This window comes from Triturus cristatus, chromosome 7 (assembly GCF_964204655.1).
Source record: "Triturus cristatus chromosome 7, aTriCri1.1, whole genome shotgun sequence".
Classification (NCBI taxonomy): domain Eukaryota; kingdom Metazoa; phylum Chordata; class Amphibia; order Caudata; family Salamandridae; genus Triturus; species Triturus cristatus.
In genome coordinates, this window is record NC_140590.1 from 1,739,121,364 (window position 1) to 1,739,243,259 (window position 121,896).

Consider the following 121,896-nt stretch of genomic DNA (forward strand, 5'->3'; position numbering starts at 1 on the left):
ACATATAGTATTTCTACAGTGAGTCATTCACACGCGGTGACCATTAAAACAGATAAAGCCACAGTGGGTTTGGCGAGAGTTCTACTCACACTGAGCTGCACGATAATACTTCAGGAAAACGACCTCACTGCCAAAAGCGCCGTCAGTCGGGTGACTGCAGCGCAAACAGCATTCAATGCAGCAGGGCTTCTCCCACGACCGGGACCAGCCGTTGCAAATACCAAACACAGAGTTTTCCCATTCAGGAGAGCCACACCAGCAGGTAGGTACAAATCCGTTTATTTCATGAAGCTGCAGCAAAGTGGGTATGCAAACGCCATAATTTTCAGCTGCCTGACGCGTTTCATGCTAACAAAGCATTTCTTCAGAGGCACAGAGTCCATTACCAACGTGTGACATCAACATCCCTTTATATTGCTTCCACCTGCCACAGTGGGCGTCGGCTCGCGCTGAGCCTGATGGTCCATGTAGTACATATAGTATTTCTCCAGTGAGTCATTCACACGCGGTGACCATTAAAACAGATAAAGCCACAGTGGGTTTGGCGAGAGTTCTACTCACACTGAGCTGCACGATAATACTTCAGGAAAACGACCTCACTGCCAAAAGCGCCGTCAGTCGGGTGACTGCAGCGCAAACAGCATTCAATGCAGCAGGGCTTCTCCCACGACCGGGACCAGCCGTTGCAAATACCAAACACAGAGTTTTCCCATTCAGGAGAGCCACACCAGCAGGTAGGTACAAATCCGTTTATTTCATGAAGCTGCAGCAAAGTGGGTATGCAAACGCCATAATTTTCAGCTGCCTGACGCGTTTCATGCTAACAAAGCATTTCTTCAGAGGCACAGAGTCCATTACCAACGTGTGACATCAACATCCCTTTATATTGCTTCCACCTGCCACAGTGGGCGTCGGCTCGCGCTGAGCCTGATGGTCCATGTAGTACATATAGTATTTCTCCAGTGAGTCATTCACACGCGGTGACCATTAAAACAGATAAAGCCACAGTGGGTTTGGCGAGAGTTCTACTCACACTGAGCTGCACGATAATACTTCAGGAAAACGACCTCACTGCCAAAAGCGCCGTCAGTCGGGTGACTGCAGCGCAAACAGCATTCAATGCAGCAGGGCTTCTCCCACGACCGGGACCAGCCGTTGCAAATACCAAACACAGAGTTTTCCCATTCAGGAGAGCCACACCAGCAGGTAGGTACAAATCCGTTTATTTCATGAAGCTGCAGCAAAGTGGGTATGCAAACGCCATAATTTTCAGCTGCCTGACGCGTTTCATGCTAACAAAGCATTTCTTCAGAGGCACAGAGTCCATTACCAACGTGTGACATCAACATCCCTTTATATTGCTTCCACCTGCCACAGTGGGCGTCGGCTCGCGCTGAGCCTGATGGTCCATGTAGTACATATAGTATTTCTCCAGTGAGTCATTCACACGCGGTGACCATTAAAACAGATAAAGCCACAGTGGGTTTGGCGAGAGTTCTACTCACACTGAGCTGCACGATAATACTTCAGGAAAACGACCTCACTGCCAAAAGCGCCGTCAGTCGGGTGACTGCAGCGCAAACAGCATTCAATGCAGCAGGGCTTCTCCCACGACCGGGACCAGCCGTTGCAAATACCAAACACAGAGTTTTCCCATTCAGGAGAGCCACACCAGCAGGTAGGTACAAATCCGTTTATTTCATGAAGCTGCAGCAAAGTGGGTATGCAAACGCCATAATTTTCAGCTGCCTGACGCGTTTCATGCTAACAAAGCATTTCTTCAGAGGCACAGAGTCCATTACCAACGTGTGACATCAACATCCCTTTATATTGCTTCCACCTGCCACAGTGGGCGTCGGCTCGCGCTGAGCCTGATGGTCCATGTAGTACATATAGTATTTCTCCAGTGAGTCATTCACACGCGGTGACCATTAAAACAGATAAAGCCACAGTGGGTTTGGCGAGAGTTCTACTCACACTGAGCTGCACGATAATACTTCAGGAAAACGACCTCACTGCCAAAAGCGCCGTCAGTCGGGTGACTGCAGCGCAAACAGCATTCAATGCAGCAGGGCTTCTCCCACGACCGGGACCAGCCGTTGCAAATACCAAACACAGAGTTTTCCCATTCAGGAGAGCCACACCAGCAGGTAGGTACAAATCCGTTTATTTCATGAAGCTGCAGCAAAGTGGGTATGCAAACGCCATAATTTTCAGCTGCCTGACGCGTTTCATGCTAACAAAGCATTTCTTCAGAGGCACAGAGTCCATTACCAACGTGTGACATCAACATCCCTTTATATTGCTTCCACCTGCCACAGTGGGCGTCGGCTCGCGCTGAGCCTGATGGTCCATGTAGTACATATAGTATTTCTCCAGTGAGTCATTCACACGCGGTGACCATTAAAACAGATAAAGCCACAGTGGGTTTGGCGAGAGTTCTACTCACACTGAGCTGCACGATAATACTTCAGGAAAACGACCTCACTGCCAAAAGCGCCGTCAGTCGGGTGACTGCAGCGCAAACAGCATTCAATGCAGCAGGGCTTCTCCCACGACCGGGACCAGCCGTTGCAAATACCAAACACAGAGTTTTCCCATTCAGGAGAGCCACACCAGCAGGTAGGTACAAATCCGTTTATTTCATGAAGCTGCAGCAAAGTGGGTATGCAAACGCCATAATTTTCAGCTGCCTGACGCGTTTCATGCTAACAAAGCATTTCTTCAGAGGCACAGAGTCCATTACCAACGTGTGACATCAACATCCCTTTATATTGCTTCCACCTGCCACAGTGGGCGTCGGCTCGCGCTGAGCCTGATGGTCCATGTAGTACATATAGTATTTCTCCAGTGAGTCATTCACATGCGGTGACCATTAAAACAGATAAAGCCACAGTGGGTTTGGCGAGAGTTCTACTCACACTGAGCTGCACGATAATACTTCAGGAAAACGACCTCACTGCCAAAAGCGCCGTCAGTCGGGTGACTGCAGCGCAAACAGCATTCAATGCAGCAGGGCTTCTCCCACGACCGGGACCAGCCGTTGCAAATACCAAACACAGAGTTTTCCCATTCAGGAGAGCCACACCAGCAGGTAGGTACAAATCCGTTTATTTCATGAAGCTGCAGCAAAGTGGGTATGCAAACGCCATAATTTTCAGCTGCCTGACGCGTTTCATGCTAACAAAGCATTTCTTCAGAGGCACAGAGTCCATTACCAACGTGTGACATCAACATCCCTTTATATTGCTTCCACCTGCCACAGTGGGCGTCGGCTCGCGCTGAGCCTGATGGTCCATGTAGTACATATAGTATTTCTCCAGTGAGTCATTCACACGCGGTGACCATTAAAACAGATAAAGCCACAGTGGGTTTGGCGAGAGTTCTACTCACACTGAGCTGCACGATAATACTTCAGGAAAACGACCTCACTGCCAAAAGCGCCGTCAGTCGGGTGACTGCAGCGCAAACAGCATTCAATGCAGCAGGGCTTCTCCCACGACCGGGACCAGCCGTTGCAAATACCAAACACAGAGTTTTCCCATTCAGGAGAGCCACACCAGCAGGTAGGTACAAATCCGTTTATTTCATGAAGCTGCAGCAAAGTGGGTATGCAAACGCCATAATTTTCAGCTGCCTGACGCGTTTCATGCTAACAAAGCATTTCTTCAGAGGCACAGAGTCCATTACCAACGTGTGACATCAACATCCCTTTATATTGCTTCCACCTGCCACAGTGGGCGTCGGCTCGCGCTGAGCCTGATGGTCCATGTAGTAACGGATTTGTACCTACCTGCTGGTGTGGCTCTCCTGAATGGGAAAACTCTGTGTTTGGTATTTGCAACGGCTGGTCCCGGTCGTGGGAGAAGCCCTGCTGCATTGAATGCTGTTTGCGCTGCAGTCACCCGACTGACGGCGCTTTTGGCAGTGAGGTCGTTTTCCTGAAGTATTATCGTGCAGCTCAGTGTGAGTAGAACTCTCGCCAAACCCACTGTGGCTTTATCTGTTTTAATGGTCACCGCGTGTGAATGACTCACTGGAGAAATACTATATGTACTACATGGACCATCAGGCTCAGCGCGAGCCGACGCCCACTGTGGCAGGTGGAAGCAATATAAAGGGATGTTGATGTCACACGTTGGTAATGGACTCTGTGCCTCTGAAGAAATGCTTTGTTAGCATGAAACGCGTCAGGCAGCTGAAAATTATGGCGTTTGCATACCCACTTTGCTGCAGCTTCATGAAATAAACGGATTTGTACCTACCTGCTGGTGTGGCTCTCCTGAATGGGAAAACTCTGTGTTTGGTATATATATATATATATATATATATATATATATATATATATATATATATATATATATATATATATAAAGCACAATCCAGCGTCAATCCATCAAGAGACATAAGCAGGAACGGACCACCACACAAGCAAGTCTTATTCCAATCTTGAGTGCTTTATTCCATATTTTCAGCCAGCATGACGCGTTTCGACCGGGGAGCCCGGTCTTGATCACATGACAAACCCTGACCACCCACGTGTGGCACATGCAGAGTAAATGAGGGAAGCATTGTGCTTGGTTTTGCCAATGCACCATATTACATATGCATTGCGCTAGCAAGATGGCTCATGGAGATGCCCTAACTGTACGACTGGATGAAATGATGCACTGACAGTGCACCCCCATACTCCCAGGGCGTTCTTTGGTTGGACAAAAAGGGTCCATGGGAATCTGCAGGGACTCCCTGACAGGGCTGATGCTGTTACTGACTGCACCCCACTATACTGTGTTCCTAACCTCCCGCCAAAGGAAGCCTGGGGTGCTGATGCTGAGACAATGTGGGAGGAGCCGCAAGACTGTACCTCTTCAGCACACACACACTCCACCCTTGCATCTTTGGAAGCCCCTGACTCTTACAGAGGGTGGCTGCAGTCTCTGATGGCACCCACCCTTGTGAGGCTCAAGAACAGTGGCGGCCCGTGGTGGGAGTGCTGCCGGGCGGTGACTTGGGGCAGGGGAGAGGCAGGGTGGGGGGTAGTAAAGTACAGAATACGACTGAATATGGAGACATGCACCACTCATTGTGGTGCATCGCCAAATGCGATGCAGCACGAGCAACGAAATTCATTTTATTTATTTGTATGTTTACTTACCTTAATTCGGCCGTATTCCGTACTTTACTACCCCCCCACCCTGCCCTGCCCCACGTCACCGCCTGGCAGCATTCCCACCACGGGACGCTACTGGTCGAGAGGAGCACCCTTCAAGGTCATAGAGGTCACCTGCACAGAAGCAGTAAAAGGCTGCGTCACGGTGCGCTGCCTACAGCATGTGCACAAATCATCTCAACCACTTCTGCATATCATAATCGGGCATAGATGTTAAGTGGGAATTTATAGAATAAGTAGAATTTTGTTCAGAAGTTTATCCCAGGTCACTAAACAGATGCCTAGACACATCAATGCCAAGGAGTGAATTTTACGTGATTTGATTGTCTTGAAGTTCAATTTAAAACACTGCATAAGGGGAACAAGTCTGCACATGGTACACAAATGTATAAATATTACTCCGCAAAAGTTCACTCCTGAATGCCTTGTCTGTGCAGTCCGTGTTGGTATCATTTTCTCCACAGTTTAATGCGCGCTTGCACAGTTTATTCATTGACACAGAGATTGGTTTCTACCAGCATGATTACATCTTTTAAAAATGATCAGAACTCTAATGTCCTATCCTTAGTTTTTTTAGTACATGTATATTTAAATTCCTAAATCAGGAAGCAATGGAAATCTTCAGGAACAAAGTAAAATATTGTATTTCAAAAACAGAACTCTAACTGGTCTGTGTGTTTCAGCTACAATAGCCTTCTACTTGTGTTGTTTTACTCTCTAGTAATCTAAAATAGTTCCCCATAGAGCTCCGAGTGTTCCTAAGGGAGCAAAATATGACTTATGTTATGTTCTCAAGACTCATGATCATTCTCCATAAAGGCTTCACCGCTACAGTTTTTAATGCTACACATGAACTTTGTTGGGCCAAGTCACAAAATCAACAAATGAAAGACACTTGGGGTTTCTTTCTTTGTTTACTTGTTTGTCTTTCTTTGTTTACTTGTTTGTCTTTCTTTCTTTCTTTCTTTCTTTCTTTCTTTCTTTCTTTCTTTCTTTCTTTCTTTCTTTCTTTCTTTCTTAAAGAACCAATCCCTGATACAAGACACACCTCTGACTGGACACTGGCCATTAATGTACTTTAATGCTTTCATATCTCCTATAGGATTAAGCCTTGGTTGCTTGACTATGGCCACTTGGCAGTCTAGGAAACTGAATGTGTTTTGGGTCTGCTGTGGCAGCGTTGAGTAGCCAAGGGTCTGTGAGTGGGAGGAAGTTCTGGAGGCCCTCCGTAGCGCCTGCCAGGCCTTGAGAAAGATCCAGGCAATGTTCTTGACTAAATGATCAGTGTTTGGCAGGTCACTCTACTTGAAGCATTGATTGGTAAAACACTGTATACAACTTCAAAAAAATGACTGTGTGATAGTTAGCTAAGTATAAATATAGACTTACTAAAATGTGTTATTTGTATAAAAATTTAGAAAGGAGAAAATCCACATATGTCCTTAGCATAGGGTTCACCGGAAAATTGAAAATGGCAAAAGCTGTTTAGATTACATTTTAGACCAGTATGTCCTTTTATATTTTTGCTCATTTGAGTTTCATCTGGCACCTTTAATTGATGTGGACACTGGTCCTAGAACAGCAGCAGTAGTCATGCAATGATAACACAAACTGTGACCAAATTTGAATTGTAAATTTGCCTAAAGCTGGGAGGTGATATTTTCACTGATATCAGCCAAATTCATTGTAACCCTTCTTTCCATGTCATCTTTCAGCAGAATCTGAACATGCTTTATGCCCATCAGGATGGCATCAACACGGTGGAAACTGCTATTTGTTCTCAAATATTACCGACATAAGAACGTGGAAAGGGAGCCATGAACATTGCTCCTCCCTGGACTCCCGCCTGCTAATAATACGTGACCAGGAAGAGCTGGTAAGGCACTAGTGATCCTGGACAATGCAGAACTGGGAAGGTGCAGTGATACCGAGCAAAGCATTGCTGGCGAGGCATGATGCAAGGCCAGGCAAAGTTTAAGGGTTCAGCATAACAGGAACTGGTGACGCTGGTAAGGCATCTGCATGTTTGTATGAGTGTTTCGGTAGAGCATCGCTATCATGCAACTGAGTACAATGAAACAGAATACAAAGTGGGAGCAAGACAGACCTGCTTACAAATGGAAAGTTCTCTTTGTTGGTGCCCCCATGGAGTCAGCAATAGACGTTATTACTTCTGGAAGAGGTGTTCTTTCACGGGGTGGGTTTCACTCTCTTCCTGAAGTGGAGGAGTGAGGGTGTTTGTCGAAGCTGTGTTAGGGTGGATTTCACACTCCTTGGTACATTGTAGTAGAAGACATGTTTAGTGGTGTTTCTGTTCTTGCATTTCTTTGTTTCAAGCCTTGTGATGTTGTAGCTGGGTGTTGGGTTCGGCAACGGTGGTCCTGATCATGTCTGCTGGGTGGGGTGGTGTGCCGAAGGTGGCAGACTTGAAAATGATGAAGCAGATCCTGAAAGTTATCGTGCGTGCAAGGAAATGTAATGGAGCTTCTAGAGGTGGGGTGATCGGGTTATGCTTTTTCAGCCCTTTCTGTGTTTGTTCTGTGTGGAAGTTGCTGTCGAGAGCTGATAGACCATATCAGTTGGGATCAAGTGTGAATTGGTATTACAATCACCAGATGGTTCAGATGTGTCTTCCACGTCAAGAGTGGTCTGTTGATTTTTCCTACTCTCATAAAGCAAACACATCTTCAGGATGTCTAAAGAAAACAAACTTCTTTTTCTGTACAGATTACTTAGCTGAATGTTACAACAACTTTCATTTGCATCAAAGATGAAAAACGTGCTAGCTCATATTGACATATCATGAAATAAAAGTTAGGGATACAAAGTAAAAAAAACACCTACCAACGTAGTAAAGCTTGATTTGTAATATATTAACTAATGATGAACTGTTGCAATTTGTTTCTCATCCTCCATCCTGACAGATGCTATATGATTTTTCAATTCTTTAAGGGATCATATGGGTTTTAAAAATCATGTATTGTTTTTTAGATACCTGGTTGCGATTGAATGTGTTGATGTGCACAGATGTATTATAATATTATTATACAATTATGTATTTTGTTGTTGATCCCAGTAGAGGTCCATATCAAGCGAGAGTAGCTTTGATTTTTTAAGTTTCTTTTTAATACAAAGAAAATGGTCGCTCTGGATCAGGAACTCGTGTCTGACATCCTGGGACATGGGTCAATGAGAGGTCTATAATGTATCTCAGGTTTCTAAATGTTTAAACCAGATTTTTGTTCTGTCCCTAATCTGGGATATCTTCAGACAAGAACATGTTGCTACATAGGCTTGTTGGCCTTACCTGTAATGTATTTTAGAATAGAAAAAGGCTATTGGTTAAAAATCCATTTCTGGCTGGGGCGAGTTTCATGACATAGGAACAGTTGCCAAATATTCTCAAATCCCATTTTGCAAAATACTTCACAGGAGAGGACTCATCAAGATATGGTCCTAGACCTCTTCCATTCCATGGAAACATTAAGTGTGTTTTTTTAAACAAATTTTTTCTTGGATCAAAAGTCACATACATTGCAGAATTCCTTGACCCAGGAAACGTCTGCCATAGTAGACATTGCGAATCATTTCCAATGACGTTTGATATACACATTTTCTTTATCATTACTATTGTAAAACAAGAGAACATAAACACATTAAACCCCCCGTTGCATTAGCTCGCCGCTGTGTCTTGTTTACCACTGCATACCCCGGTCCCCCACATACGCTCCCCCGCTAACCCCCAAATCTCCTATCCCAAGGGCGTATGCAGCCCCATGGATGCCGATGAGTGTACCGGGGGCACTGGGTCCAAGTCTAGGCCTCGATAATCTGCCCATCTCTTCCAAATTTTGGGATGCTTTTGTGGACAACCCCTAGCCTTAAATATTGGAATCTCTAACCCCATGCAGAAATCGAATCCATTCTTCCAAGCCGAGAGAGAGGGCGGAATTGTCGCCTTCCATCCCCTTGCTATATCCCTTTTCGCTAAGGTCAGTCCCAGCAGCACAAGTGTTGCCTGTAGATGTTACCTCCTATACCCTCCATAATGTTTAGGATTACCAGTCTGGGGGAGAAAGGGAGCTCCTACCCCAACACCTCCGCCAGACAGGCCATTACCCTCCTCCAAAAGTTTGTCAGTGCTATACAGTGCCAGATAGTGTGTATCAGGGACCCCTCTTCTTGACTACAGCGCAGACATATCGTGGATGTAACAAGAGTCGCCCTCTACAGCCTGAGCCTGGTATAGTAAACCCAGTGGAGGCATTTGAATTGAATGAGGCGCAATCGCATTACTATTGCTGCCTGTCTAGGAGACGCCGGTGCTTCCGTCCAGTCATCTCCATCAAGCTGAGCAATGTCCCCAGCCAGTGCTTCTCTAAGTTTATCTAATGTATTGGCGCTATGTGTTACCAGGGACTGGTAGATCTTTGATGTTTTGCGGTCCTGCAGATCACCCATGAAAACCTTGGCTTCTACCGGGCTAAATTGAAGGAGCTATTCTAGTCCCGAGACACTGGGGTAAATGGCATGCCAAAACTGGAGGTATTTATAAAACTGGGTTTTCGGCATCTGGTAGTCATGTTGCAAATCTTGAAATGACTTCAGCGTCAAGCCTCGCATTACGTCTCCTAAAGTTGAATTGCCGATATTATCCCAGCCCTGGAACCCGGATAACACAGCCAGCTGCGGAAGATGACCATTGTACCCCAGTGGGGTTTCCCTGGTCAGCCTATTCCACCACCCCATTCTGCGGAGAGATAGTTTCCATACCTGAAAGACCACTCTTGTCTCTGGCGGAAGAGAGTTGCGCAATGTCGCCGAGTACAATATGGTATGTAGAGTGTATTGCCCCATGCACTGTTGTTCCAACGCGTATGTGGGGTCCTTTCGATCCCCATACCACCATTCATTCAGCACCAAGAGATGCAAAGCCAGATAGTACGAGTGGACATCCGACATAGCTAGTCCCCCACAAAACGTGGATCTGAAGCAGGTCCCAACGCCACCCTGGATGCCCCCCCTGCACACAGGAATTGCCCTGATACCGCGGTAACTTGGCAGAACCACATAGGAGATACTGGGAATGGATGGTTCTGTAACTGATAGAGCAGACGCGGCAGCAATACCATCTTGAAGATAGTTGATCTGCCAAAGATGGAGAGGGGCATATGTGACACTTTTTTCATCTCCTCGCTTACCTGTGCCCACACTGGTGCTACTTTGCTGTCCCATGGCACTTTTGGTGATTCTGATCAAAAGTCTCCCAGGTATTTCACGCCCTCTGACGTGACCTGGACTGCCGAGGGCCAAGGCTATAGTTCTGCAGCTCCTTCTAGTGTCCAGAGCGTGGATTTATGCGGGTTCATGAATAGACCGGACGTTTCCCCAAAGATTTGCATGATGCGCAACAGCCTCGGTCCTGTCCTATTAATGTCTGTATGGAAAAACAAGACATCATCTGCATATAAAGCGATGTGATCGGAGAGCCCCTGGTCCCTTTCAAACCCCACCACTCTTACCCATGCCACCAGGGGCTCCATGGCTAAAGCAAAGAGGTACGGGAACAACAGACACCCCTGGCAGGTGCCCCTACCAATTGGAAACATAAAGGAGGTGGACCCAGCAGCCCGTGCTGACACTGTAAGGTCTATGTATAGCAGTTTTAGGTATGACAGGAAGCGAGGACCTATGTTTAGTCAGTTCATTAATGCAAACAAATCGACCCAACTAAGGGAATCAAATGCCCTATCCATATCTGCCAACATGAGAGCAGCCCGCACCCCCTTCCCCTGAACTGCGGCTATAGCTGTGTGGGCCCATCTGATATTCTGATATTCTGACGTGTAGCCCTCTGAGGCATGAATCCTGCCTGGTCGGGATGCATCAGAGTAGTTATATAAGATTTGAGGCGATTGGCCAGCGCCTTGGCCAGAATTTTTGCCTCAAAGTTTAGCAGGGATATGGGGCGATACGATGCATGTTGGTCGGGGGGTCGGCCTGGCTTACGGAACACCACCACCTCCGCATGCCTTCAGTCTTGTGGTAGGAACCCCTGGTCCCTGGCTTCCTCGACGACCTGAAGATAGTGGGGCCCTAATTTGGAGGAATATTTCTTAAAGAATTCACAAGGGAACCCATTCAGACCCAGTGCCTTGCCGGAGTTAAGGTCACCCAGCTCAGCGTCCATCTACTCGTCTGTAAAATGAAGGTCAAGGGCTGCACGTGCCTCATCTGAGAGAGCACACGGCGGTAAGTCAGATAGAAAGCGCTGCACCACAGTGTCCTGCAGGAGCTCCCTAGGGGTATATAGCTCTGCATAGTAGTGCACAAAACTCTCTGCAATGAGAGATGGGTTACTCATGATCCGACCATCAGGCTCCAGTATATTTGGGAGAACCTGTGGTTTCAAGGCCCCTTGACACAATCTATGCAATAATTTACCAGACTTATCACCCCATTGATAGATTCTGCTACGGGATGCTAGCCACGCGAGTCGGGCCTCATCCATCAGGGTGTCCGCATGGGATTGTTGCTCCAATGCCAGCTGTCGGCGCACCAAACTTCCCCCTCCCCTCTACTACTCTGTTCCAATTCTAATAAGCGGGCCTCCGACTGCAGGAGCGATTCCCACCGAACTCAACGGGCCACTGTGCAGTATGAGATGTCCACCCTCCGCAGGGCAGGCTTCATAGCCTCCCATCGGGTTGCTGCCTCGGCCACTGTACATAGGTTTGTATCCAGGTATTGCTCTTTTGCCTGCTACATGTGCTCCCGATACTGTTCATCCCACAGATGCCAGATGGATAAACGCCAATGGAAGGGCTGCCTCTCAGGGCCCAGCTGCATCATCAAGAGCACTGGTGATCTGACAGACCCCTTAGAATCTCTACCTCCCTCACCCGTCCTATAGCATCCATCAGTACAAATATATAGTCCAGGCGGGAGTATGAATCATGGGTTGTCGAGAGGTACGTATAGTCTAATTCTTCATGATGTAGTCACCTCCACGTATACACCCATCCCAGCCCCGTCACCAAAGCTTTCAATATGGTGCTGTGTGAGACAGCGGGATGTCCTCTAACCCTGGGCGTAGTTTGCGAAGTAACACTACGCATAGCTACGCGAATTGCACTTTGCACTAAGCGAGCTACGCGTAGCTACGCGAACTGTGTAGTGCACTGTGCAAAATGCTTGTCCGCACTGTGCAATCAGTGCAAACTGCATCTTGCACAGTGCAAGCGGTCGTTTTCTGCCGCTCGAGTAGATTTCTACTCGAGCGGCAGCTTTCTCAACGTGGACTGGTAGTTTCTCATCGTAAGCGGTCGCAAGCATACGCGACCACTCTCAATGAGAAACCTGACCTCCCTGCATTGAGAAGCTCGCCGGTAGGTTTATTTTCCATGCTCGCGTTCGGCAACTTGATGTTGCTGATCGCGAACGAGGAAAAAGTCTCACCGGGATGTCATTTTGCTTGCTCGCGGTCGCCAACTTGACGTTGAGGACCGCGAGTAAGCAAAAAATTACCGCTGCACTATGCTACGCGTGTTTGCACTGTGCTATGTGCAATTCGCATAGTGCGAAGTAGCGCAAACTACGCGAGCATAGCGTAGTGCTTTGCCCAGGCTTAATGTCCTCCCGCTCTCCATCTGTCTGTGGTCAGATTCATTACATCATTCCAGTCACCCCCTACAATCGCTAGCCCCTCTGGGATATCAGCCCACAATGATGTAAGGTGCTCCACCAAGGCACATTGCAGGGGCGGGGGAGCATACACACACCCTAAAACCACCTGTTCCTCATATGTGGTACCCTGGATAAATACATATGTCAGTCCATGTCTTGATATGTTTGTAGGGTACTCGGCGGTGGAGCAAAATCACAACCCCTCGGGATCCCCTGGTAAAACCTGAGTGGAACACTTGAATATAACCATAGCGAAGGAGACTCCGGGCCTTAGTACCCATTAGGTGTGTCTCCTGAAGGAGCAGGATGTCTACTTGGTACCGTTTGGCCTGCTGGAGTAGGGCCCCCCGCTTAATTTGATCTAATGCTCACCTGACATTCCAGATCACTAACCGAAGATCCCTGGACTGGGGTTGCGCCCTATCTGTGGGGACTGCCATCTAAAGATCTCTGGGTAGCAACGTGTGGGACAGCTATGGACCAATGTATGAGGCGTGTCTGCGTGTGTAAGTGACGCAGTGCAAACAAATAACATGTGTATCCCAACTTCCCCCTTCCCCCCACCCTATACCACAAAACAACTGAAGTATCTGTTGCGGTGAGAGTGGCTAGGAGGCCCCAATGGGAGCCCCCCGCTCAGTCCCCCCTATGATTCCCCAACAACCTGCCCATCTTCACTAGGCTTGCCCCTGAACTACTAAGAGTCAAACAGAGGTACTAGCCCCTGCTCACGTTTCGCTGGTTCAGCTTCATGTCTCCAGCAGTCTCTCATTGCGGAGAAATTTGAAGTGGCTATGACACCGAGGACTCCTGCCGAGGAGCTGAGGTAGATCTGCTAGGATCACTGCAGGATCTGGAGTGGCATCTGGATCTCAACCTTCTAGTTCCTTTAGTTTTGACCTTAGGCGGCCTGCGAGAGGCCTCACTGGATGAAGAGTCCGATTCCAGCCTAGGCTGCGTGCACTGTCGAATCTTTATGGTTTCATCTGTCCACTGAAAGACATCTTCTGGTGACTCAAATAATAGGGTCTGGGATTGGTACACCACTCTCAACCTGGCAGGATATAGCAATGCGAGAGGAAGTTTAAATTTGGACAATTTGGCCTTGGCCACCAGAAATGAGTGTCTCTTCTGTAGGACCAGCCTAGTGTAGTCTGGGAATATGAGGATGTGAGAATTCTCAAACAGCAAGGGCTCCTTAACTCTGGCTTGCTTTAGGATCGTGCCCCTGTCGTGGTAGTTTAATATCTTCGCAATAACGGGCCACGGTCTGTCTCCAGGACCCTGTGCGCCCTTTCCACTATGAAGCATCTGGATAATGATTCCGAAGGGAGCCAGCTCCCAAGCCACCCAGTGAGAAAGCGTTCCATGTCCCCAACTTCACATCCTTCAGGGAATCCAACAAAGCAGAGATTGTTCGTCCTGGCCCTGCCTTCCACGTCCTCCAATCTCGAGGCCATACCCCTGGTGATCGTTTCTAAGGATGCAGCCTTTTTTTGCAAGGTGGTGATACATATTTTATTGAATCTGGAAAGACTGGATCTTCTCCAGTGGCGACCATGTCCTCAACACCTGAGACCCTGGTCTCAGCCTCGGTGATGCGCTCAACTGCATTGCGAAGATCCTGCCATAGGAGCATAACATCAGACCTCACCTCTCCAATCTTTGCTTCTTGAGTGGCTCTGGATTGTGTGATGGTGGCCATGAGTGTGGCATTGTCCAGAAGGCCACTCTGCACACCTCCCTGATACGCTGTTGGGGCTCCTGGTCCAGTATAGCGATCTAAGGTACTCTGCTTGGTAGATCCTCTGACCACCTTGCCCCTCGTCATTGTGCGGTTCAGATCGCTAAGCTCTCAAAATGGCGGATTAGTGGCCCCTCAGACCGGCCTCCAGCACGGGCAGCGCTCACTCGGCCCATGGTATGTTGTCTTTCACCTCCACAGATTCTGGTGGCGATCCTGTCTTTCGTCCGGGGTCACTTGGGATGGGAGACCCAGGTGGGACCCTCTTGCTTACAAGCTGCACCAAGCACTAGCCTGCCCGCTGCCGTGGACCGTTACGCCACCACCGGCCCTAATGGGTGTCTCCCCGTCCTCATGATCACTCATTCTCGATCCCCTGTGTAGTTCAATTCACCCGCAGTAACAGATCCTGTGTCACCTGTGGCACCAAGGTCTGACCCCACACCAGAGAAAGAGCAATGCTTGAGTCTGGGTCCAATCCTTCCTCTTCCAGACTCCCTCACACAGTAGTGCCAGCAGTAGTGCCACCTGGGGCCCCACTGGGTCGCCCACAACCAAGCGGTGCTCTTTATGCCTCGCCCGCCACCTCTACAGGCCTACAATCGGCTCAGCCCTCCAGCAGCCCCATTAGGCGATGTTTCTCTCGATCAGACGCAAACCAGCCCCAGATCCGGAGCACTGTGTCCTCCCGCGTCAGCTCGGCAACAGGCTCCCTATGGGCAGGAGTCTTCACGGGCACCCGATACCCCACGGCCCCCGCAGCAACCCCTGAGCGGCAGATTCCGGCCCACCACCACCAAAAGACAGGGCTGCATGGTCCAGCTCCCAGGCTCAGCTGCCGAGTAGCCTTAGGGGTCCTGCTGGTATGCGTTCAGAGCACTGCAGGTTCCGCACCCAGTGCCAGCCCCCCGGCAAGCGGGCTGGACTCACCCCTCCTGCAACCCGATCCAGCTGCCGAGCACGAGACAAAAGGTGAGGGGAGGAGGGGGAGGCACTCTGACAATCACCGGAGCTTCACCCTCTACCACACGGATGTTTCTGCTGCCACGGCTCGAACTTCTCGCAGGTCCCAGAGGGCCAAAACTCTGCCCAGCAGCTCTGGGGTACCCCGGTGCCGTCTGCACTCGCTGTCCTCAATTCCTGCTGGCACCACAGGAGCCCCGGCTCCCAGCCACGCACCAGGGCTCCAAGGCCGTATGTATCCTTCGCCGCAACAATCCCCTCAGTCTCGGTCTGTCTCCGGGTCCGATTGCTCACTCCTTAATGCCGGACCGCTACAGGAGATTTCGGGGAGAACCGTGTCTGGCGAAACAGGATATTCGAAGGATTTTAAAGCTAGGCTGAGCGGAGCTCTCCTAACACGCGTCCACCTTGTTCGATCGCTAGGCTATGCCCCTCTGTTTTTAATATCTATATGTATTTGTTTTTCTATTTTACAAATAATTGATAACTCATTTTTAAGTATTTTGTGTCCACTGAGAAAATGCATTTATCTCTCATTTCCACCCACAGTATCAAAGCTGCCAATATTGCATTGCTATGTCCATTTTTTTTACAGAGACCTGCGGCCCCCTGATGAAGGCCCAAATCTCACACACACATCCAATGCCCACTACATGTGGTTACAGCAATAGTGGCTATATTGGGAGGTTTTTTTATTATTATAATTTTTTTTGTATTTCATATAGTGTGTACTTGGCCCAAAGGCATTGGAGTAATTTACATGAGCACCAATTATATTACACAAGATCAAATTCAGTTTTATTTGAGGTAGGTAGATTAAGTGATTTGCCCAGAATCACGGGTTATTTGAGCTGATGCTGGGACTCAAACCTGCCAGCTCTGACCATAACGCTACATCCAAATATTTTTTCCTCTCAGCCAGGACTATGCAAACAACCCCAACCCTCCTACCCCTAATAAGGCTTAAAAGACACAGGTGCAAGGTGACAACGCTTGGGCCCTAGGGAGGCCGCTTCTTTTACTCACGCCCTTTCCGTTCGCTATAGCCTCCCAGCAGTGAACTGGCAGGCGAGGGGTCAAGAAAGGCACACAGCAGTTACTACTCTAGGGGAGCTTATGTGAGAACAGCTGAACAGACACAAAATCATCTGGCCCCCACACCCCCATTGAGGACCCAACATACTCCTACCCTCCCCACATCCACCATGGCTTGAAAGTGAAGAGCCGGTGCAGGATGACACTGCCCATGGCCTGGCAGCCCACACGAAGCAGGAGCTAAGGTGAGACATGCCCAAATCCCAGAACATCACCCGGCCCTCAGCCTCAATTGGCTATATGGCAGGAGAGTGCCAGGGATGCTGGTGCCACATTACAGTGGCCTGGCGGGAAGTGAGGAAGAAAGTAAGTCTCTTGAACCAGTTTACAGAGGCCCTAAAAGGCACAGCCTGAAGCACTGGCCCATCGCTCAATGCCTGACTACCTGCCTTCCCAATACGACCCTAACTCCACCTGATTTCTTCTCGGTGGAGGACAGACGCCCCACTTTTGCAAGTGTATACATTGCGTGCATGCTGCAGCCGTGAGGTCTCAGCTGTGAAGACCTGATATAACAGGAGATCTATCAGTGACTCCACCACAGAGGGACTGCTCCTAGGGCCGGACTGGCTGTAGCGGGCATCGGGCGTTTCCCCGGGAGGCTGGAAGGGTGGGTGCCGGTTTTGTTATTGGGGGCCGGTTTTGCACCAGTGCTGCAATATCGGCCCTTAGTAACAACTGCAGCAATGCTTCACTCTTGCCCCCCCTCCCAGGGGGACGGGGGAATGGTCTGACAAAATTGCTAGGGCTGTTTTGGGTTCCCAGTCCGGCCCTGCCTGCTCCTGTCCATCTGTAGTGCTGTCCGGTGCAGGGTTGAAGGGCCTGCTGCTGCATTTTACGCCTCACCACAGGACCCTCTGTGCTTCTGAGCATTCCCACTGCTGAGAAGGGGAGCAGGTGAGGTGACAGTCGACACGACTGAGCCAGAATACAGAGCTGACTCCTGCCTTCTTGCAGAAACCCCTGCAGGAGAGCCAATGCCTCAAGAGGAGGTTGGATAAGAGGTACACAGCAAAACCACAAAAAGGAACGAGAAAGAAAAGGGGAGATGTAAGCCAAATAATGTTGGCACAACAAACCTGTCAAACAGCAGTAAATTCCCTGCTAAGGCTTTTCTCCCAACCCTTCTGCTGTTGTCCAGGTAAGATAAAACCACAACACCTCAGAATGGCAATCAATGGACTTGATGCTGCTTTACTACCATTAGCAGAGACCCGCTCCCCTTCAGCTCTCCAGTACCAGGGGCGATGTGTTGGGCGTATCCCTGCCATGAGACTAGAAAATGGTGGCAAGGTAGAGAGATGGATTTTCCTAGAAAAATATTTTAAAAGACATAACTGAAAGAGGCTCTTATTTAAAATGGGGAATACCAAAACATGATGGATGAAATGCTTGATTTAAACTCAGTCACTGGTAATAATCCTAGGATGCATTCCAGTCCATCATTCTTTTTCCTTCCATGCCACCTCAGACAGCAACCAGTCATATGGAAATCAGCCTTGATCCTACTCCAATTGGAACAGTCCAGTCTGAACTGCCAGGCCCGCTCTGAACCAAAATACAATCAACTCAAGACCGGTTTCGCCCTCGTTGGGGCTCTTCAGTGAGGTGCAGCTTGGCTCCAGAGGCACAGTGCACATAGTGCTCAAATCTCAAGACTCACAGTGAGGAATAGAAAACATTATGTGTGATGCACCTAGAAATGACTCAGCCGAAAGTATCCCTGTGTGTCCTTTTTGTTTGCATGTGATGCCGCCTTAGATTGACCCAGCCAAATGCAGTCTTGATCCTTCTCCTCTAGGAACAGTTCAGCACATACTGCCTGATCAAGCCCTCCATGAACTACAGCACTAGCAGCCTAGGACCGGTTTCATCCTAGCAGGGGCTCTTCAGTTGGATGCAGCTTGGTTGGCTTCAGTGACAAAGGGAGCACGGAACCCGTGTCTGGGCATACCCGTCGCACTTAGGGTGTCGCACTGAGGAGTACAAACAGAGATGGCTGGAGCATTTCATCCTCTGGTGAGGTGCCATGAACTGTAAGATTTTGGCCCCACTATTGGTTCACTTGGAAGGATTTTGTAAATCAGAGGGCTTAAGAATATGAGCGTGAGCCTTTACAAAATGTTTTGTTTATACCAAGAATTGATTTGTGGAAAAGGATATAACTCAGGCACTGTTTCCTCAGATGAAACATTGGACTTACAGCTATGCCATAAATATATAAAATGATGACCCCTATTAGGAAGCTTTCATCTTTTTCTTTTTGTGCAGGACTGGATTTCCAATGTGTCCACAATCAAGGACTATGCCTGGATTGGGCTTTTCAGCGCACCTCCAGGATGGCACTGGACCTGGGTGAATGGATCCGCTCTGAACCAAAAGGTGTAAGTTCCCAATCCAAACCTTCTAATACCTGGTACAGACTTGGTGCTCCTGGGCCTACATTGGCACCCCTGGTTTAGATCAGCAATGGAAATGAAGTGAAATAACCAGATTGCATGTACTAGGAATGTTCATTTAAGGCTAGGAACATTAAGAGTGAGAAATATACTAAACATTGGAAGGGCTGGGGCTAGTGAATATATCCACACACCTCTGTATGAGGTAAAGTGTTCCATTCCACCACCAGTGCTCTATCTGACCTTTGCCCCATGTCTCCTTACACAGGTTCAGGGTAAAAGATTCTAACAAAGATACCTGCGGAGTGATGAAAAAGAAGATGATTGACTCCGAGAGTTGCATCGCTCCCCTAAACTGGGTCTGTCAAAAGGAAACACAGTCATGTTCCAAGACCCTGTGGACATCAGGCATTCAGCGGTGACTGAGCCGGAAGTCGTTAAGATGGACGCTCCCACAGTACCACTTTCAGAAAAGCCTTGCAACATGTGCAGTAAATAGGGCCTTGTCCTGGGATGTGGCCCTGGTCCAACACTCCTCTGAGTGATGACAAGTGAAAGACCGCCCGCCCGCCTCATCCTTCAGCGACAGGAAAAATATTTGGATTCAAGGAAAACAGAATATTACCACACATTAAAAGCAGCAGATTCATCCTCTCTGTCCCAGCTTTGCTATTTTTTGTCCTGCTCTGTTGTTTTTCTTAAAGGAAAAGCAGACCAAAGAAATAAAGTTGTTTAGTCACATAAGTCTTGTGAATCATGCTGTGGATTTTCTGACTAATGAGAAACAAGCATTTTATCTCTTGTGCATGCTATAACAGCAATTTATTGCATGGTTATACTTATGCACAGTTTCTTGTGTAAGTACAAAGCTATGAAAACATTCAGGAACAGAATAAATAAGTACATTTGTTATATACAACACTTTCTTCAGCAGGATGTGGACACTGAAAAGTAAACACTTAAAGCAGGAGATTTTAAGTACGATTTTCACAATCATACTAACAAAAAACGACGTGTGACAGACAGCAAGAGGAAGATGATAGGGGGCAGGAAACATGACACACAGCAGATGGGGAGAAAGGGAGGGAGCAAGTAACACAATTGACAGTGGGAGGAAGAGGGGGCAAGCAACATGACAGACTGTGGGAGGAGGCTGGGATGAGACAAGCAACACAACGGACATCAGACGTAGGCAAGTTACACAATGCACAGAGGGAAGGGGGTGGGAGGAGGAAAGCAACATGATAAACATCAGAAGGCAGAAGGGAGGGAGCAAGTAACACAATAGAAAGTGGGAGGAAAGGTGGGGGCAAGCAACATGACGGACAGTGGGAGGAGGCCGGGAGACCTCAAGCAACACAACGGACAACAGAAGGAGGCAAGCAACACCATAGACAGGTAGAAGGGTAGGAGGGGGAAACCAGCATGGTGGACAGTGGAAGGAGGAAGGGATGGGACAAGCAACATGATGGACAGTGTGAGGAAGGCAGGAGAGGACAGCAACGCAACATACATTGGGAAGAGGATGGAGGTAAGCAACATGACAGACAGCGGGAGGGGGAAAACAACATGGCAGACAGTGCAAAAACTAGTACCCTTATGAAGTGCTTTCAGAACAAAAAAAGTAGTTTTGAATGGGCGAGCAGTGCTATGATACTGGGTAAGGAAGCAGTGCATGGGCCATGCTTCCAGGAAGGGCCAAACACAAGAATAAGAAGTGAAGCCGGCACATGCAGACCAAAGAGAAGTGAACAAATGAGAGTAACACTGAAGACAGCCAATGGTAAGCAATGGGTGGCCTCAAAGCCCCCTGTAAGTAAACATAATGTGTCGCCAGTGACAGTGCATGTGGTGTCTCAGGTGAGACCTAAAAAAGAAACGACATGGAGGGCCTTTGGATTAGTCTCCTTCAGTCATTGGTTTTTGGAAGTGGCATTCACATTTTGAATCAACCCACTGGACATCTGTACGGTGTCCGGGGTGTCAGTCATCATGAGTTCCTACATTGGCTAAAAACATTCAGCAAAACTCTTGAAACTGTTATTGATAAAGACAAAATTGTATACGCACTGGGAATCCATTTATCTGTACATGTAAATGCAGATTTAGCTTAGATTTATTTTAGTCAGCAGAGTTCAAATTCTTTGTGGTGAGAGTTCAGGTTTCATAGTTTTTTTTTTAATGTAAGCAAGTTGTTTATGACCCAAACCCCACATACTAGCTCCACTAGGACAGCATCTATAATCATTATTTGGGAATTCAAGGGATGAAATGAACAGAACTGCAGAAAACTGTAAGCTGAGGAAAAGGGCTGCACAATTGTAGCCCTTGGCATGAAAATCAGCGTGGGAATTCTGGGTTGATGTTTCCCTTGTGCTGGGACTTTCATGCCGCATCCTCTAGACATATGACATTAAGTTGCAAGAGGAGGATAATTGTCATATCAATATTTTAATAATGCAATCAGTTTATAAGCAAATATTGCTAAGTGTTTCACCAGGAAATCAGTTCACTGTGGCTGCACGGTTGAGTCAGTGTGGCAGCCAATATAAAGGTTTGATGATAGGAACAGTGGCACAAAGATTACTATGGGGCCCCAGGGTGTGACGTGTGCAGGGCATGGATATCCCATCTTTTCACAACAATGCTGTGATACAGCAACGCTGTCAGATTGAAGGGATTCAAACATGAGGGTCTAGGAGACACCAGCACATCCCAGGTATGCTCAGTGCATTTAGAATTTGAATGGGCTTGAATGGAGGATATAACAAACTTTGACCCTTTCCTCCCTCTTTTCCTTTGCATTATTCAAACTTGTAACCCATGAAAGAGGGTGAGAATCCATCACAAAAAAGAATTACCCAGAAGTAATACAAAAGGTCCATAGAAAGTCTAAGATAAGTGCAATTCAGGGATGATAAAACCATGCAAAGAACAATCAAAAATATGTGGGTTCGAAATAATAGATAGCTCTTTTATGCATAGCTTGATTATGTAACCTTAGTTGTGAAAGGAATATTTACTCCAGGCGGGGAGCCCCTTGGTAACACTATAGATAAGTGTGCTAGGTGACAATACATTGGAAAAGCGATGGTAAACAGAATTCACTCAATTTATATTTTAATAAATTAATTAATGAGTAATAAATATATTGGTAAGTATGGTAGACTACAGTGAGTAAAGCTGTCTAAAATTAAATAGATCCTGTGGAAAAATAAGAATAGTTAATATAGAATAGATCCAACGACAAGATTGTACACTCTCGGTAATATATGAATATTCTCTCTGATGGATGTAAATACCTAGACACATGTTCTTACAAGATATTTCTGCCTTTCAAGGAAGTTAATTTTAATGTTTGTGTTGTGATGAAGACAACGTAAAAGCAAAGAAAGTACGTAAAGAAAGTTGAATCTTGAAATATAAATTATATCATGAACAATTGGTTTTAATTTAATGGTGGCTTTATAAAACCTAGATTGATTAACTGAACGTTATATGTATGTAGGGTCACCAAGGGGTGTAAACAGACACTTATATGCGATTAACGTTTTTATTAGTTTAACGGTTGTCCAATTGGGGTTGGAAGGGCTTAGATCAAAATGTGTCTGAAGAACTTTACTTAAAAATATTGTTGTCTTGGTTTATGTTAAATTGTATGAATGCTATCAGATTATACATAACAGCGAGTGCTAAACCAGATACTGTTCTAGATTAATTCTGCTCTAAGGAAATTAATAAATCGTAGCCTAATATTTGTGTTCATTTGAACAGTGTAAGAAGGGCCGCTTTTGGCCTGGCCTGAAAGTGGTGCTGGAAAGAGCCTGGCTACATAGATATCTACACCCGAAATGGAAAGAGAAGCACAGCTGATGTCAACAAGGTTCTTAGCTGTTTTCAGTTGCTCCGCCTTTCTCAAATGAAAAATTGATAAATCAAGGGACTGATCCATATATAAATATTTAAACATCTACCGCACATTGATGCCTGTTGCTAGCACAAATCACCTTCTTGTCTATCATAAATGGCCACCCTACTGACTGTTCCAGTGCAGCTATTAGTCGATGTGCTGTTTAGTAACTCTCGTCTCTTCATTTTAAGAGTTTATTTGTACTAGGGCATGGTTAAATCAATGTGATTAGCCGAAGTAGTTATCAACCGTTTTTAACAGATGCATTATCATGATAGTTTTTCTGTTTAAATATAAAAATAGAATACATCATTCAGAAACAGCAATGCTGGATTTCTCAGACATTGAGGGATATGCCACTTTGTTATCTGAATCCTGTACTTGGCTGGAAAACTGTACATTCATCTATTTCAGAATTTTCAGTGGTTGGTGCACTGTGGCTTGAGGTGCACGGCAGAGGGATTGATTTCTTGGTAAGTGCTGGGGAAGCACTATGTTGCAAGATATGTGCATTTAATGGTGAGTTTCATAAGTGCTTTGGGGTTCATAGGCCTGAGGCCACTCAGAAACCCTAATCTGCCACAGAATTGGGGGAAGGCTGGAGAAACCTCAAAGTGAGCAATCTTGATACTGTTCCAAGACAGTAACGGTCTCCAGAGGAGTCTCTCAGAGTATGGCACTGCAAGATCAGCTCATGTTTGCACCCATATGTGACTGGCCACAGTGCACATAGAAGAGTTCAGATGTACATGGAGTGCTTCAAAACTTTTGTAATGGTAACACATCCTCTATTGCATACATGTAAAATCCTGTACAGATCTTTAAAGACTGTATGCAGAAAAATGAGGTATTTCTTAGATAATCCCCATCATGTTGAAATGTATTTCTTAAAGAAATCAAATATTCTCGGATGTATATTTGGGAGAGGAGTTGGCCTAAAGGCTAGGGCGGTCGACCTCGAAGCTCGGGAACTGGGTTCGAGTCTTCGCAATGATGCTGAACATCCTGTGATTCTGGGTAACTCACTTAATCTTCCCGTGCCTACCAAAATGAATGTGTACTTATGTAATGCAACCGGTGCTATGTAAAGCTCTCTGATACCCGATTAGGGTCAGGTTCGCGTTATATAAAACTCTGGGGGAATAAAATGTATAGTGATAGAAATTATTTTGTAGAGAAAAGAGGGGAATACAATTTTTCTTTCAAGGTACTCTAATTGGTTAAAATCAAAGAGTGTCCTTCAAAGAATTACTACGATGCACAAAGTGTGGTAGAATTGTCATTGTTAAGAGTATTAATTGCGCAATAATGCTAGTAGAGTGGCATTAGAACTCAGTTTAGGTGTTTTCTTATTCTGATGCCTTGCTTCATCGTGTACTGGTGGTTTTGAACTTTGGTATGAAGATGACTGCTTTACTTAGGAGGATGTTTTCCATGCTGCCTCCTCTGGTGCCTTGCTTGACATCTTCAGTCAGTGAAGGATTCAATTGAATGAAATGACTCACCAGGGGTCAGCCTAAACCTTTCTTCTCATCCTTACTATGTATTTTCGAATTAGTTGTTTGATCTCTCAGATCGTTTGTCTCACATAATGTATTCCATGGTCAGAACATGAGACATACTGCACTTTTGGTAATGCAAGTGGAAGGATTCTTATGTAGCAATTGTGGTGAAATTAATTTCAATATCTGTTTTCAGATTGTGCAGTTCCCTCAAACTTGAAAGCCCTTTAGAGGAGGGAGGTTTCATATTGATCTCAAATTGAGAGTACAGTGATGGGTTGGAAAATGTTCTCTGAACATTTTGGGGCATATTTACAATAAATGGCACATCCCTGCATATCAGCAGGGATGCGCCAGTTATTGTGCGCCACAGCTCCGCCATCATGGATGCGCTGCATTTACAATGCGGCGCACCATGGGGCAAAAATGGCACAGATGCGTGACGCATCTGTGCCGTAAAAGTGGCGCATTGCTGGAGTTTCGTCGCAAGCGCGACGCAGCTCCAGTAATGTTCTGGGGGACCCTATCTTGTTAATGCTGCGTCAATCCTTACGCCTGATTCAGGCAGGCGCAGGGTTTTGACGCAGCATGGGCCTAAAAGTGACTGAGTGAAATCTTGTAGCTTTCACTCAGCCACTTTTAGGAGGCGTTCCTGCGCCGGAACGCCCCCCCCTGCGCAGGAACGCCTACATGCGGCGCAGGGCTTTACAACGTGACGCATCTCCCAGATGCGTCACGTTGTAAGTACCCACGATTTGCGCCACCGCTGCATCACAAAAGTCACGCAACGGTGGCATAAATGAGGCACAAGGGGCTTGTAAATCTGCCCCTTTATCTTTAAAACGACTGTTTTTGTAGAGCAAAAACATTTTTTGAAGAGGACAATCTCCTCCTGTGGATTGCTGGTGTCTCTCTTAAAGGGCTCCTCCACCGCCTGTGTACGGAGGGACAGTACATCAGCCAATGTGTCAGTAGGGGAGTAAGGCACCATAGTCAATTGGTCGTCATCCATCCCCTGACACATGTACAATAGCTCAAAGGTAATAGGACATCTCCAGAGTGTCATACACCACCAACACCTGTGAAACAGCCTTGTGCGATCTGCAGCTATGCAATCATACACAGAGCATGTGTAACATCATGTTGAGTGTAGAAATGGGGCCTTGTGAATGTGTCACACAACTAGAATGCTCAAGTTTGCTAGCATTGTTGTCTTGTTTGGCTCGACTCGGCATTCACAGGTCTTGTGTGAATGGCAGTCAAAGTAGACCCAATCATTTAGCAGACATGTTACGCAACAGTACAGTTACGGAGCACTGTGTGTAATGGTTTGGTATGTATGATGAATATGACACTTGTAATTTCACGTCTGAAACCAACACATATTGGGATTTTATGTCTCACAGCTGGTCGACCTCTTATCACGCTGGGAGACATCGACAAGTTCAAGGACCCACACGCCACTGGTGTGTTCGGACATCATATATTGGCATAGTGCGGTGTCATGAATGGCTGGCTAAAACAACCAATGGTGTAGTATGCAGTATGTGTGTGTATCACATGTACCTTGCCTACAGTGTGATGATGTTTTGGTGAAGTCATAAGTGTGTATAAATCAGTCAGTTAAGGTGGAGCTGTGCATTTGTCTTCCAGTTGTTACTTTGCACATCCCCAGTCAGTGATACACATGTAAATTAGGTGTATGGGTTCTGTCACTACAGCACATGCATATGGATGACAGAGCGCACGGTTAGGATAGGAGACATGTAAGTGGTGTAGCTGATGAGTATCAGCAGACATGGAATGCATGTTCATCCTTGACTGAGATGACTGTAGAAGTGTGCCCGATCATGCACAAGGAGGCTGTGTTTTGCAGGCCGTGCGTGCTCAGACACAGGTCGGCAAAGTTATTTCGCAGGTATGCTGCATACCGGCTTCACAGAAGTAGCAGTGCGTAGTTCTGAGCCAAGCATATCAGTGGCACATTCCACAAACACTTAGCAAAGATGGCCCAAACAATCACATAGGCATGTTTGGCCACTGCAATGGTGTTGTCATGCTTCCTCTTTGGGGTAATTCCCTGGTCGACTCTGGCTCAGGTGAATGAGCCCCTCTGTACAATTTGGTGACATCACTCCAAATGCATTACCACGCATGCTTTAGTCCTGCATTTATTGCCGTGCCATATATTTTACAATGCAGGCCACTGCAACGCTATCTGTGAGAATGCATTGCCCATTATAACACAATAACCATTATGACTCCATCTTGACGGTACGATGGAGAATGCCTTGTAACAGTCTGTGTTGTGAAGGACTGCATAGTGAAATTTACTACGGAGTGACAATAGTGGATCCAAGACATGCATGATTGACAATGTATATTAATCTATGTTTCCCCCTCTGGGCAGCAACACGTCACCTATTGTGAAGTAGTGGTGGAGAGAGGCCCAGAGCTTCATGTACAAGTCAGTGTTCAGCCACCTGACATGTTTCCATGTGTGCTGCATGATGCAGCACAGATGAAAGTGTGAGTAGGGTTGTCCCAGTATTGCTCCTGTGCCGTTAGGGTAACCTTCCTGCACATTAACAAGCCCCCCTGCACACAGACACCCTTGCACTCTTGTACAAGTGTGCCTGTGTTTGTGCAGACTTGATGCACTGCACACAGTTGCTGGGGGACACGCAGGGCTGCACATGAGCATCGTACATATGATGCTACACCGTGTTGCAGGAGAGGATGAGGGTGGCGCTACACACGGAGGGATAATGTCTCCCTCCTCCGATTTCTTGTACATGTCAACCTCAGTCAGGGTATGTCACAGCAACATCATTTTACACTGACCACTAACAGTCTCATTTGGTTGTGACTGTATATGTCCCATGCACTGGCATGTCAGTCTCCCCAGCATGTAGTCACTGATCCTGGATTCAACATTTTGTTGTGCAGGTCACTCTCTGAATACACATAGTTATGCCAGAGTGTAGGCTCCCATTTTTAAGTGATCTTATATGCCAGATTTGAATGGAGAACATTGACATAGTCCAAAGGACTCACAATTTACCATTGTTCATATTTTACAGACATGACGCCAGAGGAGTCCCACACCTTCCATGTGAGGAAGGACCCGAACTTCCACATTAGGAAGGTCGGGAAAGGGTACCGCAACATGGAACAGAAGTACCAAGAAGATCGTGAAGCTGGCACTTGGAATTTGGGGACCAAGGTAGCAACAAGTGGGAGAAGCAGTGGCACACATGCCATCCCAGGACCATCTAGTGTCAGTGTTAGGTCCCAGCGTGGACAGGCAGTGTCCCATCTCCCAACAACCTCACACACACAGGGGTAAATGCCACCTGCACCTGCCGATCAGGTCGTGACTTTCACTCTGCGGGACAGGAGGACTCTGAAGGACAACAATGTGATTGCTGGCAGAGATTAGGAGGGAGATGTCCGAGCAGACCAGGCTCATGGAGGACATTAGGAAAGCCCTGGAACTACCATGATGCCTGCCCATTTAGAGCCCCATCCCCCTCTTCTCACTTCCCCCAATGTTTAATCATGTATTTTAGGTAGTGTTAGGTAGGTATTTTAAGTGTTAGGTAGTGTAGTTTTAGTGTTGGCATAGGTAGTGTTCGACTTTAAGGTCGTTTTAGATTACTATTATTCTATAGTATTTGGGAATATGTTTCCTTTTCCTTTGGGAAGGGGTTGATGTCTTTGTTGTTTAAAAAAAATTCAAGAAATATAAGAAAAAAACATATCTTTGTGTCGGTTAAGTGTGTAGTTAGTTTGTGTATAGCTTAGATGGCTTTGTCCTGGCTCATGATGTGCCGTAAGGGTCGACGGGAGGTTGATGTATTAGATTTGTTGTTGCTTGTTTAGGATTAGCTAGGGTAGATAGTTCAGGCACTTTTTCACTTTATTCTGGTTAGTTTAGTTTAGATTAGTAGTAGTTATGATTGCTGGTAGTTTAGGATAGATTTTTTTTTTAATTTTACAATAAATGGTTACTAGTTTGGATTTCTGCTTGCATTTATGTCAGGGATGATGTGGTGGAGTGTGGCTTTTTACCTTTTATGAATCTCACATCATCACTGGACACTGTTGAATGTGTAAGTGTGGTCATGACATGTTACTTAGCAAGATGGATTGTGCCAGGATACCTTAGATGTGAGCACTGTAAACTTGCATGGATAACAGGGTGGCAAGTAGGATTCACGACCTAGTCGAGGGGCAGTCGTTTGTGAAGTGATACATCTTAAGTGTGACTCACGGAGTAGGAAAGCACATTGTTGCCCATTTACAACACAACGTAGGGACATGGCATTGAGAGGATATTGTAGTAGCTATTGTTATCCATCATGGAGATGGATGTATGAGCTGGGTACCACAGATTGCATCATAGCCCTGCATTTCACAAGCTCCTGGCGCTGAGTCCATCTACATTGCACAGACCTTGGCACACTTGCTGCATAGTGCAAGTGTGTCAGATGCATTTGAACTATATATTCCTGTGCATGGAGGCTGAACCTCTGGGCCATGCAAGTGGTAGTGTTTCTGTGGGTTCTTTGTGAACTCCATATGGCAGAACAGTGGGCCTGATTCACATATGTCATCTGTGAGTAAGCCATGAGTTTATGTTTTCCAGTATTCACAACCGGCATTGAGGAGTAGTACAGTTAGATGTACTGACTTCACTTCTCCTAAATGTCTTTTGTGAATCAATAATGTTGGAAAGTCATGATTTTGTCACCTTTAATGTTTTTGTGCATGCACACAGTTCTGCTGCACACAAGAGGGGAAATGTTGCATTGCTCCCTGTAGTGCCAGTGTCATTGCCACTTATCCCAGCTGTTACCTTTTGGCATTGGCTCATAGTGATGCCACCCTTGAATTGGTGGCACTGCTTCTGACTACATGCTCAGCGCAGTGCACCACACATCCCTTGTCACATTGCTGTAGCCGCTCACAGTGGTCACAGCACGTGAGGGTTCCAAAGTCAGTGAGTATTGTTCATCCACAGGAAGGGGCTGACTGACGCATTACACTTAGGGGTGAGTCCCTATTGCCAACTCTACTTCACTGAGGCAGACATTGTGGTTCAATTTGTGGCAGCTGGACATGTGCCCTTACGTATCTTCATCAATGGGTATATGGTGTGCACCATCTTGGGAAGTGACATGCAATGTGCACCATCACAACAGGCTTCGTCCACCCTGTAGAGTGTGAGTAGATATGCCAAGAGATATTCTATTTGCAATTGTAAAGGGGGAAACTACTTGTGGCTCGCAACAGACTTTGATTTTTTTACACACATTCCTATTTCCTTCATGGATGTGGGGCTAAGTTGAGATATTGCTAGATATGTTGTATTGGAGCAATGAGGACACAGCTAGTTCACACATACCTGGTCATCTCACTGCCTATGTGGATCACAGTAAAACATGTACATTTGTATTATTTCCCTGGGTGTACCTTTTGCTGGATTCACTTCTCATAAATTTTAACAGACTGCTATACTGGATTGGTCATGGACAACAGACATCCGTGTGACTTAAAAATATCTATTCACATGTCCGTTGACATAGTGGGAGACTGGACCAGTCCTTGGCCATGCAATCCCCACAATACATTGATGCCCAGTGGAGGGCCAGACAGAGTCCTTTAGGGTTGACTAGTCCAAAGGATGAGGAAGAGTTCAGTCAGCAGTGACTGCTGTGTCATTGGTAACCAGACAAAATATGGCAGTCTATGTCGAGGTCAAAGGTGAGTGTCACAGAGTGTATCGGGGGACAGTGGAAGGTGATATTCCGGGGCATGATGCTGTGCCCAGAACCTAGTAACTGGCCATTTAGCATAGCTGAATGCTACCGATTCCTTCTTTGCAATAAGGCAGAATCATGAACATCTTCGTCCTCTGATGTGTCATGTGCCTCATATGTGGATGGTGGTAGATTGGCTGCAGCACTGTGAGGCACTGACACATCAGGGGCGGAGATGTAGATGTAGAAGCTTGCAGCAGCAGCAGCAGCATTCATCTGCGCCAGACTTTGCTGCAGCAATGCAGTGATGATGATCTGCCGGGCATGGAAGATTCCAGCTACATATCGCCAGTGTGCAGCCGTGGCATCCATTTGTCCCGTCTGCATCCGCTCCATGTTCTCCATTATCCTCCGCATGCGGCCCAACTCCTAGCTGTCATTGCTGGAGTCACTCTGACGGACAGGTGTTCCTATCTCTGAGTCATGACTCCAGCAATGTCAGCCATGGAGTGTTGGAGAGCATTCAGTGGATCGTGGGTGTCTGTGATGTTTTGTAGTTGGCCCCGGATGGAACTCAGACACGCACGTACGCAATCGAGTTTAGCCGCCAGGCTATCAAACCCCACCCGCACCTGATGAGCCATCCCCTGCTGGACTTCTAACACACTGCGTTGGAATGCCAGGGGTGGATCCTGGAGGTCCTGGGAGACAGCCGTGGTGGTAGGTGCTTGCTGCTGTGTGGTTTGTGCAGGGGTGAGGTTTGCACGATGCAGCTGGGTTGCCCTGCTCCTGGAGATAGAGTGCTGATGGAGTCTAGCAGCTGTTGGAGGGTGTCTGTGTTGATGGTGGCAAATTCCTCCTCTTCATCAGTGAAGAGTGGGACAGGCTGCTGTTCAGGGGGTGATGTTTCTCCCTCTGCAATGTAAAGGGGAGATGCAGTTTAACTGTGTGTTTCATGTATGATCATGCATTGGATGAGTTTACAAGCAGACTGTATGACAATGTACATTGTGACTGTTTGGGAGGAGATGCCTATTTGTTGCGAAATGTTGACTTTTTCTACTACATTACGGATATGAGGTTGTACTTGTACACTGTCATCTCACATTTTACAGCTATGACAAATGCGATTGGCCAGTTTATACATACAAGCGTCACAAGTTGTGTCCTCTGTTCAGTTGTGAAAGTGATGCAGTTTGTCCCACATTGTAATCAATGTTGATGAGCTCCGATTTTTATGTGTGTGCGCTGCATTGTGGGATACTCACCCATGCAGCTTTGGTTTTACTACCCCTTATCCCTTTCAGGCAGTGAGCCTTTCACTTCTGTGCATTTACAATGCTGAGATGTTGCAAGCTGGGGAAAATATGTGTCTAGGTCAGAGTTGGGACTCTTGTGCATTGTTTGTCAGCAGATGTATTGTTTACGTCAGGGGTTGTATGTACACAAGGATGTGTCAGAGTGTGACCTGCTCCTTTAAGGATGTGGTCCACACTCAGCCACCTCAGTGACGTGGCCTGCACCATGTAGGGATGTTTGGGGTGCAGGCATGCTCTTCATCATACACTGTCACTTGCCTTGTCAGTGTGGCTCACAGACCCGCACCTTTGCTGGGTACTGCACATGTGGCTGTGTTTGTTGCGGGATTATCTATGTGTGAGGAGGGCCCCATTTAGGTGCATTGGCTATTAAGGCCTACTTGCTGTTTCAATGTTTTCTGCACTATGCTGTACACATGTGCATCCAGGTAGCTTTCTCTATTGTGATTTGTCTTGTGTGCATGTCGTCAGTCATGATTTGTCTTGCATGCATTGCTTACTGCCCTCCTGTTGGCTTACCCGTTGTGAGTATGGTGCTGCATGAGTTTCTATTGTTGTTGCTGGCTGGACAGACAGTGTCAACACCCATTACCCTCAACGTTGACCCCCAAGCGTGGTGTGTAAGTGGGCCTCGATTTGGTAGATGTGGATTTCCTAATGCGTATTTGTGGTGTTCAGGCATTGTCACCGCCACCGCCCAACAGATGCAAATGGCAGGGTGATGTGTGTATGTGCCACGCAGCTGGTCACATGAATGATACATGCTGTCCTGGTTCCGAATATTCAATGCATGACTTTGCGTGTGGGTGATAACAACTATGACTGCATATTTGTTTACTGACACAGTTGACTTACCAAACACGCAAGCCTGTCATGTGTCCAACTCCACTATCCCCCATCCTACCCCTCCCCCGCCCCGCACCACCACCCTGGAGCACTCCCACTGCGAGCCATCATTGTGTACACAGGACTGCATCTCATGGACATGCAGGCGGACACATTTACTGGCGGTGTGGCAGGATGTCTACATGGCCCCCTTGCCTCAAGACCACACATATACAAATCGTCTGCACAGGGCCGCATCTCTCTGATACTAAACATGAGGATGCACAGTGTGTGTGACTGATCATGTCCATGAGTGGGCATGCTACCACCAATGTCAGCAGACAGGCAGCATTCTGCAAGTGTGTTTGTGTTGTGTGCAAGATTGTGTATGGGCAGTTGTGTCACCCTAGATGCACAGGAACATTCTTACACACAACTCCGACATAAGGGCACATGCATATGCGCGGTGTTGAGGCAAAGGGCCATTTGACAGCCTGCCACATCTCCAATCAATGTGGGCCTTTGCTCTTTCACGTAGCCCTTATCTTGTGGTTTGATATGATACTTGGACTATATTTGTTCGACTTTTCTGTGCACATTTCCAGGTCTGTAAGCCCATCAATATGTGTCTTGCAATGTATTGGTTGAGTAGGGTGATATGTGTCTATGCCACCAGGGCCAAGGGTATCCGGGCCATGAACGCAGTCATTGTGGGTGTGCACTGCCATATATTTAATTGTGCATGAGTGCCATTGGGCCCATCTCCCCCCGTCCCCCAGTCCCTGGTTGGTACTCACCCTGTTGCTGTTGTTTCTGGTCGTGTTGAGCAGTATCCTGTCCTGGAACTCCAACCACCGTCTCCTCGCTGATGACTTGGGACACCTGTTCCTCCAACACATCCAGCTCCTTCTGTGGCGCTGGACTCCCACCTCCAGTCTGCATTGCTGCTTTCAGGTTGGCTGCAAGTTTCTGCTTGGTCTTCCGCTTAGCATCATGCCAGCACTTTTTGCAGTCGTACACTGTCGTCCTCACCTCTCCGACTGCATTTACCTTGGCCGCGATGGACTGTCATATTGCATTTTTGGTTGCCAATGACACAGTGGAGCTGGCAAAAAGTTGTTGTTGGTGTTCTGTCACCTCCGCAATCAAGACCTGGTTTTCCTGCTGACTGAACCGCGTCTTCCTCTTCCTCTTCTCCTTGACCTTCCCCCCGGGTCTCTGGCTGGTCCTCCTGGGTGTTTGTGGGGTTGTTGCTGGCCTCTGTGCTAGGTCCAGCTTCCTCCATGGTTCGTCTCAAATGTTTCTGCTTTATTTTTATTTTTTTTGTCTTTGGGCAGCTTAGTGGGCATATAGAGATTTTTCCTGCCTAACATGAAAAATACAAGCCTGGCGCTAATTAACGATCAGTTTCTGATTGCTAATTGGACCATCGCCACTTTTTTCACATTAGCGTCAGGATTTCTAACCTCGTCCTGCTAATTTTATCGCTGCCATTTTACCCGGTGTAGGGAAACTGTCGCCTGTTAGAGGCGTGTTGAGAATACGCCGCTAACATGGCGATAGTTTCCCGTAGTACACGGCATTAAGAAACTTATCACTAACCGAGGTTAGCGATGATTTTTGCCATTTCTTGTGAATATCCCCCTTAGTTTGAGTGCACGTACACAAGGTGCTGTGCCATCTCAGCCTTGGTGCTGTGCCTGTTCAAAATGTCGAGAGGAGCCAGTGTTCTGACCCAGCTACCAATCCATGAATGTCTATCTTTATGTGGCTGTGACACCCCAAAAACCTCAGGAAGATACGACCTTGGCGATATAATGTGACCTATGGAAATGACTCATGGGGATATCACGTGATTTCCCACAATTAAACAATTGATACAATGGGGGACTTGGGACTGAATGATCTGTGCCTCCTGTTTCTGAAGTGCGTGACTTTGCATTTCCAGTGCCTAAAAAGAAAAAAGGAACAACGTGACCTTGTGTAATGTAACAGGTATGGGAAGAGTGCCCATTTCCTGAGGCCCCCAAGATGGGGCCCACAGAGATGGGCTGTTCCCGAATAAAATGACTTCAGTTTTCCCTGAATTAAGTCTTAAGCAGGTAAGGCTCCTCCATTGTTGAATTGCTACCATGCAGTTATTGAAATTGAGACCAGTAAGATTGTCTGGTGAAGCCAAGGCAACCACGATTTGGGTATTGTCTGCATATGACGTAGGGTTGAGCCCAAAAGATCTAATGCAAGCCGCCATGGGTTTAACATATATGTTAGTCAGTGTGGGACTGAGAGAGGACTCGTGCGGGACTCCACATAGCATGACACATTGATAGTGTGTCAGGGGTATAACTAACTTCCCCAAAGTCTTGAATCCAGAATGCTGCTGGAAAAGAGAACAGAAGGCTCCCTATGTGGAAGAAATCCTGGCTCCATCAGAAGGACTGCAGACTGTGGGACTCCAGTCTGCTGTCCAATTTCAGCTTCTTATGGCAGTCCTTGTGGATATCAGAGCTCGTCTCCTGCTAATCCTACAAGAATAAAGGGGACTATAGTGGATCGATGATTGACTACTTCTGAGAATTAAACTTTTTCTAGATTGGGAAAAAGAGAAAGTTCTTTGAAACAAAGCCCGCTGTGACACTTTGGAAAAAGCAGCAGGTCCAGTTTGAACGAGGGAAGTGCACAAAATGTCTTTTGTCCACAGAAATCCATGTCCTTAACCCTAGGACAAGTTTCTGGAAAACAAAGGGGCATTTATCCCATTAGAATTGAAAAATGGGAACTTCTGCTCCGAGCTCTAAAGGTTTGTTACTACTGTTCACACCCAACAGGCATTTTTTTTCTTAGGGATGCCTGTCCACCTGTGCCAATGTACCGAGGGTAAGTCCAGGGCTTCTCCCAGAATCTTGATTTTACTTCCGGGTGTTAGCTTGATAACCTTTGAGGAGCACTTGTGCAATATCAACGTGTGCGTATGTCGATTGCACAGTATCGACTACCGACAAATTATCAATGCAAGTAAATGAAGAGTTAGAACAGACATTCTACTCTCTCCATTGCATGCTCGCCTTTATGCTGGATGTCAGTGTTGTGCAGTGAGCATAGAGGCAGGTCTACACTCTGACCGTCGGGGTTGTGGGATGTGTTATTGTGGGATGTGTTGCGCGAGTCAGTGTTCTCATGTGGTGTGTTAGGTGAAATATATCTTACTGCCCATTATGTTTGAGTGTTTTTCTAGTAAAATCATTTGCTATGTTTTGTGCAGGATGTTTCTGCATTATGATACTGGTTTAGAGAATATTGATTACGTTTGTGTGGGTTCTCGGTAAGTAATGCTTTTGTTTTATCTTTTCTAATTCGGGTTCTCTTCTCTTCTGCTAAGACCTGTAGTACACCGCAAAGGACACTAGATGGCAGGCTGTGCCCAGGGAAACAGGAAGGCTGTAGAAGCTGCCTAAACGCTGACCTTCTGTCGCCAAAAAGATTATCACTCCCTGAAGCAGAGAAAAGCAATAGGATTGGTGAGGCAACCGATGAAAGTTACACCCTGTACAGCTTTACTTAAAGCCTACTCGACAACAACAAGAGTCTAATCACCGAGATCGGTCCACGAGGCAAACTTATTTTGATCCCTCGCACTAGCCTCTAGCGGTACGTGACGTACGTCAGAGGTTTTTGCAGGCCTGAGCCGACGAACTGAAGCTTCTCCGCCCACACCCATCCCGCCCTCCTCGCCGCTCAAGCTCCCTCCTCGCCGGATTATCAAAAGGACCTGCTTCAAATTAAACAAGCATTGGCATAGCCAATAGGTCTCGCCTTTGGGACCTTATAAGTGTTAACCATGCAACGGTTGATTTTGTTGCACCAAGGATATTGTGCTGCATAACTAAACACTTATAAGGTCCCAAAAGCGAGACCTATTGGCTATGCCAATGCTTGTTATTTGGTGCTGTCAGTATTTTGACAGCAGTGCCCCTCCTCCAAACACTTTAACATAAAATGCAAATTTCAATATTCACATAAATGTGATGATCGCTCTGTGTGCTCAGCCAAGAGGCCACATCTTGGATGAGCATGTAGTCTGAACCACTGACAAGCACTGTGAGACACTTGCACAGCCTTCAGTCTCAGCTCCGAAGCTCTCAATTGTGCCCCATTATGAGCATCCAGCCACAGCCTGAACTCACACAGACTACTAGAGGCCACTCGGTTTACTGTGGGCACTATGTACACTCATATGGTGCATGAAAAAAAAATACAGAAACAATACTGGTATGGAACGCAGATTAAGTAAAATATCAGGGGTGTACCTTGGGCAGTAAGATTGGAGGGGGGTGAGCTTCAGATGTCCCGAGATGTCCTGGCCATCACTCTGGCACATAAGGTTAAAATACATTATACAACAAGCAGGGTGCATGAGAGGGGCCTAAGGGACAGAGGAAAGGGAGACAAATGTGAATTGGTAGGGGTAAGTGACAGAAAGCACAACATTTTTTGGGGAAAAAACTTTTCGAAGCGAGGGAGAGAGTGTGTGTGCGTTTATGTCTGTGTCGAGTAAAAATTCCTGGTGAAATTAGACAGACACCTCGTCATAAATTACTGAAAGCACCTGTGCCCAACTATTTATCACAAACTACATTTATAATGGGGTGTAACACCCCCCACAGCTATGCCCCTGTAAAGCTTGTGAAATATAAACCGAGGTTGCTGTGTTGACATGGGTTACCTTGTATGGAAATTGATCTGTGTTTTTGCCTGGAATGTTAATGACATGAATAACAAACTTAACAAACGATTTCAACGTAATTTTTTTTAATTACTGCCAGGTCTCAGATTTGACAAGACCCTCCCTGCTTAGAGCTGTTTTGCCAGGGCTCATCAAACCTCAGCGCTTGTCACACTCTCATCTCTTGGCTGCTTTATCTTCACTCCAAATGACCCAACAACTTAGGCTAAGATCTGTTGCCCCAAGCTTTCTCTTACATACTTTCCCATTCCTGCACTCTTCTCTTGTACATGCAGGCTTATTCTAGCTTCCCCTCCAATCACTGTCCTGCTACAACCTGTGTGTTAGGCATGCGTAACGAAAACATGCTCTGAGGCCTCGCAGGTGCACACCTGCAGAGCACATCAGTGTTATGCACAAGGAACAACAGCTCTTTTATAGACACCTCCTGGCAGTGTCACTAGAAAAATAACTTATTCTCGCAGTTTGCACACTCCTAATGACGTCAGAGCGCTAAAGGCCTGCTTCACTTATGTATTTTAAGCAACAGGATTACCTGAAGCAGAGCTCTATATATTCATTAAAATGTCAGATAAATGTATTACATAAAGTTGCAATAAACACATATGCTTTCTGTAAAATCGATAAATCCCAATGCAATGTACTCTGATACCCAATAGCTGCGCGCAGTGGAAACGCTTCTGTTTGTGAAACTATCAGGTGGAGAGAGCAAGGGTGTTGGAAGGCGGACCCCGAGGAGTCGGTGCGACCACCAAGGGGGGGCCCTCACACTGCACGAAGTAGCCGAGCGCTGCCGAGAAGTCTCCTGAGAGATCCTTCTCCTATCACGTCCTAGCACAGTAACACCACCACACAGGACTCAAGGAGGTTGTCTTGTGACAAGCAATTCTTTATCAGCAATAAAAAGGTTACGAGGTCAATATTTACACGAAGGGATCGAGGGATCCACCAAAAGTCTCAGTGTCTCTTTGGAAGGGTCGGGGTAGCGGGGCAGTCTTTGGCAGGAATGCGGTACGAGGGTACCTGGGGCCCAGTTCTTATCCTCAAGCTGGAGGACCTCCGGATCTCGGAGGGGTTGAGCCGCGACGGCGTCAGCAGGGCTCTGGCATACAGTTCGTGGGGAGCCGCGATCCAATCAGCAGGGCTCTCAAGATGGTTTCTGCTCAGCTCGAGCCGCGACGTCGTCAGCGGGGCTCCGAGGGAGGTTTCAGTGAGGTTGGGCCGCGACGGCGTCAGCAGGGCTCCGATGTTCCAGGTGGTTCAGAAAGGGTTCACAGGAAGGAGCCGCGACGCAGTCAGCAGGGCTCGTGATGGTTCCGACAAGAGTTCTTCTCCGTAGGGTCAGCCGCGATTCAATCAGCAGGGCTCTCGACTCCGGGATACAACTGCCGAGCTGTGGTGGGGTCGCCCCAGATATAGGTCTGGAGCCCTTTGATGTCCGGACCTATGCGCCCGAGGGGGCGGAGTGGCCGGGTGGAGGTGGCCAGACGCCCAGCAGGAGAGGCGCCAGGCCCATGGGAGTTGCAGGGCGATCACACCTCGAGAGGGGAGGACAGTTGGGGGTCCCATCGATACTGTCCTCCGCCGGGGGCGATGAATGGTTCCTGCGGCACCCCCTGGCTAGTTCGTGGTGCCTCGATGTCGGGGCTTCGCTGGGGTCGAGGCCGGGTTGAGCGGGGTCGCGCCGGCTGGTGCACGGTGTGACGTGGATGCCAACAAGATGGCGGAGCCACGAGGAGTATGCGTCCACGTGCAGCTCCGGGTGAAGGGCCTTGGTGCAGTTCAGACGGGTGGCCCGTGACGGCCGGGGCGGGGAACGGGCACAATCCAGGGGGTTAAGGACCACGCCACGAGGCCGGGTCCAACAGGCGTCCCCCCCAGCCGAAGGCATGGAGAGTCACCCATCTCCTTGGGGATTCTCCTCGTCAAGGCGGAAGAAGCGGAACAGGCCGTCGGCGTTGGCGTGGTCATTGCCGGGCCGGTGTTCGACGTCAAAGTCCATCCCTTGTAGTGAGATGGACCACCGCAGCAGCTTGGGGTTCTCGCCCCGCATTTGCATTAGCCATTGCAAGGGCCGGTGGTCGGTCTGGACCCGGAAGTGGGTGCCAAAGAGGTAGGGCCGGAGCTTCTTGAGGGCCCACACCACAGCGAAGGCCTCACGCTCAATAGTGCTCCAGCGTTGCTCTCGGGGCAGTAGTCGTCGGCTGATGAAGGCCACTGGTCGGTCGAGCCCCTTTTCGTCGGCTTGGGATAGGACGGCCCCGATCCCATACTCGGAGGCGTCCGTCTGTACCACGAACTCCTTCTGGTAGTCCGGGGCCTGCAGCACCGGAGCAGTACACATGGCTGTCTTTAGGGTGTCGAAGGCTGTTTGGCAGCGGGGTGTCCAGTGTACCTTCTTGGGCTGCTTTTTGGACGTTAACCCTGTGAGGGGGCCAACAATGCTCCCATAGTCCCGGATAAACCGCCGGTAGTATCCGGTGAGGCCCAGGAAGGCCCGGACAGCGGTCTGGGTAGTGGGGGGTTCCCAGGTCTGGATGGCATCTATCTTTGCTTGGAGGGGGGCCACCTGCCCGCTCCCCACTTGATGGCCCAGGTAGGTCACGGATCCGTGGCCGATTTGGCATTTGCTGGCCTTGATTGTGAGCCCGGCCCGCTGAAGGGCGGCCAGGACGGCCTTCAGGTGGAGAAGGTGCTCGGCCCAGTGGTTGCTGTACACGGCAATGTCATCTAAGTAGGCCGCGCTGAAGGCCTCAAGCCCGGCCAAAACCTTGTTCACCAGTCTTTGGAAGGTGGCCGGGGCGTTCTTCATTCCGAAGGGCATCACCCGAAAGTGGTAATGCCCATCCGGGGTCGAAAAGGCGGATCTTTCTTGGGCGCCGGGGGTGAGCTGGATTTGCCAGTACCCGGCGGTGAGGTCCAGCGTGCTCAAGTAGCGAGCGGCCCCTAGGCGGTCGATGAGTTCGTCGGCCCGGGGTATCGGGTGTGCGTCTCTCTTGGTTACTGCATTCAGGGCTCGGTAGTCCACGCAGAATCGCAACTCCGGGGGGTGACCGGGAGCTGCGGCCTTGGGCACCAGGACGACAGGGCTGGCCCACGGGCTGTCGGAAGGCTCGATGACCCCCAGGGCCAGCATCTTCGCTACTTCGGCCTGGATGCAGGCCCGCACTCGGTCAGGCACCCGGTAGGCTCTGTGTCGTATGGGGGGGCTTTCCCCGGTGTCGACATCGTGGACGCACCAGTGGGTCACCCCCGGGGTGAGAGAGAAGAGGGCTGCGTAGTCCCGCAGTAATTGCTGGCAGTCGTTGCGCTGTTCCGGGGTCAGGGACGAGGCGAGTTGGACCCCTTCGATCGATCCATCGTGAATGTCGGATTGCAAGAGGTCGGGCAAGGGCTCGGAGTCGTCCTCGCCCCCTTCGTCAGTCGCCAGCAGCAGGCTCAGTTCGGTCCGGGCGAAGTGGGGTTTTAGCCTGTTAGCATGTAGGACCCGGAGGGGGTTCCGGGGGGACTCCAGATCGACCAGGTAGGTGACGGGACTTTTCTTCTCCACCACCTTGAAGGGCCCGGTCCACTTGTCCTGGAGGGCGCCGGGTTCGACCGGGGCCATGACCCATACTTTCTGTCCTGGCTCGAATTCGATAGTAGAGGTGTTGCGATCGTACCACCGCTTCATGTCCTCCTGGCTGGCCTCGAGGTTGGCTTCGGCCATGGCTCGGAACCTGCGGGTCTGGTTTCGGAGGGTCAGGAGGTATCGGTAGACGTCAGGAGGGGCTCCTCAGGGCTGCATCTCCCAGCCCTCCTTGACCAGGCTGAGCGGTCCGCGGACCGGGTGTCCATACAATAGTTCAAACGGGCTGAACCCCAGGGACTTCTGCGGGACCTCCCGATAGGCAAACAGGAGGCAGGGCAGCAGGACATCCCATTTCCGCCTGAGGGGTTCTTCCAGGCCCTGGATCATCCCTTTTAATGTTCGGTTGAACCGCTCAACCAGTCCGTTCCCCTGAGGGTGATAGGGGGTCGTGAACTTGTATGTGACCCCGCACTGTTGCCACAGAGACCGCATGTACCTGGAGATAAAGTTCGTGCCGCGGTCGCTCACCACTTCGCTGGGGAATCCCACTCGGGAGAAGATCCCCATCAAGGCCCGGCCTACCACAGGGGCCGTTATAGTTCTTAGCGGGACCGCCTCCGGGTACCTGGTGGCGTGGTCCACGAGGACCAGGATGAAGCGGTGGCCCAGGGCGGTTTGGGGGTCCAGGGGTCCCACAATATCGATCCGACCCGTTCGAACGGGGTGCTGACGGCTGGAAAGGGCTGGAGGGGGGCCTTGACCCGACCCCCCGTCTTTCCGCTGGCTTGGCAGGTCTGGCAGGACCGGCAGTGGTTGTCCACATCTCTCCGCATCCGGGGCCAGTAGAAGTGGGTCACCAGACGACTGTACGTTTTGTCTTGCCCCAAGTGTCCGGCGAGGGGCACATCATGGGCCAGGTGGAGAAGGAACTCCCGGAAGCGGAGGGGGACCACCAACACGCGGCTGGCCCCGAGTTCTGCTACTTTCTGTTCACTGTACAACAGGCCCTCGGTCCAGTAGATCCAGTGGGTGCCGGTCTGGTCACCGTTGGCTTGCGCGGTCGCCTGTTGTCGGACCCCTTCGAGAGAGGGACAGGACTGTTGTTCTTGCTGGAACTGCTCTCGGGTGGGGCCCCCTTCGTGTCGCCACTGTGTCAGCTCTGGGAGGGCGCTCGGAGAAGCCATCTCTTCGGGGGAGGATTCGCTGGGTCCAGGGTCGGTGTCCGCCTCCTCCTCGCTGCTGGTGGGAGAGGGTGTGAGCCCCTCGGGCTGGGCGGTCCCGGAGGTCAAGGATGAGCGGGGGGCCTGGGCGGTCATGGACCGGGTGATGGCGCAGGCCCAATCAGCCAGTCCCAACATTCGGAGGTGCTCTCGTCGCTCTACTTGAGCCCAGGGGGAACTTTCCAAGTCGTTCCCCAGGAGGCAGTCGACCGGGGCGTCGTCGCGCACTGTCACCTTCAGCAGGCCCGTCACCCCTCCCCACTCGAAGGGGACCAGGGCCATCTGGCATAGGCTTTCACTGTTGTCGGCCGTCCGTACGGGGCACAGCACATTCGGTAGAATCTGCCCAGGGGTCACCAGGTGGCAGCGGACAGCGGTGATACTGGCGCCTGTGTCACGAAGGGCTTCGGCCCGTTGTCCATTGACCGTGACCTGCTGCCGGTACTTCTGGGTGTTGGTTGGGATGGGGGTGCAGGGTACCATCTCTCGGCTACCCAGGCAGACCAGGGACATGGCTGCCGGCTCCCACTCAGTGTTCTCTCGGTCGAGGGCCTCCTCTTCCTCTTCTCCTCCCCCCAAGGCGGCGGCTGTCAGCTGCCGGGGCGGGTGCCCGCCGGCCCCGTTTCTTCGGTTCAGAGGGCAGGCCGGATCGCTGGCAAAGTGTCCTGTTTGTTGGCAGCCGTAGCAGGTCACCGGCGGCCGTGGTCCGGGTCGGGCCGGGCCCACCTTTCGGGCTAGGCTCGTGGAGAGATGTGGCTGCGGTGGCCCTCGAGGGGGGCTCCTGGGGGCCCCGGCGGGAGGGTCTCGGTTCCTGTTCGGCCCTCCCCCCCCACCGCGCTGGCGGGGGGGTCCGTTGGGGTTCCTCTGGTACTCCCCCATTGAGTTCCGGGGGACCCGGGAGTTGACCCATCGATCGGCCTCGACGGCAAGTTTTCGCGGGTCGGTCATTTTGCTGTCGAGGAGGTGCTGTCTCAGTTCCACGAAGCAATTATTGGAAAGGTGTTCCCACACGATGAGGTCGACCAGCTGCCCGTAGGTGGTTACTTTGCTCCCTTTGATCCACCCTTCTAGGGCCCGACTGAAAAAGTCCACATATTCCACCCATGTGGTGCCCGGGATTTTCTTGCAGTCCCTGAACCGCTGGCGGTACATTTCCGCTGTTAGCCCGTAGCGGGTGAGCAGGGCCTCCTTCATGTGATCGTAGGAGGTCATCACCTCCTCCGGTAGCTGGAGCAGCGTGTCCCGCCCCTCGCTCAGGAACCGCCCCCACAGGCCCGCGCCCCAGTCCCTTCGGGGCACCCGATGAGAGGTCATGGCCACCTCGTAGGCCTTGAACCATTGTTGGATGTCGTCATTCTTGTAATACTCCTTGACGACTTCTTTCGGGATATGTACCTTGGCCTCGGAAGGCGGTAGAGTGTCTCTAGTACTGGGGGTGTCAGTCCCTCCGTTCTTGGCCTTGATCTCGAGCTCCTTGAGACTGCGCTCGTGCTCAAGAGTTAGTTTCTTTTCCTCCAACTCCCGGTGTCGTCTCTTCTCCTCTATCTCTTCTTGAAGGCGCAGCTGCTCTAGGGCCAGTTTCTTTTCTGCCAGCTGGAGTTCACCGTCCAGCCGCAGTCGGGCGAGCTCTAGCTCGTGGCTCCGGACCTTTTCCCGCTCTCGTATTTCTTCTTCGGAGAGGCCGGTTTCTAGGCTCTTTCTTCCTCCGGTTGCCGGAGTCCGTGCGGTTGCTGCGGTCTCAGTCAGGGGCAAGGGCCCTTCTTCCTGGGAGGGGCCTGCCCCGGCCTCCAACCATGCCCTCAGAGCTTTCTGCATCTCCTCTTTGGTACCTAGGCTGGTGGTTGCAATGCCTTTGTCTTTGCAGAACTGTTTCAATTCTTTGTGCGTATATTCTTCCAGCCGTTCGGGCTGGAACTCCATTGTCGCGTTGTTTTCCTGGCTGCTCATGATGCTGTTCGTTTGGATGGGTAGCTAGTGGGTACTGGCTGGTACGTACTGCGTTCGGCTCGGATCCCGTCGCTGGCCACCAAATGTTGGAAGGCGGACCCCGAGGAGTCGGTGCGACCACCAAGGGGGGGCCCTCACACTGCACGAAGTAGCCGAGCGCTGCCGAGAAGTCTCCTGAGAGATCCTTCTCCTGTCACGTCCTAGCACAGTAACACCACCACACAGGACTCAAGGAGGTTGTCTTGTGACAAGCAATTCTTTATCAGCAATAAAAAGGTTACGAGGTCAATATTTACACGAAGGGATCGAGGGATCCACCAAAAGTCTCAGTGTCTCTTTGGAAGGGTCGGGGTAGCGGGACAGTCTTTGGCAGGAATGCGGTACGAGGGTACCTGGGGCCCAGTTCTTATCCTCAAGCTGGAGGACCTCCGGATCTCGGAGGGGTTGAGCCGCGACGGCGTCAGCAGGGCTCTGGCGTACAGTTCGTGGGGAGCCGCGATCCAATCAGCAGGGCTCTCAAGATGGTTTCTGCTCAGCTCGAGCCGCGACGTCGTCAGCGGGGCTCCGAGGGAGGTTTCAGCGAGGTTGGGCCGCGACGGCGTCAGCAGGGCTCCGATGTTCCAGGTGGTTCAGAAAGGGTTCACAGGAAGGAGCCGCGACGCAGTCAGCAGGGCTCGTGATGGTTCCGACAAGAGTTCTTCTCCGTAGGGTCAGCCGCGATTTAATCAGCAGGGCTCTCGACTCCGGGATACAACTGCCGAGCTGTGGTGGGGTCGCCCCAGATATAGGTCTGGAGCCCTTTGATGTCCGGACCTATGCGCCCGAGGGGGCGGAGTGGCCGGGTGGAGGTGGCCAGACGCCCAGCAGGAGAGGCGCCAGGCCCATGGGAGTTGCAGGGCGATCACACCTCGAGAGGGGAGGACAGTTGGGGGTCCCATCGATACTGTCCTCCGCCGGGGGCGATGAATGGTTCCTGCGGCACCCCCTGGCTAGTTCGTGGTGCCTCGATGTCGGGGCTTCGCTGGGGTCGAGGCCGGGTTGAGCGGGGTCGCGCCGGCTGGTGCACGGTGTGACGTGGATGCCAACAAGATGGCGGAGCCACGAGGAGTATGCGTCCACGTGCAGCTCCGGGTGAAGGGCCTTGGTGCAGTTCAGACGGGTGGCCCGTGACGGCCGGGGCGGGGAACGGGCACAATCCAGGGGGTTAAGGACCACGCCACGAGGCCGGGTCCAACAAAGGGATAACTTCAAACCGTGTAGATATATGCCTCAGGGGGCCATGGGCTCCGACGTGAGCGAGGGGTTGGTGTAGCAAAAGACAGTCAAAATCTGTTATGACTGAAACAGCTGGTGCAGTTAGCCCGGGTGCCACTACACCTGCTGCACCAAAGATAGGCACGCCCTGCTTTGCTTTCTTCAACTGCTTGCTGTTGCTGCATGTCTGAAATAAAAGCAGACCGCCTTTGCCACTTAGACCCTGACTACGTAATTCCATCTTCTGTTCCCACCGCCACTCCACCACAGGCTGTCGCACCCCACCCCACCTCTGGCTCGTGCCTGCAGCTCCCGGGAGCCCCCCTCGCCACCCCTTGCCAGCAGAGGTGGAGCGCACCGGCTGAGGCCTTCAGTGCACACATGGCCTGTGCAGCTCCGGCTAGCAGCATCAGCACAGCTGGGCGGCGGGCAGGCGGGCCCCCTCCCGCGCTGTGCTAGGCTCTACCTAAAAACACATATGTGCTAGAGAGAAAAAGAAGACATGGTAGATAAGCGACTATCGCCATCTAGTGGTCGAAAGTGTGTTTAGCTACATTATCATTAATTAATAGGACAGGTGTGTTTTAAAATCTATAAATAAATAAGGTCTTAGGAGCGAGGGTCCCTGAAAAGGTGCGGGGCCTGAGAAATAGTGACACCTCTGCCAGACCCTTCTGACAGATCTGGCCTCTCCCTTCCTGGGATGATGACATCAAGGAACCATATTTTCTCCAGGTCCACCCTCAACCTCAGCATCCATGGTGCGTTCTTACAAACCACTTTAGAAGGTGTAGCCAGTTTATCATACTTTTCTTATCCCACCGGAGGATGAAGCGGTGCACATCATTCTTTTTGTGGTAAAGACAATTTTCTTAGCTCTGAAAGCAGTCCCTGGTTCCAGAAAGATGGACCTAGGAGAGCCATGAATAAGCACCGGTGGACCTCGAAGATGCATGGGGTGGCAGGCGAAAAGAAAGGAGGGGGTTCTCAACATCTGCTGTTTTAGTCACTGATATCCCTCTCATTTTGACAAATTTAGGGGCATATCAGCAAGGCGAGGCGATAAAATGATCGCAGCTTTAGTGTCCGTTTTCGGACGAAAAGCGGCGATAATTTTATCGCCCTATCAGCATGGACACACTAACGCGTGAATCCATGCCTTAGCGCCTGTTTACTGAACGCCCAGCTTTGTATCTCTAATGAGATGCAAAGTGGGCGTTCCTTCCCGAAATAACTGGAGAAATGACGTTAAGCGACATTTCTCCAATTATCAAGGGAATCGTTAAGAAGCATAGCGATAAGAAAAGTAGCACTAGCCATGGTTAGCGCTACTTTCCTTATGCCTGCTTTAATACTGACTTAGCCATGTAATCCAATGGGAGGTGGATTACATGGCTAACACCACCCTGCCCTATCAGCAAGGTATCGCCGGTCACAGTGAGATTATCGCTGGATTTCCAGCGATAATCACACTGTTTTCCAGCTAACGCTTGCATTGCTATCACTTTGGAGATAAGCGTTGCTAATAGCACGCTATCTCAGCGATAAAAATCCGCGTTAGCTGGTGATAATTATCCGAGCGCTAAGTGCGCTTAGTGATAATTATCGCCGGCCCTTGCTGATATGCCCCTTAGAAAGTTATGTATCTTTGTAAAGTTGGGTCTCCAGTATCGGCGTGTCAGCCATGTTCTGTGCCCAGTTCCTAATTTATACCGCAAGAAAGGGAATTTACAACAAGGTTTGGGTGCAGTCCATGCCCTGTGCCTACTTGAGCACAGCTGCAGACCATGCAAACGGGTACTGGATGCATGGTACTGAGCACGTGACCTAGGCTCCTGCCATTATCTGTACCAGTGCCCAATATGCATAGACATGTCCTACTCCTACCACAGTTTATGACCTTTGAATTACGGGGTCACCTAACATTAAATTATGAAATCAATGTTTTTAAAGTTTTGAATCCAAATTATAATGTTCTTTTGGTGATGGTTTCAAAACACATAGTACACAGGCAATCTGCCAAACCCATGAGTAACTTATTTTCCTAAACTTGTGGAAATTACACAAGCCCTTTGAATTACAGATTCCAATCAATGATAAGGTTAGAAGGCAGAATAGCAAACTACAGCATACAACAGTAACATGGACTATTTGACAAACAGTAACTTAAAAAATACATGGCAGATAACATGCTATAAATGGCTGCTGACATTTCTGAACCACTCTGCCTCAATGGTTGATTCTCCTTTCACAGTAGCCTCTCACTGCCATTATAAAACTAGGGGTTGTCATCTTATAAACTGTGCTTGTGTAGTACCTGCTGCATATTTTACTCTGGGAAACTATAGTCCACTGTTACTGAGTCCTCCCCTCTCTACCTAGAACATTGATCAGTGGCCCTCAGCTTCTGGCAGGCACCTTCGCTAACGAAGTCCGAAACCTAGGCATTATGTTTAATTAACTTGGAGTTAAGTGTAATGTGACTACAGGCTACAATGCTTAATACATTATATCTGGAAGGCACTGAAATTAAACACATTTTAGAATATTAGAATGTTGAGCGATCCATTGCGGACAATTGAGTGCGCTGGGCTTCTACGGGCCGGTAGAATCCCGCAGAACAACATTATAATGTTTTTCATTCACAGCTGCTGCTATCAACCAAGGCCTCTCAGGACCTGAGGGGATTTAAATCCCCTCGGGCTCCGAGAGGCCTTTGTTTCTACCAATTAGAACATTCTGCCCTCTGATAAAAGCCTTAGAGCCCTCCTAGCGAGCTCTACTGGCCATTATAGGCCCTCCTAGTGGGCCATTATAGGCCCTCCTAGCGGGATCTACTGGCCATTATAGGCCGGCTCCCTTGTTAAAGGCCCTTGCCTTTGGCTCGGGCCTTTAAGTCTGGAGCAGGTCTTTAATGGCCGGTAGAGTCTGCTAGGTCGGGCTATTGTACTGTTATCAAAATCTTTAACTCAGTTTTCCATCCTTCAAAAATGATTGTAGGGAGTGCCACAAGTTGGGTAATAGTAACATCTGTTATTTTTACAGCACTTAGAAATGCCAGACGTGTGATATTTACCACTGCATATAAAAAGCAAGTTATTCTTTTTTGTTCAACTGATTTTTAGTATCGTGCAGCAATTTAGAAGTGTCCTTAAAGTAGGAAGAAGTATACCAAACCGCTACTAAGTTACGTATACACTAATTGTATGTACATTTTAAATAACTTTTCATATGGATGAAAAATCTTTTCCAGATTGTTTCTGTCATGTCACTGGCTTGGAAGTCATTTAAGTAGAAAGTAAGAGGGGCCTGTCTCTTCAGCTCACATCAGATGTGTACCTCCCATTGGTGCAGCAGGTGCAGTGGACCTTAGCCTTGGGACCTAAAAGGCCCTTTAAATTTTGAATATTGCTATGTTTCACAGTTCAAACAATGCCGGGGTGAGGTATTTTCTTTCTTGCAGCAGGGCCCATGTCTTTCTCACTACACCACTGGCTGAATTGGGTGTGTCGTAGGATACTCCTGCTGTGCATGAAATCAGCTTCTTCATTGTGCTGATTTCAAACCTGCAACAAGTCCCAGCCACTACCTTAAGTAATTAGACAGAGAATGACAATTGCAGCCCCCCACGAGGCACTGCAAAAACAACAAGGCGGTTGTCCATTTGTGAATCGTCTTGGGTGGACCAAGGGGCTCTTTTGGGAGGGCCTGGCCCACCTAGCACCCCCCAGAACCAGGCCTCCTACAAGTCCTACCCTTTTGTAACCTAAATAAAAGGCAGCTCTGCTCGCCATAGCCCGCATGATGGTTGTTGTTTATATGGCGCATCGCTGCCACTCGTTTTGCTCCCAGCAGTGTTACCTTGCCTCGGAAGCATGCCTGCGTCTGCATGTATGGATGAGAAGGGTGTTGGTCAGAGTGACAAACACGTTGAATGAAAGGTCTTGTTTGAGTGACAGTTAAAGAGGTAATTTAGTCGCCTTGTAAAAGCCTTCATGCCTCACATTGTGCGTATGAAGCAAGTCGTGCTCAGAGATTGCTAAGGAAGGTTCTCAAGACAGACGTTTGCAAAGTGTTTCGATGGCTGGTTGCATGTGCATGCAGGTGTGTAGCGGTGGAACTATATGTAGGTGTAGATGTTGTGCCTGAGGGCTAGGGCTGCACCCTAGCATGGTGAGGGAGCTAGGAATAAGTGCAAATTCCATCCAGAGGCATATGGTACAATGCAGAGACTTGGCGCATACATATGTGCATGGGAGTGTAGAGGTGGAGCAATATGTATATTTAAGTGCCTTGCAAGAGGACCAGAAATGTGCTCTTATCATTGTGCACAAAGCAGGAAACACAGCAAAGATCAGGTGAACAGATTGTGTAGTACATACCCAGAGGGTGAGTAAATAGCTTGTATTACTCCACAGCTGTGATCCTTCAAGGTTTGTATGGAGCAGGGATCAGAACTAAGAGCAGGTGAATCAATGTGTGTGGTACATACTCAGAAGGTGTGCAAAGAGCTTGTGCTATTCCACAGGGATGATTCCCCAAGGTTTGTGGGGCAATTGTCAGCTCTGGTGTTTGAGAAGTGATTGTTCCTTAAAGCTGCATACAACTCCAGATGACTTTGAATACTTCTAATGCAGACCGGCTAGAGTACGACTGTTGTCCTGTGTGTATGGAGAAAGTCAAGCCTCCACTTCAGTGTCTTCGGAACTTAAGGATTTCTCCTTAGAGATGAACCTTAGAAATGAGGCTCTGGCTGAGTCAATGAGTCATTTGCTTCATTTGAAAGAAGGGAGATTGGGATCCTTGTGGTACTTGGTGAGGAATGCTAAGGATCTTTAAGGAGACTCTCCTCGCCTCTGGAAGCCAGAGCTGTGTACAGTGCTGGGCTGATGTGGTCAAGTGGCTGAAAACAGAAAGAGTCTTGCTACAATGTTCTGAATCTGTTGAAATCCATATAAGATGTATTCAGGTGCACTGTGGTACAGGACATTGGCTTGGTCCAAAACAGGAAGTACCAGAGTAGTAGTGTTCTGACTCTGATTGGGGGGTTAGGGGAAGGCAACACTCTCATGAGGATTCTCAGATGACTAAAGGATGGTCCTGTTAATCATGGGTCCATGACTGAGGTTGGAATCCAGAGTGAATGTGAGGCTTTTCATCAAAGGCTCTGCAGAGAGCTGGCGCGACAGCTCCTTCGGCACAGAAGGCCATTATGTGACAAGGATCAAAAGATCATGACCAGGGATAGCTCCTCCTCAGGGGCTTTAAGGCCCAAATGAGATAAAGCCTAAAATACTGACGGATGTGGTATGTTAACGGCAACGGACTGTGCCGGCGGGGGACTTGTAGTTGAGGGAAACGCACCCCCGGAAATGGTGGGAAGCTGGTACAATTTCCTTTTGCTACCACCTGTCATTCTTCATATAAAAGTTAGAGTCCAGTGGGGTGTCTGTCGACCTCGAACCCTGATGAAATTGCCGCAACAGAGTACAGGCAATGAAACATGTTGGCCCTGCTTAAAATGGTCTGCAATATGCAGTTTGTTTTCTAATTTAAGCTCACAATTTTGTATAAAATTGGAACCTGGTACATGTGAGTCTTAACCCAGTTTTAACTGGAGGAATACTTTATTCTTATGCACCCACCATCCCACCTGCAAACAAACCATAGCATGAGTACATCAGAAAGTTACCATTATGTTATGTTTCCTCTTCTTGCACTGCTTGAAAGTAGTGTTCGCTCCCCATAGCTGACGAGCCGCCACTAGGGGTGCATCACCCACAAGTGCTAGGCCTAGGCCTAACTTGACCCCGGGCCTCCTCTGCTACGTGTCCCAACTGCTCCCCACCTGGACATTGACACCGAGGCGCAATACACTGCACTCTCTCCAAATCTGTGACTCAGTCAGCAGGAGTCTCAGCCAGGTGGGATTTCACAAGCCTGGGTACAACAGTCACCGCCAAGTCCGCTGGTGAACCTCCGATGCAGGTGATGCAACAGGGTCCCCTTAGGCGTGAAGTAGCAGCGCTCCCACCACACAAGTTCGGCACAGCTCAGGGGCCTGACCCCCCACAGCATCCGGCCAGTGCAACATCCTCTGGCCTGTGATGCAGAGAGGCACGGACACTATTGGTAATCCCCTCCATGCACCCCTGTGTTATGGCGGTATGTGGTATGTGATGCAGACCTCTCTACGTTGTTGTGCAGGAGCACCTCTACCATTCACAGCTCCATGGGGCACCAGGCGGTCTTCTCACACAGGTCAGCAACGTGTCTCCATGCGACCTGGCAGACTTCACCACCAGGTAAGGGTGATCGCCAACACCGAAAATGTCTACCGCCATTGCCCAATAACTCCACAGCACCTCTGCCTCCCACCCTGGGTCCCAGACGTACTCCCAGTGAGGCCTCTGGGCCCCGGGGACTGTCCTCGCTTTACAGGTTTCGGATGCCGCGGTGTTGCAAGGAGGGCACAATGGCAAGTGATGCATCACTGGTTCTGCCCGGCGATGCACCTCTTTTCATGATTGTACCCCTGAATTACCTCTTCCCCTGCGACTCTGGCTGGTCATCCTGGCTGTTGGAGGGCTTGGGGGTTGTTGATCTGTGCTGCACCTGGCCCTTGCTGCTCCATTCTGCATCCCATTAGTTTTGTTTCCTATTTTTCATTGGAGGTGGACTTATAGACTATTTTTGCCTCTAGAGGCAAAACAACTCACGTTGGGCTGATAATGTGAGTTTTTTTTGCCGCTGATGAGCCTTTAGTCAGCTTTTGCCCACTAACAGCAGAATTATTATCATCTTCACGCTAGTGTTAGCGGCAGTTTTCACCACGGCTACCTGAAATTATCGCCATGTAGCGACGTATTGTACATACATCGCTAACAGGGCGATAGTTTGCAGTGATAGGCCACGTTCGGAAAAGTGTCCCTAACTACCGCTAAAGCTAGTTAGCGGCAGTTCTTGTACATATGCCCCTTTGTTCCTCTTGTGAACTGTTGTTTGAAGGTAAGGTCTGTGTAATGGCTGCATCGTCTGATTTTGCTTCGTTTGTGAGATGTGGGGTGAAGCCATCCAGGTTAATGTCTGATATCGATGCACTCATCCGAGTAAACAATTCCAAAGAGACGGATCCCTGGTGCCTAGTAATAGCGATACAAATGTTAATTAACAAAAGAAAAGTGCCAAATGTACAATTGGCATATATCACACAGGAATAGGTCAGTTTTGAAAATGTTCTTAGCTGTTAGGAAGCATGTGGCCAGTTCAGTGGCATGATGTCAAATGATGGCCTACCTCGCCAACATGTGTTGGATGGCCCCTCACAGATGTGAAAAGAGCTGTGGATTAGGGGGTGGTCCACAGAAAGGTGAGACCCCCCTCCATTACGCCCCTAGGAGACTTCTGCTTCAGTAAGAAGACATGTCGTTCATAGCGCCTTGGCCACGTGCAGGAAGTGAGCGGGCAGGAGGCCTAGATTCCGCGCGCCTGTGGTGAGCGTCCTCTTTCCTGCTCCGGCGCCGGTGCCCCAGTCTGCTGCAGACCCAGTGACCACTCGAATCTCAGATCCTCTGCTCAGAACCTACCCTGAAACTTTACTAATGGAGGACGAGGAAGGCTACACAGCGCTGCGCTTCAAGGCGAGGAAGAAACCCGAGGATGAAGGCACGGGTGCCCCGAAAGGTTAGATGAATTCAGACTCTTTTCAGAGCCTTATATAGGCCTATCTCGAGCAGGTGATGCTGAGAGGCAGAACCATTACTGCTAGTTCAGGGGGTGGGGGGAAGCCCAACAGAACAGGCAGTCCCTCAAACACATCTTCCTGAGGCAGAGCCTTCCCTCGGCAGTCACAGCTGAACACACGGGTCTGACTGTGAAGGGGGGGGGGCATACAGTGTATAAGTTGGTTCTTTTACACTGGAGAATACTTAGGGATGACACTTTGATGCTGAGGGGTTTTCTTCTGCACTACAGCATCATTTGATTTCAGAAGCAAGAGCCCAGGTGGGACTGTGGTTAAATGCTCCTACGAGGGAATAAAGCCCTCATACTTCCATAGGATGGACCACAATGGGCTGTGGAGAGATGCGCATCTCAGATGAGAGCCATTGTTTGGAATACACATCTCTAGGGATGAAAGCCCTGCGACTGTGGAAAGATGCTGCAGTTAACAAAGTGTGCAAATATGTGGGATGGGGTCTGTGGGTGAGGATCCCCTGGGACTGATCGTCGTGTTCTCACTCCCAAAGAAGGCCCGTGATGGTTCTGTTGCACCTTGGTAACAATCTACGGTTCGTTTAACCACACAACAAAGAGGCTGACTCGCCCCTCCCTGAGCTTTCTTCCTTTCTTTTTTGAGTTTTGACAACTTTTCTCGCTGTAAAACTCTTTGAAATGCTCTAGTTTCGAACGAGGTTGAGGTGACCGCGCATACAGCGAAAATACATGCATATGAAAATACATACATATGAAAATACATACATACGAAAGTACATACATACGAAAATTAGCCACTTAAAGCAGTTGCACAATCCTACCTGTCCCTGCGCGTGACCTCAGTCATTTCAGGATGAACTCACAAGGTACATACTGTAATACACCAATGATGTTATCGGCCCTGCAGTGTTGTGAATCCCAGCACCTTAGGGCGTGGCCTTTGGCCACCATTGATGGTCACTAAATCTCTGCTAAGTTCACCTACCCCTTATTAGCTCCTGGGTAGGCCCCGTACCCCAATAAATACCCATGTCTGGAGTGCTTGATGTGTGCGACCATGACCTACGTCATAATCCCTGCCCTCCTTAGACTATGGGTACAGTGGGCATATTTTATCAGCGTGCTAGGTACACGATGAGGCCTTTGGGCACTCTTGGTGCTAAACCCCCCTGTCCTCAGCAAGTTTTGGCGTGTGTGGCTTGCAGCCGTGTCCAGCTGACACTTAACAGAGATGTCAACACATGCCTACAGTATGCGCTGGGCACCACGTGCAGTGTGAGTGGATCAGTGTGTGGGTGAGTGGGTGCATGAGCACGAGCGTCGCAGGCCGAGTCAGGGGTCTGTTAACGCCCCCCTTCTTTAAAAACGGATTCATGCACACCCCACACATACACGCTTTCCTGCTCACTCGCTTTACCTACTCTTGTCTTTGAATATTCAAAACTGCAAAACTGTAATATGAAAGAACGGAAAACGTAATGTGTAAGCAAGTCTTGTAAAATCCAAAATGCGTGTTTGTGAAATAAAACATAGCAGAGAGTGGCTTTGAAACAAAGGTGCGCAAAAATACACAATAAAGCAGGAATATTGAGAGGATTTGAAACATTCACAAAAGGGGTAGTGGGGTGAGAGGGGAGAGGGTACTGCAACAGGAGCACCTTCTGCATAAGACACAGAAACCCCTTCTCCAATAAAAATGCAATGACAATGTAGGTCCTTAGGTATACCAGCACTGTACAAGGTCAAAGGCAAGCTTAACGTCAGCGAGTAGTAGGCGAGAAAGACGCGTGGTGGATGGTTCGTGCACTGTGTGATGGATGGGTCTTTAAGGAGGCGACTCTTCAACTCTTTCGTAAATTGGAGTAGTGTTAGGGCGGTTCTCGAGGATACAGGGTTGCTGTTCTCCATCATGGGTGCATAAATGGAAAAGGCCTGTTGTCTTTTTTCCTCGTTAAGCTTCTTAGTCTGCAGTCTGATGGTGTCCTGGCTGTGGGTGTGCCCAGTACCACCAGAGATGGTGAGCTGGGCTGCAAGGTAAGTGTGGGTGCTGGTTGTGAAGGCTTTGGAAATGAATGAGCTGGTTTGGAAGATGGTGCGGTCTGGCAAGGGGAGCCCATTGAGCTTCATCAGGGCGGGGTGATATGATCATATTTCTTCAGGCCCTGGATCAGACGTGCTGCGGTGTGTAGTATGCACCTAAGCGGTACCAGTGTCGAGTCTGGGAGGCCATAGTGTAGGACAGTCTCACCATCCAGATACAAGGGGGTAAGGGCTGGAACAGCAGTTCTGAAGTCGTTTCTGCATGAAACGGTTTGAATTTCTTTCGCCGAGAGAGCAGGTACCGGGCCATCTTTGCCTTTTTTGGCAATGTGTTCCTTGAGGGAGAGCTTGGTGTCCAGAGTGAATCCAAGTGATTAAGTATTAGGTGAAAGTTAGGTTTTAAAACTGCCAAGGTTTGTACTATATCATGTTTGTTCTTCTTAGCAAATACGTCTGACTTTCTGGGCCGAGCTTCGAGTAGGCATTAAACATCCAGGCCTCGATGATGTGCGAGCAGTGTTTGAGGCCCCGGATGTCTGTAGCAGAGGAGGCTTTCAAGCACAGCTGGATATCATTGCCATATTGGTGAATTTTGATGGTTTTATCTGTGAGTAGAGCAGCAAGCAGCTCCATATAAAACTGAAGATGACAGGAGACAGTATGGAACCCTGGGGACTGTACAGTGATAGGGATCTATTCTGACCTGGTGGTGCCCATATTAAAAGACGGGTGTTGTTGGTAAGGTCGGAGGAGAACCAGTGAAATACATTGCTGGTTAATCCCCGTCATGAATAAAGGGTCCATATAGGAGTGGGGTAGTTGACTTGCTCGAAGGCAGCTGAGATGTTTGACCATATAAGGAGGCAAGGATTATCTTCATCGATGGCCAATAGGGCATCAACTACGGTGTGTGAGGTGCTGCAGAGTGATTAGAAGACAGACTGGTAGTTGTGCAGGAGATGGTTAGCATTGGTGTGATCTAGAAGTTGAACTTTAACTGAATTTTCAATGATACTGACGAAGAATGGTAGGTGAGTGGTGGGCCGGTAGTTGGCAAGGTTATCAGGGACTAGTGTAGGTTTCTTTGGGAGTGGAGGATTTAGCCAGTCTTGAGAACTTCTGGTAAGATGCCTTGAGTGGCGAATCCAGTCTAAGGCTATGGGTGGTTTTGATAGAGTTGCTTTGATAGGGTTGTTTGGGATGTTGATAAGATTGAGGATGTGGTATTTGGAGTGCGTTAGTTGTGTTACATGCTGTACTATCTTGAGAATATTGTTGTGGTTGAAAAGGGTGCCTCCTGTTTTCTTTTGAGCTTGTATTGTCTGGGAGGTTGAAGTCACCCAAGGGGGTCGGGTAGAGGATGGACGAGGTGGCAGGGAGTAGATCTGAGAATTCATCAGTGAAGTCCTTGTTCTGATCAGCAGACCTGTAGATGAGATGGAATGTGTCATCAGAGAGAGGGAAATGGCCTGTCAGCAGCTCCATGGAGCTGAGTGTTTCCTTCTTCCCTAACGTGCAGGACCAGGAGGACTTAAGGATCACAGAGAGATCTCCCTCCTTTTTATTAGCACAGTCCACATGATCGATGCTGTAGCCTGTTGGTAGAAGGGCATTTAGGTTTTGCAAAGATGCGAGGTATAAACCTGGGTCTGTGATCAAAAGAACATCAAGCTTGCGATAGGGGATGCGCCTGCGATGTTGGGTGGATGGATTCCTGCACAGCGAGCATTAATGAGCATGAGTTGGAATGTGTGTCATGTTGTTTAAGGGTTTGTGGTAGTGGGATGAGTATGAGGTTGGCTATATGTGTTGTGCAAAAGCTATGCACGTGTCTGGGTTGTGTACATCTGGGTGTGACCTTGCGGATTGGCAGTATGGATTGCTGGGTGAACCACGTGAATATAATATTAGCTTGTTGGTTTTACTGGAACAAGGGATCTGGACAATATAGAATTTGCAGCATAAGGCATGTTAATTAATGCAATGGCCAATTTAAAACTCTTCCTCTTAAATGTATAGTGCACACTCAAACAGCAGGTGAGTGTGCATACATGTGTCAGACCCAGCGATCATTCACTCCCACACCTATAGCCCCTGTCACGGAGTGAATAAAGCAGGGGGTATGAGTGTGTTTGATGGGAGTGTAAAGCTGTACTACTCCTTGTCCCTGGGAACACTTGGAAGTGGGTGGGGTAAAACATAGCACCTCAACCTTGTTTAAAGCTTGAGATATGGTAAGGTTAGGTTACAAGGAGGACTCCATCAAAACTACTCCATGATGAGAGGGCCCGACTTTAAATGTGCACATATGACCAAAGCTCAAAGCTAGCCCATCTCATCCTTCACAACATGAAATAGCCTTTAAGGGCCCATTGGCTTGTGCCAAATGTCCAGAAATGTTTCAATTATTAAAGATAACCGACAGAAACCCTGTGTGGCTCAGAACCTTGTTGTAAGCAATATAATCTACAATATAATCTACAGTGAGTTCTGTCGGGTTAACCAATTGCTTAGTAGAGTATCTTTCCTGAATAACAATCAAGTGACAATCAATGTCTAGAAATTTGTATTTGGATAAGGATACGAGTCAAAACACACCACAAACAGAGATTCAGTTGTTCAGAAAAAATATATATTATTTATAATAGTCAATTTAATATATGACTGTCACATCCACAAATAGCAGAACAAACAACATAAATAATGTGACTTCAGTAAACCAAGTGACAAAAGGTGCATATGTGCTATGGAGGATAAATAAAACATACAAATTAAAAACACACATATATACAATATGAATTTGTGTGGGTCCGCCCCTCATTGGATATAAACATTCTGTAAACACCCTTAGGAATACATTCTTCTTATTGGAAAGGTGAAGGGACAAGGGATATGAGCAGATCAAAGAAGCGTCAATGTTTCGACCCAAATTGTATGCATAATTGAATTAATGTCACTGCGGGTCTTCCTCAGGACTGGTGTAAGGATTTGTAGACAGCCAAATTAAGGCAGCTCATCCAGTTCTGGGTGGAGTTACAATTTATCGCACAAACCATCTCACATACAACAGACTGGGAAAAACTCACAGAAATGAAACGAAACAAAATAAGAACTATACTCCATGGAACAATCCTTAAGGAATACCTAAGAAACAACATGGCACCGAAAGGGCTACTAGTCACTAATGCGCCTCGCATCTTTCTAGATGACCCGACCTTTAGAAGAGATTGGGCACAAATTGCGTGGCATTGCACACGTGATTGGATCGTGTTGATCATCAAAACTGCATTGAGACTCTCAGAAACGATCTTGATTGAAATACAACTTACCGAGAGTCATTTAAAAACTACTATATCTGGTTACAAAAAGAGATTAGATGAAATTAATAAAGAGATGAATGAGTACAAAGACAATCTGACTCAGCAGAAAGTACAAAAATTTCAAAAGGATCTGAAAAGATTTTCATATGTAAAAACCTACCCATACTCTGATCCTGAGTACACTCCCCCTACCAGAGCAGATAAGGACTCAGATGTTTCCAGTAATGATTCTACAGCTAGTAGTAACTCAAGCACTAGCAGTTATCGCCAAAAACAAAGAGGAAGGAACAGAGCTCAAACTAACTGGCCTGCCTTCAATACTCAAATGTTGCCTGGTTTTCAAAACCCGTTTAACCCACAACAACACTATCCCATGTTTGGTTGGCAACCACCCTTCCAACAGCCCATGTTCCCTCCAAACCCGTTCAGACCTCCTTTTTTAGGCAGGGGCAGGAGGGGAAGAGGCCGAAGAAGAGGGACGAATCAAGTCCATTGGGAAGACGAGGACCTAACAGGCCCCAACACACGGAGCAGAACTCTGGAAGCGAAAGCAGGGCCAAGCAACAGCCGAGCCTAGTAACTAACCTAGCAAGTAGACCACTCACTACTATGGAAGAAAGTGTTTTGAACAAAGGTCTTGGCTTTGTCCCTACTGCGAGACTAGATAAGTTCCAACTTCACTGTGAACTTGCTAGTTTTTTTCGCAAGTTAAAACTAAAAGCTTACTTTGAAAAACAAGGGGAAAGATCACAAGAACCAGATCCTAATGAAACAGGCCTACGACCAAGGTCCACATTCACTCCTCCCCCCCATACAGTCCCAGTCGAAGTCTCGACTTTTGAACAAGCAGTGTTTAATGACATTGAAAACCTAAAACCACAACAACCTTTTCAAAACATCAGCAAGTCAGAACATTCAGCACTTGAAAGCCTCAAGAATTGTAATACCATCGTCATAAAACCAGCGGACAAAGGAGGGGGGATAGTGATTCAAGATAAAGAAGCCTATTGCAATGAATGTCTAAGACTACTGTCGGATGAAAGGAACTACAAAAAGATCATCAATGACCCTTCCGGGACTCTAAGACAAGAAATAGCAATTCTAATCGACGAAGCAGAAACCCGTGGCGACATCTCTAAACAAGAGGCTATGTTCCTTACTGGCAGTGAAGGAAAAATTCCATATTTTTACACGTTGCCGAAAATGCATAAAAATAAGCTGCCACCCCCTGGCAGACCAATTGTCTCGGGTATAGGTTCTCTCCTTGAGCCTCTATCCCAGTTTTGTGATGTTTTTCTGAAACCTATTGTGCAAGACACATCGACATATCTTCAAGACACTAAGAGTCTACTTCGACTTCTGGAAGAAATCAGAGTCAACGATGCAACAATTCTAGTAAGCTTTGACATCGAGAGCTTATACACAAGCATTCCTCAGGATGATACCATTGAAGTACTCAGGAATACCCTTGACACTAAAAATTGGACATACCGAACACCTAAGAACTTTATTTTGGAATGTGCTAGTTTGGCACTAAAGAAAAACTTCTTCGAATTTGAGGGTACTCTCTATTTGCAGATAGGGGGTACTTCTATGGGAAGTACATTTGCGCCGAGCGTAGCGGGCCTCTATGTGTTCAATTTCGAGAAGAAATTCATATTCACTGAGCAGAATCCTTTCCTCAAATACATCTCTTTTTGGAAACGTTATATTGACGATGTCCTTGCAATTTGGCAAGGACCAGAAAACATCCTAGTGGAGTTCTGTCAGTGGATCAACACCTGTGACCAGAACCTGAGATTCACCCACACCACAGATAGAAACACCATGGTCTTTCTGGATGTTGAGATCACGAAAGAAAAAGATCGCCTAGAGACAATAACCCACTATAAACCTACAGCAAAAAATAATCTATTGAGATTTGAAAGTTTTCATCCAAGGCCTCTGAGGGAGAATCTCCCGTATGGTCAGTATTTAAGACTACGACGAAATTGCAGTAAAATCAACGATTTTAAGAAACAAGCCCTTGACTTGACTAAGAAACTTGAATCAAAATGCTATCCGGAGAAGATCCTCGATAAATGCCAGAAAAGGGCACGCAATCAACCTAGAGCGGCACTTTTGGACAACAGACCTCCAAAAGAAGGTACCACACCTCTAACTTGTGTAACCACATACAATAGTGTTTCAAATCTAGTAACAAAATCGGTCAATAAACATTGGAAAATCCTCAATACTGGGATCTTCAATTGGGAAAAACCCTTGTTTTCCTACAAGAAAGCCAGGAGCCTAAAAGACACTCTGGTGAATACACGCCCAAGAATGACGGATCAGCTAAAACAACCTACTGTTCTGAATGCATGGGGTCTACCTGGTATCATTGGACATTACAAATGTGGCAATTGCAGTGTCTGTCATCTCACTGAGAACACTAAAACTCTAGACTTGGAACCAGGAAAAATATGGACCTTGAGAGCTCACACAAACTGCAATAGCACGAATGTAGTATACTTAATCATGTGCCCATGTAAACTACAATACGTGGGTATGACAACCAGAAAAATCAAACAAAGAATCTGCGAGCACCGCAGCACAATCAGATGCAAGAAATCAATGACAAAACTAACAGAACATTTCCTAGAAAATGGTCATACAACTAACGATCTAAAATGGACTGTCATTGAACAGATTACAGCAGGAGAAAAATCACAGGAAAGACTTTTTGAAAAAGAACAACGTTGGGTATACAGACTTTCCACTCATAAGAAAGGGCTGAACGATAATATCCCATGGAATTCAGTTCTTTCCAAGTAGATGACCTTCCCTTTGGCACAGACTTAACACCTATTCTATCTGAAAATCAGTTCTGTCTCCTTCAGAAATACTGGATTTACTGATATAAGTTTGATAGATATGTTCGTTCTTGTGTGGGTTATATCAGGATAAGTATGCCTGGTATTCACACCTACTATTACCTTTCTGTCCTTTAACCTGTAATCTCCTGGTCCCCCATGAGAGGACTATCTTCCATTCTTTCCTTAGCTTAATATTGACGCTAAGCTTTCCGTCAATTAAACACCAGATGTTAACACTTTGCCTCGTCTGAGGCTTACCGCTTAATGCGTGTGTTTTCACACAGTCTATTTCGCCAATACACACCCCCCGTTTTGAGCCTATAACGCTCTTCTATTCTTGATCCAACTTGGGCTGTCCCCTACGCCTCCATCCATTGGGTCTGACATGTAAACAAAAGTTGCTATTGGCGGAATTCCAACCAATCGTATGCAACCAGTAAGTATTTGACACGCCCCTCCGGTTCCTTTCCGCATCCCGGGCATTTCTCGGGACGCGGTGGCGGGACACGGTTGTAGGCGAAATAGCTGATCTACCTTTTCACCATGTAAGTAGACAAGTACTTCTCGTGGGTGGGCACCACGCTTTGTTTAGGATCGGTCATTCGGTCCACTTATGTTCTACGTTTTTCCCGGCAGATTGAAGGTGAATTTTCTGTCCGTGCTCTCGGCATTCTCGAGGCACTTTCTCCCCGCATTACCAGTAAGACCAACCTTGGTGTTACCTTTTTCATGTTTCTCGCCCTCTGCACGATTGTTTCAGGAGTGTTGTTATGTAGAGTATGCGAGTTAGTTGTAACCTTTTGAACCAGTTGTCGGTATAAATCTAATACTGGCATGGTGTGTTTTCACTGGTGACGAATGGCATTTGTGATTGTCACTTGATCACTCGTCGCTAGTTACCTGCACCACACAAATTATCGTGTGAATGCACAGAATCACCAGTACGATCAATGGTGGATACACGGAGTGACAACACGAACGATTGCTGTTAGTCACCTGATCATCACACCGCCATTCACGTGCACCCCGGTAAGCTACCGTGTGAATACACTCTCTCACCTGTTGGATCAACAGTGTATGATTGGAGTAAGTTGTAGCGCACTTTTGATGGATGCAAGCCGTATTCCACAAATGGAGCACATACACACTATTTCACCATAATGTGGATGACTGGATTAGCCGATTAAACTTACAACCACGGCTTAGCATCACTTTGTAGTGATTGAGAGGTACCTGAAATTTATAATACTTTACGGAATATAAATACAATGTATATTTCTTTTCTGTTTTCCTCCACAGGCTTATTCCCACTGGATTTTCAGTGGGAACTTTTTACTCCTAACCAAGGGCAGGGTACACCTTAGCGCGTGTATACCACCCTGGTTAGCACCATCACCTCCGGTCCTGAAGAAAACCTGGAGACTTTCTCCACCAGGGTTGAAACATGTAGACCTTTTTATATATATGACCAACCACATATATATTTTTTTCACTCACCTAACACTTTATTGCTAGATACCACGGGCCAATTTAACCCTATAGGGTATCCCCATTTACTCTTTTAACATTGATCAAGTGCTCTATGATTAAATAATTTTTTACAGAGTTATAAACTTGACCAAATTTTAAAACACTACAATCACTTGCACACACAAATAACACCAGCTCCACTGTAATCAGGTGTCGCAGCACACCCAGATGGCACTCGGCCTCTGGGTGGGACCCCGATGATGAAGCATGTCACCAACTAGGTTGGTGAGTGAGGGGTCTTTAACTAAAGGATTGTCCCTTTCAGTACACCTCTCTTAAACTTGGAGGTATCACTTGACCTCAGAGGGCGCACTCCTTCTTTTGTTTGCCAAAAAAAAAGTTACAATTTATGTAACACAGAGGAATCCTGAATCATCTCTCACTAATAGGATGAGGCAACATATGACAATACATGGTTAGCCTGCCCCGATGGCCCAGAACTGGCTTTGATTGGCCAAAAAACGGCTTCCAATTGATTGCTTGGAATAATCATGAATAGCAATCACTTGTAATGACTTATTATGGCAAATGGTCTCTTGTCTGTGACAGAAAGAAATATTTCAACCAAATGGTTGGAATCTCTAACATGGACCGGCAATGAATGCCAAAGTTCTTCGGGGTCGCCCAATCAATCCAATCTACATCAAATAGAGCAAAAATATTTCCAGCCAGGTTTTTTAGTATAGATACGTGGCCATTGGTAAGATAGGGGCAAATTTATTGCCGCTCTACAAAGTGTCTTTCATCCAGAATACACATCTCCCTTACAAAAATATCTGATGACAAGACATTATGGTTGTGATCACAAAATGGAAAACTAATTGAAATTCCAAAGTATTGGTTAGCTGTACATCCATAACCCACCCACAGCTCATAAATCCACATGTTGTTATGTTATGTTATGTTAATTAATTTATAAAGCGCAACGGTTACCCTGAGGTTTCCTGGCACTGTTACCAATTCCTACTAGCTAATTACCAAGGAGTCAAGACTATGGATTGAGCAGTTTTAATGAATAAACAACCAGGTTTTTAATGCCCTTCTAAAGGACAGCAGATATGGCAGATTTCTGACCTGAGCCGGGAGATCGTTCCACGCCTTAGCTGCCCCAAAAACAAATCTTCGGCCTCCCCAGGAGACCTTTTTTATCTTGGGGACAATTACCATTTTAGCACCTAATGAACGCAGATTTCTAGTAGGTGTATACCACTTTAAGTGCTTTTGCAGATAGTCAGGCCCGGTCCCATGAAGAGCTTTAAAAACAGTACGCAATGTTTTAAAAAGTATCCTCTTCCTGACTGGAAGCCAGTGTAGCTTCTGAATTTCCTTAGAAATTGTTGCAAATTTCGGGGTCCCGGTCAACAATCTGGCGGCTGCGTTTTGTAGCCTTTGAAGTTTGTTCAGTAAACATTCCTGAATGTTTAAATAAAGGCTGTTGCAGTAGTCGAGCCTAGACATCACCAAGGCAGAGACCACTGTTTTCTGACTTCCTACCGGCAGGAAAGGCAGAATTTTTTTCACAGTCCGCAAAACAAACATCGTAGAGGAAGAAACTGAGTTAATTTGGGCCCCCAAATTCAGCTTGTCATCCACAATTACTCCCAAATTTTTTACTTTTTGAACCGGGACTGGGAGGTTCCCCATAGTAACCGGCCACCAATTTGCATTCCAAAAATTTGGAGCATTTCCAAAAATTATGACCTCTGTTTTATCAGAGTTCAGCTTCAGGCAGTTTTCCGCCATCCAGTGACTCACTGCCATCATGCAATCGTGAAAGCCGTTTTCTACGCCACCCTCCTGTCATGGCTGCAAGGATACCACAATTTGGGTATCATCTGCGTAGGATGTCAGATCGAAGCCCAAGGTCTTAATAATGGGGGCCAGTGAGGATACATAAACATTAAACAGGGTCGGGCTCAAGGAAGAACCCTGAGGGACCCCGCAAGGCAAGATGAACGGCCTTGAACAGAAATCACCCATGGAGACCACCTTGGATCTATCAGCAAGGAAGGATTTTATGAGATTCCAGGCCTTGCCCTGAAGTCCACATGCCTTTAGCCGATCCATCAAACGCTGATGGTGGACCGTGTCAAAAGCAGCGGATAGATCCAATAATATGAAGGCGGCCTTTCCTCCCGTATCCGCAGCCCTTCTGATCTCATCCATGGTCTTCAGAAGTGCCGATTCTGTGCTATGACCACTTCGAAAACCATACTGTGTTTCGTCCAGCGTCTGGGATCTAAGAAGAAAGGCCCCTAGTTGTGTATTTAGAGCCTTTTCAACCATTTTAGCTGGTAACGGGAGCCTAGATATTGGACGAAAGTTTGAGGGTTCCACTGGGTCTAAGTTGGGCTTTTTAAGGAGGGGTAAGATTGATGCCTTTTTCCAAAGCCTGGGAAAACATCCGGTCTCAATCACAGCATTAAACACTGGAGTAAGGGCTTTACTCAGTGGTTCAACTACTGATTTAGCAATGGACACCGGGCAGGGGTCATAAGGTGATCCGGATCTAGCCGTTTCCAAAAGAGAACGTACTTGATCGAGAGGCAGAACCTCAAATTTCTCGAGGACTACAATAGGGGCATAATTCCCCCCCCTGATCCCCCTCGACCCGGTCACTCCCCCCTGCCGAAGGACCACTCAAGGCCGAGAAGATCACTTCTACTTTATTCAAGAAAAAGGAGGCGATCCTTTCACAGAGTTCCAGGCTTGGCTGTGGTCGGACGGGACGTGGGGAAGAGAGATCAAGAACATTTTTGAAAAGAGCTTTGGCTGAGTCTTTAGCAAGTTCGATTTTATTCACCAAAAAATGTTGTTTAGTAACAAACAATAGTTGTTTGTAGTTTGCTAACCCTTTCCTATAAGCCAGCTTATCAGTTTCCTTGTATTCTCTCCTCCATACATGTTCCAGCCGTTTACAAGTAAGTTTACCCTGTTTCAGTTCCTCTGAAAACCAGGGGGCCGACGGTGTAAGTCTCTTGGGTATAATGCTCCTAGATGGAGCTAGCTTATTACAGGCATTATCAACCCATCTCGTATAGGAGATCGCCCCCTCCTCTGCTCCTAGACTTAAGTGAGTAAGGGAGGCAGTAAGGAGATCTTGGAGCGCTCCAGTATCCATTCTGTTCCAGGGTCGGAACTCAATTTGTTTCTTACTCTTAGCCCCCCCTGGGACATGTCCCTTACTAGTTAGGTCAAACAGGATGGCCGAATGATCAGTCCATATCAAAGGCCTAACTCCTGTGACCTGTAGGCCGGGATGGTTAGTAAAAATGCCATCTAGCGTATGTCCTGCCAAATGAGTAGGACCAGTGACCTGTTGAGTAAGTTCAACGCTATTCATAATGTCTAAAAGGGTGGCTGTATCTGGATTCAGGAGCACCTCCAAATGATAGTTAAAGTCTCCCAAAACTGTATAGACCCTCTGACATATACTGTCTTCCAGCAGATGAGCAATAGCTGAGACAAAAGCCTGTTTATTATTTGGGGGTCTATATATTAAGATGCCTTTAAAGGTATGATGACTAGATGTGTTAAAATTAAAGGCCAACGCTTCGCATCCTGCATTGGATATTGGGTGAAAAATCGCTTTGAAAGAGCTGGGGTATATTATAGCCAATCCTCCCCCTTTTTTTCCCCCACCCCTGTTCAGTGAGTGGCACACAAAACCAGGCGGTGTTGCTTTTAGCAAATCCGGCCCAAGGCGTCATCAGTCCAGGACTCGGTTATAAACGTCAGCTGGATTTTGTTATCCTCGATAAGATTTGCACATTCAGTGCTGTGTTTGATCAAGGATCTCGCATTTACCAGCACACATTTACAGGCCTGGGCCTTTTGGTGCCAAAGCCCAGTCTCGCTCACCTTGTAAGGTGCCAAGTATAAAAGACCTGGTAAAATGGATTTACAAGAGGCACATACCCCCGATTGGGGCAGTTGCTCTGTATTAAACGACCACACCTCGCAATTAGGGTCTCTGCCTCTCCCCCTTAAACTCAGTAGAGCTAATCTCGAGTAGACGATCCGGGAAGGGATACCTGTGACTGGTGATCCAGGGGCTGTGGCACTCGGCACGGGCCAGGCGCGGACGGGCGCAGACGGACTTGCCTTTGGTGCGCCTTCGGCGCACCGCCTGCGTGCTCACGCCATTGCCCTAATTATAGCGTGAGGGAGTCAGTCACTAGACTGCTCCCCACGCTACTCCCAAGATGGCGGTCGCACCGAAATTGGCTCCCAGCAGGTAAATTCGCCGCTTCTAAAGATTTATATGTTTATTTGACAGTATTAAAAGCGTCCTTTTAAAAACATGATTAGTTACAATCCTTAAAAAATCCACAAGCATAAAATGAGGCTAAAAACACTGGGGCAGATTTATGTTGCACTTGCGCCACTTTTGCGCCGCCGTTGCGTCACTTTTGTGACGCAGCAGCGGCGCAAATCCTGCGCCATGGTGCGGGGTATTTACAACGTTGTAAAGCCCTGCGCCACATGTAGGCGTTCCAGGGCAGGTGGGGGCGTTCCGGCGCAGGAACGCCTCCTAAAAGTGGCTGAGTGAAATCTACAAGATTTCACTCAGTCACTTTTAGGCCCATGCTGCGTCAAAACCCTGCGCCTGCTTGAAGCAGGCGTAAGGATTGACGCAGCATTGTACAGATAGGGCCCCCCAGAACATTGCTGGAGCTGCGTCGCGCTTGCGACGCAACTCCAGCAATGCGCCACTTTTACGGCACAGATATGTCACGCATCTGTGCCGTTTTTGCCCCATGGTGCGCCGCATTATAAATGCGGCGCATCCATGGTGGCGCAGCTGTGGCGCATAATAACTGGCGCATCCCTGCTGATATGCAGGGATGCGCCAGTTATCATAAATCTGCCCCACTGTGAGTATATTGCCAGGTTTAAAAGTAAAATATACCGTTTTAAATGAGGAAAATCGAAATTAGGTCGTCACCCACTCTCAGCCAGCCATAGCAACTCCGTCTCCCGGCTCAAGCCTCAGGAGAGGTAACACTGCGCGCTCGCGCCAATTGCCCTAATTATAGCGTGAGGGAGTCAGTCACTAGACTGCTCCCCACGCTACTTCCAAGATGGTGGTCGCGCCGAAATTGGCTCCCAGCAGGTAAATTCGCCACTTCTAAAGATTTATATGTTTATTTGACAGAATTAAAAGCGTCCTTTTAAAAACACGATTAGTTACAATCCTTAAAAATTCCACAAGCATAAAATGAGGCTAAAAACACTGTGAGTATATTGCCAGGTTTAAAAGTAAAATATACCGTTTTAAATGAGGAAAATCGAATTTAGGTCATCACCCACGCTCAGCCAGCCATAGCAACTCCGTCTCCCGGCTCAAGCCTCAGGAGAGGTAATATGTGGCTTCACATATGATGTCATTGATGAAATCACCTGTGACATTTTGCATGACAGCAACCAGTCGGAAGCAAGATGTCAGTACAGGTATCATTAGAAAGACAGGCTGCAATTCCACTGAACAAGTGTCCTTAAAGATATGTATGTAACTAAAGGACGCAGTACCTCTGTAAGCAGATAGATGTCCTCACATAGATTTTAAAGTGAGGAAAGACTTCTGCTGTTCTAGTCACAAGTAACGGATACCCTCAAGCCAATAAATACACATGCGTGATTCCAGTACAAAACATAAGCAGCTAAATGTTCTGCTTTAACACGTATTTGTATCTAAACATTTTATCCTGCAATCTCGGCGTTTGCAAAGAAAAGTTCACAGGTTACTGTTTGTAAATATATAACACTTCACGCCACAAGATATCCCCATAGAGTGAGCGCAAGAACGCCTTCAATATAATGAGAAAAATTAGCGTAGAGAGAAAAGCATCCAATTTTTAATGGTGTTTGGGAACCAAAGAAAGAAAGGTCATATACATTTTTCAATGCAACCTTCCATTTATGATGCCCTTGTCTTAGAAAATCACCATGTTTTATAAAACTTTATCTAACAGTGAAGAACAACATTTCTTCCACTGGAGATTACAGGGTGATAGTCTAGATAACAAAGGTTAAGCTCGAGTTATCTATGTAACCCAGCACCGTAAGGTGCAAACACCCTGTGATAATTTTCACCTGTGTACAATGCTATGCTGTACAGGATTCATCTACAGACCTCCCCTGGAGTTCCTAGACAAGTAAGGTAAGGGGCAAGCAGGAATGATGATTTTCACATTTTAGTCCCACTAACCCCTAATGTTCTGTGCATAGCCCTACGTGTTTTAGATGGTCACCCTGAATACAAATGTTCTCTGTAAAGAACTGTACTGTGGTTTGTAACTAGAGTTGTGATAGATCGAATATCATGGATGTAGCCTATACTAATTATTTTCTTAAACTGTGAATTTTCAGCTGGCCTACTGAGTCCCCATTGGCACCGACCAGCGCTGTATATTAGTGGTTCTCTGAATATTCTCCTGGCCCTTGCTGTCGTAGGATTTGGTGTTTGGAGTAAGTATTAATTTCTCTTGCAAAAACATGCATTGGCTTCCGTTTGGCAAATGTTACGACTAACTTTGTAGAACAGGTCCTAGGAATGTTCCTCATACACTGGCAAGGGCATAGAGGTATCAGTTTGGTGCAAGTCTAGAAACACTAAGGGGCAGATGAGCAACAACCGGCGATAATTATCGCTAAGCGCACTTAGCGCTAGGATAATTATCGCCGGCTAACGTGGATTTTTATCGCTGAGATAGCGTGCTATTAGCAACGCTTATCTCAAAAGCGATAAAAATCCTAGCGCTAACTGCTTAACGTGAGATTATCGCTGGAAACCCAGTGATAATCTCACGAAATGTGGCGTTAGCTTGTTGATAGGGCCTCACAAACTTAGCCATGATATCCACCTTCCATGGGATATCATGGCTAAGTCAGTCCTGAAGCAGGCGTAAGGAAATAAGGAAATTAGCGATAACAGGGGTTATCGCTATTTTTCTTGCTGCTATGCTTCATAGCGTGGGGCTTGATGATAGGAGAAATGTCGCTTAGCGACATATCTCCTGTCATGTCAGGTCAGGAACGCCCACTTTGCATCTCATTAGAGATGCAAAGCTGGGCGTTAAGAATTTGTGCGCTAATGCAAGGTTTCACGAGTTAGCGTGACCTTGCTAATTAGGCGATAAAATTATCACCGCTTTTCGGCCGAAAACGGCCGCAAAAGCGGTGATAATTTTCTATCGCCGCCTTGTAGATATGCCCCTAAAAAGGGTTCCAACCCCTTAACATAAACAGCAGTAAAAGGCTACCTAAATGCCGCGTACAATGCTATTGATGTAAATGTAAATGTAGTGCATTTATATAGCGGTCTGCACAGGGTCTCTCAGGCGCTGTGCCCATACCGCTGTGGAACCCTTCCTGGCCTTTCCCTGTGAAGTGCCCACTCATGGGCACCCCCAAGGTGAAAGCCAGGCATCTTAGCGCTTTTGGGGCCGTTGTGGAGATTAAGCAAGCTATTGCCCAGAGTTGCAGAGTGGGACCCATGATTAGAATAGGCACCGAGGCGAGAATGATCGGGTCCGGGGAAATTGAGCCCAAGACCCGCCGAGGCGGGAATTGAACCCTGGTCCGGACCAGACCTCTGCATCAGGGTCTGCCGCTCTAACCATTGAGCCACTCTTCTCCAACATTGATAAATCATGTCACATGACAACTAAGGGCCTGATTTAGAGTTTGGGGGAGAGGGTACTCCATCTCAACGGAATCTCAGTATCCTGTCTGCCAAACTGAAGGTCGACCTGGCTCACTCTGTCTATGCCACCAACATACATATAATGTCAAAAACAAGGATGCCCTGCTACTAATGTAGGTTCCTAGGGCAGGGAAAATACAATAATTGAGGAAAAAACCCAAGGCAACTATCAGTCTATACAGCATATAATACCTAGTTAAGCACGGGCATGATATTATAGATTCAGTGTACAATCCAAATCAATACAAATTAATTTTATTAATAAAAATTCTTTTAAAATGACCATTGTAAATTTTTCAATAAGTCCATGGAACACATGTACTGAAAAGTAACATCATATTATAACCAACAGAATAGACAGAAATGAATACAATCAACAAACATATGCATATCTCTTATACAAATCTTCAAATAAGTTATTTAGAACTATACAAAAAATGCAAACGATAAAGAAGAATAAAAAACCACAAAAAATCTGAAAACAATTATGTAATGAAGTAGCTAAATGTTTAATGATGAACCTTCTTAATGTCAGACATTTCGGTTCAGCCTCACCCTGGTCCTCCTGGTCCTGGTCCTAGTATGCAAGGTCTTGATCCTATTAGAACCTTTGCTTCTAACTCTGGTTGCATGTCACTGTTCTTAGCTGCCAGGCACTCCTGGACAAGGTCATGCTATTCTTGTTTTTCATGGTCCTTCATCTTCTCAAGAATCCGTGCTCATTGCCCCTGATCCTCTTTGTCCTGTACCATATAGTATGTGTTCTCATGGGCCTAGCTCTCCTTGACTTGAAACCATCTGCTATCTTAGTCTTGATTCCCTTGGTTCTGTTGTCCTAGTCCTACTTATCCTTTTGTGCTTGTTATCATAAACTTTGTCTATTGGCCATCATGGCCTTTCTTAGTTCGTCTGGTCTCGGCCCAACTGGCCCTGTTCTTTTGTGGTCATCTTGGTCCTGATCACCTTGTCCCGGTTCTCCTCAGCTGCAGCCTCCTAGCCCTGGTACTGCAGGTCCTGGTCCATCTTGCTTCTTTTGTCCTGGCACTATTAGTCTTTGCCTTCCTGGGTTGCGTTTTCCTGGTTCTCTTGGGTTTGTTCTTTGCCAATTTAGTCCTACGGGTCCTGCAATCATTGATACAGTTCCTCTTTATCCAGTTTCTCCTTGTTCGGGTCCTCCTGAGCCTGGTCATTTTTGACCACCACTGTCCATTCCAGTTGGTCCTCCAGATTCTGATTGTTTTTCTTACATCACATCCTCCTCACCCTGGTCCTGCTACTTGATTGCTCCACTTGGTAATCTGTTCCCCGGTCCCCTACGTCCTGATCTTTATGACACTGTTAGCCCTGTTTCCAGTCCTCCTGGTCATGATCCTTTTAGTTTGCCTAGTCTCTAGTCTTCTGGGTACCTTTGGTACTTGCCCCCCCCAAGTCTTCCTAGTCCCTGTCCTGCTTATATTAGTATCCTGGAATACTGGCCATTGCCCTTCAGGTCTGGATCTTCTTAGTCCTATTCAATCTGGTCTGATCCTCTTGGCCCTCATCCTCCAGCTCCTTGCCTGCATGGTTATGCAATAATTTGTCCTGTCGCAGATCATCCTAGCCTTGCTGGTTCTGATGTTCCTTGAAGTCCAGTTCATGCTGGTCCAAGAGCTTCCTAGCCCTGTACCTCTTGGTCCTGGTTTGACTGGTCACCATTCCCAAGCCCTCCAGCCCCTAGCCCTTTGAATCCTGGTTCTCCTTTTTCACAGGCATCCAGTCCTGGACCTTTTCATCCTCCTCACCCCATCCATGAATCCTCTTGGTCCTTCTCCACTGGTTGATGTAGTCCCCTTATTTACCTTTTCCTAATGTTTCTGATTCTGGTCCCCCTGATCCATGTAGTCCTGGTCTTAGATCTGGTATTGCTTTGTCTGGTCCTCATGTATTTGCTCTTTTGGTGCTAGTTCCAATGGCCTTGGTTTCCCTAGCCCTCCTAGTCCCCGGTCCTCTTTCCCCAACTTACTCCTACTAGTCCTCCTGGTCTCCTGGTTTGTCTATTTTATCGTGCTATTGTCCATCTGGCCATGGTCCCCGCTATCAGGTTATGCCTAGTAATGGTCCTCTTGGGTCTGGTCTTGCCCATCCCTCTGGCACTGGTCCTCTTAGTTCCCATGTTGTGGGTAACCCTGGTTCATGTAGTTCTTGTCACCCTGGTTTAGGATCCCCCTGAGTCTGGGACTCTAGAACCTTCTGATTCTGATCCCACTGGGCCTAGACCTCCTTGTCATTTTAAACCCCCCAATCATTCTAATCTAGGGTCTCCAGGTTCTGCTAGCCCTGGTCCTTTCTTATTGTGGCCTTCTCAGTCCTGGTCCTTTTGTTTCTGTCCCCTTGGCCCTTCTTGATCTGATCTTCATAGTCTTGGCCCTCCTGGCTCTGATCCTTCTTTTCATTGCCTGGTCCTCTTCGGGCTATCTATGTCAGTCTGCTATCTTGGCCATCTTCATCCCTCTGGTCCAAGTTGGGTTGCAAAGGTCCTCATAGTCCTCTTTGTTGTGTTCTAGGGCCCTTTGTTCCTTCTACCTCTGGTACTTCTGTTCATTTAGACGCTTGTCCCCTTGGACCAGATCCCCCTGTTCCACATCCACCTGGCCCTCCTGATCCTTACCACCCTGGTCCTAGCAACCCTAGTGCTGTTTTTCATTGTCCTGTTTCTCATTATCTACTTGTTCCTCTTTAGCTCTGGCATTGGTTACCCTGGTCCTCGTAGATTAGGTTTCCTTTGGCCTGGTTCTTCTTGTCCTTATTCTCGTGGTTCCTGTCATCCTATGCCTCCTGGTAGTCCGCATACAGGCCATTATTCTCTTATTTTCTTTCCTCCTACTGCTTCCTTCCCCTGTGCCCTCCTCAATGACATAAGTCAAGTACAGCCTCTATTCCTGTTGCACAGATTATTTATTTTTACTTCCTGATTTCATTTACTGAGACAGTACTCTCAAGTACAGAAATGTGGATCCAGTAAAGACAAAATCGTGCCCACTTCAGACACTGTTTATCATGTTAAAAGTCAAAACTACCCTTCCCAAGATGCATTGTGCAGGTGACTAAAATGTTACTAAAGGGTCCACCAGCTGCGGCTCCTGCAGGTCAGAGTGTTAGGGTGGTGGGGCCGGGTGGGGGGCATTTCGAGAGATGACCGCGAGGGGAAATTAATTATTTATTTAATTTTCCCTTATAGTTGTCTCTCGAAATCGCCCCCACCCAGCCCCACCGCTCCACCGCTCTTACCTGCAGCGGCCGCACCTGTGGGCCACTCATGACATGGAGCCAATAAGCATCAATGCCCTAACACAACTAATCTGCTGGGTGAATTTTAGAAAAAGTGGTTTATTTAGCAGGCAGCAAAGTGAACCCCTCCTGTAAATTACCCAGATTCATTACTTACCTGCCTCCTTCTTTTACTTTCCCATTCCACAGAAGACCAATTACAGTGTCTCACTCAAATTTACCTCCTGCAAGTGCCCCAAAGCAGTGTGCCTTCGAGCTCCAATTGCTTAATGTAGGTGTCTCTCCCTCTGGGGCCCAAATACCACGTATCTATCTGCATTCCCTGTTTGCTGCTGCTTGTTGAATGCTGCTATGTTGCCAGATTTGAAATACCAATCATCCTTAAACAGAAGCCTAAAGACAACACAAGACATTCCGTTAAAAGCCCAAAGAGAGCCCAGCCCTCAAAAACCATAAAAATGAGCATCATGAACATTAAACAACAATGAAACAATGCATTCTCATAAGTGAATAAAACATGATGAAACATGGTTTAAAACCATACTCAGTATTCTATAAACTCATATACTCCAGCACAAAATATCTGTGTGTGCCATATCCTGAAGCTCTGGTTGAGTTCTACTGTCTTATTTGAATATTAAAATGATAGAAATGTTTTTATTCAAAATATATTTTATTGCTTTTTTTTCATCCGTAAACACCTCAGCTTAATGCATGAGCTTACCTTTTTACAAACTATTGTGCATTTGTATATGCCCTTACTTTCAATTCTTCACACATGTTGCATCCCCATTGAAAGATGGCCACCACACTACCATTGCCTAGAGTAAATTTTTTCATTATGGTCGGCTAAATAAAGACCCCCTTCACAGTATTTTTCTGACCGTTGCCCAAATTTTACATAATTTCAACTATTTATTCAATGGCCAGCTAAATAGCAGAGATTATGTACTGGATTTCCAGACGCTAGATAAATAGCAACAATTTTGTATTATTTGTCCGGCAGCCAGTCAAATAGCCACTTCCAAAGCAAATAACAAATTCTGAAGTTCGACATGTAGCAGAAAAGAGGGTACATGTGCACCTTTATTTACAATGCACTTGAGAAGTATTTGAGCCTTGCTATAAACCATGAAAGAAAGAGCAGGAATGATAGACTCAGATTCTGCTTTTTTCTCCATATTGGCCCTCCCCCCACAGGCACATGCAGGGGAGACAAGTACTTGCTCCACTAGTAATGAGCACCTTTACACATTTGTGCATTTGTGTAGACCTTTCTCCACCTCAAACAAAATTATTTTGGGCATCCTTTTTTACATTTGAATCCAAGAAAATACACAGACAAGGTCGTAGTAGTTTGCTGAAGTGGCACGGATCTCCAATTAAATGTATTTGTTTTTTTAGTTTATGGATTTACGTTTAAGAAAACCTTTCACATGTATGCACAGAATTCTAATTTATGGTGCATTGTCTTTCTAATACGAACAACTTTCACTCATTTACCACTATAATTTTCTTGTTCACTTTTATTTATTAAATAGTTGTTTTTTCCCCTTTTTATGATTGCATGGTCTTAATTAATTGTGCAATACACTTTTTTGTATGTGAATTTGTGACACATTGGGTACTTTTATTTAGGGAACTGTGTACCTGCTGTAACAAAAATGTTTTCTCCATCAATTAAAAAGTAAAAATAAACACTTAAACACTGCGTAAAACCTTAAACAGCACGCTCTGATTCATACATAATGACATATTTCACCTTATAACAAGGTGACACTAATTAAAGTGCTTGGGTATGCCTCCTGTATTTGCTTTTTTATGAGTGTATGATCAGTGTGCACAATCACACAATTAAAAAGTCCAGACCCATAGACTTTGCAATGCTTATTTTATAAAGTTAACTGTATGCTAACCTTATTTCCTGTAAGGATTACTTTCTAAACTGGTAAAAAGTGAGGTCCATTTGGTGGTTTATTTCTGTATGATTTGAACAATGTTGTACTAGCATTTTCACCGACCCACATGTATAAAAAAGGATTTACAATCTCTAACCAGTATAAATACAACCAATTGTAACAGTCAGGTGAAGCAAATGTTCTTTGCAACCCTTTCTGGCACAGGTGCAGTTTACATAATATGGCCCATGGTGGTTCAGACCCATCTCATTTTCACCATGAAACAACCTCATCCTGCTGCTAAATCTGTCTCAATGTACTGTGGTTTCCTGGCCTTTTGTGGCATCTCGTGATATGCCTGACCACAGCAGTCTGAGCTCCATCAACACGCTGAAAAGGGAGTTCAACTTCAGCACTGCAAAACCACCCACTTAGCATAATTGAAAAAGGGCATACTTCCTGTCTGTGTCTTATGACTTGTCAGTGCCATGCCACACTCTCCTTGTCAAAGGCTCTCTTTTCTGCCTGCACTCCACATCTATCATTTATTTTTATTCAGGATTTTCCAGATGACCCCAGTTCATTGATACACAACATTTCCAATCCTGGGTGTTATTTTAACAAATCAACCCTCTCAGATGTGTAAATTGAATTGGATTAAACAGCAAATAAAACTCCCAAGTGCACTACATTGTTAAAATACAGCTCAGAACTGGAAATGAGGTGTCACAGACACACAGAATCATATGATAACCCTAGCTTGGCTGAATCATTCTTACAGAGTCTCCCACAGAGGTCTGCAAATCCCTCCATGGGTTTTGGGGCGATCCTAGTACCTTGCAACCTTACCAGAGTTTAATTACTGTGAACTGATCCTATGCCATCGGGAAGAACTTGAACCAGCCCTGGTGTTTCAGCCAAAAGCATTAAGCAGGCCTACCAAAGTGGCCCATTATAAACATGGCCTACAGCTCCCTGCTTGCCGTCTTTACCATTCCTTATTAGAATTTTCAAAAAGTAAATCTTGCATCACATTCCTCCTAAATCTTGAACACATGGATATCCATCCTGCTACATACCTTCCAAACACAGTATATTATCTATACCTCTCACATCCCTATGCATCATGATCTGGCTCTTGGCCAGGACCTACAAGATTGAACATTAGAAAAGTAGAAATAGGCTCAAACTTTGCCCTGTGAATATATAGTCTGAGTTGGCCTTCTAACCATTCTGGTTGTAAGAAATATCAATCATAAAGGACCCCCAATATTGAAATATATTGCGCTAATGCCCAAAATATCCCCAGTAGTAGAATGGTTGCTATCCTCTAGCAAATTACGGCCAGTAGTTTTATGACCCATAAAGATTTTTAAGAAACGGCTGATGTACTAATAGGATGGTTATTCTAAAATCTGTATCGTAATGGGTCGAAATCCAACCTACATCAAGAACATTAATGAGGTATGGTCGCTAAATGCAACTCACTACAATTACAATTTCCACTGGCCCACTGGCTACTCATTAACAAACTTCTTTTTGCTTTCACAAAAGGGATCCGTTTTTCAAATGCATTACCATCTCCTTTGCGGTATAGGTAAATTATCAATGTTTTGCAACCGGATTTCAGTTTGAAAATATTGGTACATTATGTACTGATTGGATCTTTGGAAGAGACGCTAATAAAACTCCCTTTCCAGATACCCAACAGCCCCACTTTTGAATCCTATCCTAAGTATCGGAAAACAGTTTCTGACTAAAATGGGAGTTGTCCATGAGAAAAAGCATTTTAATGGTTACGAACGTCGAACTGGAGCGCAGTAATGACTCATTGCTGGAGTGTGTCACAAAAATGATGCTAATCCAACAATGTCCCATGTAAAAGGCACCTGCATCAGTCTTACGCGTGCTGTGAAGCAGGCGTAAGATTCTGACGCAGTTGTGTCCCAGAAGTGGCGTAGTGAAATCCCGTAGATTTCACTGTGCCACTTCTACTGCCCTTTTTTGCATTGGAACGCCAACCCTGCATACATTATACCTAATACAGGTATAATGCAGCGCTTGGCTTTACTGTTATATCCTGCTAATGCTAATGCATTGCCTGTCTACCACCAGTGGAATGTTAATGTGATGATGCTGTCAGAATGTTGGGAATCTGCTGTGAGTAATGACAGTTGACTGGGCTGAGCTGCCTGCTGGCTGCTCCTGGTGGGGTCTTTATCTGGTCTACTTCTAATCTTCCTGTGATCCTGTACCATCTTCAAATAAAACCTCTTTAAATCATCTCAACTGAGTGGACTTGATCACTACAGAATTTTGGCGACGATTTTAACTGAAAGAACCTACTTCTGTCACCTCTACAAGAACTTCAAGCAATTTGTAATTTACAAAACCTCCTGCAACTCAAATCAAATATCCTCAACTGGCATCCTGACCCCACCAGTGACCTCCCATCGGTCGCCCATAGCAGTCTGCCAGTTATTTCTATGTGTCTGCGCAAGTGCTGTGCCCTCAGTGAGAGTAAGCCTGCCAAAATTTTCAACGTCTTTGCTTTGTGCTGCACCTTCATGTGAGGGTAAGCCTAACATCTGGGAAATGCTGTATTTTATGTCAGGGTATGCCTGATGATCTTCATGTGCAGCCTCTGCTTCTACTTGCTGTTCCCACAACATCACAAGTGCTGGTTTATCCTATCCCTACAGCGTTTCAACTGGCAAGGTAATTGGACTGTCTTGATGTGTTCCTGTCTTCAGTGTCACACCACGGGACAATTTCAAATCCCCACAGAGAGTGTGTCGCAACTACTTGTTACCTGCTACTTGCTACCTGCCAGGCAACCTCATTTCAGCTTTCTATCCAGTGCTTTTACGTTTGTAATTAATCTCATCTCCTCTGGTGAAGCTCGAGCGTTTCAACTCTATCAAGAGCTCTCCGTGTTGAGTAGAGCTACTATTTCCCTGTGATGAACTTCAAGTCGGGTGAGAGAAAATTTTCTGCCCCTGTGTTACTGCCTCACATGCCGAGGAGTGTCATTATTTTCGTGTGTAGTGTTTACTTGCACATCTCGTTTCATCTTTAAATGAGCAAAGATACCTTCAATAGACTGTAAACTTTATTGAGACCTCGGCGAGCTTTGCACAAAAGGCATGTTTAATTGTACATCTTGATATACGGCAGCAAAAGTGTTCCTCCAGGCAACAAATTACAGTATTTAAGTGTGACATTATTTAATATTTTAAAATTTGCCGTTACACTCAGCGAGTTTTGAATGTGTGCCAGGAGCCGCAACATTTGAATGTTTGCCGCGAGACCATTGCTAGCACCACTTTACCTGCGTCAGTGCCATGGATCCTGCTGGTCAAGATTGATCCCAAGCCTTTTGTGACGCTTCTCTTCGAAGACTGCATGGGCAGCGCTAGTCATGCATGTACCTGCCGCGAGTCACTCGGTACTCCGTGATCCTACGTGCCGCCATCTTAGGTTCTCTACGTTTCAAGCTGCAGACTGCGAATTTTTCTCCGATTCTTTGCTCTGACACCCATATTCCTTTATGAGCGTTAATATACTTCAACATGTAGGTACGGGAATTTCGAGGGGTTTATTTGCCTTCTTCATCTCACCGGCCTATTTACAGGTGCTGCCAAGGGGTGAATTGACTACGATTTATTTCAACCTTTGTTCCTTCAGGGTTTCATGAAATTCAAACGCTTTTGCCAAATAATTATTTGAAACGTACTGCACACCATTGTGAGGATTTTCGGATCGACGATGTGTTTACATCATTTCTGTGTTTTAGTTTATTCTTTTGTCACTTATTTGACCTATGCTGCCATCTAGTGACTATGCCTCACTTTACCGGTTTAAGTGACTATTACTCACATCACATGTTTAAAGCTCCATGGCAGGTGTATTAAGGGGTTATTTTCGTTTACAATTTACAAGGTTTTCCATTTCTAGTGCTTGGCCTGTCATTGCTCAATGACGTATTCATTTCTAGTGAGCTATATTTAAGAAGTGAATTAATATGGTCATAGTGCACACTTTTGAACTTACTACAGTGTAGTATCGTGCACAATCTATGTACCTTCTCCAAAGGTGTATTACTAGGGTTTTGTCCTCCTACTGGTGCACAAGGTTGACCTCTCCATGAGGTGTTTTTTTTATTTTTCTTTATTTTTTTTATGTTTCACCTCTGTTTCAGTGCACATCTATCTAGTTCACACGTTGTGTGGTTTCAGTCCACGCATCTGCAATGTACATTCTCTTGTCCTCTCCAGAGGTCAAGAGGGCAACGACAAACTTCATTATAGAGCACTTGTGTGAGTTGTCCTGCAGCAATGCACAAGTTCCCTTGGGTTTCTGTTCGGCGTTTTGTGAGCAGTATGAAACTTCCTTGTTCCTTGGAGTCCTTCGACTGCCTGTTCAACACCATTGCATTGTCAGGCGCACCTGTAACATTTTTTTTTTGTTATTATAGGTTAGGCTCATGTGGAATTCTTTTACACGGAAAGTGTAATCTAACGAACTTGTAGTTTCATGCATCTTTTGGACTTAGAACTACTCACACGGATACGCTGCGTGTCTCCTCTCATTCAAATGACTACGGTGACTACTTTATTTATTTTATCTTATTGTTTTTAACAGCCTGTAGCCTATTGTACATTATCTTGTGCTTGCAATGTTTTAATGGTTGTTAGTTTTTTTTGTGCATTGTATATTACTTGACCTTTGGGGTGACTGTCCAAAGGGGATGTTTTTACCCTACATAGGGTGTCTATAGAGTATACAATTCTACTCTGCTTTCCTTCGGGGACATATGCAAGGGTGGCAGTCCCTTTTGCATTTATATTTGTGTACTTGGGTTTCAGTCTCATCTCTACGGTGCACAACATTTTTACCTCCACACGGGGTGTCACATGGGTCACTTTCCCATCTGTTCAGTGCACATGAAATTACCTCCAAGGTGTTATTTTTGCACACTATATCATGGCTTCCTACGCATTTTTGTTATTGTGCAGTAGTTTCACTTATGTTCAAATGGGTACAAGTCCCATGTGATTGTAGTGGGTGTAGGTTCCACCTACCTTGGGGCATATCAACAAGGGCTTTATCTCTGCTTTTTTGGCTTTAAAAGCCAAAAAAGCAGAGATAAAACTAGCGCCCTATCAACAACAGGGTGCTAACACGCAAATTTGCATGTTAGCACCCTTTTACTCTACGCTTCCCCTTGCATCTCTAATGAGATGCAAAGGGGGTGTTCCTTAGTAAAATAATAGGAGAAATGTCGCTAAGCGACATTTCTCCTATTATCAAGAATGTCGCTAACCCTGTTAGAGACAAAAAAAGCAGCGCTAACCGCGGTTAACGCTGCTTTTTTACATCTGCTAATTTTCAGACTTAGCCATGATATCCTATGGAAGGAGGATATCATGGCTAAGTTTGCCTGTCCCTATCAACAAGGTAACGTGTGATTATCGCTGGGTTTCCAGCGATAATCTCACGTTAGCCTGTTAGCGTGTAGATTTTTATCGCTATTGAGATAAGCGTTGCTAATAGCACGCTATCTCAGCGATAAAAATTCACGCTAGCCGGCGATAATTATCCTCACGCTAAGAGCGCTGAGCGATAATTATCGCCGGTTGTTGTTGATATGCCCCTATGTTCTTATGGGTACAATTCCCATGTGTTTGTGGTGGGTGTTAGTTCCACTTGGTTCTTATGGGTACAAGTCCCATGTGTTTGTGGTTCGTATAGGTACACGTTCCACGTGGTTGTAGTGGGTGTTAGTCCCACCTTCCTTGTTTTTATGGGTACAAGTCCCATGTGTTTGTGGTGGGTGTTAGTTCCACTTGGTTCTTATGGGTACAAGTCCCATGTGTTTGTGGTTCGTATAGGTACACGTTCCACGTGGTTGTAGTGGGTGTTAGTCCCACCTACCTTGTTTTTATGGGTACAAGTCCCATGTGTTTGTGGTGGGTGTTAGTTCCACTTGGTTCTTATGGGTACAAGTCCCATGTGTTTGTGGTTCGTATAGGTACACGTTCCACGTGGTTGTAGTGGGTGTTAGTCCCACCTACCTTGTTTTTATGGGTACAAGTCCCATGTGTCTGTGGTGGGTGTTAGTTCCACCTACCTCGTTGTTATGGGTACAAGTCTTATGTGTTTTTAGTGGGTGTTAGTCCCATCTACGTCGTTCTTATGGGTTTAAGTCCCATGTGTTGGTAGTGGGTGGGTCACCCATCTACGTTGTTCTAATGGATATTTTATGCTTTTCTAGGTTTCTTGTGATGTACTCTCCACAGAATCTAAAAAGGTCTGTTATTGCTGTTTCTACAGAATCTCAAAAGGTCTGTTATTGCTGGTCCATAGGATCTTAAAAGAATTGTTATTGGTTTTTTACAGCGTCCCAAATAGTCTATTCATGCTTTTCCAACAGCCTGTCTCAACGCTGTCTACGAAGTACAGATGTTCCTCCTATACAACGAATGTCTACAGAGCCTCTTGTCAACACTAGGTTTGGGGATACCCTCTTACCAACGTTCATTTATTTGGTCCATTTTGTCTTTTCATACTACAGGAATAGAGACTCCACACTCGTCTTGCACAAATGTCATTTTGTCTGCTGTGGATGACGGAGAGTTTTGGATTTAGCACAGAGTCTCAGGACAAGCTACTGTTGGAAGAATTTCCCATCATTTTGGTTGGGTGTCTGTTGTTGGGTGGCAGCGCTTGTTTAGGCCATTTCTACTGCAGTACTACGATGAATAATGTCAGGTGAAATCTATCATTGTTTTTAACTTTGATTTTTGGTCTTTTTTTTTTTGTTTCTTTTGACCTGATGTTTGCAGTGTCAACTGCCGCTTTCAAATTTGAAGGTTTTGGGACACATCTTTAATGACATTTCTTCACCTGGTGTGTTTTTGCCATTTTTTTTGTGGGATTATCACAGGGTCTACATGTTACTATTCTTTGACTGTTTGCTTTACAGGTTTGATATCTGGGTGTGCAGTTTGGGGTGTGCTCCGTTCACACTACTCGGGTGAGGGATCGCTCACCACCCTGGGAACCTGTGTTTTTAGCGTATGTTGAAGTTTTAGGAGGAGAAGATTGTTGTACGTTTATACAATTTTCAAGTGTGCACTATTCTGTTTCCCTCTCACAGAGGACCCATGCAATGGTTATAGTCTTATTGCACAAGTGCGGGTTCGGATCCAAACACTGTCAGTTCTACCCTTTTACAGGGAATCCGTGCAAGGGTTACACTCCTTTTTGCATTACTATGGGTTCTTACCCAAATATTCCTATCGTTGTTGGGAATTTGTCATGAGTACCTACTCATATGTGCTGTTTTATCGCAGGTACATTAGTACAGTGCACGGTGTAGTTTTTCAACACCAAGTTTGTCCCTACACTTATATGTATGGTGAGTATTTCCAGTTTTGTGCGCTACTCATCTCTATCCTTAGAGATTAGTCGTGGGTTCTCACCCATGTATTTGAGTTACATATTTAGCTTACGTTTTTATCATATTTGGGTGCTTTCCATGTTTTAATTGCTAAGTATGTTCTGTTGATATTTTATGTTTAATGCTATTTATGCACTATTATCTTTGCATTACAATTTTGTGTTTGTGTAATTTTAGTGGTGTTTTGATGGGGAATCACCCTTATTTTCCTCATTCTCCTTGTTTCTTTCTCCTTTTCAGTTTTCCTTCTGTGGTCTTCTTCTTGTGGTTTCTGGTTTTTCCTTTGTTTTTCTGTCGTGTTTTCTTCCTCTGCGTTCGTCGCTGCCTGTAGTCCGGTGTTCTGTTTGTTTTCCATTTTCAGCCCCATTTCATTCCTGTTCTGGCCAGTGGGTGCGTTTGAAGGAAGTCTTTTGTGCTTTTTGTTGTCCTTGTCTCTTAAGTTGACTCTTCTTCGCTGTTGTGTAAGAAGGGAGGATGGTTTCTATGTTTGATTTCTTTTCTTCTCTGTTCTTTGATTTCCCTCTTGGTTGCTCTTCTTTTAATGGTTGTGTTCATACTGCTTTTCTGTTGATGGATGTTTTGCTTTCACTTTCTCAAGTTCTCCTCTTACGTTTCCAGCTTTATGTTTTCCCGTATAAGAAAGGGGGATATGTTATATCCTGCTAAAGCTAATGCATTGCCTGTCTACCACCAGTGGAATGTTAATGTGATGATGCTGTCAGAATGTTGGGAATCTGCTGTGAGTAATGACAGTTGACTGGGCTGAGCTGCCTGCTGGCTGCTCCTGGTGGGGTCTTTATCTGGTCTACTTCTAATCTTCCTGTGATCCTGTACCATCTTCAAATAAAACCTCTTTAAATCATCTCAACTGAGTGGACTTGATCACTACATTTACTAAGTGACGCATCTGCTTAGATGCATCACTTTGTAAATATGGCGCAATGTAGCACATTTTTTACGCCGTCGCAGTGTCACAAAAAGCGTCGCAAAGGGCTCATAAATAAGCCCTTTAGTGTTTTCAGCTTAAGTTGAATAGCTATGATCGTGGCTATGAGAGACATTGGGCCTTGTTTAGAGGTTGCCAACAGGATACTTTTCTCAAAATGTGTCGGTTATCAAATCCACTGTTTCCCAAGTGCTACTGACCACAATGCAATTGTAAAATGGTTGACGTAACATCTGCTATGTTTGTGATGGGGTATCCTCTCTGGCACACTCTATATGATGTCCATATTTTTTAATTCTTGAATAACTCAGAGGTTTTGATCTCAGGAACCTGCCATTTTGCATTGACGAGTTTCTTCTACTTACAGCAACTTAGCAATTGTAATGTTTGCTTTGCAGTTGCGAACTTTCTGAATTGTACTCTAGCTAAAAAAAGGAGCATGCTGTTTTGATGTAAAAAGCACTCAAGCTACCGAAAATGTACTACAGCTAACTCAGCCAGTTTGGGCTGCCCTGTAACAACAAAGCGTTGATGAGTATGTGTTATATGTTATATGTTAAATGTCATATGTTGTAAAAAAAAAAAAAAGCAATAAAAAGTATATTGAAATTAAAATAAGTTTAGTCATTATTGTTTCTGATAATGATTCTTAATTGTTTTATGCTAGTGTCATCTTTGAATAATTTTTTATAAACTGCCATCAGGTAGTAGCTCCCTGGTTATGGATTTATTGCACAGCCACCTTATTCGTAGTCAAATTGATGATTGTAATGATTGTCTCACAGTTGGGAATTTTTTGAAGCGCACTCTAGTTCAGTGGAGTATGCTGTTTGATGTAAAAAATACTTTATTGATTTTAGTAATTAATGTTCCTGATATGTTTTTCAAATGTATTAGGCCGACATCAATTTTTATTATTTTTAATTAATTGCTATTTTATAGTATCTCCAGGAATCGGAACTGGATTTATTGTACAGTCACTTTATTCGGTGTTAAATTGGATCTTCTTGCACTGTCACTTTATTCATCGTATATTAATATGAGGAGCTTATACGTAAAAAAAATGTGGTGGTTCATAACTTACATGGTATTGACTTTTGCAGGATTTGTATTATTTTTAATATATGGTTGTCACTTTTTAAATACGTGTGTCTGTAACGAATCCTGTTTGTTTGTTTTCTTTTATTGTTGTTTATGTTTTATGATTTATCCTTGGCAGATCGAATAAAGACAACTTGACTTGACTTGGCATTGACGAGTCTTACCATGAAATTGTGCCTCCCCTGAGAATAGTTATGATGAAAATGACTTGTAACTAAGTACGTAAAAAAGGACCTAATACACCAAAGGCTTTTACCCATTCTGTGTCTATGCGGAAATTCTTTAATACAGAAGGGCCTAAATCCAAAAGTTTTGTAGTTCAGCATAAGTTTAAAAAGTATCAGGTTTGAAATGTCGAGAATTTCTCAGGGACCCTTAGAAGCAGTTCGGGTAAACTATACTCTGTCTGTGGGATATTTAGCTTTTGCCAGCCAAGGTGTCTGCAATTGGAGTGTTTGAGCGCCCAGAGCATTACAAAAGGTTGACCACAATACTATTTCCATTCCTGAATGTTTCACCTACATATCATTATCAGATATGTAAGTCTAATTAGTTCACTGGAATCAAACCAAGGCAACAACACCCAGAATGCAGTAGGCAGACACACAAATGCCATGGAATTGAAAATGTGTCCAGAAGAAGGGGGCAACCCTCGTGTGAGGTTATCCGCTCTGGCCCAGTAGCATTTATACAAGCCAGGAAAGTTGCACCTTGGAAACAATGGCTGACCTGAGTTTAGCCAGTCACAGACCATGACATCTCTAACGTACAAGGGATACAATTGGGAGCCACCTTCTCTAGCTATGTGAGTTTGAGGTCCTTGCAATCTTTCAGCTCCTAGAGGTAGATATGTTCATCCAGAAACTTTCAGGAGCCACTGCCCAATAAACAGACATGTGGCTTCTGAACCTCCAGCTTGTGCTAAACAAATCACATTCCTGTAGTGGATAGAGTTGTGGAGAGGAAAAATAATAGACACACATAGAAAGGTCAAGGGTCTATCGACATAAGAGTCAAGGATAATAAACACCCAGGTAAGAAGAGGAGAAGCCAACCTTGGTGCAAGAAGGGGGAAAGCGGCTCAAGTGAGGGATCCAAACGAGAAATCCCTATGGTAAAAATATTCTATCCAAAAGTAACTCAAGTGCTAACAATTGTCACCATAACCTCAAGAGCACATTACATAAATAGGAAATCCATATGGAAGAGGGGCTTGAGGTGGAACCAAGCAAGGATTGAGTTAGCCCTGAAATAGCATGATCTAAAGCATGCAAGGGTGCCAAATGGCAAAAGAATTTATCCTAGTTAATCACTGCCAGTCCATGCACTGTCACCTGAAAGCAGTAAGTGCCTCAACAATGAGGGCTCTTTCGAGCATCGGAGTTCTCGTCCCCAATACCAAGGGCCCCATTTACAAGCCACTTGGACTGCCACTGCGTTACATTTTGTTTTAACGCAGCGGCAGCACAATGAGAGCACCACACTGCTCCATATATACAGGCTGACGCATTGGGTCCAATGCCTTAGTTTGTAGAGCCCTGCATCACTTTATACTTGCGCCAGGAATAATATATGCAGGGTAGGCGTTCCCACGCAAAAAAGCCACGTAGAGCTGGTGCCATGAAATTTACAACATTTCACTGCATCACTCTACGACTTCACTGCGTCAAAATCCTTATTCCTGCTCAGACCTGGTGTGAGAAATGATGCAGAGCTTTTACAATGGGACTCGCCTATGTGTTCTGAGTCTGGCTCATTGCTGGAGTTGCGTCAGTTCTACGACCAACTCCAGAAATGCGTAATTTTTGCCCCAACAGATGTGTCAGTCAGAATTTCCTATGAATCTGTTAATCCTTGCGCCATGGAGCCCTGCATTGTAAACACAGCGCATCCATGGTGTTGCAAGGACATTTGGTGCAGGCGCAAAGAAACTGACACATCGATGCTGATGCATCCATTGCTTGTAAATGAGGCCCCAAGTGTATAGCTTCCTGTGGCTGCACATGCACAAATAGATTCATGAACATGGGGGACACAAATACATCCATGAGAAAAGGCTCTGGCATGCACCAAGGGACACACCTAAGGCCTCAGTTTCCTTTGAATTTGGGGTTAATATCAGGAGCTGGGGATTTCTTGAAGGTGTGTGAAAGTTTACTGGGTATTTATGTCTCAAATGTCTTGACAGCACGCCTTTGAACCTCTTTCCTTGGTGTTTGCTTGTTCTTTTCTTCTTTGGTTTCAGCGCCAGAATCCTCTTCCTTGGGTAACAGTGCGTTATATAGAATCAATTAAAATAACATGTGCTTTATCCAGGAGCAAGTGAAAGATATATCCCTTGGCAATCTGTGCATCTATGAACGTTAAAAGATCTCTAAATATCAATCTCTGTCTAGTGCGGAATGGTTTTGAAATACTGAGTGTAACAATCAAATTTAACAAAATTTACATATATATAAAAATGTTTATTCATTCAACTATTAAAATACAATTCATGTCACACATAAATCTATCATTCCTAATCCCTTGTGTGCAGTTTTACACATGTCAACATTTCTATACAACTATTAAAAACAATTACATATAAAAAAACAGTAATTCTTTGTGTCAGACAAGTAAATCTTTTCTACGTGCGTTTCGACACAAACTGCGTCTTCGTCAGGAAAACAGCCACACATTAACTTCGTATGTCTGCTTATTTTTAATTTTAAGCAGCAGTGAGTAATATAGTTTGATTTTCTTATATCCGTCAGCAACTCTGTTTAGTATCCAATAAGTAATATTAAAGATGACTGATTATGTATGTTTAGTCTAACTTCCGCCAATCATTTATGCCGAAAAGTTCCGAAGTGCAGTTTCAAGTTCTATTGCACTATATAGATATTGTCTGTTCCTTTATTCATAAATCTTTTCCTCAGTCATCTTGTTGACATGTGTAAAACTGAATACAAGGGATTAGGAATGATAGATTTATGTGTGACATGAATTGTATTTTAATAGTTGAATGAATAAACATTTTTATATATATGTAAATTTTGTTAAATTTGATTGTTACACTCAGTGTTTCGAAACCATTCCGCACTAGGCAGGCATAGATGCACAGATTGCCTAGGGATATATCTTTCACTTGATTAGTGCCCTGCCCTTGGAATTGCTTGATCAATTGGACAGGGGGTCCTTGTTATTTTTCACGACTTTATCCAGGAGCATCCACTGTCCACTGTGGACTTGTTCGTCGGGCAATTTTGCGGTCTGTCCTAGAGAACTTTGGTCCTATCCTCAAGTGCATGTGCTCTACCCTGACAATATTTAATCCTGACCTGTGAATCTTGGGCCTTTTCCTAAGGATGTATTGTCATGTCTCTAAACTTCATTCCTATTCTGAGGAGTTTATGCCCTGTCCAGGGAAGCTTGGGTCCAGTCATAGAAAACATTAGCAGTGCTCCCAGAGGTTTGGACCCTGTTTTAGGAAGCTTGAGTCCTGTCTTTTGTGGAGGTTTGGGTCCTGTCCTTAGAAGCTTGCATCCTGATAAAATGTGTGTATTGCGTTGCTTTATAATGGCAATCTTGGATATTAAACAAAAGTGTACTGCGATAATAATAGTGTAGTTTGGGCTATTGCTTAAAACAATCTTGGGAAAAATGAAGTGAACAGCAGAGGTATATGTGCTGCATCATGGTGTTCTAATAATGTATAATACATCACTTAGAAATGTGTTGTAAAGCCATGAATTTACATTTGTAATTCTTAAAGCGTATTCATTGCACAATGGTTGCATTCTAACCAGAGAAATTGTGTTTTTATTCAGAGAAAGAATAGAAAGAATTGGTCTCTAAATGTAGTGATGTCTGTCAGGAAAGATTTTAGTGTGGAGGGATGGAGCAGGGGAAATGGCCCAGAGGTGTTAATAAAGGGGAAGGTTTGTGGGTGCACACATGCCAACTCTTTCTGTACTCTTGCTTCCTACTTACCCCTGCCCCTCACAGTTGCACTCCTCCCTAATGGTTTTCTTTTGTTGTCGCTTGACTTCTCTCTTGCATCAGTGCTCAGGGTGCCCAAGGAGCTCCAGCAGATCACCACAGTGCATGGAGAAGGGTGTGTGCGTAAAAACTCAACAGGTAAATATGACAGTAAACGTTTTAACAATCTTCAATATTAGACTTGTAAATTTACCATAGCAGCCCGCTTAAAGTTTACCAAAGAGAGAACTTTAAATCTCCTCTAGAGCTCACATCATGAAAAATAAAATATGGGGAGAGACGCTTTGGATCAACCCACTTCAGCCATTGTTTGCTTAGACTCAGCCTCCTTCAGCCATTGGCTAATGACAGTATCATTCACATTTTAGATGAGCCTGCATGAGTATTTTCTCTTCACCATAGTGCAGCTGACTATTAAATGCATCAGCCTGCCTAAAGAGTGCTTCAATTACAAAGTACGGACAGCGCTCCTAATCCCAAATTACATCTATTGTTACCCTTGGCCCTTCTCCCACTACTGCCAGTCCTGTTACTCCTATCGTTTGTCCATATCCTACCCCAATACAGTTTTCTCTGTTATTCTTTAATGCAGCCTATTGGCTAACTATGCCTTTCATTCCCCTATATTTTGATTTCTGAGAAAGGCTGTGATTACAATTTATGATATCTTTTTCTGTTTTACAGAAATGTCTGATAATTGTGAAATGTTTTTAAACGAAAATACATTAATTGATTTATACAATATTTAATATGTGCACTCTGGGTCCTCACCCATGAAATGTAACTGCTCCAAAAGGGGAAGGGCCCCCGTTGGGCACATTTCCCTTTGTGAATCATGTCACCTGCCTTAGGGGAGCCTGTAGTAGTACAGAGGACCACTGCCTGCTTCCTTTGGTGTTTTCCAAAATAGAAATATTTTTAGGTCGAGCATTCCAGACCTCTTGTATATACTTTAGTACATACTTTAGTATATATACTTTAGTATATACTTTGTGGGCTCTGGAGATCAGCCCTAGGACTTGTCTGCTTCTGCTTAGGGACTTTTTTCCTGTTCAACTGCTGCAGATCAGGGCATACAAATTCTCCCTACTTCCACGGATAGAGTAATTTCACAGATACACGCACATGCACTCATCACACACTTGGGCCCATTTCATTAACATACGCTCGATTACTCTATCAGCACTAAACATGGAGAGAGAAAACTCCTTAAACACCCTGTATCTACAGTGAGGCTAATGCGATCAGTTTGTTACTGTCCTGAGTCATGATTTAAACAACAATAATCACATTAGAGTACTCAATAAACAACAAGAAATAACCACCAACACAGTAATTCATAAATGATATTTTATCTAAAATTAGTTCAAATGAAAGTCAATCAATAGCAAAATCATTATTCTCATAGTTACCTAGTCTAGCTAAATGTCATAAATGGGTCAGGACAGGTCTCTCAGTAAAGTCTCCCGAGTCGCCGTCCTCACAGCATCGATCCTCACCAACGCAGGTTTGGGAAGAAGTGGCCTTAGACCCTCCCTAGTCTAACAATATTTATAATAGAACTTGCAAAATAAAGCAACATTAAAAATTCTAAATGTTCATTGAATCAGCAAGCGAAACGAGCAGGAAAGGATGTTGCATCGCAACATTTGTAAGAACCTCCGCTCAGGAAAATCACAAAAATAAAAAGACGGAAGAAGGAAACTCGAGTTTTGCAAAAGATACTTTCATGAACGCATTTCCTCGGAACCATAGCGAAGCCACCGCTGTAATCACAAAGTTCATTGTGGCTTTCTTTTCCTCCAAGGACAATTGGAAGCTTGCCTGGAGTCGCTGTCATCACGGAACCTTTCAAAACTCCAGCAGAAGCCATGGTCAGGTGACTGTCAACCATGTTCAGCAAGGCCTTCCGACATATTCACATTCACTCGAGTGCAGGCTGTAAACGGCAGCCATCTTGTTATAGGCCAAAACAGACCATCTTAATTAAAAGAGACACAAAACAACGTTACCACAGCATAATGATAAAACAGTGTTAATCCCCACTAATACCCTTATGTGTATGTAATTATCTAGCCTTTTGCAACACAATAAAGCATTAGTACACGTTATTCAAAAGCATTTCGTGCTTTAAAACAAATAGCACTTAGCAACATTCATTTAATTAAACCTGCACATTATTATTAAGCAACATATATGCATTCCCACGTGTAGTTTCTCTTGTTAGTCATATTGGTTAATCAAAATTTCTCACAAGACCAATAATTATCGATTATAGATTAATAATTTTAGTTATGACGTATAGACAAAACCGGAGCTTAAAACTCGATACATTTTCAACAGAAAACCCTGCTCCAGCACAACTGCCTCTATTTAACTGTCTTGATAGAAAACAACCAGCAGAGGTCAGTAAAATACCAAAATTGCTTTCTGCTGAGGGACTTTCTTTTTTAGGTCTCGCCTAGGCAGCGCTTGCGCTGTCTCGTTGAGACATGCAGTTTATACTTTAGTGAGTGGAAGACCACCTCCTTTTAAATAGTTGTTTTCATTTGTTCTCCAGTGTGCCTTTCAAACCTTCTGCAGTTGGTATTGGTTAATAGTGTTTTAAGTCCCTCCTTTTGGGCTCTTACCCACGCCTATGGCTATTGGCCCCTTTACTTGTATTAGGGGCGTTGTTTTGGTTGTTGGACTTTTTCCTATTTGAAGCACGTGATGTCGTAATGTTGATGGAGGGCCTCCCAGGCACAGACACTTAGTATTCCCGTCTCGTCCCCCCTCCCAGGCTCTCCCTTTCGTGCCTTCTACTGCTCATGTAAAGCGCCACCCCCTCCCGCGCTCTCCCGTTTGTGCCTTCTACTGCTCATGCAAAGCCCCGCCCCCTCCCGTGCTCTCCCGTGCGTGTCTTCTACTGCTCATGTAAAGCGCCGCCCCCCTCCAGCGCTTTCCCGTTGGTGAAGCGCTGCAGTGCCCGCTTGGGGTCGAGTTCGCGCTACATAAAACTGAGGGAGCGGGAGAGTGCGCCATGATAGCTAGGACAGGCATCAGGTTTGGGAGCCACCGCAGTGTAAAGCGCCGCCCCCTCCCGCGTGCTCCCGTTCGTGAAGCCCTGCAGTACCCGCTTGGAGTCGAGTTCACGCTACATAAAACTGAGGGAGCGGGAGAGTGCGCCTTGATAGCTGGGACAGGCAGCAGGTTTGGGAGCCACCGCAGGGCAGCATGTACAACAGTATGTACCCTATCCCATCGAGCCTCCCTCGCTAATATTACAACAGACATGTCTATGCCCTTGCTGCCTGACTCCATGATGGGGGCCCCCGTGGGGACAGATAAAGGGCTGGCAGGCAGCAGTCTGTCTTCCCTGTCCGCACCTTAGGGTCACGCGATCGTGGGCATGGCTCCTGCTCCTACTGCGCATAGTCTTGACAAGCTGAAGTTGGCGGCGAAGGCCAGAGGTGGGTGCGAGGTAAGTCCCGGGTGGGGAGAGGGCGGTGAGAGCGGGAGGGGTCATGGAGGCAGGCAGGATTCACCGAGTGAGTGAAGGGTCACGGTGACAGGCACTGAGTGGGACGAGGGCTCACAGTGATGGGTACGTAGGGTGCCAGGTCACCTGTCTATCAGGGTGAGGGGACACAGTGGGGCTGCGAGGGGTACATTAGACCAACGAGGCCTGGGGGCACTGTGTGAGGGTGTCAGGGGTCACCTGTCACCAGTGTATGGGGTCTCTGTCATGGGCACAGAGGGGTGTGTGGGGTACTGGGGCATCACGTTATGAACTAGGCGTGGGGTCACCTGGTGATTGTAGGCGCACATGGGGTGTCAAGGGGTCACCTGTCACCAGTGCATGCGGTTTCTGTCAGAGTGGTGTCAAGGTGTTACCTGTCGCAGGCGGTGGATTGGGGTCATTGAGTGAAGGGAGACGGTAGTGAGAGGCATGGGGCCATTGATCAGTAACTGGGCTCCCATGGGGTGTGAGGTGGGCGTTGGGTTACTGGGTCAGACACTGAGTGGTAAGGTAGACCTTGGCTTCTGTACAGACTCTACTAGTGTCCTCCTCTAACAGGACTTTTAAAGCACGTCACACCCCACAACCCCCACCGTGAGTGTGTCCAGATGCTAAGAACCTGCGCTTGTTAGTCTGAGGCTGGATAGCTTCAAGCTGGAGCAATGTTGAGGTGTAGAGCGGCATCACACACTGGGCTGAGGGGCTTAGCCACTGGCAGGACTCGGCAGGGTCTCTGCAGATAGATGTGGTGAGTGGGTCACTGAGGCCCTTCGGCACAGCGAAGCCAGGGATAGATTCATGTCTGGCTGCACCGACTGCTGAGGGGTAACGCTGAGAACTGAAGAGCTGTCAGGGTGGACTATGAGGCCACATGCATGCTCCTGACGGTTTGGCCGAGGCATTAGAATCCACCTGGTCTGGGGATGTGTTAAGTTTGGGTAGTGAGGGCTGATGTTCAGCTGAATTGGTGGGCATTGGGTATGACCAGACAGATTTGAATCTGGCCGGGTTTTGTGTTTCATTGTGTTTCATTGTTTTATATTTTGAGGGAGTGCATTGGTCTCTTTGAACTTTTTATCACTTGCTAAAATGATGCAGGAGTTTACCAACTTAGCAAAAATGTCTTCCTGTGTGGGAAGAAATGATTAATATATACTGAGCATCTGGAATGCAATGTTCCCAGCACCTTAGTTATCACTTTTCCTTTGCATTGCACACCAGCCAAGGCCGGCTTTAGGGCTGTGTCACCGGTGCACTGGGCGCTGAGCTCCTGGGCAGAGTGTTTTGAAATATTTATGGTTTTAAATAGGACTGCTTGAGTTCCTTGTGTCTTGTGTGTCAGGCAATTTCAAGACAACAATCAAAGTGGGAAAATAATTCTGGTGATTAATGTTTTTGCTGGAGAGTGAGAGTGTTTTGTTTAGTGATAGTTTTGACTCATCATAAAGTAGCGCAAAGGCTTATCATGCCTGCTGGAAAGAAAGTGTACCATGCAAATCACACGTAGCTAGCTCAGTGAGTAACTGCCCTAGTCACACACATCCGTTTGTCCTTTGCACTTCATTAGTTACATTCCTAATGTAGAGCATTGCTATTTATTGTCATCAAAGAGTTGCATGCAAACTACAAGGTATAAGTTAGAACATTGTGTTTTCCCCACTCGTTCATTATCCTAAACTTCCTAAAAAGGGTTCATTTTGTTAGACATAAATTCTTACTAGAAATTCCACTCCAACCACAGTGTTACATTTTAAATCCTGAGTCTGTGTTTGGAAAAAGCAAGCACTCTTAATATATACTGCCTACCAGTATGGTTGTCTTGTGACTTCTACACAGTGAGGTCCTCTTTCTCTAATTTTACATTTCATGCACACTCATTTGTACACGTGTGATTAATTCATTCTGTATAATGTGGGTGGAATGTAAAGTGCTCTAATACCCTACACTGCTTTAATTAGTGCTACAAAACGAATGAAATACGTGTGAGAGAGGTTGCCCTTTCTATGTCTGGTAAGGGTGCCTTCCTTATCCCTTCCAGATACTGCGAGTGCTGAGTCTAATTGTGAGAGTTCTGAGGCCCAGGGATCCCAAAACCTGGAACGAATTGTTCAATTTATTGAAGTAGATGTTGTTTTCTTGGAGGAAAGACTCAAGGCACTGGACCTCTATGGCCTTAAAAGATTAATGGATGCTTGTGGTGATGAGTCAATTTCACTCCCTCTATAACAGAAACCATCCAGTAAATTGATAAATCCAGAGTATTGTTTATTCATAACAGAAATGAACAGCCGACACGTGTTTCGCCCCTTGGCACGGTTTAGGCCAGGGCTTTCTCAAGGCTTAATATTTGGTACACGGAGAAAATACATATGCTTCAATTAGCATGATCCAAAGTCACTGTACAATACAGGTGATCCAGCCTTTTCGGCTTGAAGAAAGAGGTCTGGAAAAGATTCCCGTTACTGGTGTTCACCAACGCGAGTGCTGAGTCTGGCTTCTTCTCTATTTTAAGAGAACAGTGATAGTTCAGGGGTCACATTATTTTTTAGTCTTGTCCAGCACACTGTTGGCTTCTCAAGGCCTAGGTTACTCTGGAGAAAGAAGAGCAGGAAAACTCATTCTTTAAGCTTCTATGCCACCCCAAAGTGGAAAGTCTCTTAAGCTGAGGGGATCCTTTTGGGCACACAGCACGTTGAGTTTAAAAGGAAACACCGGAGAATAGCATTGGCAAGTGTGTAAGTTATGCCATCTATTTCTGGGTGACTTATGTTCAATATAAGATTCTGATCCTAAAAGTTCAGGGTTTAAGTCATTTCTATCTCCATAGCATTATGTCTGCTTGGTGGTCTCTTTTGTTATAAATTATTCCAGTACTCATCAGGATATGTAAAAGATTAATACATTTGTTTGAAACCATAAGTGGTCTTGAGGGTTCTTTCAGCTCTTTCATAATACATTTTTGTTTTGTGGCAAGTGCCAACTCTTTTCTTAGGACCAGGATGACCTGGAGAATCACTCTACACTTTACAGACACAGCTATTATGTTAAAGTATGCTCATATTTGTTAATGTGTGTGAGCTATTTTCTCAAGATGTTCTGGTTATATTCAGGAGAAAAGAATTCCAGGTTGTTGAGTTAAGAAACTGAATCTCCTATTTATGGAGAAATACTTGTTTATTCTTTACTTATGGTCCCCTGCTTGATGTAACGTGAGCATTTATTTTCTCTAAAGAAGTCATCTTGCTCTCCCTTTTCTCAGGAGGATTATATTCAGATCTTGTATTTTCAGTGATATAACCACCGAAGGCCCTGGTTTTATATTAAAAATAGAGCTTTGGACTATACCATCTCCCGCGGAAAGGCAATATTTCTCTCCATGTGTTACCATACATGGCGTGTCACGCAGTTTGGTGCTTACCTTACTTTCCATCCATGTTAAAGAACAGTAGATGTTTCAGCACCCAGGCTAATGTGCTGCACAGCTAAATACATATAAGATCCCAAAGGCGAGACCGATTGCATTGCAAATGCTTGTTTAATTATACTGTTCAACTGCCTCTATTTAACTTTCTTGATAGAAAACGACCAGCAGAGGTTTTAAAATAACAGACTCACTTTAGCATTATCTAGATTCCAGTCCATAGAAATTGTCTTCCACAAGCACCCATAGACAATAATATTTTTTACAAATCTTGTATTTTCAGTGATATGACCACAGAAGGCCCTGATTTTATATTAAAAACAGAGCTTTGGACTACACCATTTCCCGCTGACAGGCACAATTTCTCTCCATGTGTTCCCATACCAGCCATGTCATGCAGTTTGGTGCTTACTTTCCCTTTATGTTAAAGAACAGTAGATTTAACCGCACCCAGGCTGATGTGCTGCAGAGCTAAATACATATAAGGTCCCAAAGGCGAGACTGAATACATTGCAAATGCTTGTTTAAAGCAGCACCTGTGCCTTTAATGGACACAGTCTGCATTAAAAAAGAATTCCTATTGAGAAAGTAGAAGCAGGGATGAAGGGTCACTATCCCTCTAAGGCCTCCATCACTGCTTTCACAGCCAATTAGAAGGGGGGTGAATTGCGACCTGCATAATTAATATTAATTGTCTGGCCATTTTCAGCCCCCCTTCGAATGGACATTGTTTGATCGATAATAATATAAATCACATTGAAAATTGCATTGCCATTTGCAATCCAGTAGGAGAGCCAATTGCACATCCCTTGTTTGTAAAGGGGAATGACAATTTTAAACCTAAATTGAGACTTCCTACCTTAGGGACAATCTTTGCTCGCTCAATACTTTTCTGAAGATTTGCTGGGTTCTTCTGACTTTGAGGGAACTTGTGAAAATCTACGAATGTTGTAAATTTCCTTATGAACTCCTCCTGCTCCGCATTTCCTTGTACGCAGTCCCTTCATTTGCGCCAGGTATAGCCACATGGCACTGGGCAGTTGTTTACGGTACAGGGTTCATAAGTGGTGATCCTCGTCGTTGACTTGGTATAGAGTGCTATGAGGTGGAGTTTTCAGCTATGCTCAATCAGCAGATGAACTTTCAGTAGAGATTCTGACCCAGCAGAGGAAGCTTCTGCGGATAAGGGTGCATATTAGTAAAAGGGCGCACTGCAATTTGGGTTTAGGAGAGGCCTGGGGACAGTGGAACAATGTACGAACCTTGAATTACTCACTGAGAAATACACTAAAGCAAAGTCAGCTTCCCTTTATCTTTGTTTTGCTGATCTCAGTAATGCCTTTGACTAAGTTGACCATTCTCTACTCTGGTCTACAGTGATTGCCCAGGGTGCCCCTAGAAACATCATTAGTTTCTCAGCACACCTTTATGGAAATCTCTCTGTCAGGGTACAGTGCGGCCCTAACGGGGAATCTTCCTCTCCGTTAAAAATCAAGAGGGGTATCAGACAGAGCTGCGCTTCTTTTTTCACTCTTTATCAATGGGGTAGATGATTCACTCCAGACAGTTCAGGCCAATGCCCCCGTTGTTGGAAAACGCCCTGTACCAATCCTATTGTACGCCGACGACACTGTCCTATTATCTAGGACCCCAGTTGGTTCACCAAAAATGATGAACACCTTTGAGGACTTTATGGTTTCTAGAAAACTGAAAATCAACAGGGCCAAGGCTTTTTCAAAGGTATGTGGGAAAGTACAGAAAAGTAAGACTTTTTTTATTGAGGGAGTCCCAGTTGTTGATGGTAACACCCTCTCTTATCTTGGGGTCTCAGTCACGAGCAGTGGATCCTGGGCCCAGCATAGCTCAAGCACACAGATGACATTGAGTAGAGTTTGCGAGGGAACATTCAGGTTTTCCCATAGGATTAGCAGTCGCCTAATTAAGACAATGATTGAAATTTATAAGGCGAGAGACATTACAGCCGCTACTTATCGGGGAGTTGTGTGGGGCCATGCTCCCAGTCAACTATTACAGGTGGAAGAGTCCTGCTTCCTCAAACGTCTGTTGTGCGCACCCAGATCCGCGTCATCTTTTATATTACATAATGAGGCTGGGTTACACTTATTAGAGGACACACTGGCTTCAAAACCCCTTTCACTTTGGCACTCTATATGGTCGAAAACAGAAATCAACTTTACAAAGTCAGTTATATCCGACTGTTTAGTTCTTAACCATGTGTTGAAGATACCCTGGTTGTCCTATATAAATGGGCACTATAAACTGCTGTTTGATTTACCCACTATGATCAACCCTGCTAGTGGTTCCTCATTGAAAAATAGGGTTATTAGGAGCACCTTCCTGAATTACAGAACGGAGTGCAGGACACTTCAAGAATACACGAAACATACTGTAGTTTGATATGTACCAAATGAGTTGCTGGAGGGGTCTCAGCATGATCTGACTTGGGTGACTGACACTCAGCATCGTTTTGTGTTGACCAGACTACAGTTGGGTATTGTCCACAATTTGGTCGCCTTTCCTGAACTGAGGCAGTATCCATCAGCCACTGCACCTTTGTCCTTGCCATGTTGTTTCAGCTCAAAGCACACAGCACTTTATGCTATTTTGTGGTTTTTATGAGCGTTTAAGAAAATATTATCTATTCTAAAACCACTTCTCCTTGAAAGTATTATCTGGGATAAATAAGTGGCTTTGAAATTCTTTTTTGCACTAATGAACCTTTTGGTCTGTGTTAGAATTGCACTTTATATTTGGGTTGCCAAACATCTCTGGAAAAGTATAGTATTGTATGAATGTGTATGATGATGCTTTTTTTTAATGTACTTTTATGGCCTTTTGTCTCTGAGCCGAATACATTTCTTAATCAAATCGAATTGATAGGGCACACTGTCTTTGTTTGCACCATGGCACATCTTTAAACAGGTGTGAAAGGTACAAATAGGGACGGTGCGTCCTAGTGCAATGAATATAGGGCCCCTTGGCCGCAATGAACTCGCACTGCCCTGTGGAAGCGCGTTTAGTGAAATACAGAGCAGCTGCTTCAAAGCCTCTCCATGTTTCACAGTGCAGGTGGCAAGCGACTTGCAAAGGGGAGAGTGATTCCCTTGTAGGAATTGCAGTGAGTGGCTACACCGCTTGCAAGGGAATATCTGAGGGGCCCATGAGACTCTCTTTTATCCCTCCATATGGCTGCCTTTAGGGGCACATTGACAGTCTGGCAACCATTTCGGGCACAATTTCAGTGAGCCTCCTAATGGCATTTTGGCATCTCCGCCCGCGGTCCATAATATGCTGTAGTCACAGTATCGAAGCGATTCCCTAATTTACATGGGGCCATGCCCCCATGCAAATGATGGAATAATCTCCGAAGTCAGCACTGACCCTATAGAAGGGGTAGCAGACACTACATGCACCAGCGTCTGTGGCCCCTTCCGTAATACCATCATGCCCTGGGGGTGCAAACAATAAGCTCACACTCCCGTTGCGCCCTTGGGGCACTATCTGTAATACAGACCCAGGTGTGCTGGCGGACCCCCCCGCCATCATGCTCCAAATTACCCCATTTGACTCCCTTAATTTACTGTGCGCTGTACAAAGGAAAATTCACTCAGGGTGAAGAGCTTGTTAGTAAGTCGGAAAGGCTGGAGACACAAGGGCACATGCTACAAGAAAGCCTGGAGGACAACTTAGTGTTTTCAATTGTCTTGTTGCACTCCAGGTTTCTATGGCAATAGCAAGAAGATACATGTGTTCACACACATTTGTCTTCTGGACTCATACTATGTTACAGTGCTAAAAAATTCAAACATTTTGGGAAGATGCCTTTTGTTTTCTTGCAATTGAATGTGATTTACAATGCTCAAGATATGATAGATTGATCCTTATTGGTTATGACCCAGACCTTCTACTTCCAGACCAGATGGTCAAACTTGTATACACCGCAATGGCAGTAGCTAGATCCCTTTTACTACAGAAATGGCGAACAGATTTAGTTCCCTTACAAATGGAATGGGTCAATAAGATGCGGGCGGTTAAGCAAAGCGAACGCACATACGCTATGAGAATAGGGGGGTCTCAAAAAATTTACGAAAATATGGTCTTCCTACTTTGACTAAAAAATTTTGGGATCCATCATTATTATTATCCTTATAAAATTGGTGACTCAAGGACCAGTGAGTTTGGAGGTAGGATTGGATCTAGTTTTAGGGACATGGTCATATATAAGGGGGATTTTATTGGTGGCTGAGCCTTGGTTTTAGCAATTCTTTCTTAGATTTGGATGTCTTTTACTTCTTGTATATGCAATATGTTTTGAATTTATTGACTATGTCTGATATCTTTATTCCTTAATGTATCGGATGTGTAGGTAATTTGCTTTTGGACTTCAATAAAAAAAAAAAGAGAGAAAAAAAAAAAAGACAAATGTGTTCAGTTCTTCTTCCCAAATCAATGGTCTATGGAAATTGAAGACATCATTTTAATTTGTACAATTAGACTTAGAATATACTTATTTTCTCTTTTACAACATGAGCAAGCATTTCTTATGATTGTGACAAGACATCGCTGCAGCAAACAAATTTACCTTTAATACATTGAATAATTGGACTTTCAAGATTAAATAAAATGATTCTCAGGAACCCTGACCATTACAATATGATACATCACAGAGACTATTCTGCTGACAGTGTTATGACACTTTCCAGTGCTTTTGCCACCCATAATGACCTGCATTCTTTTCCCTGTATCTGGCAAAGCCGGTGTTTGGAAAACTGTAGATATCAGCAGTGGCGGCTGGCACAGGTAAGAGCAGTAAGCGGAGGGGCGAGGGCGGAGCAGGGTGGCATCAAAAGTCGACAGACGGTAGGGTAGGTAAAATTATATGAAAAAATTAAATAAAACCACTTACCTTGTGCTCGCTGCATGACCGAGTCGGCAATGCGGCGAGCACAAGGTAAGTGTTTAAATTTTTTTTTAAATTTAGTTTGACCAACCCCACCATCTGTTGGCTCCCCCCCACCCTAGCGCTCTTACCTGTGCTGTCTGCCAGTAGACATCAGGCTTAGCTTATGTTTTGGCAAATTTGCACATATTAACATCGCTAGAAGCTCTTGGCTCTGATTAATGTTACGCTTCACATTCTTTATATTTTAAATGAATCTCTTTCTTTAAATATGCTCTACATGCATTTGTAGTACAGGCTACGCTCTGTCACAATATAAACTCTATACTGCCTATTTGCATATTTCCTGATTTGTCAGTTTCCATTATGCTGAACGTCGGCTATCGTCTATTCATTGTGTCCAATAAAACACATTTTACTATTCGGGTCCCCGGTTACCAGCTGAATGGTACTGGCAGGGTGCAAACTCTGCATCCATAAATACTACCACCGTACAGCAAGAATCCTCCAATATCGTGCAATTATTAGATTAGGATCTAAATCTCTGTGAACACGGGCCCAGAATTATCGGAATTCCTAACAGTATTCCTTATTCTGAGGGGTTTCGTTTGCAGGCTTCTATCCCTCCTTTCCGCTGCTTCTCACTCTTTCATCCATGCATTCACTCATCCATTCGTCAATACTCCCAATCATTCTGTAACTAACAAACACACCCACATACACACATATACACAATACACAGCTACATAACAGCTTTGTCTTGTGTGCACAGCACTTTACATCGACAAAGAGCTCACATACAGAGACGCTCGTTAACAGTGATATTTATCAAATATTCACGCAATGCAGCCAGCCTCTTTGCTGCTCTGTGCTGCATGAAAGGGAGAGGGCGGAATGCCCCATATGTAACATTATATGGTGCATTCATGCTCTGTGCATTGGGGTGGCTCCTCCACTAAGGCGGAGGAGAATCATCCCACTGCTCTTTGGTCAGGACTGGCCATACAGTCATGCGCACTTTGCATGTTCCCCACCAGGCTGCATTACACAGCCTGGCAGGGTACATGCCCAGGTCCCCAGTCCCCATCCGAGCACAGATCCATGGCGCACAGACCAATCACAACGCTGCATTTCAGTGTTGTGATTGGCTTAGGGGAGCCAATGCTGTATTGGCTATGGGGAGCCTGGGTGCTTTATGGTTCCTGGAATCACCGGAAAAGCAGAGGAGAGAAGCAGCGGCGAAAAAGGTAGGTAGTATTTTTTTATATTGCACCTCCCATTTCCCCCCTCCCCTGCCTTTCCACCTTCATTCCCTGCCAGCCGCTACTGTCTCTGCATGAGCTGGCTCACAAATGCTTTCTATCGCCAGTGCAGGCGACCTTGCACCATGGTGCAAAGGTGCCTGTGTTGTAGGCAATATTGTTTTTGTGCAGGAAGAGGCACCTTCCTCCACAAAAAGAAGAATCCAAGGCTTTTTCCTCTATCTATGTATGCTGCAGAATGCAGCACAAATAGCAAGAGAAAACCACAATGATAAATCAGCTTATTTCTCCTTGTTCCATCTCCCGTGGGCAGGCATAGCATTATGACGCACTACCAGGTCTACCACTAATGGTACATCTGTGAATGCACCAAAATCCATGGGTGGATGTGTGGGAACACCCACGCTCCAACCATGGAATGCCTACCTGGGGCAGAGTAACGCAAGCCAATGACTTGAGCTGCCTTGTGTTACTCGACATTTACCAAGCCACGCAGGGCCATGCAAGGTGGCCTTGTGTGGCTTCATAAATGTAATTCTAGGTTTTGCATTGCGCCTGTGCCCACTTGCACGTTGCACATGCAGGGCTTCATTTATGGTCTTTGGCGTAGGGCAGCACAGCAAGGCACCTTGCTGCGCTGCCCTACGCCAACCTGAAAATGAAGGAATGCACTATATTTAAGCAATAAAGTGCATTCCTGTCCTTTTGGCCTGTGCTGATGTCGTTTTGAAAGCCTAGTGCCAATGTAGGCACCCTTGAATCATGGTTCAAGGGAGCCTCCATTGCAGGCAGGATTGTTTTTTGCACAGGAAGGGACACCTTCCTGCACAAAAACAATCCTCCGAGTGTTTCCCTCTTTCGATGTGTGCATGGAAACAAAGAAAAATGCGAGAATATATAACCATATTCCTCCTTGTTATGTCTCACCAAGGGAGGCGTACAGATTTTACGCTTCCCCAGGTATACATCACTTTATAAATCTTGGGCAGCATCAAATTCCATGCGTGTTGCATGGGAAAACCCACCTCAAAGCCCATGGAATGCCTCCCGGGTGCAGAGTAAGGTGAAGCAGCAATTTGTGCTGCATGCATCGCCTTACTCATGATTTATGAGGCCGCTTAAAGCCACGTAGGGTGGCTTTGCGTGGCTTCATTAATCTTTATGAGAGCCCTGCGTCATGCATGTACCACTTTACATGGTGCAAAAAGTACGCAGGGCTCTCATAAATAAGCTCCGCAGTCTCACTTGGACAGAGAGCTTCATACACGGAGAGTAGCACACTAACAGCCTCAGAAAGGGAAAATCAAAGCCAGTATCTATCATGCACGGAAACACAATACACAATCAGTGTTAGTAAGCAGTAATGGTGTATATATTTGACTATGGCCACTGAGTCATTTCCATTCTAGTATTTCCTACTTTATATTCTTGTTTGTATTTCCAAAAGTCAAGGTCACAGTATTAACATTCTTTCCAGGTCTCCATCAGGCAGACTCTGATTCCCAGCAGTGTTCTGAGGGCTGGCAGCTACATGCTGGAAACTGCTATTACTTCTCAAAATACACTGAACTAAAGACCTGGAGTGAAAGCCATGAGGACTGCTCTGCAAGGGACTCATGCCTGCTAGTGATACAGGACCAAGGGGAGCTGGTAAGGCATTACTCAATTTCTGGACCCATCAGGGGTGTCTCGACTATAGCACAGAAGTCACCTTCAGCAAAATAAATACTCTTCATTGCATTTACACCCACCCCAAGCATATATTGTTACAGTATTTTCACTCATTCTGTCCATCCTGAATCCACTAAAACCTGTTGACTTGCCCTGTTTGCCATATGGTGGTCTATGAGATAATTTTCTCACTTAGGACCCGATTCTGATCTCACAAGAAAGGCCTCCAGACAGGTTCCGGAATGAGAAAATCTGATTCGAAGCCTATGTTTCTGACTGAATCGTCCCCCGTTCCGAATGGCCAAGTACGGTGCAAAGATCTCGTCTGCTTTGACCAAATCATTTGTGAACCAGATCCTGTCTGTTTGACTCATTCACAACCGAATTTTGCAGCACAAGGGAGCCGGCTTCCGAATGAGCAAGTACGATGCACGATTCGGACAGCCGTATCGACCTGGATTTGCCGAAGTTAAATGGCTGTGGGAATCGGACTTTGGGGGACTGTAGAAGGCCCCCCTTCACCCGGGGCTCTCCAAATCAGTCATATGGGGATACCCAAGAGTCCCGCCTTTCCATGCATGTACAGTGTGGCGGGCACTATGGGTTGCCTGCCACAGGGTGCAGGCTTTTCTTCACCCACCCCTTTTTGCTATGGGAACCCGTGCACGCGTTCGGTATACAGGCTCCCATGGAGTTTAATGGCAGTCCAAGTGAACCGAGTTCGTCACTATACGAATGCATCGAAATCGGTTGTTCGGACTCCCAGAGCGCGAATCACTAGGAAAGCCCTCAATATCCGAGTAGTACAGATGGCTTTCCTAACGACATCGAAATCGGGCCCTAAGTGGGAAGGGTATGCAATGGATTAACAATGGATTAAACCCAGATCTGTGACTGTAGGTGAATATTTGACAATGTTCAGCATTCTGTCCATCATCTTTTTGTGTTGTATTTTCGCCCTAAGTGGGAAAGTGTACACAGACGTGGGTCCCTTGCTCGTTATGCCATTGGTTTCAAGCAAGCCTGGGTGACGAGGAGTGATACCCCAAAACCAGTTCCAGGATGCTTGTTTTCCAGTTCAGGGAGGACCTCGCCTGACAGATCAGGCTGGACTGTTCCATGAGAGTGTTGCGGGGATTCTGCTCATGCACAGAACTATGCGCTTGAAACCAGGAACTCAGTGAATTGTGGTGTACCAAAAAACTCACCTCAGTACCCAGAACCCCTATCCGACTAGCATCAGTGTCTCACTTGTTCTCCGTATCATCTCGAAGCTACCAATGATTAGACAACCCAGAACAAGTGACTAAGAGTACTCTCAGGAACGGAGGGAATCAGAAACACCTGTTCGTTATTATTCTCATATCAGTCCACAACAAGAGTAATCAGGGACACGGAAAAGTTTAAAATGTTTATTTTTAACTACGTGCTCTAAGGTGCAGTACTTTGACTAACAAACGCAGACAAATGATTAGAAATAAAACCAACAGCATTGTTGCAATTCCATAGAAAATTAAGGGAGAAATCATATTAAACATGATAGTGGAAAACAGGTCCTATAATACCTTGTGAACCACCCTCCCTTGGCTAGTAAACTAGTTTTATAAACTAATAGAAGGTAACAAGGTTTGAATGGGGAACCCCATACTTCAAAGATCAGCTTAGGTGAATCACATCACAGGATCAGCTCTGCTCTCTGTGTCTGGAAAGGTTTTCTCCAAGTGCCTGAATCATGCACGCAAATGCAATATTAAAGGCACCCGAGTTTCAGATATTTGCAGCTGTGTGCTTGTTGTGTCTAGAGCGTGGGCCGATCATCCTGAATTCAACAGCATACATTGTTGCTTGACCTTGACAGCTTCTGCACACAGTGTGCAGACTAAGGTCGCGGTGCATGTCTAGGGGTGTTGTAGTGAAGATTGCTATCTATATACGTACAATGCTAAGTTAGCACAACCGCGTTAGATGTTAGACAGCCATCTTGCCGCTTTTTGCTGCTTTTGCACACAACACTGTAGTTACATGTTATTAATTGAGAAATGCTTGCTCAACTTTGCTTCACATGAGAACTGTCTGTTGTTCACATCCCAAACAGTGAGCAGCGACCTTGGTCTGAACATTGTGTAAAGAAACAGTCTGGGTCGCTAGACGGTGCATGTTGTTGGGTTCAGGTTGATCAGCCCACTATTTAGCCATAACACGCATGCAGCTGCAAATACCTGAAAGTCGGGTGCTTTTAATATTACAGTGTTGCATGTTTTTCAGTACATTCGGAAGAAGAGCTTTCACAGGAGCAGAGGCTAGCTGATCCTGTGATGTGATCTCACTGAGCTGATCTTTACGGTATGGGGTTCCCCATTCAAGCCTAGAAACCTTTTATTAGTAATAATAATAATATTAGTTTACTAGCGTAAGGAAGGTGGCTGACATCCACTGTCATTTTATTATGATTACTCCTTTCATTTTCTATGGTATTGTAACTATGCTGATGGTTTTGATCTTAATCATTTGTCTGCTTATGTTAGCCAAAGTACTGTATCTTAGGACACGAGGTTTATGAAATAAACTCTTTAAACTTTACCGTGTCTCTGTTTATTCTGTTGTGGACTGATATGAGAATAATTACGAACAGGTATTTCTGATTCCCACCATTTCTGAGAATACCCTAAGTCGCTTGTTCTGGGTTGTCTATACATTGGGACCGCCGAGATAAACCTCGGATAACGAATGGGACACTGATGCTGGTCGGATAAGGGGTTCTGGGTTCTGAGGTGAGTTTTTGGTACACCACAATTCACTGAGGTCCTGGTTTCCTGTGCATAGTTCTGTGCATAAGCAGAATCCCTGCAACAGTGTGAACAACAGACCGTTCTCATGTGAAGAAAAAGCAAGCAAACAGTTTTCCTTGCCATAACAGCTACCTGTAGTGTCGTGTGCAAAAGTGGCAAGATGGTGTTTAACTTCTAAAGCGCTTATGCTAACATAGCAATGTGTGCACATGAAACCCTGTCTCCACTACAGGAGCATGGCAAGGCTGATTTGAATATGGCTGGGTCCAAACTGGAATGGCGTGTCGAGCATAATAACGATGGATTAAACCCAGATCTGTGACTGGGGTGAATGTTTGATTATGCTCAGCATTCCGTCCATCATCGTTTTGTGTTGCATTAAGAAATCAATTGCCCCAGACCCTTTTAGTTTTTGGATACATTGTTTTTACATCTCTTGGATGGAGTTTGGGTCCTGCAGCAACCACAAGTTCTTCGAGTGTTGCTTCTGTTAACACTGGAATTCAGTTTCACTTTCACAGGACTCTAGGCTGGCACTGGCAGTTGTCAGACATTAGTGACCACTGCACTGTAGTAGGAGTATCTGCCTATATGTGTCTGCCCATATGTGTGCTTGGGTCATGTCTATGGAGCATGTGTAACCTTTTTTTCTATCTCTTAACAAGTTACTGCTTGTGTTTTTTATGTTACTCGATCAACTGGGAGGCTTTTGTGTACAGGCGAACAACCCTCGCACAAATGAACATTTCGACTCTAGTGCCAATCAATAGGACAATTGTTGCGAATTTATATATAATCTGAAGATAACTTGTAACACTCATTTTTAGACAGTGGATGGTTACATAACTTAGTTACTCTTAACTTAATTTCTGAATACAAGAATTCTGACATCAGTTCTGAAAGTTTCAATTAAATAGCTATAAAGCTTGCAACAAAAAATCCAAGGACCTATATCTGATTTCTTGTCATGGAGGTCTTGGCAACTGAGCTAGGATGGAAGATCCACTAACGGAATTGGATGTCCAGTGGCTTCTCTGTTCTGTTCTGGTCAAACCTGCGGTGTTCCTGCTTTTCGCTCTGTAAGTGGCTAGTTGACAAAAGCTACTGGACATACTATCCCTGCAAATAATGTCTCCTGCCTATCTGTTTTCAGGCCTTAATGGATTTTGGCACTAGATTCCGTACTTGTGGTAATTCCACAGAGGCTCTACCTAACCGGAGTGTTTTTGTTGGTATCAGCCCTGGAGATCAACAAGAAACAAGGATGGTAGCACTGCAATATTACTTTATTATTTCATATCTTCTATCAGAGAACAAAGAGGAATCTTGATCCATCTGAGAAATACATGATATCTATAAATAGTGCAAGTGCCTTGTCTCTCAGAGAATATTCATCACTGCAAAATCTGTTGGGCATGAACATCCAGAACTGAAGGCCAACCTCTTGGAAGCCTTGTCATCTGGAGCCCATCATCAGCAACAACTGGACCCATTAAAGCTCCAAGAAATTCCCAAAGTAATTGAATGAAAGAAGGTGAACGTACATCTGCTGACCTCAACTACTGCCTCAATTGCAGGAAAATTATTTTATTTTATTTGAGTTCTAGTTCTTTGTTTCTACACTGCTTCACTTACTAAGGTCTGAAATAGAAACCTATCTGGATCCAAAGCTGCTTACTTATACATATGAATAGTCAATGAATGTGTAAACTACAGGGTCAGTAGATTCAAATGTATTTTGTATCAAAGCCGTTCTACCTCTCCCCTCAGTTTACTTGACCTTCCTTTGCAACAAAGTTCTATAAAAATCTATTTCCAGTGACATAGTGGTATCCATTCCCCTACTGGCCCTCAGGTACAATATTACAGTTGTTGCTTAAACCAGAATTGTTTGAGTTCTGATCCATGTTTATGTGTTACATCCAAAGGTTGTTACATACCCTCTTCCAGCACTACCATACTGCCTCCAATGATCCACACCCACCAAGGGCTGCACCCACTACCACCCTATATCACTACATAAGCAAGTCAAAAATGATCTGTAGCACTGCTCTACTTCCCATAAAACCATACTATCATCCTCCCACTGTACTACAAGCCAATACAGCAATGGGACTGCAGGTGAGATAAAACAATGAGAAGACACAACAATTGAACATATTCAATATTAAAATAAGAGAACAGCACAATAAAATAAAACAACAACACATATCACAATGCAACAGCAAAAGACCAACAGCACAATGCCTACACAAATGCAAGAACACAACCACAGCAAGAGTTCAACATGAGAATAGCACACTCATAAACAAAGAGCACAACAAAACAACACTAGCACAAGTTAACACATTGACAGAAACCAATAGCACAGAACAACACAACACAAACTCATCACACAAAACAACAACACAAAAATCATGCAAACAAATAACAACCCACCACAACACAAGGCAACTTCGCGAAACACATGGTGACAATAACAAAATAACATAACTATACATCACATCACATAAAGCAAAACTACACAACACGCCAATTCACCGATTCACAACTGCATACAGCAATACAACAGAACATAAAACCAACAACAACACAAACCAAAACACAACACAAGCAACAACACAATAAAAGCACAACATAAGAACAAACATGACAACAATAAGATGAAAGCACAATAATAACTGAAGAATCACACATTAGCAACACTTCAACAATATCTACTCAAAACACACTACTGCTTGAAAACAACACAAAAGTACAACAAAATACAACACTAACACAAAATACAGCAATATAACACAGTAACAGCAATGGCACATACCAACAAAACACTTCGGCTCCTTAAGGGGAAACATTTCTAGAAAAAAATACCACAAAAGGAAAACAATAATACATTACAAGAGTCACACAACAACACTATAACAATAAAATAAAACAACAGACACAACAGAACACAAACATGACATTTTGTAGTCCGTTTGTACTCACCCTATACAAACAGGTTTTCAAGGGTCTCTGGCACTTTGTTTACCTTTGCAGTTGCTGGTTAATGGACCGCCAAACGGATAATGTACACATTCTGTGTGTAACACATGTACTACGCTATTGCTGTAAGAGATGTTTAACACATCAAAATAAAGTGAAGAAGGGTTTGTGAGTTAAGATTATGGCTTTAAGTGAGCCAGTACCTTCCAGGTGTCAGACCCTATACTAATTCAAAATGGACATTAAACAGGTCCCTGTTGGCCTCATGCTCACAGCCTTCACATTACTAACAAAACAAACTTATTGATTTCTGAACAATGAATGTAAAAAACATTAATGTAATGCATGTCTGCGATTTAGTTCATGCTTATATTTTACTTAATTTTGCATTCCCTAAGAGTGCTTATTATTTCCAGGGTGTTGTGATTTTTTATTGTTTTTGTTGTATTACTCTTGAATAGCACATAGTTTGCACTGAGTAACCTCAGGATGTGTATAACGAACCACAATTGAGATCTCTGGAGTTGAGTCTGAAAGCAGTGCGAATTTCTCACAGTGCTTGTGAATAAGTCAAATGAGTGCTGAGAGTACATGGTCACCGAATACTTGGCCTCTCTGCTGAATGCAGAAAGCAATGGTCACATATTCCAGTTATTGACAAGGCAAAAGTAAAAGACAATGCAGAGCTTACTGGTGAGTGGGTGTGTAGTGTGTTTGAGGGGTGGTGAAGTGAAAAAGATGCAAGGAAGTGCATTCAGTAGAGAGTGAAAAGAGGGTGCTGCAGAGGAAAGAAATAAGATGGAAGATATGCAGATGGAAGAGATGTGGTGGGAAAAAGGGCATACACATCAAGCATAGAGTGAACATAACATAGTGACTGAGAAACTCTGAAGACCACTATCCCCTCAGCAGGCTTCAGAAATGTTTAATTCACAGTCTCACAATATGAGAATCAAAACATATTCTGTATTCCTCATTTACAACAAAATCATTGCTGTTTCTAATTTATCTTATATGGCTAACAACCATTGACAGAAAACAATCGTCCAGGCTGGTTTTAGGTGTATGTCAGTTGTTGTGTTATATATCAGGATGCAATAACAGAAAACTCAAAGAAACCAAAATACTGGCCGGATAGCACATGATGGAAATCAGAGAAAATTACTTTACATGTTTAAACCATTCCCTTAATAACATAGGCCACGCCCCTTTTAGAGACCCCCCACTTCTTTCATCCCACTTAAAGCCCTAAATGAGATTCCAATGGAACATGAGACAGTTTAAAACAAAGAAACTATGCTAAACACATGAATCACTCTCCAGCTGGAGTGCGGGGTAAACTCTTCAGCATCAATAAAAAATCTGTAATTAATTTCAGGTAGGCAGTGTCAGCTCAAAGTAGGACTGGAGAGGGGGAGTGCTGCGGAAGTAAGACAGATGGGGAGTCCGTCTGAGGCATCATCCATTCTGCAATCATGTATACATATTTGTGAATGACTAACAGCAAATCTATGACGTCTCTCCAATGATATGTGCTATGTTTGTTTGTATGTACCTAGGATTTCATAGGAAACAATAAAACCCATTACTTCTGGATTGGACTTTTCAATACTACTCCAGAAAGACGCTGGACCTGGGTGAACGGGTCGACTTTGGGAACAAATGTGTAAGTTTCAGTCCAGAGTTTTCAGTATTCTTGAATATCTAACTCAAGACATTGTTTTAAACATGGCTGTCATTTGTCTGTATGTGTAAAGCTTTCTGTTCCCTACCACCAACACATCCTCGTTCCTGCCAACTTGAAGAACAATCTCACTGTGTGAGGAGGGGGTGTGGCCTTGGAGGGGGGTGGGCCTTGTGGCGAGAAGTACCTACGAGGCACTTTTTAACCCCATCCCGCCCCAACCCCTCCTTGCCCAAAAATAAAAAGCTCACTGAGGCTGGTGCCAATGTCCTGGGGAGTTTTCATGCGCCTTAATGGACGTTGGCAGTTCAAAGCATCTGAAAACGAGCCAGAAAACCACTATTTACAGGGAGTTTTCAGGTCGTTTTCCCTGTCACCGTGTGATATCGGCTCCTCACTAGGAGACCGTGTGATGAGAGCTGATGTGAGTTGGCAGGTATGTAAGCTTATCATTTGTGGCCTACTAATACTGATGGGCATAATAACTACTGCGACCGCCCCATCGGAATTACAGTGCCCATTGATTTAGCAAGAGATTGCAGGTGAAATGTCTAGGAGGAAACCCGAGATAGAATGAGAAATAAACAGGAATCAGATTAAAATACAGATTTCCCTACCAATTCCTTATTTCACAGTTGCACCTCATGGTTCCACTCATAATCTCTTGTTACCTCTGCCCCCAAAGTTGTTAGCCCACCTCTTATTGGTAACTGCAGGTGGCATACTTAATAGGAGGGATTTTGAGACACTCATGATAAGACCCCAAATGTATTTCAGGTTTGCCACAGAGCATCATCCTCTGGTCCTAATTAGAAGTTGAACAGTAATTGGTGATATTGATTGCACCCGATACAATTTGACTCAGCAAGGTCATATGCGACAAATACCACTTAACTGCAAGTTTATTCCCTGATCATGGGAAATAATATGCTGACTTTGTGCTGAGATTCACCCATCACTTTGCTCTTCACTCCACAACGCTCAAGCACCTCTCTGTTCCCATCTCGACCCATCATGCAGCCTTTGTCTCAGTCCAAATACACACCCAAATTTCTGTGTTGGCTGATAGCTTCTCTTGTGCCTGTTTCCACCCCACACCCCTCAGCCCTCATTCCATGTGCCCTCTTTCATCTTGTGCCTAGTAAACACCTCTCATACCATACTGTATCTCAAAAAGTCTATTTCTCTCGAACCTCGGTCCCACCTCCCTATTGCTCCTTCCTTCTCCCATTCCCCTGGTGTCTCCTTCCCGTCCATCATGGCTCACTCTCCCAGCTCTCCAGAAATTCCCTTCCATCCTGTGCCCTATTTTCCTTTCCTACAAAAATACTGAATCTAAAATATTGACAACCATTTTAAGGTAAATATACATAGATTTACTAGTGTTAATTCCATATCTTCCATTAATTGACTATGTCATCTCAAGGTATGAAGATGTAACTATATTGTCAAGTTACATAGCTATAAAGTTAAAAATAGTACATCTACCCTTACCTACATGTAGTTACCTTGACAATATAGGGTAGTCGATGGTCTGGACCGAAACATTTTAAGGCTTGGGCGAAGCAGGGAATCGAGCAGGCCCCCACCATTAAAAGAACTCCCTGGGAAAGGGATCTATCTCTGCACCTGCCTTTATTTCTATGTATCAACTTCTACCTCCATCTAGTGTCATCGGAAGAATTTTCGGAGTCCCTGCAAAGACATCTTTCAGCTGTTTTGTTCTTTACCATTTCTGAAAAATGTTCATAACATTTTATATATTGATCATTGTGTGGGCTTAAATTAGAACAATACAGATGATTACATTCAAAATAGTTCCTAACATGGGGATCCAAAATATATTTTGAATGGGGCCCCTAATATTCTTAAGATGACGCTAAAACCTTTCTTTCTTTCTTTCTTTCTTTCTTTCTTTCTTTCTTTCTTTCTTTCTTTCTTTCTTTCTTTCTTTCTTTCTTTCTTTCTTTCTTTCTTCCTTTCTTCCTTCCTTCCTTCCTTTCTTTCTTTCTTTCTTTCTTTCTTTCTTTCTTTCTTTCTTTCTTTCTTTCTTTCTTTCTTTCTTTCTTTCTTTCTTTCTTTCTTTCTTTCTTTCTTTCTTCCTTTCTTTCTTTCTTTCTCTTTAACACTGACCTCCAATGACTCCAGCACATCCCCCACCCCACCACTAGGGAAATGCCTGGTAAGGTGAATGGCCAGTCCAACCCTGAGTATGACATACTGTGATGCATGTCTTCCTGTGGTCAAGTTCCCTTTTTAGTTGTAGTGGGGATGTGAGAGTGGCTGGGAAAGGGTTGCCAGTCACCTTAACACTTCTACTGGAAGTCATCTGTGACATCTACAGCAAGACAGGAAGAGGGCTCAGTGAGCGGAAACGTCGCTGCTTATGGGTGCGATGATCAGAAGGTCCCATTTACTAAACTCAGCCTTCCATTGTCCAATGATTAGTCAAGTAGTGTTACACTGGAGAATGGTAACAGCTGATATTTACTGATGTCACCCTTGTCAGAAGTGTTATATGGAAACACGTTTTTATTAGTATTATAGGAGACCCAGCACGTGAAGGATGTGCTTGTTCTTGTGCCATTTTGATTCTGTTTCATTTGTGGTGGTGAAGATAGGAGGGAAGCAGGGAGAGGCTACAAAGAAATGTTGGTGACTGGCATCCTTTCTTACCACCAGCAGTTCACTCTCTATGGCTTGGGTTAAACCTCCTCTCAGTTCGCCTACATCCTGCACAACCTCCTCCGCCTACTCTATCGGCCTGCATTATGCAGATGAGCCTGCATGCCCATATTTGCACTCCCACCAGTCTGCATGGACAGCATGGTAATGCTGAAATCCCATGACCTCTCCTCTCAGTCTCCACACACGTCATCACGGCACTAGATGACCTTAGTCAGGGGTATCATAGTTGCCGCATATTACCTTATACCCACACCCTCCAGTCTGCTTTCAGCGCATGGAATCCTGCATTACCTCATACAACACTCCCCTACAGCCTATGAGCTGAGTGACCCCAATTAGGGGCCAATCAGAATAGGAATAACTTCTGACACGTCCGGTTGGGAACCAGGCCAAACATTGGGCTTTACCACGGAATTCAGTTGCATAAACACCATCTCCTGCCGTATTTTTTTAATTTTATTTCTTCGTGCCCACCAGAGTACAACTTGGGAAACTGTGGTATTCCCAAAAGTCATAATTACAATTCGCATAGTGTTGATAATTCTGGGTGTGTCAATACTGCTTCGGTAAACCTCTGACACCTGCAATGATGACCTGGGTCTACATGCAACTCATGTTTACTCTGCAGGCCTCATTCACATTCCTCACTGTTGGTATGCACATCATTGCATCCATGCAGGACCTCATCCACACTCCTCTAGTTCCACTTGTATCTCATGGTGGCCCTGCATGACCGCATTTATACTCCTGTGGTTCTATTTTTATCTCATGGCGGCCCTGCATGACCTCATGCATGCACCTCTGGTTCTACTTGTATCTCATGGTAGCCCTGCATGACCTCATTCATGCACCTCTGGTTCTACTTGTATCTCATGGCGGCCCTTCATGACCTCATTCATACTCCTCTGGTTCTACTTGCATCTCATGGCAGCCCTGAATGACCTCATTCATACTCCTCTGGCTCTACTTGTATCTCATGGCGGCCCTGCATGACCTCATTCATACTCCTCTGGTTCTACTTGTATCTCATGGTAGCCCTGCATGACCTCATTCAAACTCCTCTGGTTCTACTTGTATCTCATGGCAGCCCAGAATGACCTCATTCATACTCCTCTGGTTGTACTTGTATCTCATGGCGGCCCTGCATGGCCTCATTCATACTCCTCTGGTTCTACTTGTATCTCATGGCAGCCCTGAATGACCTCATTCATGCACCTCTGGTTCTACTTGTATCTCATGGTAGCCATGCATGACCTCATTCATGCACCTCTGGTTCTACTTGTATCTCATGGTAGCCCTGCATGACCTCATTCATGCACCTCTGCTTCTACTTGTATCTCATGGTGGCCCTGCATTACCATATTGACACACCTCTGTTACTATCTGTACGTCATAGCTGCCCCCATGACCTCATTCATACTCCTCTGGGTCAACCTATTCCTCCTGGCGGTGCTGCATGATCTCATTCATGCACCTCCGGTTCTACTTGTATCTCATTGTAGCCCTGCATGACCTAATTCATACTCCTCTGGTTCTACTTGTATCTAATGGTGGCGCTGCATGACCTCATTCATGCACCTATGGTTCTACTTGTATCTCATGGTAGCCCTGCATGACCTCATTCATGCACCTCAGGTTCTACTTGTATCTCATGGTAGCCCTGCACGGCCTCATTCGTGCACCTCTGGTTCTACTTGTATCTCATGGTAGCCCTGCACGACCTCATTCATGCACCTCTGGTTCTACTTGTATCTCATGGTAGCCCTGCATAACCTCATTCATGCACTTCTGGTTCTACTTGTATCTCATGGTAGCCCTGCATGACCTCATTCATGCGCCTCTGGTTCTACTTGTATATCATGGTGGCCCTGCATTACCGTATTGCCACACCTCTGTTACTATCTGTACGTCATAGCTGCCCCCCATGACCTCATTCATACTCCTCTGGGTCAACCTATTCCTCCTGGCGGTGCTGCATGATCTCATTCATGCACCTCTGGTTCTACTTGTATCTCATGGTAGCCCTGCATGACCTCATTCATACTCCTCTGGTTCTACTTGTATCTAATGGCAGCACTGCATGACCTCATTCATGCACCTCTGGTTCTACTTGTATCTCATGGTAGCCCTGCACGACCTCATTCATGCACCTCTGGTTATACTTGTATCTCATGGTAGCCCTGCACGACCTCATTCATGCACCTCTGGTTCTACTTGTATCTCATGGTAGCCCTGCACGACCTCATTCATTCACCTCTGGTTCTACTTGTATCTCATGGTAGCCCTGCATAACCTCATTCATGCACCTCTGGTTCTACTTGTATATCATGGTGGCCCTGCATTACCGTATTGCCACACCTCTGTTACTATCTGTACATCATAGCTGCCCCCCATGACCTCATTCATACTCCTCTGGGTCAACCTATTCCTCCTGGCGGTGCTGCATGATCTCATTCATGCACCTCTGGTTCTACTTGTATCTCATGATAGCCCTGCATGATCTCATTAATACTCCTCTGGTTCTACTTGTATATCATGGTAGCCCTGCATGACCTCATTCATACTCCTCTGGTTCTACTTGTATCTCATGGTAGCCCTGCATGACCTCATTCATACTCCTCTGGTTCTACTTGTATCTAATGGTGGCGCTACATGACCTCATTCATGCACCTCTGGTTCTACTTGTATCTCATGGTAGCCCTGCACAACCTCATTCATGCCCCTCTGGTTCTACTTGTATCTCATGGTAGCCCTGCACGACCTCATTCATGCACCTCTGTTTCTACTTGTATCTCATGGTAGCCCTGCATAACCTCATTCATGCACCTCTGGTTCTACTTGTATCTCATGGTGGCCCTGCATTACCGTATTGCCACACCTCTGTTACTATCTGTACGTCATAGCTGCCCCCAATGACCTCATTCATTCTCCTCTTGGTCAAGCTATTCCTCCTGGGGGTGCTGCATGATCTCATTCATGCACCTCTGGTTCTACTTGTATCTCATGGTAGCCCTGCATGACCTCATTCATACTCCTCTGGTTCTACTTGTATCTAATGGCGGCGCTGCATGACCTCATTCAAGCACCTCTTGTTCTACTTGTATCTCATGGTAGCCCTGCACGACCTCATTTATGCACCTCTGGTTCTACTTGTATCTCATGGTAGCCCTGCACAACCTAATTCATGCACCTCTGGTTCTACTTGTATCTCATGGTAGCCCTGCATGACCTCATTCATGCACCTCTGGTTCTACTTGTATCTCATGGTAGCCCTGCATAACCTCATTCATGCACCTCTGGTTCTACTTGTATCTCATGGTAGCCCTGCATGACCTCATTCATGCACCTCTGGTTCTACTTGTATCTCATGGTGGCCCTGCATTACCATATTGCCACACCTATGTTACTATTTGTATGTCATAGCTGCCCCCCATGACCTCATTCATACTCCTCTGGGTCAACCTATTCCTCCTGGCGGTGCTGCATGATCTCATTCATGCACCTCTGGTTCTACTTGTATCTCATGGTAGCCCTGCATGATCTCATTCATACTCCTCTGGTTCTACTTGTATATCATGGTAGCCCTGCGTGATCTCATTTATACTCCTCTTGTTCTACTTGTATCTCATGGTAGCCCTGCGTGACCTCATTCATACTCCTCTGGTTCTACTTGTATATCATGGTAGCCCTGCATGATCTCATTTATAGTTATACTCCTCTTGTTCTACTTGTATCTCATGGTAGCCCTGCATGACCTCATTCATACTCCTCTTGTTCTACTTGTATCTAATGGTGGCGCTGCATGACCTCATTCATGCACCTCTGGTTCTACTTGTATCTCATGGTAGCCCTGCACGACCTCATTCATGCACCTCTGGTTCTACTTGTATCTCATGGTGGCCCTGCATTACCGTATTGCCACACCTCTGTTACTATCTGTACGTCATAGCTGCCTCCCATGAGCTCATTCATACTCCTCTGGGTCAACCTATTCCTCCTGTCGGTGCTGCATGATCTCATTCATGCACCTCTGGTTCTACTTGTATCTCATGGTAGCCCTGCATGATCTCATTCATACTCCTCTGGTTCTACTTGTATCTCATGGTAGCCCTGCATGACCTCATTCATACTCCTCTGGTTCTACTTGTATCTAATGGTGGCGCTGCATGACCTCATTCATGCACCTCTGGATCAACCTGTTCTTCATGGTGGTCCTGCATTACCTCATTCACAAACCTCTGTTTCTATCTGTACCTCATGGCAGTCCTGCATGACCTCATTTCTGTTACTCTCTGTCTGTAGGGTTTGATCATAATGGAAGGGCAGGCAAAGGAATAATGAATGATTGGGCCAAAGATGGGACAAAGGATGGGCGAAAAGGACTAGAAGTTGAAGGGACCTGGACACAAGCTGGTCGAGGTGCAAGGGAGAGAGGAAGCAGGTGGGATAATGGGCACAGAGAAGGTGGGCAGGTGAAAAAAGTGGATAAATGGTGTGTTGGACTATTATTGGTCATTGGCTGAGAAAAAGGGATTGGCTAAGGTGGCCAAATGTGAGGGAACTCATTAGGGGAATGGAAGGAGTTAAGTAAAACATGGGATACATACGTGAGAGGGAGCAGGAGATGGGTTAACAGGGATTTACCTCATGTAAGAGGGTTAAAAAAGGGTTTTGATTGTGCACGGCAGGCGTGAAAGGACATGGTGAAAGTCACCCAGACTTCATTTCTGTATTACTTAAGTGATCCTGAGTGTGTACTCAAATCTACCTTTTGCATTGCACGAGTTTAAAGCAGCAATGTATTAATGTCACAAAATGAATAAGGAGCCTGTGGATAACCGCCACAGTTGGAATCATACTTTCTATCCTGATGGTAGCTCAAGTAAATCCACTAAATTCATGTAATTTTCCAGTGATATGTCACGACATAGCAGAGCTTCACATATGGGCATGATATAGTTATGCATTATGGGGCATATTTACCAACACTTCACGCAATGCAGGACAGCAGGTGAGGGTGCTGCACAAGGTTGTGTGAAAGGGAGAGAGCAGAATGTGCCATATTTTCAGAAGATATTGCACAGTTCTGCATGATCCAAGCGCTGGCACAGTTAAAGCTGCCGGACACCGACAGAAGCACTCTAGTGTCATGTCGCAAGGGGGCTTGTGTTGTAGTCAGCATACTTTTTGTGCATAAAGGGATAACTTGAAGCTACTTCGTTTTTGAATGTGTGCTGCAGGATGCAAAGAGGAAAAAATGACAAGTAAATAATTTCTCCTCGTTATGCCAGCCTCAGTAGGTCCACCATTTCTTTGTAAATATGGATTTGCGACAAAATACATGAGTGGATGCATGGGAACATCAATGCACCACCCATGGAATGTCTACCTGATGCAAGGCAATGCAAGGCAGTGCTATGTGCTGTGTTGCATTCCTTTCTATTTTTTAAAAAGCCATGCAAATGAGTCTTTGTTTGGCTTTGTAAATGCCAAATAGAGTTTGCGTCTGGGATGTGCCAAAAAAGTGATGGAACCCCGACGTGAAATATTAGTAAATTTGGGCCTACATTTCTTTGTCTCATATAGAAGGTTTTTGGGCCAATAGAATAGCACGCTGTCTGATCCTGCTGTATGACAACTTCATGTTTACTTACAGGATGTCACGCGGAAAGGTTTTATTACTTCTTTACTTTAGTGTCTGCTTTATGCGAGCCTCCTAAACACAGTATTGGAATCAATGCCTTCAGCAAATACAGGCAATAACCATTCATAACTGGACATTATTCATCAGCGTGTGATGATATTACTTTCCAATGCAAGCTGTATCTAGAAGCACTGTTGGTTGACTATTTCAGGTCCATCTCTTTTCTTCTGCAGGTTCCTAGTTTCAGGCTCTTCCGATGGTGACCGGTGTGGAATAGTGAAAGTAAACATCCTTGAGTCTGCACCCTGCCGCAATGAGCTACAGTGGATCTGCCAGAAGAAGGCTACACCATCCCGCTCCGAGTCAATACTGTAGACCGACCATGAATAGTCCCGGCAGCATGAGATCCAACTTCAATGGCAAACCCTTTCCCTTAGTTCTTTGGAGCTCCCTGATTGCCACCAGCCTTCCTTCTGCTTTTGTAAACCTGAAAGTGGTCCTTCATGATGTGACTTGATTGGTTCCTACCACAAGAACGTTTATGACCACAGGTCTTTTTCTGGCTTGTCTTCATTGTCTTCTCCAAGCCCATCAGATCAATAATAAACTGGGCTCTTGACTGTCACAACAGTTCATTTCAATGCACCGAGCGGTCCAGCTCTGCTACGCTTAACATTATGGACATTTCAAAGAGTTTTAGGAGTACAGACACATTACACCTCGAAATTACAGATTTCCAAGGATCTTATTCCTAAGATTATTCTATTTAAGCATAAGGAACTATTTTTTTTTATAACTTCTTAACTTGTTTTTTGCATTTGGGTCTGATTTTCTGCCCATACCGAATCACCTCAACATGTATCTGTTATTCCCTGTTTCTGGTCACATTTTTAGGAGGTGGTGGTGGCTTCACCGGGTGCTAGGTGTAGTCATCTGGATTCCTTGTTATGGTATATTTGTATACTTTCTCTGTGCTGTGCACCCTTGATATTCCCCTACATCAGCTTAAATATTTTCCGAATGGGGATATTGCTTCAGTTCCTAGTATTAGTTAACACACAAAAGAATCCTCACTTTTTTATTTACTAGAAACAAAATATTGTAACATTTAATATTTAAAAAATATTTTGTATGTCAGTGTTGATCTTTTGCTTCTCTTCAGATGTACTTTCTACCAATTAGGTAGTTTGGTGTTTTTGGGATGAGCAATAAAAGTCTTTGATTGATTGAATATCTTTATTCGATTGTGATAACACATGATTTAAAATTAATTACAATTCGATAATTACATAAACAGCATCAAATAAAAACCATACCAGGAGATCAAACACTTGAAAATAAGTCGTCTTACGCATGTGCGACCAAACGCAAGATGCGGTGAAAGGCAAATAAAGTGCTAAAGTGCAACACATTTACAGAGGCCAAGCGAAGAATAAAAAGCTCATACAAAGAAGAATACATTATCCACATATTTGTCTACCTATACTAAATTCATCATCATTACATAGGAATTCATTAGCAATCATTTTTACGGAGAATAAAAATACACTCAGGCAGAAAAAAAAAGGGCTAAAAATCAATAGGCATATTTGCTTAAAGCGTTTTGAAAAAATTGCTCCCATAGAGTAGTACGTGAGAGGGTCAGGCATCATATGAAGAAAATAAAGAGCAGGCTTATAAAGATAGAAAAGAAAAACACATGTTTTGAGAATTGGTACCAGATATTTGCGTCTTAAATTTCGGTAAAATTTGCAAAAGAATACAAAACCAGGCAAGGAGAGGGGAGAGAATTCACTGAAAGGGCATCGCAAAATAGATTTTGAATCAAATTGGCCTCTATGGGAAACCATAGGTAACATCTGATTAAACATGGATGCAGAATACATTGAGAACGCCGTTAAGTTATGTTATGTGTCATTTCATAACCCTATTGGATTAAACTGAAATAGAAAAAGAAAATGGAGATATTTCAGCTCTCACAGCTCACACCTTTATTATAAGAGACAGCACATTTTAAAGGCATAATCACACCTTAAAATCAAAAAACAAAATGTGTGAAATGAAGCACTTAGCAGAATGGGTCGGTGTTTTCAATTTGCAGCCAATGTAATCTGCATTGGCGAATGAATGTCACGTGCCCAGGGCATTCACTCTGTACTATATGTGTAACCTTCATAAAATATGTGGATCCAGAAATAACGAGCGCATCCCGCATTCCTTATCTTAAGTAAGTTTAGGAGTAATTGTAGACATTTAATATCTATTTTTGTTCATTCTAGTGGCCATTCCTAACAGAAAACAAGCATTGGCATAGCCAATAGGTCTCGCTTTTGGGACCTTATAAGTATTTAGTTTTGCAGCACAATATCCTTGGTGCAACAACATCAG

General features: G+C 45.6%; 1 protein-coding gene across 1 annotated transcript; it reads left to right on the forward strand.

Annotated features, from left to right (window-relative positions):
- The first annotated feature begins 52,677 nt into the window (after positions 1 to 52,677).
- Positions 52,678 to 120,746, forward strand: LOC146812957 (killer cell lectin-like receptor subfamily B member 1B allele C). Its single transcript, XM_085619992.1, has 5 exons — positions 52,678 to 52,797; positions 68,948 to 69,046; positions 103,525 to 103,697; positions 111,052 to 111,158; positions 119,742 to 120,746. Exons 1-5 carry the CDS (start codon positions 52,716 to 52,718, stop codon positions 119,881 to 119,883), a joined length of 603 nt encoding a protein of 200 aa, XP_085476118.1. The 5' UTR covers positions 52,678 to 52,715; the 3' UTR covers positions 119,884 to 120,746.
- The last annotated feature ends 1,150 nt before the right edge of the window (positions 120,747 to 121,896 follow it).

Excerpts from the sequence above, each read along its gene's own strand:
- LOC146812957 (XM_085619992.1), top strand. The coding sequence starts at position 52,716 with ATGGAGGACGAGGAAGGCTACACAGCGCTGCGCTTCAAGGCGAGGAAG. Across the intron at positions 103,698-111,051 it reads TACAGGACCAAGGGGAGCTG|GATTTCATAGGAAACAATAA; the intron begins GTAAGGCATTAC and ends GTATGTACCTAG. Across the intron at positions 111,159-119,741 it reads TCGACTTTGGGAACAAATGT|GTTCCTAGTTTCAGGCTCTT; the intron begins GTAAGTTTCAGT and ends TTTCTTCTGCAG.